The sequence below is a fragment of the Triticum aestivum genome, chromosome 5D (assembly GCF_018294505.1).
Source record: "Triticum aestivum cultivar Chinese Spring chromosome 5D, IWGSC CS RefSeq v2.1, whole genome shotgun sequence".
Taxonomy (NCBI): Eukaryota; Viridiplantae; Streptophyta; class Magnoliopsida; order Poales; family Poaceae; genus Triticum; species Triticum aestivum.
In genome coordinates this window covers 2,586,892-2,730,281 of record NC_057808.1, presented here as the reverse complement: position 1 = coordinate 2,730,281, position 143,390 = coordinate 2,586,892, and the positions used below count along the sequence as shown (strand labels likewise).

The 143,390-nt window shown below is 44.8% G+C and overlaps 7 protein-coding genes, 1 long non-coding RNA gene and 2 pseudogenes across 26 annotated transcripts; 5 read left to right on the top strand and 5 right to left on the bottom strand.

Annotated features, from left to right (window-relative positions):
• Nucleotides 1-29,340: 29,340 nt before the first annotated feature.
• On the bottom strand, nt 29,341-34,203 carry LOC123124045 (carotenoid 9,10(9',10')-cleavage dioxygenase-like). Of its 2 annotated transcripts, none has more exons than XM_044544751.1 (14): nt 33,732-34,203; nt 33,535-33,605; nt 33,385-33,399; nt 33,095-33,206; nt 32,171-32,270; nt 32,004-32,066; nt 31,748-31,858; nt 31,477-31,664; nt 31,110-31,248; nt 30,537-30,654; nt 30,343-30,459; nt 29,933-30,202; nt 29,706-29,817; nt 29,341-29,570 (listed from the first exon to the last, which is right to left on the bottom strand). In XM_044544751.1, the coding sequence occupies exons 1-14, from the start codon at nt 34,143-34,145 to the stop codon at nt 29,541-29,543; spliced, it is 1,860 nt and encodes a 619-aa protein (XP_044400686.1). In that variant the 5' UTR covers nt 34,146-34,203; the 3' UTR covers nt 29,341-29,540. The 2 variants fall into 2 exon arrangements, with proteins under 2 accessions (XP_044400686.1, XP_044400687.1); XM_044544752.1 differs by having other exon boundaries at nt 30,358-30,459; nt 33,732-34,199.
• A 2,840-nt stretch (nt 34,204-37,043) lies between these two features.
• LOC123119019 (carotenoid 9,10(9',10')-cleavage dioxygenase-like) lies at nt 37,044-41,194 on the bottom strand. The gene is made up of 14 exons (XM_044538656.1): nt 40,841-41,194; nt 40,614-40,684; nt 40,509-40,523; nt 40,212-40,323; nt 39,809-39,908; nt 39,642-39,704; nt 39,384-39,494; nt 39,117-39,301; nt 38,749-38,887; nt 38,181-38,298; nt 38,002-38,103; nt 37,575-37,844; nt 37,350-37,461; nt 37,044-37,227 (listed from the first exon to the last, which is right to left on the bottom strand). The coding sequence occupies exons 1-14, from the start codon at nt 41,102-41,104 to the stop codon at nt 37,198-37,200; spliced, it is 1,692 nt and encodes a 563-aa protein (XP_044394591.1). The 5' UTR covers nt 41,105-41,194; the 3' UTR covers nt 37,044-37,197.
• Nucleotides 41,195-46,646: 5,452 nt separating this feature from the next.
• Nucleotides 46,647-51,001, top strand: LOC123119018 (phosphatidylinositol 4-phosphate 5-kinase 2). Of its 2 annotated transcripts, none has more exons than XM_044538654.1 (8): nt 46,647-47,376; nt 47,502-47,669; nt 47,791-47,956; nt 48,062-48,172; nt 48,259-48,452; nt 48,542-48,675; nt 48,797-48,896; nt 50,287-51,001. In XM_044538654.1, the coding sequence occupies exons 1-8, from the start codon at nt 46,952-46,954 to the stop codon at nt 50,606-50,608; spliced, it is 1,620 nt and encodes a 539-aa protein (XP_044394589.1). In that variant the 5' UTR covers nt 46,647-46,951; the 3' UTR covers nt 50,609-51,001. The 2 variants fall into 2 exon arrangements, with proteins under 2 accessions (XP_044394589.1, XP_044394590.1); XM_044538655.1 differs by having other exon boundaries at nt 46,649-47,376; nt 50,296-51,001.
• A 1,399-nt stretch (nt 51,002-52,400) lies between these two features.
• On the top strand, nt 52,401-57,460 carry LOC123119017 (probable ethylene response sensor 1; annotated as a pseudogene). The gene is made up of 6 exons (XR_006458393.1): nt 52,401-52,568; nt 54,019-54,995; nt 55,663-56,031; nt 56,116-56,382; nt 56,475-56,602; nt 56,828-57,460. The product of XR_006458393.1 is annotated as a probable ethylene response sensor 1 (transcript).
• A 1,574-nt stretch (nt 57,461-59,034) lies between these two features.
• On the bottom strand, nt 59,035-65,204 carry LOC100037524 (sucrose-phosphatase 2). The gene is made up of 9 exons (XM_044538653.1): nt 64,924-65,204; nt 62,085-62,153; nt 61,686-61,985; nt 61,488-61,589; nt 61,154-61,348; nt 60,775-61,062; nt 60,413-60,599; nt 59,475-59,521; nt 59,035-59,384 (listed from the first exon to the last, which is right to left on the bottom strand). Exons 2-9 carry the CDS (start codon nt 62,142-62,144, stop codon nt 59,295-59,297), a joined length of 1,269 nt encoding a protein of 422 aa, XP_044394588.1. The 5' UTR covers nt 62,145-62,153; nt 64,924-65,204; the 3' UTR covers nt 59,035-59,294.
• A 35,402-nt stretch (nt 65,205-100,606) lies between these two features.
• Nucleotides 100,607-104,419, top strand: LOC123119016 (uncharacterized). 3 transcript variants are annotated; one of them, XR_006458391.1, is made up of 5 exons: nt 100,607-101,044; nt 101,136-101,259; nt 101,422-102,343; nt 103,335-103,513; nt 104,018-104,419. XR_006458391.1 is itself a non-coding variant. In XM_044538652.1 (5 exons), exons 1-4 carry the CDS (start codon nt 101,025-101,027, stop codon nt 103,402-103,404), a joined length of 411 nt encoding a protein of 136 aa, XP_044394587.1. In that variant the 5' UTR covers nt 100,608-101,024; the 3' UTR covers nt 103,405-103,513; nt 104,018-104,419. The 3 variants fall into 3 exon arrangements, 1 of the variants encoding a protein (XP_044394587.1); XR_006458392.1 differs by having other exon boundaries at nt 100,608-101,044; nt 101,422-101,618; nt 103,343-103,513; XM_044538652.1 differs by having other exon boundaries at nt 100,608-101,044; nt 101,422-101,618.
• Nucleotides 104,420-111,501: 7,082 nt separating this feature from the next.
• LOC123124043 (cation/H(+) antiporter 28) lies at nt 111,502-114,543 on the bottom strand. The gene is made up of 2 exons (XM_044544750.1): nt 114,098-114,543; nt 111,502-113,974 (listed from the first exon to the last, which is right to left on the bottom strand). Exons 1-2 carry the CDS (start codon nt 114,239-114,241, stop codon nt 111,662-111,664), a joined length of 2,457 nt encoding a protein of 818 aa, XP_044400685.1. The 5' UTR covers nt 114,242-114,543; the 3' UTR covers nt 111,502-111,661.
• A 1,185-nt stretch (nt 114,544-115,728) lies between these two features.
• Nucleotides 115,729-121,759, top strand: LOC123119014 (uncharacterized). 14 transcript variants are annotated; one of them, XR_006458389.1, is made up of 7 exons: nt 116,068-117,830; nt 118,001-118,100; nt 119,049-119,170; nt 119,998-120,086; nt 120,166-120,673; nt 121,061-121,114; nt 121,378-121,759. It is a non-coding gene; the product is annotated as an uncharacterized lncRNA (long non-coding RNA). The 14 variants fall into 14 exon arrangements; XR_006458385.1 differs by having other exon boundaries at nt 121,338-121,759; XR_006458382.1 differs by adding an exon at nt 115,729-115,810 and having other exon boundaries at nt 116,687-117,830; nt 120,166-121,759.
• A 15,393-nt stretch (nt 121,760-137,152) lies between these two features.
• LOC123124687 (exportin-2-like) lies at nt 137,153-140,165 on the bottom strand (annotated as a pseudogene).
• An 885-nt stretch (nt 140,166-141,050) lies between these two features.
• LOC123124042 (B3 domain-containing protein Os03g0212300-like) lies at nt 141,051-142,609 on the top strand. Its single transcript, XM_044544749.1, has 2 exons — nt 141,051-141,562; nt 141,660-142,609. Exons 1-2 carry the CDS (start codon nt 141,488-141,490, stop codon nt 142,422-142,424), a joined length of 840 nt encoding a protein of 279 aa, XP_044400684.1. The 5' UTR covers nt 141,051-141,487; the 3' UTR covers nt 142,425-142,609.
• The last annotated feature ends 781 nt before the right edge of the window (nt 142,610-143,390 follow it).

The window sequence follows — 143,390 nt, the reverse complement described above, 5'->3', positions numbered from 1 at the left end:
CTTCCGTGAGTAGAAGGAGGGAAGGAAGGAGGAGAGAGGGGGAAGGAAAAGGGGGGGCGCCGCCCCCTTCCTAGTCCAATTCGGACTAGAGGGGGAGGGGGTGCGCGGCCTGCCCTGGCCGCCCCTTCCTCTCTCCACCAAGGCCCATGAGGCCCATTACACTCCCCGGTGGGTTCCGGTAACCCCCCCCCCCCCCCCCGTACTCCGGTATTCATCCAAACTCTCTCGGAACCCTTCCGAAGTCCAAACATAGTCATCCAATATATCGATCTTTATGTCTCGACCATTTCTAGACTCCTCGTCATGTCCATGATCATATCCGGGACTTCGAACTACCTTCGGTACATCAAAACACATAAACTCATATTACCGATCGTCACCGAACGTTAAGCGTGCGGACCCTACAGGTTCGAGAACTATGTAGACATGATCGAGACACGTCTCCGGTCAATAACCAATAGCGGAAACTGGATGCTCATATTGGTTCCCACATATTCTACGAAGATCTTTATCGGTCAAACCGCATAACAATATACGTTGTTCCCTTTGTCATCGGTATGTTACTTGCCCGAGATTCGATCGTCGGTATCTCAATACCTAGTTCAATCTCGTTACCAGCAAGTCTCTTTACTCATTCCGTAATGCGTCATCCCGCTACTAACTCATTAGTCACAGTGCTTGCAAGGCTTATAGTGACGTGCATTACCGAGAGGGCCCAGAGATACCTCTCCGACAATCGGAGTGACAAATCCTAATCTCGATCTATGCCAACTCAACAAGTACCATCGGAGACACCTTTAGAGCACCTTTATAATCACCCAGTTACGTTGTGACATTTGGTAGCACACAAAGTGTTCCTCCGGTATTCGGGAGTTGCATAATCTCATAGTCATAGGAACATGTATAAGTCATGAAGAAAACAATAGCAATATACTAAACGATCAAGTGCTAAGCTAACGGAATGGGTCAAGTCAATCACATCATTCTCTAATGATGTGATCCCGTTAATCAAATGACAGCTCATGTCTATGGCTAGGAAACTTAACCATCTTTGATTCAACGAGCTAGTCAAGTAGAGGCACACTAGTGACACTCTGTTTGTCTATGTATTCACACATGTACTAAGTTTCCGGTTAATACAATTCTAGCATGAGTAATAAACATTTATCATGATATAAGGAAATATAAATAACAACTTTATTATTGCCTCTAGGGCATATTTCCTTCAGTCTCCCACTTGCACTAGAGTCAATAATCTAGATTACACAGTAATGATTCTAACACCCATGGAGTCTTGGTGCTGATCATGTTTTGCTCGTGAAAGAGGCTTAGTCAACAGGTCTACAACATTCAGATCCGTATGTATCTTGCAAATCTCTATGTCTCCCTCCTTGACTTGATTGCGGACAGAATTGAAGCGCCTCTTGATGTGCTTGGTTCTCTTGTGAAATCTGGATTCCTTTCCCAAGGCAATTGCACCAGTATTGTCAGAAAAGATTTTCATTGGACCCGATGCACTAGGTATGACACCTAGATCGGAGTTGAACTCCTTCATCCAGACTCCTTCATTTGTTGCTTCCGAAGCAGCTATGTACTCCGCTTCACACGTAGATCCCGCCACGACGCTTTGCTTAGAACTGCACCAACTGACAGCTCCACCGTTCAATATAAATACGTATCCGGTTTGTGACTTAAGAGTCATCCGGATCAGTGTCAAAGCTTGCATCAACGTAACCATTTAGGACGAGCTCTTTGTCACCTCCATAAACGAGAAACATATCCTTAGTCCTTTTTAGGTATTTCAGGATGTTCTTGACCGCTGTCTAGTGATCCACTCCTGGATTACTTTGGTACCTCCCTGTTAAACTTATGGCAAGGCACACATCAGGTCTGGTACACAGCATTGCATACATGATAGAGCCTATGGCTGAAGCATAGGGAACACCTTTCATTTTCTCTCTATCTTCTGAAGTGGTCGGGCATCGAGTCTGACTCAACTTCACACCTTGTAACACAGGCAAGAACCTTTTCTTTGCTTGATCCATTTTGAACTTCTTCAAAAATTTGTCAAGGTATGTGCTCTGTGAAAGTCCAATTAAGCGTCCTGATCTATCTCAATAGATCTTTATGCCCAATATGTAAGCATCTACACCGAGGTCTTTCATTGAAAAACTCTTATTCAAGTATCCTTTTATGCTATCCAAAAATTCTATATCATTTCCAATCAACAATATGTCATCCACATATAAGATTAGAAATGCTACAGAGCTCCCACTCACTTTATTGTAAATACAAGCTTCTCCAAAAGTCTGAATAAAACCGAATGCTTTGATCACACTATCAAAATGTTTATTCCAACTCCGAGATGCTTGCACCAGTCCATAAATGGATCGATGGAGCTTTCACACTTTGTTAGCACCCTTTGGATCAATAAAACCTTCAGGTTGCATCATATACAACTCTTCTTCCAGAAATCCATTCAGGAATGCAGTCTTTACATCCATTTGCCAAATTTCGTAATCATAAAATGCAGCAATTGCTAACATGATTCGGACGGACTTAAGCATCGCTACGGGTCAGAAGGTCTCATCATAGTCAACTCCTTGAACTTGTCGAAAACCTTTCGCAACAAGTCTAGCTTTGTAGACAGTTACATTACCGCCAGCGTCTGTCTTCTTCTTGAAGATCCATTTATTCTCGATGGCTTGCCGATCATCGGGCAAGTCAACAAAAGTCCACACTTTGTTCTCATACATGGATCCCATCTCAGATTTCATGGCCTCAAACCATTTCGCGGAATCTAGGCTCATCATCGCTTCCTCATAGTTCATAGGTTTGTCATGGTCAAGCAACATGACCTCCAGAACAGGATTACCGTACCACTCTGGTGCGGATCTTACTCTGGTTGATCTACGAGGTTCGGTAGTAACTTGATCTGAAGTTATATGATCATCATCATTAGCTTCCTCACTAATTGGTGTAGTAGTCACAGGAAGAGATTTCTGTGATGAACTACTTTCCAATAAGGGAGCAGGTATAGTTACCTCATCAAGTTCTAATTTCCTCCCACTCACTTCTTTCGAGAGAAACTCCTTCTCTAGAAAGGATCCATTCTTAGCAACGAATGTCTTGCCTTCGGGTCTGTGATAGAAGGTGTACCCAACAGTCTCCTTTGGGTATCCTATGAAGACACGTTTCTCCGATTTGGGTTCGAGCTTATCAGGTTGAAGCTTTTTCACATAAGCATCGCAGCCCCAAACTTTAAGAAACGACAACTTTGGTTTCTTGCCAAACCATAGTTCATAAGGCGTCGTCTCAACGGATTTAGATGGTGCCCTATTTAAAGTGAATGCAGTCGTCTCTAAAGCATAACCCCAAAACGATAGCGGTAAATCAATAAGAGACATCATAGATCGCACTATATCTAGTAAAGTACGATTACGACGTTCGGACACACCATTATGCTGTGGGGTTCCGGGTGGCGTGAGTTGGGAAACTATTCCGCATTGTTTCAAATGAAGACCAAACTCGTAACTCAAATATTCTCCTCCATGATCAGATCGTAGAAACTTTATTTTCTTGTTATGATGATTTTCCACTTCACTTTGAAATTCTTTGAACTTTTCAAATGTTTCAGACTTATGCTTCATCAAGTAGATATACCCTTATCTTCTCAAATCATCTGTGAAGGTGAGAAAATAACGATACCCGCTGCGAGCCTCAACATTCATTGGACCACATACATCAGTATGTATGATCTCCAACAAATTTGTTGCTCGCTCCATTGTTCCGGAGAACGGAGTTTTAGTCATCTTGCCCATGAGGCATGGTTCGCAAGTACCAAGTGATTCCAAAAGTCCATCAGAATGGAGTTTCTTCATGCGCTTTACACCAATATGACCTAAACGGCAGTGCCACAAATAAGTTGCACTATCATTATCAACTCTGCATCTTTTGGCTTCAATATTATGAATATGTGTATCACTACTATCGAGATTCATCAAAAACAGACCACTCTTCAAGGGTGCATGACCATAAAAGATATTACTCATATAAATAGAACAACCATTATTCTCATATTTAAATGAATAACCGTCTCGCATCAAACAAGATCCAGATGTAATGTTCATGCTCAACGCTGGCACCAAATAACAATTATTCAGGTCTAAAATTAATCCCGAAGGTAGATGTAGAGGTAGCGTGCCGACCACGATCACATCGACTTTGGAACCATTTCCCACGCGCATCATCACCTCGTCCTTAGCCAACATTTGCTTAATCCGTAGTCCCTATTTCGAGTTGCAAATATTAGCAAGAGAACCAGTATCAAATACCCAGATGCTACTGCGAGCATTAGGAAGGTACACATCAATAACATGTATATCACATATACCTTTGTTCACCTTGCCATCCTTCTTATCCGCCAAATACTTGGGGCAGTTCCGCTTCCAGTGACCAGTCCCTTTGTAGTAGAAGCACTCAGTCTCAGGCTTAGGTCCAGACTTGGGCTTCTTCACTTGAGCAGCAACTTGCTTGCCGTTCTTTTTGAAGTTCCCCTTCTTCCCTTTACCCTTTTTCTTGAAACTGGTGGTCTTGTTGACCATCAAGACTTGATGCTCCTTCTTGATTTCTACCTCCGCAGCCTTTAGCATTGCGAAGAGCTCGGGAATTGTCTTATCCATCCCTTGCATATTATAGTTCATCACGAAGCTCTTGTAGCTTGGTGGCAGTGATTGAAGAATTCTGTCAATGACACTATCATCAGGAAGATTAACTCCCAGTCGAATCAAGTGATTATTATACCCAGACATTTTGAGTATATGTTCACTGACAGAACTATTCTCCTCCATCTTGCAGCTGTAGAACTTATTGGAGACTTCATATCTCTCAATCCGGGCATTTGCTTGAAATATTAACTTCAACTCCTGGAACATCTCATATGCTCCATGACGTTCAAAACGTCGTTGAAGTCCCGGTTCTAAGCCATAAAGCATGGCACACTGAACTATCGAGTAGACATCAGCTTTGCTCTGCCAGACGTTCATAACATCTGGCGTTTCTCCTGCAGCGGGTTTGGCACCTAGCGGTGCTTCCAGGACGTAATTCTTCTGTGCAGCAATGAGGATAATCCTCAAGTTATGCACCCAGTCCGTGTAATTGCTACCATCATCTTTCAACTCAAGGAACGCATTAAAATTCAACGGAACAACAGCACGGGCCATCTATCTACAATAACATAGACATGCAAAATACTATCAGGTACTAAGTTCATGATAAATTAAAGTTCAATTAATCATATTACTAAAGAACTCCCACTTAGATAGACATCCCTCTAATCATCTAAGTGATCACGTGATCCATATCAACTAAACCATGTCCGATCATCACGTGAGATGGAGTAGTTTTCAATGGTGAACATCACTATGTTGATCATATCTACTATATGACTCACGCTCGACCTTTCGGTCTCAGTGTTCCGAGGCCATATCTACATATGCTAGGCTCGTCAAGTTTAACCCGAGTATTCTGCGTGTGCAAATCTGGCTTGCACCCGTTGTATGTGAACGTAGAGCTTATCACACCCGTCATCATGTGGTGTCTCGGCACGACGAACTTTCGCAACGGTGCATACTCAGGGAGAACACTTGTACCTTGAAATTTAGTGAGAGATCATCTTATAATGCTACCGTGGATCTAAGCAAAATAAGATGCATAAAAGATAAACATCACATGCAATCAATATAAGTGATATGATATGGCCATCATCATCTTGTGCCTTTGATCTCCATCTCCAAAGCACCGTCATGATCACCATCGTCACCGGCGCGACACCTTGATCTCCATCGTAGCATCGTTGTCGTCTCGCCAACTATTGCTTCTACGACTATCGCTACCGCTTAGTGATAAAGTAAAGCAATTACATGGAGATTGCATTTCATACAATAAAGCGACAACCATATGGCTCCTGCCAGTTGCCGATAACTTTGTTACAAAACATGATCATCTCATACAATAAAATTTAGCATCATGTCTTGACCATACAACATCACAGCATGCCCTGCAAAAACAAGTTAGACGTCCTCTACTTTGTTGTTGCAAGTTTTACGTGGCTGCTGCGGGCTGAGCACTACGCATCAAAACCACAACGATATTTTGTCAAGTATGTGCTGTTTTAACCTTCACAAGGACCGGGCGTAGCCACACTCGATTCAACTAAAGTTGGAGAAACTGACACCCGCCAGCCACCTGTGTGCGACGCACGTCGGTAGAAGCAGTCTCACGTAAGCGTACGTGTAATGTCGGTCCGGGCCGCTTCATCCAACAATACCGCCGAATCAAAGTATGACATGCTGATAAGCATTATGACTAGTATCGCCCACAACTCACTTGTGCTCTACTCGTGCATATAACATCTACGCATAAACCTGGCTCTGATACCACTATCGGGGAACGTACTAATTTCAAAAAAATTCCTACGCACACGCAATATCATGGTGATGCATAGCAACGAGAAGGGAGAGTGTCGTCCACGTACCCTCGTAGACCGTAAGCGGAAGCGTTATGACAACGCGGTTGATGTAGTCGTACGTCTTCACGATCGACCGATCCTAGTACCGAACGTACAGCACCTCCGCGATCTGCACACGTTCAGCTCGGTGACGTCCCACGAACTCACGATCCAGTAGAGCGTCGAGGGAGAGCTCCTTCAGCACGACGGCGTGATGACGGTGATGATGAAGCTACCGTCGCAGGGCTTCGCCTAAGCACCGCTACGATATGACCGAGGTGTGTGTCTATGGGGTGCCTCCCTCCCCCGTATATAAAGGAGTGGAGGAGGGGGAGGAGGCCGGCCTCCTAGGCGTGCCCCAAGGGGAGTCCTACTCCCACCGGGAGTAGGATTCCACCCCTTCCATGAGTAGGAGAAGGAGGGAAGGAAGGAGGAGAGTGGGGGAAGGAAAAGGGGGGCACCGTCCCCCCCCCTTCCTAGTCCAATTCGGACTAGAGAGGGAGGGGCGCGCGGCCTGCCCTGGCCGCCCCTTCCTCTCTCAACCAAGGCCCATGAGGCCCATTACACTCCCCGGGGGGTTCCGGTAACCCCCCCCCCCCCCCGGTACTCCGGTATTCGTACAAACTCTCTCGGAACCCTTCCGAAGTCCAAACATAGTCATCCAATATATCGATCTTTATGTCTCGACCATTTCGAGACTCCTCATCATGTCTGTGATCATATCCGGGACTCCGAACTACCTTCGGTACATCAAAACACATAAACTCATATTACTGATCGTCCAAACGTTAAGCGTGCGGACCCTACGGGTTCGAGAACAATGTAGACATGACCAAGACACGTCTTCTGTCAATAACAAATAGCGAAACCTGGATGCTCATATTGATTCCCACATATTCTACGAAGATCTTTATCGGTCAAACCGCATAACAATATACGTTGTTCCCTTTGCCATCGGTGTGTTACTTGCCCAAGATTTGATCATCGGTATCTCAATACCTAGTTCAATCTCGTTACCGGCATGTCTCTTTACTCGTACTAAATCATTAGTCACAATGCTTGCAAGGCTTATAGTGACGTGCATTACCGAGAGGGCCCAGAGATACCTCTCCGACAATCGGAGTGACAAATCCTAATCTCGATCTATGCCAACTCAACAAGTACCATCGGAGACACCTTTAGAGCACCTTTATAATCACCCCAGTTACGTTGTGACATTTGGTAGCACACAAAGTGTTCCTCTGGTATTCGGGAGTTGCATAATCTCATAGTCATAGGAACATGTATAAGTCATGAAGAAAGCAATAACAATATACTAAACGATCAAGTGCTAAGCTAATGGAATGGTCAAGTCAATCACATCATTCTCTAATGATGTGATCACGTTAATCAAATGACAACTCATGTCTATGGCTAGGAAACTTAACCATCTTTGATTCAACAAGCTAGTCAAGTAGAGGCACACTAGTGACACTCTGTTTGTCTATGTATTCACACATGTACTAAGTTTCCGGTTAATACAATTCTAGCATGAATAATAAACATTTATCGTGATATAAGGAAATATAAATAACAACTTTATTATTGCCTCTAGGGCATATTTCCTTCACTTCCTTCATCCATCGTAAGATAACCCAAACCTTGAAAACTTCAATCACACAAAACTCAACAAAACCTTCGTGAGATCCGTTAGTATAAGAAAGCAAACCACTACTATAAGTACTGTATCAAACCAATTCATATTTTGTTTTTGTATTATATCTACTGTATTCCAACTTTTCTATGGCAAAAACTCATCAAAGAAAACCATAGAGCCATTGAAATAAGCACACAACACAAAGAAAACAGAATCTGTTAAAACAGAACACTCTGTAGCAATCTGACTTTTCCGAATACTTCTGTAACTCGAAAAATTCTGAAACAAATAGTAAGACCAGTGTAATTTGTACATTAATCTTCTGCGAAAAGAATCAGGGCAAAACCTCTTTCTGATAAAAAATGAGAATTGTTTTCGTGAGCGCAAAGTTTCTGTCTTTTTCAGCAAGATCAAACAACTATCACCCAAGAAGATCCTATAGGTTCCACTTGGCACAAACACTAATTAAAACACAAAAAACACAATCATACCGGTAGCATAATTGTTTAAACACACAAAAACAGAAAGCAAAAGGCAAAAAATAAATTTTATTCATTGGGTTGCCTCCCAACAAGCGCTATAGTTTTACGCCCTTAGCTAGGCATAATGCAAGGATCTAAGTTTTGTCATCCTTGGTTCGAGATCCATAAGATTCCATCATGATTGATTCTTAAGGTGGGTTAATTCTTGTTCTAGGGAAGTGTTCCATACCCTTTCTGAAAGGAAATTGGAACTTGATATTGCCTTCTTTCATATCAATCACGGCACCGATAGTGCGTAAAAACGGTCTACCAAGAATAATTGGACAAGACGGATTGCAATCAATATCAAGAACAATAAAATCTACGGGTACATAATTCCTATTTGCAAGAATAAGAACATCACTAATTCTTCCCATGGGCTTTTGTCACGACCGGTTTTTCAATAAAATATTTATTGAGAGACCAATCCCTTTTACGGACCAGTAAAGAAGAATTCCTTCTCACTGGTAGAAAATATCTTGGTCACAGAAGAAAAATACCAGGAGTACTGAATATAATACAAGGTTGAGCGGAGACTGCTCAACAATTTATTACATGTATGCCGATCAAACATAACGGCGGATAGGGTGGCATAACTACTAACTCACGATAACAACGGTGGTGGAAATATCACCGCAATGTGGGTGATATGACTCCTGAAAAACTAACAACTCTTCGAGCATCGGAGTGAGGCTCAAGGAGACTTATTGCGGGTGGCGGAAGCATATATAATACAAGTGACCAATATCCAGGATCGCACGGGACTGACTGGGACTCCTCTAGGCGTCGGACTCACTATCAAACTCTTCATCGATGAGATCGCCTTCGTCAACATCTGGCCAAATCAACAAGCCAGGTGAGTACTATGAAAGTACTCGCAAGACAGTTCGGACATAAGATATAAAAAATGTAAGCATGGAGCATAAGAACAGGTTAACAAGTGCATTCAGACATCGAGTCAATAATGCATGGGAAATAAAAGAGAAGTCGGGCGGTAGTCCTCCCGAAATCCCAAAATAAATACTGGGTGCCAAACGAGGGTCTGAATGACTCCTCGAGAGGAAAATGCAAGAATAACAATGCCGCAGTCGGGCGTCAGGGCGACACCACATAAAGGGCTTATAATTGAAAATAAAAGATAGTACGTGCCACAGTCGGACGTCTGAGCGACATCGCAGAAAGGGCTTATATCAAAAGTAAATAACATAAGTGCCACAGTCGGACGTCTGAGCGACATCACATAAAGGGCTTATATCGAAAGTAAAAGACAAACATGCCACAGTCGGACGTCTGAGCGACATCGCAGAAAGGGCTTATATCAAAAGTAAATAACATAAGTGCCATAGTCGGACGTCTGAGCGACATCACATAAAGGGCTTATATTCATAACTTAGTAACTCATGAATTTTAAATCATGTCAAGAGAATAATCAGGCATGAGCTAAACAACAGGGTTAGTCCATCCACAGGAATAACGTTCAGCCAAGTTTACCACTCAAGTTTGGTTACCGGGGATAATACCACGAGGACTTGACATAGATATGGATACACTAATCACGATACCTGACCTTGGATACGATGACTCGGAAGGATTTGACTCTGCAGAGTTTGTACTTTAACCACAACCAACGGATTTCAGTAGTCACGGGGACTAGTTCCGTTTACGGTGTTTTGGAAGAAACACGTCTAACCAGTACACACCCATTCAACATTCCAAAGCCAGGAATCACCCTCGGCAACGTTCAAGAAAAACCTTGAGACAGGGAGGCTACAACCTCTCGTAGCATGGGATCAAATTTCTATACGCGCGCTCTAAGGGGTGCCTACCTCTCGGTCCCAACCGGAAACACCCATGCCCCCTGACCGGATGACTGGCTTTAATCCAGGGCCATGGAACCATCATCCCGGCCCCTCTGTTTGGTGTGTACACGGAAAGAGGTTACCAACTTACTAAACCGCATTCTGGCAGAAAACAAGTGGTAGCACGGAAGGGGGAAGAACGATAACGTGACTCCGTCCACGTTAACGTCGGAATTTATCGGATGACGTAAGGCTGGCATGCTACAACAATACCACCTTACTGCCCTTCATGTCACCACATGACTAGGCCATCTCTCATCAGAGATCACAGTAATTTTGGAACACACGGGTAGTTGCCTCACATGCAACGAGATACTCACCGATACTCATATGCCATGCACAACCTTTCACGCAAATATGCAAAACACCCATCATATCAAAGGTTCAAACATGCTTGCCTGGTTCAGAGAAGTCGGAGTCTAGCTCGGCGAAGTTCGCGGCTCCGTCACCTCTCCCGGAACCTACGGTATAGTGAAAAATGCATACTAACGTGAAAACCAACGCGTGCATAAAAGTTGTTCCAAAAAAATTTCAAATAAATCCCATAAAAAACTAGACAAAATTATAAGACTGTCAGAAAAAGAATCACTCAAAAATCACTTTTTATTAAAAAGTTATATGGGTTTCTGTCCAGGGACTCATCTATAATGAAACAGAAAAGTTCCAGGGGTTTAACTGGGAAAACAGAAAACGGTTCGAATAGAAACGCGCCAGCCCACAGAGAAAACGTACTCTGCCCGAAGGCGCCAACAGAAAACGCTTCGGCTGTGAAAGAAGAGAGGCTGACGTGGGGGGTCCACATGTCAGGTTTGAAAAACCTCGCCGGCGCCCGAAGGCTGCGGTGGTCGCCGGCGTCGAACCACGGCGTGTCAGGGAGATCGGAGTGTACCAAGAGTATCAGCGTGTCCTTCCGCGTCGGTGGGTGGTGGACTTGGGCGTCGGGGAGCACCACGTCGACGGCGACACTTTCTCCGGCGGACGGCGGCTCGGGTGATGGTGGGGAACTCCGGTGGTGTGCTGCAAACTTCGAATTGAAGCGCGGGTCAGAAGGAGGGATGCACTAGAGGGCTACTGGCAAGAGATGGGAGGCAGAGATGCACGCACGGGAGCGAATCGAGCTGGATCCCGTGGCGGGTCGCGGCGGCCGGAGTTGAGGAAGGAGACTTCCTCGGGGCTCTTCCAGTGGCTAGGCGGGGTCTTGGTGGAGTGCGGAGGTGGTGTGGGTACTAGCTGGAGCTCGGGGCCTCTATTTATAGGCGACTCGAGGGGGTGGCCGTGAACGGAGAATCTCCGGCGAGCAATTACGGCGATGCAGTGGATTGGCAGGGGGTTTAGGTGGCCAGGCAGCATCAGTGGGGGTTACTGGTCCCGTTCCACTGCTAAACTCGGTCGGGCATGGCGTAATGGCGCCGGTCTTCGTCGGGGTCGCCGTACTGGCACGGCGGCGGCAGAGAGCGCGCTCCGCGCCTAGCGGTTCACGACGAGGGTGGCAGCGCGCATGGGGGAGTGGAAGACCACGCGGCGGCCTCCGGTGGCTTGGGCAGCGCTGGCCAGCGCCGTCTACGCTGTGCTTCTTCCTGGCGGCCGCAAAGCCGCCGCTGGCGTCGGTCACGGGGCGGCGCACCTCCTGTTGCTCGTCGCCGACGCCCGCAAGCATCCAGGCGCTCGTGCGGTGCAGAGGACAAGGGGGAGGGGACAGGGAACACGGCGACGCCGGGCACTGGTGAGATCGGCAACGGACACTGAAGAAACGATAGTGGTTCAGACACTGTTAACTGAATTTGACTGAACATGATATTGACAGTGCTCTGAAGGTGTTCGATGAAATGATAAGGTGTGAAGAAAATTTTTCCTGGAGCTGGGACTTGGTGAGGTGACCTCTCAATGCACCCAGAGGCTGCCTGATTTTTCTCAGAATTTTTGGAGAAGGATTTGAATGAATTTTATCAAATTTGGCAAATCTGGTCCAAACTTGCAGCAAGTATAGTTTGAAAATTTTGAACTGGAGACCAGTGGATCTTCATGGATCTTGGTTGAGGGTTCAAAGGACTAGGAAGGGAAATTGGTTTGGGGGCAAAATCAAAGCAGAAGGAGTAGTTCCTTTGTAAACCTCCAAGGATCAAGATATAAGGCAGAAATTGTTTTTGATAAGAAATAAATGGGAAAATTTATATGGAGAGGTTCAACTTGCTGGATTTGAAGTAAATCATGATTCAAAGATGAGGAAAGGTTTATGGGAGTGGATTTGCACTAAGTTCATGGCAAGAGAGATTTGTTGAAAGTGGAAAAAGATCATTCCAAAAGCTATAGGGCTTTTCAAGGAATTGTCAAAAGACATTTTTCCAAGAGAGAAGTATTTTGGTTTGAGTCCAAATAAAAAGAAAGAATCTCCAAGACCAAAAATCAAGTCTTGGGTGAAACCAAATAAAACTCTTGCCATAAAAAAATATTTTGAAAGGGAGGGTTGTTTTGAAGAAAATTTTTAAATCACCTCCCTCAAGTCAAATAAAAGTTTTGAAAAGGCCAAATAAAATTTTGGGTGTCACAGCTTTTTAATAGTAGAATCCGCCAAGTGCAAATTCAAAGAGCATTCTTCAAGATTAGCAAGACCAAGCACATCACATAAAGATTTCGGAATTGTAGAAACACTAGCACCCAAGTCACACAAAGCAAAACACTCATAATTTTTAATCTTGACTTTGATAGTAGGTTCCCATTCATCATGCAATTTTTCTTCAAAAGCTTTCATCATGGCATGAACAATATGTTTAGTAAAAGCTTTATTTTGTTCATAGGCATGAGGTGAATTTATCATGGATTGCAACAAAGAAATACAATCAATCAAAGAGCAACTATCATAATTAAAGTCTTCGAAATCCAAAAAAGTGGGCACATCACTAGTTAAAGTCTTGACCTCTCCAAACCCACTTTCATCAATTTTCTCAACAAGATTTTCACCCTCCGAAATATTGGGACGCCTTCTACCCAAAGTTGAATCTTTTCCAGTCCCTTTTTCATCAATCTTAACTTTACTAAACAAGGAATCAACAGAAGAAACACCAATCATTTTAAGATCTTCATCACTTTTATCCTCTAATGAGATTGGTTTAGCGGCCATTTGATTTACTAAGGTAGCTTGTGCATTGGATATTTTTCCTAGCATACTTTCGGCAAAAGCATACTTAGATTGGAGGTTGCAAACTTCTCTACTAATATCATCAAGTTGTTTTGTAATAGCATCTTGCACAACGGGGTGCTCCTTAAGTTCTTCAGTAAAATATTTATTATGCTCAAATTGTGAGTCATATATTCCTTAGTACTCTTCTCAATTTAAAGCAAAATATTTGGGTAAGGAACATCATAATATTTACTTTGCGGCATCATAACTATGCAAACAAGAACACACACAAAAACAGATCCGGCAAGATAACGGCGAACGGAAAAGGAGAGGCGGATAAAACGGCAAATTTTTGTGAAGTGGGGGAGAGGAAAATGAGAGGAAAATGGCAAATAATGTAAATTGCGAGGAGATGATATTTGTGATTAGGAACCTGGTATATGTTGAAGATCCTCCCCGACAACGGCGCCTGAAATTCCTTTTGATTTCGCTTGAAGCTACGTCGGTATTTCCCCAAAGAGGAAGGGATGATGCAGCATAGCGGCGGTAGGTATTTCCCTCAGATATGAAACCAAGGTTATCGAACCAGCAGGAGAACCAAGCACCACAACGTAAACTGCCCCTGCACACAAATAACAACACCTCGCAACCCATTGTGCTAAAGGGGTTGTCAATCTCTTTCAGGTAACGGCGCCAGAAACGGCATGCGGATGAGAGAAAGTTGTAATAGATTTAATAAATAGATCGCAAATAAAATAAAGTGCAGCAAAGTATTTTTGTATTTTTGGTTTAATAGATCTGAAAATAAATGCAAGGAAAAATTAGATCGCAAAGGTAAATATGAGAAAGAAGACTCGGGGGGCCGTAGATTTCACTAGTGGCTTCTCTCGAGAAAAATAGCAAACGATGGGTAAACAAATTACTGTTGGGCAATTGATAGAACTTCAACTAATTATGACGATATCCAGGCAATGATCATTATATAGGCATCACGCCCAAGATTGGTAGACCGACTCCTGCCTGCATCTACTACTATTACTCCACACATCGACCGCTATCCAGCATGCATCTAGTGTATTAAGTTCATGGAGAAACGGAGTAATGCAATAAGAATGATGACATGATGTAGACAAGATCTATCTATGTAGAGATAGACCCCATCGTTTGATCCTTAGTAGCAACGATACATACGTGTCGGTTCCCTTTCTGTCACTGGGATCAAGCACCGTAAGATCGAACCCACTACAAAGCACATCTTCCCATTGCAAGATAAATAGATCAAGTTGGCCAAACAAAACCCAAATATCGGAGAAGAAAAACGAGGCTATAAGTAATCATGCATATAAGAGATCAAAGAAGCTCAAATAACTTTCATGGATATAAAAATATATAACTGATCATAAACTCGAAGTTCATCAGATCCCCACAAACACACCGCAAAAGAGTTACATCATATGGATCTCCAAGTGACTATTGTATTGAGAATTTAGCGAGAGAGAGAAAGCCATCTAGCTACTAACTACGGACCCGAAGGTCTACAAAGAACTACTCACGCATCTCGGAGAGGCACCAATGGAGGTGGTGAACCCCATCAGAGATGGTGTCTGGATTGGATATAGTGGTTCTGGACTCTACGGCAGCTGGATGAATATTTCGTCGAATCCCCTAGGGTTTCTGGAATATTGGGGTATTTACAGAGCAAAGAGGCGGTCCGGGGGCACCCGAGGTGGGCACAACCCACCCAGGGCGCGCCTGGGCCTCCTGGCGCGCCCTCGTGGGTTGTGCCTCCCTCGGGGAACCCCCAGGAGCAGCCAGGGCCCGTTGTGTTCCTTCTGGCCCATAAAAATTCTTTGTGAAGTTTCATTGCATTAGGACTCCATATGATATTGATTTCCTGTGATGTAAAAAACATGCAGAAAACAACAACTAACACTTGGCACTATGTCAATAGGTTAGTACCAAAAAATGATGTAAAATGATTATAAAACATCCAAGATTGATAATATAACAGCATGGAATAATAAAAAATTATAGATACGTTGGAGACGTATCAGCATCCCCAAGCTTAACTCCTACTCGTCCTCGAGTAGGTAAGTGATAAAAACAGAATTTTTGATGTAGAATGCTTCCTAACATGTCATATCATATTCTTTTATTTATAGCATGGACAATTGGACTTTTATGTGATTAAAAGCAATAGTCTAGTTTTGACATAATAATTTAGATACTCAAGCATATCAACAAGAAACCATGTCTTTCAAAATATCAATGCTAAAATAAGTTATCCCTAGCCCATCATGCTAAATCATTGATCCATTCATGAAACACACTCGAATATTAACTACACCCAATACTTAAGTACGATCATATTGCCTCCTAGTTGGTGCTTTTGTAAGAGAAGATGGAGACTCAAATTCAAAATAAAAATTGCATAGAGTAAAAGAAAGGCCCTTCGCAGAGGGAAGTAGGGATTTGTAGAGGCGCCAGAGCTCAAAGCGAAAAATTAGATATAAAAACATTTTGGGAGGTGCATCCATCCCACCAACAAAAATGACTTAGAGTTCCCAACACTTTCCATGCTAGATATGCCATAGGCGGTTCCGAAACAGAAAATAAAGTTTATTCCTTTTTCCACCATACTTTCACTCTCCATGGCTAGCCGTATCCATAGTTGCCCTCCATACCAACACTTTCCAAGGAATTTATTATTTGAAAACATAAAGTAAATTCATTTTTGCATTTCGGGACTGGGCATCTCTAAAACCTTTGCCTTACTCTCGTGCAATGACAAGTGAATAAACACTCATCATGAGAATAACACATCCAGCATGGAAAATATTAGCCACCCGTCACTGCTCCGCGAGCAAAACAAACACACAAAAGAGAAGTTTATTTTGAAAATTAGAGATGGCACATGCAAATTTGCTTAGAATGACAAAAGAATACCGCATATAGATAGATATAGTGGACTCATGTGGCAAAACTGGTTTAAAGGATTTTGCATGCACAAGTAGAGATCATACTTGGTGCAAAATGAAGGCTAGCAAAAGATTTAGAAGCGACCAACCAATAAACGAATAATCTCATAAGCAAGCATTAAGCATAATTAACACCGAATAATGCACCATAAGTAGGATATAATTTTATTGCATGACTATTGACTTTCGTACTTGCATAGGGAATCACAAACCTTAACACCAATATTCTTACTAAAGCATAATTACTCATCAACACAACTGAAATATCACATCATGATATCTCAAAACTATTACCAAGAATCAAGTTTATTTTGTCCAATGATCTTCATGAAATTTTTTCTTATATCCTTCTTGGATATCTATCACTTTGGAACTAATTTTCATGTGTTGCTTTTCATAATCTCAAACAAATATAAGTGAAGATCAAGAGCATAATTTTTCTTTCTCTCAAAATAATTTAAGTGAAGCAAGAGAGAATTTCTTGAAAATTTTACTCACTCTCAAATAAATCTAAGTGAAGCAAGAGAGCATTTCTTCAAAAATACTAAAGCACACCATGCTCAAAAAGATATAAGTGAAGCACTAGAGCAAGTCCATAGCTCATAAAAATTTAAGTGAAGCATAGAGAGCAATTCTAACAAGTCATGACATAATTTTGGCTCTCTCAAATAGGTGTGTCCAGCAAGGATTGATGACTTAAAACACAAAATAAAACAAGCAAAGACTCATATCATACAAGACGCTCCAAGCAAAACACATATCATGTGACGAATAAAAATATAGTTTCAAGTAAAATACCGATAGTCGTTGGAAGAAAGCGGGGATGCCACTCGGGGGCATCCCCAAGCTTAGTTGGTTGCTCATTTTTGGATAATAGCTTGGAATGTCGGGGCATCCCCAAGCTTAGGCTCTTCTATCCTCCTTCATCCATCGTAAGATAACCCAAACCTTGAAAACTTCAATCACACAAAACTCAACAAAACCTTCGTGAGGTCCGTTAGCATAAGAAAGCAAACCACTACTATAAGTACTGTATCAAACCAATTCATATTTTGTTTCTGTATTATATATACTGTATTCCAACTTTTATATGGCAAAAACTCATCAAAGAAAACCATAAAGCCATTGAAATAAGCACACAACACAAAGAAAACAGAATCTGTCAAAACAGAACAGTCAGTAGCAATCTGACTTTTACGAATACTTCTGTAACCCCAAAAATTCTGAAACAAATATTAAGACCAGGGTAATTTGTATATTAAAATTCTACAAAAAGAATCAGGGCAAAACCTCTTACTGATAAAAAATGAGAATTGTTTTCGTAAGCGCAAAGTTTCTGTCTTTTTCAGCAAGATCAAACAACTATCACCCAAGAAGATCCTATAGGTTCCACTTGGCACAAACACTAATTAAAACACAAAAAACACAATCATACCAGTAGCATAATTGTGTAAACACATAAAAACAGAAAGAAAAAGGCAAAAAATAAATTTTATTCATTGGGCTGCCTCCCAACAAGTGATATAGTTTTATGCCCTTAGCTAGGCATAATGCAAGGATCTAAGTTTTGTCATCCTTGGTTCGGGATCCATAAGATGCCCTCATGACTGATCCTTAAGGTGGCTTAATTATTTGTCTAGGGAAGTGTTCCATACCCTTTCTCAAAGGAAATTGGAACTTGATATTGCCTTCTTTCATATCAGTCACGGCACCGATAGTGCGTAAAAACGGTCTAACAAGAATAATTGGACAAGACGGATTGCAATCAATATCAAGAACAATAAAATCTATGGGTACATAATTCCTATTTGCAAGAATAAGAACATCATTAATTCTTCCCATAGGCTTTTTAATAGTAGAATCCGCCAAGTGCAAATTCAAAGAGCATTCTTCAAGATTAGTAAGACCAAGCACATCACATAAAGATTTCGGAATTGTAGAAACACTAGCACCCAAGTCACACAAAGCAAAACACTCATAATTTTTAATCTTGACTTTGATAGTAGGTTCCCATTCATCATGCAATTTTCTAGGAATTGAAACTTCTAATTACAATTTTTCTTCAAAAGCTTTCATCATGGCATGAACAATATGTTTAGTAAAAGCTTTATTTTGTTCATAGGCATGAGGTGAATTTATCATGGATTGCAACAAAGAAATACAATCAATCAAAGAGAAACTATCATAATTAAATTCTTTGAAATCCAAAAGAGTGGGCACATCACTAGTTAAAGTCTTGACCTCTCCAAACCCACTTTCATCAATTTTCTCAACAAGATTTTCACCCTCCAAAATATTGGGACGCCTTCTACCTAAAGTTGACTCTTTTCCAGTCCCTTTTTCATCAATCTTAACTTTACTAAACAAGGAATCAACAGAAGAAACACCAATCATTTTAAGATCTTCATCACTTTTATCCTCTAACAAGATTGGTTTAGCGGCCATTTGATTTACTAAGGTAGCTTGTGCATCGGATATTTTTCCTAGCAGACTTTCGGCAAAAGCTTACTTAGATTGGAGATTGCAAACTTATCTACTAAGATCATCAAGTTGTTTTGTAATAGCATCTAGCACAACGGAGTGCTCCTTAAGTTCTTCAGTAAAATATTTATTATGCTCAAATTGTGAGTCATATATTCCTTAGTACTCTTCTCAATTTCAAGCAAAATATTTGGGTAAGGAACATCATAATATTTTCTTTGTGGCATCATAAATATGCAAACAAGAACACACACAAAAACAGATCCGGCAAGAAAACGGCGACCGGAAAAGGAGAGGCGAATAAAACGGCAAATTTTTGTGAAGTGGGGGAGAGGAAAATGAGAGGCAAATGGCAAATAATGTAAATTGCGAGGAGATGATATTTGTGATTAGGAACCTGGTATATGTTGAAGATCCTCCCTGGCAACGGCGCTAGAAATTCCTTTTGATGTCGCTTGAAGCTACGTCGGTATTTCCCCAAAGAGGAAGGGATGATGCAGCACAGCGGCGGTAGGTATTTCCCTCAGATATGAAACCAAGGTTATCGAACCAGTAGGAGAACAAAGCAACACAACGTAAACAGCCCCTGCACACAAATAACAACACCTCGCAACCCGACGTGCTAAAGGGGTTGTCAATCCCTTTCGGGTAACGGCGGCAGAAACGGCATGCGGACGGGAGAAAGTTGTAATAGATTGAATAAATAGATCGCAAATAAAATAAAGTGCAGCAAAGTATTTTTTGTATTTTTGGTTTAATAGATCTGAAAATAAATGCAAGGAAAAAGTAGATCGCAAAGGCAAATATGAGAAAGAAGACCCGGGGGGCGTAGATTTCACTAGTGGCTTCTCTCGAGAAAAATAGCAAATGGTGGGTAAACAAATTACTGTTGGGCAATTGATAGAACTTCAAATAAGTATGACGATATCCAGGCAATGATCATTATATAGGCATCACGTCCAAGATTAGTGGACCGACTCCTGCCTGCATCTACTACTATTACTCCACACGCTATCCAGCATGCATCTAGTGTATTAAGTTCATGGAGAAACGGAGTAATGCAATAAGAATGATGACATGATGTAGACAAGATCTATCTATGTAGAGATAGACCCCATCATTTTATTCTTAGTAGCAACGATACGTACGTGTCGGTTCCCTTTCTGTCACTGGGATCAAGCACCATAAGATCGAACCCACTACAAAGCACCTCTTCCCATCGCAAGATAAATAGATCAAGTTGGCCAAAAAAACCCAAATATCGGAGAAGAAATACAAGGCTATAAGTAATCATCCATATAAGAGATCAAAGAAACTCAAATAACTTTCATGGATATAAAAAGATATAACTGATCATAAACTCAAAGTTCATCAGATCCCAACAAACACACCGCAAAAGTGTTACATCATATGGATCTCCAAGAGACCATTGTATTGAGAATTCAGCGAGAGAGAGAAAGCCATCTAGCTACTAACTACAGACCCGAAGGTCTACAAAGAAATACTCACGCATCATCGGAGAGGCACCAATGGAGGTGGTGAACCCCATCCGAGATGGTGTCTAGATTGGATCTGGTGGTTCTGGACTCTGCGGCGGCTGGATGAATATTTCGTCGACTCCCCTAGGGTTTCTGGAATATTGGGGTATTTATAGAGCAAAGACGCGGTCCAGGGGGCACCCTGGTGGGTTGTGCCTCCCCCGGGGCACCGCCTAGGCGCAGCCAGGGCCCGGTGTGTTCCTTCTGCCCATAAAAATTCTTCTTGAAGTTTCGTTGCATTTGGACTCCGTCTGATATTGATTTCCTGCGATGTAAAAAACATGCAGAAAACAGCAACTGGCACTTGACACTATGTCAATAGGTTAGTACCAAAAAATGATATAAAATGACTATAAAATGATTATAAAACATCCAATATTGCTAATATAATAGCATGGAACAATCAAAAATTATAGATACATTGGAGACGTATCAACCTATATACCTGAAGATGGGCACCGGAGGTGGGCCTGGGTGAGCACAACCCACCAGGGCGCGCCTGGGCTCCCTGGCACGCCTAGGTGGGTTGTGCCCACCTGGTGGGCCCCCTCTGGTAGTTATTTGCTCCAATAATTCTTAAATAATCCATAAAAATATCTGTGAAGTTTCAGCTTGTTTGGAGTTGTGCAGAATAGGTGGCCTGACGTAGCTTTTCCAGGTCCAGATTTCCAACTGCCGGAATTCTCCCTCTTGGTGGGTACCTTGCAAATTATGAGAGAAAAGGCATTAGAATTACTCCAAAAAGCATTATTATGGATAAAAACATCATAAATAATAGTAAGAAAACATGACGCAAAATGGACGTATCAACTCCCCCAAGCTTAGACCTCGGTTGTCCTCAAGCGAAAAACCAAAATCGAAAAAATGTCCACATGCTTTGAGAGAGAGGTGTCGATAAAAACAAAATACGGACATAGAAGCATCATGTTGATTATTATAACACCAAAAAAATTAAACATAGGACTCTTATCATAGAACTTTTATCATATACTTCTCATGAATAAGTAATAGTTCATCACACAATCGAAGTATAAAGCAAAAACTCTATTAGAAACCAACAAACTATGTTCTCAGTCGACTTTGCAACTACAATTCATCATCTTTTCAGGAAGGGTCACGTATCGGAGCCTTTAGGCAAGTCCACATACTCAACCATCATATAGTCTTCTATGATTGTTAACACTCACCTCGTACCCATGAGCAAAACGTTTCAACCAGACACATAGAAAGATAGGGGCTTATAGTTTCACCTCCCAACATATTCACCTCAAGGGTGATGTCAACAATAATAACTCATGCTATCCATATTCAACTGGACATATGTGCCTAGATCTTTCCTCACCACATGATGCTTGCCAAAGGAGAAAATAAAAAGGAATAGAAGGAAAACTTTGACTCTTTGCATAAAGGTAAATTCATAAAAGTAAAAGATAGGCCCTTCGTAGAGGGAAGAAGAGGTTGCCATGCGCTTATTTGTTTGTATGCTTAACCCCTTAGTGCAAAAGAACGTCACATTACATTGCCCCTTGTGATAGCGACCTTTATTATGCAGTCTGCCGCTTTTATTCTTCACCATCAAAAGTTCGTGCAATGCTCAATTTTCTCTTACACTAAATGAAATCACACATTTAGAAGAAATTTTTATTGCCTTTTTGCACCGATGACAACTTACTTGAGGGATCTTTCTCAATCCCTAGGTAGGTATGGTGGACACATGAAAAATAAGATTTGGGTTTAAGGGTTTTTGCATGCACAAGTAGTATCTCTACTTAGTGCGGAATTTTTGGCTAGCAAAGATAGGGGCAAGCACCACATGTTGAAGGATCTATGACAATATGACTTCTATGTGAATATAAACAAACATAAATCATTAAGTTGTCTTGCTTGTCCAACATCAACAATTTTGGCATATAATATTTTGATGAGGGCTCACAATCACAAAAGATTTCTAGGATAGTATATTTATATGTGGATCTTCTCTTCCCTTATTAATTCTTTCATGAGTTGCATCATTGACTAATGCTATGTTTGTCAATATCTAATAAAATTTCCTACTTCTACTTTTCCTTATGTGGTGCTATCACCTACCATAGGATTAGTATATGATCTTATTGATTTATTTCCTTTCTTTTATTTATTTCCTTTCTCCTTTTTCTTCTTTATTTGCAACATGAAAGTAAAGAAAGCAAAAACTCAAACTAAACTTTATGATATAACTTGCACACGATTACAAGGATAGATCACTAAGCAAACTATTAATGAACAAAGGATCGAACTAGCTTTTATTCATCTCATGCAAAAGATCGAACTAAAATAAGTAAAAGCAAAAAGATAGTGGGATGATACGATACCGGGGCACCTCCCCCAAGCTTGGCGGAAGCCAAGGGGAGTGCCCATACCTCATATTCAATTCTCCTTTGGTGGTGAAGAAGATGATGGCGGTGAAGTAGTATTCTCCAATATAACCATGAGTAGATCCTTCAAACCTTGAATCTCCCGAAGGGCTTGATGAATTAATTCACTGTTTTTCTTCACCTCAGCCATTATGTGTTTATTCTGAGGGCCCCATGGTTTGGTTCCTGCACTGTTTTCTCTTGGCTGAGATATGTCCCAGTTGGACGGTATGTGCCTACGAAGAGTGTTCTCGAATCCATAATTGTGAATCAAATTATGAAAATTGTTACGATGTAACCTTTGTAAGGGCCTCCTCGGTTGGAGCTCTTCTTGCACTTCCAGGATCGCTTGATTGTTCGATGATCCCATGGCTTGATGAGGATTAGGGTGAGTGAAGATGCCAGCTAGTGTACCCCTCTCGGAGGCCGGAGGGTGAATCCCAAAGGGACTTCCCTCTTCTTCCTCCATAGCAACCTCTTTGGCTTCATCCCTCCTTATATCTTCCTGAACCAACCTTATGTCTCCTTCTCCATTGTTGAAGGGTGAGGAAGACATGACATTGTTCTAGTTGAATCTGTCAGAAAACAGCAAGAAAAGAGAACAGAGGATTTATCCACGATACGGTGATCAACAGGTTCGGGAAGTATATATAGATTTTTTATCTTGAAGGACAAGCATACGGGAGAAAAACAGAGTACGGAAGGTGCCCCAGGTGGGCACAACCCACCTGGGCGCGCCAGGCAAGCCTGGCACACCCTGGTGTCTTGTGCCCACCAGGGGACGCTTCCTAGAAGCTTCTTTATTTCCAAAATTCTTAAATATTCCAAAACTGATAAAAAATATTTTTGCAGATTTTTTGGAGTCCGTTTACTTACCGTATCATGTACCTCCTTATTTTCACGATTCTGGAGTGTTCCGGAAGTCTTCCGGTGTCAAAGTTTGGATAATATTACTTTCAATGTTAATGGGCGTACCTGAGATATAATGTTTTGTTCGTTTCCCATTAACAACCTTCGGGTTAGTACCCTCGGGATTATTTATTTTGATGGCTCTAGACCGGTAAACCTCCTCGATGACATATGTGCCTTCCCATTTTGAGAGGAGTTTTCCTGCAAAGAATCTGAAACGAGAGTTGTACTAAAGAACATATTCTCCGACTTTAAACTCACGCTTTTGGATTCTTTTGTCATGCCATCTTTTAGCTTTCTCTTCGAATAATTTTGCATTTTCATAAGCTTGGGTTCTCCATTCATCTAGAGAGCTAATATCAAATAACCTCTTTTCACCAGCAAGTTTGAAATCATAGTTGAGTTCTTTAACTGCCCAAAATGCCTTATGTTCCAACTCAAGAGGCAAATGACAAGCTTTTCCATAAACCGTTTTATAAGGAGACATACCCATGGGATTTTTATATGTTGTTCTATAAGCCCAAAGTGCATCATCTAATTTCTTAGACCAATTCTTCCTGGACCTATTGACAGTCTTTTGCAAAATTAATTTTAGTTCTCTATTGCTAAGTTCAACTTGACCACTAGACTGAGGATGATAGGGTGATGCAATTCTATGCTTAACATCATATTTGACAAGCATCTTACGGAAAGTACCGTGAATAAAGTGTGAACCACCATCAGTCATTAAATATCTAGGTACTCCAAACCTTGGGAAAATAACTTCCTTAAGCGTTTTAATAGAGGTGTTGTGATCAGCACTACTAGTTGGAATAGCTTCTACCCATTTAGTAACATAATCAACATCAACCAAAATATGTGTATACCCATTAGAGGAAGGAAAAGGTCCCATGTAATCAAATCCCCAAACATCAAATGGTTCAACGGCAAGTGAATAATTCATAGGCATTTCTTGACGCTTACTGATATTACCTATTCTTTGACATTCATCACAAGATAAGACGAACTTACGGGCATCCTTGAAGAGAGTAGGCCAATAAAATCCAGACTGCAATACCTTATGAGCAGTTCTATCTCTAGCATGATGCCCTCCATAAGCTTCAGAGTGACATTTCCGTAGGATTTGTCCCTGTTCATGCTCAGGTACACAACATCTAATAATACCATCCACTCATTCTTTATAGAGATGTGGGTCATCCCAAAAGTAATGTCTTAAATCATAGAAGAATTTTCTGTTTTGTTGGTATGTAAAGCTAGGTGGTAAATATTTAGCAACAATGTAATTAGCATAATCAGCATACCAAGGATTACTATGAGAAACATTTATTGCAGCTAACTGCTCATCAGGAAAACTATCATCAATAGGTAGTGGGTCATCAAGCACATTTTCAAGACTAGCCAAATTATCATCTACTGGGTTCTTAGGTCCTTTTCTATCAATGATATGTAAATCAAATTCTTGTAACAAGAGAACCCATCGAATAAGTCTAGGTTTAGCATCTTTCTTTTCCATAAGATATTTAATAGTAGCATGGTTTGTGTGAACAGTTACCTTGGAATCAACAATATAAGATCTAAATTTATCACAAGCAAACACCACTGCTAAGAATTCTTTTTCAGTGGTAGCATAGTGTATTTGAGCACTGTCTAGAGTTTTACTAGCATAATGAATAACATTCAGTTTCTTATCAACTCTTTGTCCTAGAACAACACCAACAACATAATCACTAGCATCACACATAATTTCAAAAGGCAAGTTCCAATCAGGTGGTTGAACAATAGGTGCAGATATTAAGGCTTTCTTGAGTGTTTCAAAGGCTTCTAAACAATCATCATAAAAAACAAAGGGAATATCCTTTTGCGAGAGACTAGTGAGAGGCCTAGAAATTTTAGAGAAGTCTTTGATAAATATCCTATAGAAACCAGCATGACCTAGGAAACTACGATTACCTTTTATATCTTTAGGACATGGCATTTTCTCAATTGCATCAACCTTAGCTTGGTCCACTTCAATACCCCTTTCAGAAATTTTATGACCCAATACAATGCCTTCATTAACCATAAAGTGGCACTTCTCCCAATTCAAGACGAGCTTTGTTTGTTCACATCTCTACAAAATTTGATCAGGATTGCTTAAACAATCATCAAAAGTCTTCCCATAAACAGAAAAGTCATCCATCAAAACCTCAACAATCTTTTCACAAAAGTCAGAGAATATAGCAATCATACATCTTTGAAAGGTAGCAGGTGCATTACATAAACCAAAAGGCATACATCTATAAGCATAGGTTCCAAAAGGACAAGTAAAAGTGGTCTTTTCTTGATCAGGTTGAAAAACAAGTATTTGTGAGAAACCAGAATATCCATCAAGGAAGCAAAAGTGTGTGTGCTTAGATAATCTTTCAAGCAGTTGATCAATAAAAGGCAAAGGGTAATGATCTTTTCTAGTTTCTTTGTTTAATTTTCTAAAATCAATTACCATTCTATAGCCTGTAACAATTCTTTGTGGAATGAGTTCACTCTTATCATTAGGAACAACAGTTATACCTCCTTTCTTAGGGACACAATGAAAAGGACTTACCCATCTACTATCAGCTATATGATAGATGAGGGAGGTAATCGGCGTCTGATACCATGTGACTTGGATGAATGAATGGCAATGGCACCTTGGGTGCTGCCATGGTATTGCACTGTTTATATAGGTTACATGTATAGAGGGGTGTGAGAGAGCGAGCGACATGCATGGCGATCATGTGATCATGCATGACGTGCAAGGAGAGGGAGAGAGAGGGTAGGTTGAATTCTAACAATCTCTAATATCAAAGGAGGATCTGCCGTCGTCGTGCTGGTTTGACCTCCCGCTCCCACCATCCTAGCGATCCCTCTCCTCTCCTCTCGGCTATTGCAAACTGCCACCAATGCATGCACGATCCAGATCACCAGGTAAAGAACGGAAGAAATGCACGCCCAGTCAATGCACCTATCGTTCAACCTTCTCTTTCCCCGTAGGACTCTATCCCCGCGCATACTGATGAGAAAAACAACAGAAAACAACGCTAGTTATAAACCATGGGTTTTTAATAATTACATATCCCCCAAATTTAAATTATTTTCTTATTTTTTTTAATTGTCTACACAATGCTAAAATTTCACTAAAGGAACTAGTGTTGCACATACGAATTCATCTGATTGAACACGTTCATTTCAGTTTTAGTTCTTACTTACGCCGCAATGCCAGAAAACATCGGTGATGCGATAAAGAATTGCATTTACATGTTTATTATATTCATCCATTCCATGGCTAAGTTGAATTCGTGAAAATGATATAAACAAGTTATCATTAGAAGTTCAAGTAGAATGTTATATATGTCATAACATTGTGTAATATGAAGCAATTGGGGAGTTCAAATCATTTGATGGTTTTTTCCATCCTTTCCCATAGCATTGGAGTATGTCAAAACAAGATTTCTTTATAGGATAAAACTTGTAGATAAATTGACCATTCTTCACCATTTCCTATATACAAGAATGCAACATCAGAACAATAAACCAGATTATGAAGAGTACAATTAACCATTTATCAACTGCTAATGCAAACTGAGCCCATGCAACTGTGAAATAAATATGGACTACGGCATCCTTGAACATGATGAAAGGAAATGGTACAATAAAAATAATGTGCACCATTTATCATTGATGACATTGCTTTTATATTGGTAGTGTGCACAAAACATCGTGTACTTTTGCTCGAAAATGCATTGGCAAGTCCATAAATATGGAATAGTGTTTTGTGCTTGCAAATTCATGCATCATTACAGATTCCGGCATTGGTATTGGCACAGGGTCAAGCATGATTCCATCCTTGATGATGACCCGGTATGTACAATAAGGAGGTTCATACATGTACCCAAAGGTGAACATTTCACTTGAAAGAATAATAACTACATCATCTAATCCAGTTTTCCTAAATGGAGGTAATAAATAGTATGTTGTCATTGTATTATTGTACCTGTAAATTGATCAACCTTTGGATGGGCAGTGAATGGATGCTTAAACTGTTTGTCATAATCCAACAACCCAAGAGTTTGCAGGTCTCCATCTTCAAGGACCTTAACAACGTCTGAAAACAAAAACAAAACTCATGTTCAATAGTTCCATAGTTATTTAATTGTCTAACCAAGAGTATTGATTCTAGTTGTGAAACTGGCATTTCAAAAACATTTTTACAATGGAATTATATCTTTACTATAGTTTTTCTCCATGGTTTTACTAGATACATGTTCATTAATAGCTTCATCGCTACCTAGTCATAATATTGCAGATAATCATTTTTATTCCATTGCATATTGTCAAAATTGTTTGTGTCGCAGAAAGAGTACTCATGTTACAATCAAAATTATAAACACAATATATGCCCTCTTTAACATGAGATGACATATTGTTCATGCAAAGTATTTGGGATTATTATGCCCGCAACAATGCATGGGGAATGATCTGCTATAGAAAGAAGATGTGCCTAGACACTGATTGCCTACATGGTTTATTTCACAATGCCATGAGTTTGCCATGATGGTATATAAGTGCAATATTAGCTTCAAAAGAAGGGACTGAATCAACAAATTGCCACTAAAATAAAATGGTCATGAAAAATATGTAATTTCCGTTGGTTAGTGCGGTTCGAATGAAGCAGTGAGTTTTGGGGTTCGAATACCACTTCCCTCACCATTTTGTGAAGGTTAAAAAAAGAAGAAAAAGTAAATGGGTCGAGCCCATTATGGAAGGGGGTCTAACGTACGGCTTATACGTTGTGACAAGCGGCCTGTCATACATACGAAAGAGGCTATGATTTGCCAAATCTCCATATTGCTCTTTATACGTTTAGTGAGGGGGGTTGTATTGAAGTGGGGCTCAATTTTAATTCCAAAAAAGAAGTTTCACGGATGGCCTCTAGTTATAAGCCAACTAGCCTAATGCACAGTGTTGCCAAGATCTTTTGCAATACCCTTGCGAGCAGATTGGGACCGGAGCAATCTGAATGATTCCGCACAAGAAAACATCTAAATAAACCTTATACGCACGCAGCGTACTATGTAGTTAAAGAGTGTGTACATATATTACTCTCTACTAATGAAATCTCCATCCTTGGCTACTGGGTTCTTTTTTTCCAAATACGAAAGGAACCCCAAGACAAAGGGAGTCCCCATGTAGGGCCCATCTACAGTATGCAGTGTTGGGCAGAGCCATCTGGATGATCCATCTAGGTTTATCAGAATTTAATATCAAATTTACTAGCTCTTTTGTTGTGTCAGTTTATTCAATAATTATACAAAGATTTGACTAGTAATTATTCCTATACATATATGTATAGTAATGCTACTTTCGTTTGTTTATACAGCTTATTGAACATGCTACTTTCCTTTATACATTTTTAAACAAGGCAAAATACTTGCCATTCTCAATAGAAGATATTTGCCAATTTAACTGGCGAAAAAGTAACTGAAACCCTTCACAACCTGCCAGTATGGCACACAAAAGGATACTACATCATACACACCATTCCAAAAATATATATTCGTGTAATGCTTCCTTTTATCACTCTTCACCACTCTACTTGATGTCCTAATTGTTCCTGCCAAAAAAATACAGACATTATTTATTTATTTTATCAACAAAAAGGAGCTGCCAATTGCAAATACCTTATATCTCCTGATGCTGACATAATCATAAAATGAAATAAGGAAACATATTTCAAGATGTAAAGTACCTCGTTGACAAAGAAGGCGTGGAATCCGTAAGGTACCCGGCTTGGCAGCTCAACAACTGCCACTGGATCAGCAGACATCGTCTTGGCATCAATAACATTTACTTCAGATTTCCTACATCCATGGTACACACAAAAGAACAACAAAATTTATCACATTAACTTCAGATTTCCTACATCCATGTAGCAAAATCATCTCCCCTTAGTGATGTAGGAAATGAAATGAGTACCCTGTGTTTTCATCGTGAACAAAGAATATCAAGTACCCATCGTCTTCTTCACCGGAAACACCGGGCTCCTTGGGCACAAAGACTGCCTCTGAGCAAAACATACCGGGGCTCAGGTCATATATGCCTGTCACATTTCCCCCAACTTCAAGATGCTCCTTGCTTCTCTCTGGTTTGGCATGTAGATCAAATTTTATGATGCCGGTCATTTTTAAGATTCCAGTCACCTTGATTGTGCTCTCAAGTATCATGCAGTAGATGTACCGCTGCTTTCTACGTTCAACAAAGTAACGTATGAGAGCAAGTTTGGTAGTTCCCAGAAGGAATGTTACTTTGAAATTTAAGTTTTGTCACGTGTTAATAGTTTTTAAAGGTATATGCATCATTGAAGAAAACAAACTCTGAAGTGATACCTCCAGTATAAGTACCTGCCAGTATAACTCTCATTGATTCGAGGAAAGTCTATGGCAGAGACAGACAGTTGCTTTTGCGAAGCAGCACCTGTTTTCATGTTGAATCTCATCTCGTACCTGAAAGATATATAATTAGGGCAAGCATTCGCTTGCATGGGATTAAAATAAAAGGTTGATATTGTGAGTATACATACAACTCATTCCCGTGGTCCTCAAGCTTGTCGCTTTGGTTACCATTCACCTGGTCCAAATCTACGTTGTTGTGACGGCAGGTAATCAGAATAACTTCGCTGCCTTCTTCCCACGCATTAGCTGCAAGAAGAGATGCTTCTTGTGATCAGTACAATAAGATTAACATGGAATGGAAATTATTGATAATTAGTGCAATGCATCAACTGGAAATGTGTACTCTGGCAAAAAAGGAAGATGGTTTGGCTCTCTTATTCATATTGTCAAGTCATTGTTGTCAAGTGGATTTTTTAATAATTAGATATCCCCAAAATTATCGTATTTATATTTTTTCGGTTTTGCATGCACAGTGCCAAACATCACTCAAGGAACTGATGTTGCACTTAATTCATCCTCTTGAACATGTTCATTTCATATTTAGTTCTTACTTATGCTTAGATATCAAACAACATTGTTGGGACAATAAAGCAATTGCATTTACATTTTTATATTCATCCTTTGCCTAGCTATGTTGAATGAAAAATGATATAGAAAGATTGCATATTCGGAGTTCAAGAAAAATGTTGGAGATAAAATACCATTGTGGAATATGAAGCAATTGGGGAGTTCAAACCATTTGATGTTTTTCTCGTCCTTCTCATAGCGTTGTAGTATACCAAAACGAGCTTTCTTTGCAGGATCAAACTTGTAGATAAATTCATCATTCTTCACCATTTCCTTTATACAAGAACGCAACAGGGTAAAATAAGACCAGAATATGAAGAGGAGTATTAACCATTTATCTTTTTTTTTCTTGCAAACATATGTTAATCCCATGCAAACATGAAGAAAGTATTGGCTATGGCATCCTTCAACATGATGAAAAGAAATGGTACAGGGCAAAAATATATGGAAGATATTTCTTCTTGATGTTATTTACCATTATATACATATATCATCATGTACCTTTGGTCGAAAAAGCATTGGCAAGTCCATAAATATGGAATAGTTTGCTGTAATGGCAAAGTCATGCATCATCATTACAGATTCCGGTATTGTTATTGGCACTGGATCAAGCATAATTCCATCCTTGGTGATGACTCGATATGTACAATAAGGAGGTTCATGCGAGTATCCAAAGGTGAACATTTCATCTGAAAGAAGGATAAAAACTACGTCATTTAACCCAATTTTCCTATATGGAAGTAAGGAATAATATGTTTTCACTGTAATGTACCTGTAAATGGATCAACCTTTGGATGAGCGGTGAAAGGATGTTTCAACCTTTGGTCATACTCCAACAACCCTAGAGTTTGCAGGTCTCCATCTTCAAGGATCCTAACAACATCTGAAAACAAAAATAGAAATTCATGCTCCACATTTGCTATATGTGCTCTTTATCATGCCGAGCGTATGGGATTATTATGCCCACAGCAACTTGCGGGACGTGATCTAGTATAGAAAGAAATTGTGCTAACATAATGATAACTTACATGGTTTATCTGATTCTGAGAGGGCCATGAGTTTGCCATGATGATATATAAACGCAGTATTCGCTGGAAAAGAAGGGAGTGTATCGACAAATTGCCATTAAAATAAAATTACCATGAAAAGTATGTAGATATACATCATGCAGTGACTACTTAAAGTAAAGAAGTACCTGGTCCAGTTCCATAAGTAGCATCCAAGACTTGAAGTTTCTTCCTAAGTTCTTGCGTTAAGACCATAAACAATCCAAAAAGGCCCTTTAGATCTCCAACCTATGAATATTGAGGGAAAAACTCACACATGCGCACAACTGACTGCCATTACTAAATCCAACTCGGGTGGGGAGAGTCACGGTGTTAGACTAATACTTCACCAAGCAAAAATGGTGGATTAAGTTACAATTATGTATGGTATATATTATAATCTATATCTATATCTATACCGACCTACTAATAAAGCAAGGTGCGTTTCTCCGATTTTTTTTCATTCATTCATCCTTTTTTTTATTTTTTAAGATTTTGTACTATCCGAGGGTTTTTTTTAGAGAGATTTTTACTATCCGAGGTGGTACTAATTTTTGGGCAAAAATACTTGCTGGTCTAGGCGAATTATTGGCCCACATATTCTGGCCCATGTAAGATTTCTAGCGGCCCTGCAGTAGGAGGCGAAAGAAAAAAAATTGTTCCATCGGCCCGGCTCGTCATGTGTGTACAAGCAACGTCTGATTCGCATATTAAATTAGTCCCACCTCGCCATTTTACACCTCACGTAACTCACGGGCATATGTGCTAGTCTTACTTAAGAGAGTACAAAAAGAGTTGCAAGCATGAATAAGAAAACCAGAGCATGGTTGGAGATGGCGACAATCAAGTGTTACATAATACTCCCTCCGTTCCTAAATGTAAGTCTTTGTAGAGATTTCACTACGAACCACATACGGATGTATATAGATGCATTTTAAGTTTAGATTCATCCATTTTGCTCCGTATGTAGTCCATCTAGTGGAATCTCTACAAAGACTTATATTTAGGAACGGATGGAGTAATTGAGTAACTATTAAGAAGATTCGGGTTTTCAGTCCAACAAATAAGCTTACCTTCATAAACTTTGCTCCACCAAAATACTCTTCTTGCTTGAAGCGAGAAGTCGTCACGTATCTTGATACATATGTAGCTTTCCCATCTTTAATGTGCAATGCATGGATCATTCTACAAGAAACAACGTGGAAGTCCATGTAACTAGGAAGCAAAAAGTTTGAAACAAAGACCAAATAAAGCTTTGTTTTATCAAAAGGTCGCGAGCAGTGGAACTGTATTGTAAACAGGAAAAACTGAATGTGCACGCAACCAATTCGGCACTCCACACAGAAGAGACTGTATCACCTACCCATCCCCATCAAACCTGTAGGGAAGAAAAAATACACAGAACAACAAATGAATTACTAGAAATGTGATCCTCAACTGTTGGAAGCAAACAACGGAATAATGTCTGTCTTTTAAGACGAATGTGAAATTGTCAAGACGTAAGAGTCAATACCAATGGTACCCTGCAACCGGGGCAAACTTTGGATTAGCCCCGACCCTAAGAAACTCTCCATTCAAGCACTCCTGCAGACAAAATAAAAAAAAGGAACATCATTAGGGAAAGAAATTAAGGATAATCTAGTGAGCTGCATGCATGGTTTCCATGAGAGAAGAAAATATTTTTGAAAGAATGAAGAGAGGGACGCTGACCGGGAGGTGTCCGCGGACGGGGAGGCCGGCTGTGGGAGGGGTCTCGTGCAGCACCGGGGCGAAGTTGCCAGAGAGCCAGGGGTTCGGCTCGGCCTTCTTGTCGTGGCCGAGGCGGACCACGAGCCGCTCGAGCATGTCCAGCGCCCAGGACGCCACCCCCTTGCGCGGCCTCGGCGCCGGCACCACCACGGCCGCCAACCCCTTCTTTTGCTGGGTATCTTCTCCCTTGGTGGCTGGTGGCGCTGAGATTTCCGGCTGGGTGGGCTTGTATTGGAGGCGGCGTTGGCTCGGACTTGGGAGCTTGGAAGAGGGAGGGACGGCACGGCAGCAATGGCGACAGCTACAGCCGACCGGCCGGCTTCCATTAGCCAAGCCAGCGGTGGCACGGTTGCCCGGCCGCGCCGTGGAACCCATCACAGGATCGCCTCACCTCTCTCTCTCTCTCTCTCTCTCTCTCTCTCTGGATTCCATCGCCCAAATCTCATGTCCTCCTTGTATACTCCATCGCACGGACTGATTCCACTTTGTTTCTCTACGAAATCCATTTTCTTGCGTCTCTCTCTGTAAACTGTGCATGTTTGAATGAACCGTTGGCGCCGCCGCCCACTGTACATTGACGCTGATATAGATCAAGATCAGCTCTTCATAGTCATTATCACGCATGTGCCATGAATTCCAAACTCTTACACAACCATACAGTGCCATGAACACACTGCCGAGGGAGTTCCTATCAGGCCTGTAATGATTTTTAAGCACAGAGCGCTGCTACCTGGCCCGGCGCAATAACACTACCTAGCCACCTGGTTACTGTAGTACCCGGTTTTTTTTAATTGTTTTTACTCATTTTTTATAAAGCATTTTTTGAAAATGCGGACAAAGAATTATATTTCTGAACTTTTAAACAAAACACGAGCATTTTTGGAAACTGCATATATACAAGTTTTGAAATTTCTGAACATTTTTTGAACAACGTGGACATTTTAAATAGTGAACATTTTTTGAAAAGACAAACATTTTTTGAGAACTCTGAGCAAAAAGTAGAAAACCCAAAAAAATGATAAAATTAAAAAATGGCGAGGAACTTTCTAGAAGGTTCCCAAAACCATCGAAAACCCATACTAGAGCCTTCCTAGTGTTAAATGGGCCGGCCCAGTTTGGTCTGCTCGTTCACACCCTGTGCGAATAGGCGACTACTTGACACTATATACATCAAATAGGAATTGCCCACCACCGAGACGATGGTGAAGACTTGAATCCTCTCAAGGATTTCCTCTACGAGCTGACGACTGCCCATGTTCCTCTGCTCCAACCACAAGTGCCACCTACCGCTCCTGACCTAACGAGGTCGTTACGAGGGACGAAGGCCACGACGGACGGCCCTGCCAGATTCAGCGGCCGTCTTGCGCCCAAACCAGCGGGCAACAACCTCCTCTCCATGGACAAAGCGTGCTTGGTCGTGCTGCGGAATCAGTGGTTCTGCTCTGGGAACGGCCGGCCCACTCCAGATGAGATCAAGAGGTATAAGGATTTGTAGAAATCTGAGCTACATGACAATGTTATCGTGGCGGTCACATTGCTCGTGGCCTCGATGACGGTCACCGTTTCATCTCTCTATGGCATCAACGGCTATATCCAACCACAACCCCCTGATTTTAAAGAAGATACAATTGCACGTGTTCAAGGGGTTCAGGTTCGAGGCATATTGGCTTAAGATGGAGGGGATTCAGAATGTGATTGAGACGGCCTGGACGAAGCATGTTCTCTAATGACGCGATTAGAACCTTACGCATCAAGGTCTCCAGAATGGCCACGACACTCAAGAAAAGGGATAAGCATATCCAAGCTAAGCAAAATCTGGCTTTCAACATTCGCAATGAGGTGATGTTTAATCTGAAACTCGTGATGGAGGAGAGAACCCTCTTAGAAAATGAGTTTAAACTTAGATAGTTCTCAAGCCTAGACTCTGGGGTATCACTGTTGTTGAACGAATAAGATGGCGACAGAGATCGAGGATGATTTGGATATGTGAGGGGGATGCCAACACTAAGTTATTCCATCTCCGAGTTAATGGTCGCGGAAGAAAGAACCACATCCCAATCTTGAAAGGTCAATTGGGAGAGGTCCTATAGAACATAGTGAAAAGGAGCAAATATTGCTATCACTTCACCTCTTTGATTGGAAAGAAGAATCCAGATAACCTGAGACTGGAATGGAATTCCATGCATCTGCTACATGCCAACCTCCATCACCTTGAAGCTAACATTACTAGAGATGAGTTAAATGTTGTTGTCTTGGACTTGCATGAGGAGAAGGCACTGTAGAAGGGTAGAGAGGGATTTGGTGAAATTGTTGTTGTATTGCTTGAGTCTCGTAGGCATGATCAACTTGAAGTACAAGACAAGATAAAATATATCTTATGCTATCCTATCTTTCCTAACTAATCATGATACTCAACAGGAGCAAGGTCCAGACGGTTGTATTAGTGCATTCTTCAAGTGTCTCTGCCATATAACTGAAGATGATCCTTTTTAGGAGACTATGCAAACGTCAGACTTGAGGGGCAATCAATGGAAGCTCCTAAATGGGGCAAATATAATTTAATTCCAAAAAACAATGTTGCATGGACCGCCTCTGGTTATAGGCCAATTAGCCTAATGCATAGTATTGTCAAGATCTTTTGCAATATCCTTGCCAGCAGATTGGGACCGAAGCGATCTGAATGATTCCCCACAAGAAAACATCTAAATAAACTTGATACTCATGCAGCGTACTGTGCAGTTAAAGAGTAGGTATATATAATAATGTCTACTAATGAAATCCCCGACCTTGGCTACTGGGTTCTCTTTTTCCAAATCAGAAAGGGGCCCTTTAGGAGACGTTTCCGTCGACGACGAGGCGCCTACGATGACTTTGTAAATCTCAAGATGACATGCCGGCTCAGTCTTTCAAAGGTGCTCATAGGGGTAGGGTGTGCGTGTGTGCGTTCATAGGGGTGAGTGTATACGCGTATGTATGAGCGTTTGCGTCTGTACTGTGTTAAAAAAAGACAAAGAGAGTCCCCATGCAGGACCAATCTATCGTACGGAGTGTTGGGTCGAGCCATCTGGATGATCCTTCCAGGTTTATCAGAATTTTGCATCAAATTTACTATCTCGTTCGTTGTGTCAATTGATTCAATCACCGTACAAATACTACACTAATTACTCCTATATGTTAATGTATATTTATGCTACTTTCCTTTATTTCTACGACATGTAGAACATGCTACTTTCCTTTATATATTTTTAAAAAAGGCAAAATACTTGCCATTTTCACCAAATAAGAAGTAGATATTTGCCCAGTTAATTGGCAAAACACTAAGTGAAACCCTTCACAGCCTGTTGATCTGGCACACAAAAAGATACATACATCGGGCACACCATTACAACAAAAAAAACTTCATCTAATGCTTCTTTTTTATCACTCTTCACCGCTCTACTTGATGTCCTAGTTGTTCCTGTCAAAATAACACAAACATTGGTTTCTTTTTTCATCAACATGAAGTAGCTACCAATATATCTCGTGGTGATTACATATCATAAAATAAAATAAGCAAACACATTTCAAGACGAAAAGTACCTCATTGACAAAGAAGGCATGGAATCCATAAGGAACCCGGCTCGGCAGCTCAACAACCGCCACTGGATCAGCAGACATCGTCTTGGCATCAATCACATTTATTTCGGATTTCCTGCATCCACGGTACACGCAAAGAAAACAAAATTAATCACATTAACTTCATATTTCCTGCATCCATGTAGCAGGACCATCTTGCCTTAGTGGTGTAGGAAATGAAAGGAGTACCCTGTGTTTTCATCGTGCACAAAGAATATCAAGTACCCATCATCTTCTTCCCCTAAAACACCAGGCTCCTTGGGCACAAAGACCGCCTCAGAACAAAACCTACCAGGCCCCAGGTCATATATGCCCCTCACATTCCCTCCAACTTCAAGCTGCTCCTTGTCGCTCTCTGGCTCCGCGTGTAGGTCAAATTTTATGATGCCAGTCATTTTTAAGATGCCAGTCACCTTCACTGTGCTCTCAAGTATCGTGCAGTAGACGTACCGCTGCTTTCTGCATTCAACAAAATAACATATGAGAGGAAGTTTGATAGTTCCGAGAAGGAATCTTACTTTGAAATGAAAGTTTTATCATGTGTTAATAGTGATTTTTATGGTATATGCATCATAGAACAAAACAAACTTTGAAGTGATACATCCAGTATAAGTACCTGCCAGTATAACTCTCATTGATTCGAGGAAAGTCTATGGCAGATACTGATAGTTGTTTCTGTGAAGCAGCACCTGTTTTCATGTTGAATCGCATCTCGTACCTGAAAGATATAACATTAGGGCAAGCAGTGGGTTGCATGGAATTAAAATAAAAGGTCCATATTCTGGGTATACATACAACTCATTCCCGGGATCCTCAAGCTTGTCACTTTGGTGACCATTCACTTGGTCCAAATCTAGGTTGTTGAGACGACATGTAATCAGAATAACTTCGTCACCCTCTTCCCAGGCGTTCGCTGCAAGAAGAGATATGCTTCTTGTGATTAGTTCAATAATATTAGCATGCAATGAATAATACAAATAATTAGTGCAATGCATCGATTGATACATGCTCTAGCAAAGAAGCAAGATGGATTTGACTCTCTTATTCATATTTTCATCTGATTGTTTTTGGGTATATTTTTAATAATTAGATCTCACCAAAAATTAAATTATTTATTTTTTGGTTTTTGCATGCACAATGCTAATAGAATCACTCAAGGAACTAACATTGAACTTAATTCATCCTCTTGAACATGTTTATTTCATTTTTAGTTCTTATGCTATGGTGCTAGACAACATTGTTGGGACAATAAAGAATTGCATTTATATTTTATATTCATCATTTCCCTGGCTATGTTGAATTATGACATGATATAGAAAGATTGCACATTCGGAGTCCAAGAAAAATGTTGGAGATGGCATACCATTGTGGAATATGAAGCAATTGGGGAGTTCAAACCATCTGATGGTTTTTTCGTCCTTTTCATAGCGTTGGAGTATACCAAACCGAGCGTTCTTTGTAGGATCAAACTTGTAGATAAATTCACCATTCTTCGCCATTTCCTTTATACAAGAACATATCAGGTTCCAATAAGACCAAATTATGAAGAGGAGTATTAACCATTCAACAATTGTTGATGCAAACATATATGTTGATCCTATGCAACCGTGAAACAAATGTTGACTATGGCATCCTTCAACATGATGAAAATAAATGGTATAGGGGAAACATCCTACAGAAAGCACTTATTATTAATGTCATTTACCATTGTATACATAAATCATCATGTACCTTTGGTCGAAAAAACATTGGCAAGTCCATAAATATTGAATAGTTCTCTGTAATGGCAAAGTCATGCATCATTACAGATTCCGGTATTGTTATTGGCACAGGGTCAAGCATAATTCCACCCTTAGTGATGACCCGATATGTACAATATGGAGGTTCATGCGAGTAACCAAAGGTGAACATTTCATCTGAAAGAAAGGTAAAACTACATGATTTAACCGAATTTTGATGAATGTAAGTAAGAAATAGTATGTTTTCAGTCTAATGTACCTGTAAATGGATCAACCTTTGGATGAGCGGTGAAAGGATGCTTCAACCTTTTGTCATAATCCAACAACCCAAGAGTTTGCAAGTCTCCATCTTCAAGGATCTTAACAACATCTGAAAAGAAAAATAGAAACTCATGCTCCACATTTGCCATGTGCTCTTTATCATGCAGACTATATGGTATTATTTTGCCCACATCAATGTGTGGGCCATGATCTAGCTAGTATATAAACAAATTGTGCTAACAGGCTGATAACTTACAAGGTTTATCTGATTCTGATAGGGCCATGAGTTTGCCATGATGATATATAAGCGCAGTATTAGCTGGAAAAGAATGGAGGAAATCAACAAATTACCACTAAAATAAAATATCCATGAAACATATGTAGATATACATCATTCAATGACTACTTAAGGTAAAGAAGTACCTGTTCCAAATCCGTAAGTAACATCTAAGACTTTAAGTTTCTTCCTGAGTTCTTGCGTTAGAACCATAAACAATCCAAAAACACCCTTTAGATCTCCAATCTGTAAAGATTGAGGGAAAAACTCACGCGTGCACACAACCGATTTCTTACATAGCCATCACTAAATCCACAAGATATGGGAGAGATAGGGTTTTAGTGGTGGATTAAGTCATACACATGTACAACATGTATTAGATTCTTACTTCGGAGTGTAAGAAAGTTGCAAGCATGAATAAGAAAATCGGAGCATTTCCCGTGGAAAAAGGGAGCATAGTTGGAGATGGTGACAATCAAGTGTTACATAATAGTTGATTAACAGCTAAGAAGATTCAGGTTCTTTAGTCAGACATGCATGTAAGCTTACCTTGGTAAACTTTGCTCCACCAAAATACTCTTCCTGCTCGAGGCGAGAAGTCTTCACGTATCTTGATACATATGTAGCTTTTCCATCTTTAATACGCATTGCATGGATCATTCTGTAGGAAACAATGTGCAAGTTGATGCAACCACGAAACCAAAGTTTGAATCATAGATTAAGGCTTGACTTATTAGGAAATCGTGAGCTGTAGAACTGTATTGAGAACAGGAGAAAATGAACGTGCACGCAACCGGTGCAACTAGATATACAATATTCGAAACGGAAAGGGATTGTGTCACATACCCATCCCCATCAAACCTGCAAAAGAAACACACAAACACCAAAATTAGAAATGTGGCCCTCAATTGTTGCAAGGAAAATTGTCAACAAGCAAGAGTTAATTAGTACCAATGATACCCTGCAACAGGGGCAAACTTGGGGTTAGGCCCCACCCTGACAAATTCTCCATTCAAGCACTTCTGCAGATAACAAAAAGAAAGAATTAACTTCTTTTTTACCCCATAAAAAGGAAGGGCTGCATGGCTCCAAGAAAATGCTGGAGAAAATGGTAATTTGCTCTAGAAAACAAATCATGTGAAAGGGTGAAGAGAGGGAGGGAGGAGAGGGATGCTGACCGGGAGGTGTCCCCGGACGGATAGGCCGGCGGCGGGCGGGGTCTCGTCGGGCACGGGGGCGAAGTTGCCGGAGAGCCATGGGAGCGGCTCGGCCTTCTCGTCGTCGTGGCGGAGGCGGACGGCGAGCCGCTCGAGCAGGTCGACCGCCCAGGACGCCACCCCCTTGCGCGGCCGCGGCGCAGGCACCACCACCATCGCCGCTCCCTTCCTCTGGGCATCTTCTCCCATGGTGGCCGCCGCCGCTACTACTTGTGCTTCTCCCATGGTGGCTGGTGGCGCTGGAGATTACTGGCTGGGGTGGGCTTGTATAGGAGACCGGAGATGGTCGGGAGATGGGAGAGTAGAAAGAGCAAGGGAGGGACGGCACGGCAATGGCGACAGGACAGCGACAACCGACGGGCCTCCATATGTCATGTCAGCGGTGGCGCGGATGGCCGGCCACGCCGAGGAGAGGATCACATCAAAGCGGCCTCCGCCTCTCTCCTCCGTGGATTCCATCGCCCAGATCGCTTGTCTTTCTCGTCTCTCTGGATGGTTGGATTACTGACTCGCTCCACATTTTTCCACGAAATCCACCTGGCTGATCATATCCTCTCTGTAAACTGTGTTTGATGAACGAGTGCATGATTGCCGCCGTCCCCCCGTTCAAATTCTTTTACTAAAAATAGTCGTGATGGATTTAACAATCCCAGAAATTGGGAGCTGCATACTATATTGATGCTGGCACAGCAGCGGCAGCTTGTCAAGGTACTCGTAAATTGTTCATAGAGTTCATCGATCAGCTGTTGATGTCCTGACTCTTGGTGGTCATTGTCACGCCGACCGTACTGGCAGGAGGAGGCGCCATTTTTGCTAGGGTTTGAGGCGATGACCTGGATCCTATGGACTACATGTAACAGGATGTAACGAGATGGTTATCGAACGCTCTTTCTCGGCATGCTTCTGACACTGTCTTTAAATTTTAGGAGGTTGCGACCATTTTTTGAGTTGAAAAAATAGTTTTGAAACTAGTGATAATTTCGAATTTGTGAACAATTTATAAAATTCAGAATATTTTTAAAAATTCATAATTTGTTTTTGAAACACGGGACCAATTTTTAGATTTGTGAATATTTTTTAAAATGTCGATTGTTTTCTAAAATCAGGAACATTTTTAAATTTATGAACACTTTTTAAATATAATTCATTTTCAAATTAGTGAACTCTTGTTGGAATCTTAATATTTTTATAGAAGCAAACACACAAAAAGCAAAACGAAAAAAAAAAACAGGGGCACCCCTGCCCGTACTTGGGCCGGCCAAAAGCACATGTGGGAAGGGGGTGGGAGGCTGCGCGTTTGGGTGTCTCGCATCGGGCGCTGCTATGTCTCGCATTCAGCACCTCGACTATTTCTCGCATTAAGCGAGCCCGTAGGAAACTCAGATCGACCTCCAGTCTCCTGGGAGAGATCTGCCTGCGCTAACCACTCCGTCCATGACTTGCACGTGCTGAGTTGTGGGCGTGATATGTACTTGACGCAAACGACGCCGGTTTTTCCATGGTTTTCAAGTTTATTTTTCTGTATTTTCTTTCTTTCCTTAGACAGGGTTTTCATCTCTTTTTTCTTTGTTTTCTGCTTGATTTTCTATTTTTCTGCATTTTTTGTTTGATTTTCATTTGTTTCTTCATTTTATTTTTTCTTTTTTTTATTTTCTTTATTTTTCGGTTTTCATTTTTTGGTGTTTCTTTGTTTCTTTTTGTTTTTCATTCTACATTCTTATATACATGATCGATATTTTTTCAAATGCTCTTTCAACATTTTTCCAAATACTTGTTCAACATTTTTTAAATAGGATCAACATTTTCTCAAATACTTGTTCAACATTTTTAAATACTTATTTTACATTTTTTAGATATTTGATCGATATTTTTGTAATAAATGATCAACATTTTTTCAAACACTTGTTCAACATTTTTTAAATACTTATTTTAGATTTTTTACATTCTTGTTCATCATTTTTATATACATTAAAACATTTTTCATATACTTGTTCAATATTTTTCAAATACTTGTTCAACATTTTTAAAATATTTGTTTTTTGATGAGTTTTCTTGGAATATTTGAAAGTATAAAAAAAAGTACAAAAATAAAAGATAAAAGAACATAAGAAAACATGAAAAAGAGGCTGTGGCCTCCCGCGCTCATGGGCCAGTCCAGCTCGCTCGCCCCTTCAGACTCGGTAAAGCGTGCGAGGATATGGGCCAGCCCAGTTCGCGGTATGTATACTGCCTCGTTTTTTTCTTTCCTTTTCATGTTTTTTTTTTCGTTTTTGGTTCCATTTTTTAGTTTTGTTTACACTTTTAAATGTTTTAAACATATATTATTCAAAAACTTACTTCAAATAACATTTCAAAAATGTTAATCATGCTTTGATAAATGTTGAATGTGTATAAAAATATATTGACCATGTACTAAAAAAATGATGAAATTCTTGATCCCGTATATAAAAATATTTATCAAGCATTAAAAAATGTTGAAAAGGTATTTTAAAAATGTTGAATGAGTATTTAAAAAATGTTGACCAAGTATTTGAAATCTGTTGAACAAGTGTTTGAAAACAAACGTTTAATAAAGTATTAAAAATATTGAACAAGTATTTGAAAAATGTTGAACCAGCGTTCGGACAATGTTGAACGTGTATATAAAAAATGTTGATTACTTATTTAAAAAATGATGAATGTTAATCAAGAATTTAAAACCGTTCTTATTGCAAATCACAATAATGAATGTTATTTATAATGGTTTTATGCATAATAATGCTTTATGGAGTAATTTTAATGTCTTTTCTCTCATAATACACAAGATTTACACAAAGAGAGAGAATGCCGGCATCTGGAATTCTGGACTTGAAAAAGCTACGTCAGAGTTACCTATTCTGTACAACTCCAAATGAGCTGAAAATTTACGGAGAATTATTTTGGAATATATAAAAAGTACTGGAGCAAATAACTACCAGAGGGGGGCCACCTGGTGAGCACAAGACCCCAGGGCGCGCCCTGGTGGGTTGTGCTCAGCCCAGCCCACCTTCGATGCCCATATTCTGGTATATAGGTCACTTTGACCTAGAAAAAATAAGGAGAGGACTTTCGGGACGGAGCGCCGCCGTCTCGAGGTGGAACTTGGGCATGAGCACTTTTGCCCTCCGGCGGAGTGGTTCTAATGGGGGAACTTCCCTCCCGGAGGGGGAAATCGAAGCTATCGTCATTGCCAACAACCCTCTCATCTTTAAGAGGCCAATCTCCCGACCACAACCCGGGAAAACGCGGGTTTCGCCCCCGCGGCTGCGGTGCCCTGCATATAAGCGGAAGCGGTTGGTGGGAGGACATTTCGTCCCGCGCTTTTCCCACCAACCACCTCTCCTCTCCCCCCTCGCGCCGCCGCCGGCCGCCGCCCAAGATTCCGGCGAACGCAGCCGGCAGGAGCACGCCGGAAGGCCGCCATGCGCACGAGGCCTCCCCTCCCTCCCCCACCCTCCCCCCCTGCGTCAGCGGGCCGCCGGATTTGCGGATCTGCGGCACTTCATCCCGGGCCGCCGGATTTGGCTTTTCCCGGCCGCCGGTTGCGGCCTCAAGCGATGGAGTGGTCGGGGAGCCTCTCCCGCAGCCCAGGCAAGGGCGCATCACCGCATGCAGGTACGGGTTCGTCCGCCCGCCACCGCCAAAGGTTTGCGGGCATGGACTCATACGGGCGTCCACCGGGCTCGGCACTCGCGTGGCGTCTTTGTGGCTTGCCGATGCCGCTCATAGAGTGCGACGACTGCACGCGGAAAGTGCCGCGGCTCACTTCGAGCACGCCGAAGCACCCCGGATGGGTGTTCTTCAAATGCGAAAACGACGGGGTACGTGCACTTGCGGTAGCTCGTTTCATAGTTCATTCTTTAGTTCAACTGTGGTAGCTCACTTCGAGCTTGCTTATTCTTTTCTGTAGGACGATGGATGCTCATTTTGGTTTTGGGAAGGCCAATACATTGATTTGTTGATAGAAAGAAACTTAATAAATGTTAGTGCACTCCTTAGTACAATCGAAGGCAATGATGCGGCTGCATGTGCAACTAGAGGGGAAGCAACATCTACTTCTTCCGAATCAAAAATGAAGAAAGAAGAATGCAAAATCAAGAATCCACAGATCAACAACGAATGCATGGAGAAAATATTAGTCCAACTAGTGGGAGCAGTTATGGAAGTTGGAAATCTTCTAAAATGCATACTTGTAGTTCTTGTTTTCTTTGGTCTTGCTATTCTAGCAAAGATTTGGTGATATCTTTTGTATCCAATGTTGTTAAATAAGAAAAGCAATGCAATATGCAAGATCAAATTAAGTTGCAAATTTAAGTTTTGCGGGCCGGGAGGAGCTGCGCCAGATCAGACGCCGCAACCCCAACCCGTAAAAAAGCATATTCCGGGAATATCCTTTTTTACGGGTCCATTATGCGGGGTCTGCATACGCGGCCATCCGCGCCGGCCCGCAAAGGCGTTTTTCGGCGCACTGCAAAAACGTTTTGCGGGTCGGAAGGATGCAGGGTCTGCTAGAGTTGCTCTTACCAGCATGGTAACTTTCGTGCTTCAATTTAGTTTTGATGGAAAATTACCATGTGCCACTGGCGTGACTGAAATTTGCCATTCTTGCGTGACTGAAATCTGCCATCCTTTACATGGTTGAACTGACATAAAAAAACGTCAGAGCCGGAGTGTCACGCACCTGACATGTGGCACTTATCGTCTCGGAAAAATAATTACCAGTGGGTGCTCGATGAATGAATGGGATTAGTGAAAACTATCGTGCATGGTCATCATCAACTTCGTACAACACAATGAGTACATGCATAGGCACTAACTAATCAGTAGCAATCACCAAAGCCTAACTGACATGCACACCCTACCCCTACGAGCACCTCCGAGGTATTGAGCCTACACAACATCTTGAGATCGATGGAGTCGCCACGGATGCCTTCGTAGTTGACCTGAACGTCACCTCCCATTGAGCGCGAACGTCACCTGAACGTCACCTCCCATTGACCTAGACGTTTTCGTAGTCGCGAGAACGTCTCCTCCCACTACACGCATATCGCTGGAAAGTCTGGCATAAATCCAGTAGAATGCAACCATTTGTGCCAAATTTAGGACTTGAACCCTGGCGGGTTGGTTCCATGAAACCTAACAATGTGAGCTACGCCGACTTTGCTATTTTATTGTTAAATTGTTGTGTGTTATTTGTATAACTGCATGATGCATGCGCATGTATTTGCATAATGCGGTTAGAGTGTAATCCATGATGCCCTCCGATTCGAAGAATGAACAATCTCCTATATTTACTAGGAGTGTGTACTTGTCCTGTTTTGTTTCTTGCTGGTATCGGCCAGTCATCCAACAAGAAAGAATTACTACTAAACATGGCAACTTTCGTGCTTTTATTTTATTTTTGACAACCGCGTGTTACTGGAATTTGTCGTCCTTGCGTGCTTGGAATTGCCTTCAAAAAACGTTAGAGCTAGAGTGTCAGGCATGGGACATGTGACACTTGTCATTTGGGAAAGAGAATTACTAGTGGGTACTCGACCAATGAATGGGATTAGTGAAAAGGTCATCATCAAATACGTAGAATACTAGGACTACGCGTATAGGTAGTAACTAATCAGTACGTACGTAGTAATCAGCAACGACGGATCCTACCCTAGTTATTATCTTGAATGAATCTCAATCAAATAAAATGATGATGATGATTCCAATCCAATCCCCTTCTTAATCTCGTCCATGGTCATCGTCCACACCAAAGCCTGACTGACTGCAATCTCTCCTCCTTTTCTCTTCTTTTTTACTACGTACCTCGCTGACAGACTTCTCTCCGCCGTCCTCCCTCCTCGATCTCCTCCCTGCCCTGCCCTGTTGCTTTGCTTTTGCCTCTTGCCTTTGGCTTTTGGCTTTCTTTGCTAATGCCAATGGCGATGTTAATGGCCGCCACCCACCTCGTGACCACACCACATGACCTTAACCCCTCCCTCGCTCCTCTCTAAACCCACTCCTTCTACTTCTTCCTTCTCATCTCTGGCTAATTAACTGATTCATGCCGGAGCGATGAGGCGGGTGGCGCCGGCGACCGTCGCTTCTGCCCACGGAGGTGTCCACCAAGGCCACGACGGAGATGCCCACGCCTCGCCCACCGCGCCGCACGGCTGCGCCTGCCCCTGCCGCCGCGGCAACGGCAACGGCAACGGCAAGGCGGGCGCGTCCACCGCCGTCGGCGCCAATGCCGGGGGCAACGCCAGCCGCTCGCCGGAGGCCAAAGCCCCCGCCTTGCCGCGGATCTGCATCTCGGACTCCGCCCCTGGCGGCTGCGACGTCACCAAAGAGGCCTCCGTCTCCGTGGCGTGGCCGGACGAGGCCGCCACCCCGCGCACCAATCTGGAGCCGCCGCCGCAACGGTGGAGGCGGCCCGGGAAGACCATCTCCAAGGGCCACCGGAACTACCACCTCATGCTCAACCTGCAGCTGGGCATCAGGCATGTCCATACTTTCTTTCCTTCCTTTTGTCAGCCCCTGATTCTCCATTGCAGACCTCATAAGATATACTGCCACAGTTTTGGTGGCAATGGATAGTGAATTCGATGGTTATTCTTCTCTGCAGGCACGCGGTGGGGAAGTCGGCGGCGAAGCCGATGCGGGAGCTCAGCCGGGCGGACTTCGATCCCCGGGAGAAGTTCTGGACGCGGTTCCCGCCGGCGGGCTCCAAGACCACGCCGCCGCATTCCTCCTCCGAGTTCCGGTGGAAGGACTACTGCCCCATGGTCTTCAGGTAGGTAGCTGCCTGTCCAATGCCAACTACAGTAATATTCAGTTCAGTCACTTGTTACTTCAACCTGCTCTGTAATAACTGACTCTGTTTTCTTTTTATCTTGGTTTGCTTCACATCACAGGCACATGAGGAAGCTGTTCGCCGTCGACCCCGCGGACTACATGCTTGCCATCTGCGGGGACGACGCCCTGCGGGAGCTGTCGTCGCCGGGGAAGAGCGGGAGCTTCTTCTACCTCACGCAGGACGAGCGCTTCATGATCAAGACCGTCAAGAAATCTGAAGTCAAGGTACCACCAACATTCATGCTTGTTAGTTTTATTTATCATTTGTGTGCACTATTTATCAATTTCGGCCGAGGATTCATCTTCTGTGGTGTTCTGCATCTTGTGTAGTTGTTGATTCGGATGTTGCCGAGCTACCACAAACATGTTAAACGGTACAAGAACTCCTTGATCACAAGGTTCTACGGCGTTCACTCTGTGAAGCCATATGGTGGGCAGAAGGTGTGCAATCCTGCTTCCCACAAGCCAACAACAAACTGCCTTGGCTCCTTCCTAGTGCTGTTGACCGATTCTTGGTTCTTTCGCAGGTGCGGTTCATCGTCATGGGCAACCTGTTTTGCTCAGAGCACCGGATCCATCGCCGTTACGATCTGAAAGGCTCCTCCTATGGCCGGAAATCCGACAGGTTTGAAGAAGAGACCGGCGATGCAACCACGCTCAAGGACCTGGACCTCAACTTTGCGTTCCGGATGCAGCGCCCTCTGTATAAAGAGCTTCATGAGTACGCTTTCTGCCCTCCCCGGTGATGCTAGCGCGACTACATTGTCTTCCAGCAACATCGAGTCTGACACGATGTCATTGTTTCTCTAGGCAACTTAGGCGAGATTGCGCGTTCTTGGAATCGGAGGGCATCATGGATTACAGTCTATTGGTTGGAGTTCACTTTTGCGATGATATTGTCCCTGCATCAAAGATGGCATTATCTACTTTTACTACTTCTCCTGGTAAGCAAGTTGGGTGTTACTTGAAGGAAGGACGTGCTTTTGCTAAATGCTAAATAAGTACAGAATTTTGGCAACATTATGGTTTTTTCCGCTAACGTGAGCAATCATGCATATTACCCAGAAGAGCTTTCGGCCAACATGCTGTCGGCATGCCAAAGCAGCGTCAGCATGCCTGAGCCATGCCTCTCAGCTAAAGATTTGGACAAGATGGCCGATCACCGGTACGTCATAATAGTGCTTGCACACATATGCATCTCTGTAGCTTCTTGACCCTTGCAGAATTAAATGAAATCTAGTCATAAATAGTACTGATAAACTGATAATCAAATAGAGACTGATTAAACCGTGGAGCCTCTTTTGTCTATGTTAAGATATCTGTAAACATCATGTATCAGTGGCATGAAAATGAAATTTGATGTCACCCCTTTAAATGTTTGCTCAACGGCATGATGCATTTTTTCTGTACTTTCTGTGTGTGCAAGATCAAATATATGTTGCTTGCAATATGAGCCCGCTCTTGTTAAGCATAAAGAGTGAAGAAAATATTTTCCTGACATCTTGGCTTAGCTACTTTTATTGTTTTCCCTGTCAGAAAAAAGGCACCGAACGTGTCGCTACTCTATTGAATGAGCAACCACTTCCACACTACTACATACTAGTAAAATACTTGGATCTCTGTAGCTTCTTGACACTTGCAGAATTAAATCTAGTCATAGATAGTACTGATAATTGATATAATCAAATAAAGACCGATTAAACTGCAGAACCTGTTTTTGTCAACTGCAAGATACCTGTAAACATCATATGTCAGTGACACGAAAATGAAATCTGAACTACATGATACATTTTTTTTCCGGATTTGATTGTGTGTGCAAGATCAAATCTGTTTGTTTGCAATATGAGCCCGCTCTTGTTAAGCATAAAGAGTGAAGAAAATCTTTTTCTGGCATCTTGGCCTAGCTACTTTGAATGTTTCCCTGTCAGAAAAAAGGCAGCGAACGTGTCGCCATCTCAGGACTCTGATGAGCAACCACTTCCATGCTACTACTAGTAAAATATGAGTACTTCTTTGTAGTAATCACTCACTTTGCGACATGTTTAGTAATAATACTTTGGATCCCAGAGCTTCAGTTGTTTGCCCCTCCCACTATGAGAGCTTCAGTTACTAAATTTGTCGCCTTCTGCAAATACATATATTAGTTTTAAATTGAACACATGCCTTGTTTTATTGACAAGTGCTACACTTAGTTCTTGCCTCCCTAAGATGTTACACCTGGGGTCGCATTGTCCGTCTCTTTTTTTTTATAAAACATGAGCTGTCACCATTACATAGTGCAAACTTGATTGCTGCCGTCCCTGGTTTTTCACATAGTGCATGTTCTGGCATCATTTGGATTGCTTGCCCCCCACCTGTAATACCGAGATACCAGCACCCCTTAATTATTCTATCGTGTTCATCGTTTTGCTCTTATATGTGACTAATACCAACTGGACACTTGGCAACTCCAACCCCAAGCTCATTTTTAACTGTTCTTGTATAATAACTAGTAATACCAATTGGACAGTCGGCAACTCCAACTTCAGGTTCATTTTTAATCGGTCTTCTCTTAGAAACTTCAGGAAACCCTTGGCCAGACTGGGCGCACACCTGCCAGCTCGAGCGGAGCGCACATCCATGAGCAACATCGACCCGTTCCTCTCTGGCGGCGGGGGATTCTCGTCGGGTCGGAGCAAGAGCGGGGGGGAAGCCTACGACGTCATCCTCTACTTTGGGATAATCGACATCCTCCGGGACTACGACATCAGCAAGAGGCTGGAGCACGCGTACAAGTCGCTGCAGACGGACCCCAGCTCGATCTCCGCGGTCGACCCGAGGCTCTACTCGCAGAGGTTCCGGGATTTCATGGGCACGATATTCATCAAGGAGTGCTAGTGTACCACACAAGTTTTGATGTACTACATACACATTCAGTGGCGTTACCACAGTAAAGAAGATAAAGATTGTGAGTAGAGGGAGATGGTGGCTGATTTTTTGAGGCACAGCCATGGCTCATGGGGAAGGAAGAGGTGTGGTGTGTGTCTGTAAATGGTTTGTGTGATCTGATTAGTGAGGGGCAGATCAGATCCCTGCTTTTGTTAGTTAGTGCTTGTTTAGTATCCTGGGCTGCTTTGCCCTATGTATGTATATGTGTGTTGGATTGGTTGGAGTGAAAGGGAGACATGGTTGTGTTTTTTATGTTTGATGCGAAAGAGAAGATGAATCTGGTGTAAGCCATGGATGATGATATGATATGATAGTAGGGAAGAAAGATCTTGAGCAGATACACTCTGATGCATGGCACTGTCTCCCAGTTAAATCTAGCAGCATCTGGTTGTTGAGCCCTCTCTCTGTGGAGGCCATATTATTTTGTAATATTTAATTGTTGCTAATATTGGGTTGGTTCCCCCATAGAGGAGGAGGTTTGGGTAGGGCACTGGTGCTATACAAAGGTATGCATGAGTAGGAGGATATGCTGGTGATGTGGATTAGTAAGTAGATCAGATCTTGCTTGTGATTAGCAGCCATAGTTTAGTAGTACTAGTGGTTAGGCTGGTGTGGTGGGATAGGAGTAGCCATGTTGAATTGTTGGGCATTGGTCAGCGTGCCAGCCAGTGCAAGGAAGGAGCAGAGGGAGCTTGGTCAAAGTCCACTGGCAGGACCGAGGCACTTGCACTATTTTTAAGCCTCAGGTTGCCTTTTATATAGGAGGTGTTAAGAATATATTGTGAAGACCTTTTTTTTTTTAGTTTTCTCCAAAAAAAATTGATTTTTCTTTGCACAACTACATAGTAGTAATATATGATAAGTACTCTCTCATTTTCCTTTTACTCCGCATATGAGGTTTGTCCGAAGTGAAACTTCATAAAAAATTTGACACTAAAGTTGTACGATATGAAAATTAATTTCAGGATATTGATATCATACTATCAGTATTGATTTTTTTTCCTATAATAAAGTTGCTCTAACTTTACTAAGTTTGACTTTGGATATATCTTATATGCAAAGTAAATAAAAAAGGAAGGAGTATGTGTGCATGTCGCTCCAGCGGCCGGTGGCGGCGAGGGGAATCCCGGTGCCTTCGCTGCGGATAGTAGTTTAGGTTAGGGTTTTTTTTTTGTCCTTGCAGGTGTGGCGCTCGGACGGATGGCGGCTCCTTCTTCGAGTTTGTCTTTCGGACTCCGATCCTTATCGAGTTTGTCCATATGGACATAGTCGGTGGAGCTTCGGCGCAGATTTCCACCGTCTTCTTGGGGCTATGAGGTTAGGGTTTCTCGATATGTGGAGTGATCTGATGTCGGGTGCTTCAGATCTATGTAAGGGTTCTAGGGCGATGGTCCTTAGGAGCACTGCACAAAGACTTCCCGGTTCTCATCGACAGGGTCAAGCCGACTCTTGTAAGGAAGCGGCGACAGCGGCGAAGTCATCACAGACAATTTGTAGTTGACAGACACGTCATACCGCTTATATAAGGAATAACGCCGGGATGAAGGGAGTATTTATTTATTTTATTAGATTTGTTAAGATACGAATGTGGTCTGACATTAAATACATCAGTATCATCTAAGAAGTAATTCAGGAGGAAGGGAGTATTATATAATAAGGTGAAGAAAGTACTGATCAGCTCCAACTTGTCGGCAACGCAACACATATCGCCACCGAGTGTCGTCAGTGAGTGAATGAGTGTGCAGCTGAGCTGGGTTGGTTCGTCCCCCCTGGCCTCCTCCTTTCCTTTTCTTTCCTTTCCCCCTTCTCCGTCCGTCCGTCCGGCTCCGGCTCCGGCTCCGGCTCCTTTCCCCACGCCACCGCCACCGCCGCGCCGGCGCTCCCCCACAAGCAAGCAGAGCGAGAGCAGGTATCTTCTTCTTCTTCTTGCGCGGTCTCCGCCGGTTCTGCAGTACGGTATCCCCTTCTCCCCGCCGCCTGCATCGGCCATGGCAGTCAGGGATCTCCTTCTCCTAGCCCTTTGTTTACCTAGATCTGCAGCCGCGCCCGGTTTCTCCTGAGATCCCCCTGCCCTGCTAAGCTAAGCTCACCTCGGCTCAGCTCTCAGTCCCCATACCTGGTTTTGGGAAGGCGGGGATTAGCATAGCACGCTAGGCTAGGCTACTCCGTCTGAAAAATTGAAATGCCACAGTTCGTTTGGGAGTACAGTAGCTATTTTGGCCGCTTCTTCATCCCACCCACCAGTTTTTGCTACTTGGACAATTAGATTTCTGCACCTCTGCGCTCGGCGTGTATCGGTTCAGACACCCATCGCATTTGCCATGGGTGCACCGAAATTTCCCCTTCTTCATTTGTTCATGTGCACTCACTCACTGACGACACATAGCCACTTAGATTTTTTAATACAGTATATTTTTTTACAACTCTGCGCCGCGCCGAATGTGTATCAAATCAGACACCTGTTGCACACCATGGATCTTCTGTTTGCAATGCTTAGATGATCCCACCAATTCATCTGTTTAATTAGGTATCTACACTTGCTTCACCCAAGCATACCATCACATACAATGGGTGCGCCCAAATTTATCTTCCCCTGTTGTTTTTTCTCTGCTAGTTCAGTGGTTCTGCATTTTCTTACAATATCCCCTGCTCCCTGCAACCTGCATCGGCCATGGTTTACCTAGGTCTGGCAGCTACGGATCTCTCCCTTCCTTTCCCTGTGGTTTACCTAGGTCTGGAAACCAGCCAGCAGCCGCGCTTTCGCCTAAGATTCGCCTGCTCCGCTAAGCTTGCTCGCCATACTCGCGTGGAAATTGAAATGCCACAATTAGTTTAAGAACAGCTACTTGGACTAGCTTCATCCCACCAATTTTTATATCTACGCTTGCTTCACCCTAGACTACATAGATAAGTGGATTTCTACAGCTCCGTGCTCGATGCCTATCAATTCAGATAACCATCACATTTGTTATGGATGTACCGAAATTTATCTTCTTTACAGTTGTTGCTTTCATCACTTTAATAAATCTAACTTGCTTCATGACACAGTTAGTTTGAGAACAGCTATTTAGGCTGCTTCGCCCGACCAATTTGTTCATCTATCTACACCCTAGCATGCCTGGCTACTTAGATAATTAGATTTCTACATCTCTGCGCTCAATGTGTAAAAATACAGATACCTATCACATACTACTATGGATGACACGTGCCCAAATTTATCTTCTTTATTTTTTGTTTTCTTCAGTTTATTGAAATGAATCTAACTTGCTTCATCACATACTATGGATGTACCCAACTTTATGTTATTTATTTGTTGGTCTCACAGTTCATCAAGTTGTTCCTCTGATTTGTCTTTGCAGGGAACAAATGCCGGCCAGGACGACGACAACGACTCTCTAGCTAGATATCAAGCCTCCAGATTAACTACTAAAATGGAGGGCTGTGACTGCATCGAGCCGTTCTGGCCAACCGACGAGCTCCTCATCAAGTACCAGTATATCTCGGACTTCTTCATAGCCCTCGCTTACTTCTCCATTCCGCTCGAGCTCATCTACTTCGTCAAGAAGTCATCATTCTTCCCCTACCGATGGGTCCTCATCCAGTTCGGCGCCTTCATCGTCCTCTGCGGGGCCACCCACCTCATAAACCTATGGACCTTCACCATGCACACCAAGACCGTCGCCATCGTCATGACCGTGGCCAAGGTCTCCACGGCCGTCGTGTCCTGCGCGACCGCCCTCATGCTCGTTCATATCATACCCGACCTTCTCAGCGTCAAGACAAGGGAGCTGTTTCTCAAGAAGAAGGCCGACGAGCTTGACAGGGAAATGGGACTGATACGCACGCAGGAGGAGACGGGGAGGCATGTCAGGATGCTCACCCATGAGATCAGGAGCACGCTTGACAGGCACACCATCCTAAAGACTACTCTGGTTGAGCTAGGGAGGACGTTGGGTCTGGAGGAATGTGCCTTGTGGATGCCATCACGGAGCGGTTCGAGCCTTCAGCTAACTCATACTCTGCGCCACCCGATCCCGGGTGGCTCGTCTGTGCAGATCAATCTTCCTGTTGTCAACCAAGTCTTCAGTAGCAACCGTGCGATCATCGTGCCGCATACGTCTCCGTTGGCAAGGATCCGCCCTGTTCAAGGCCGGTATGTCCCACCGGAGGTGGCTGCTGTGAGAGTCCCCCTGCTGCACCTTTCAAACTTCCAGATAAATGACTGGCCCGAGCTTTCGGCGAAAAGCTACGCGATTATGGTTTTGATGCTCCGTCTGATAGCGCGAGGAAAGGGCTTGCTCATGACTGGGAGCTCATCGAGGTTGTCGCCGATCAGGTTGGCTACTACACTTTCCTGATGCTATATTGTTCATTTCTTTCTGTTTTTATTATTGATGTGTAGCTAATATATTGTTCTGATGGACATAAATTAACATTCCCTGTAGTTTTTTATTTCCCTGTTTTGGAATTAAATAGTCATTGAAAAAACTATTGTGTATGCAGAAATTTCTCATGTGCTGCACTTCCATTCTATTTGTGGTTTAATTTTTAATAGCTTGTGCACCAAAAACTAGTTACCTGATACATATCATGGTGAATACGCATTCTACTTGCCTCTAATGAGGTCCTGTATGGCACTATTTTCCTGATGTCAGCTAATATATTTTGTATAAGCACTAATACAACCTTTCTGGTAGTTTTTCTTTTCTTTCCTTCATTTTTAATTTCAGTGAATATGCCCTTTAAAGCGGAGTTGTACAAGAGTGATCCTCTGAATAACTGTTACCTGCAGTTGGCCTTTAAATGAAGCTGGGCGTTAAGCCTTTTATCTAGGAAAGAATTACAGTCCTTGGAAAACTATTCTGTATGCAGAAAATTTTGTGCTGCATCATGTTGTTTGTACTTCAGTTTTTACTTAGATTGTGCACACAGAAATACAGATATGCATGGTGAACCAGCTTTCTACACTGCTCTAATGAGATCATATATGGTACTCTCTGCAGGTAGCTGTTGCCCTCTCTCATGCTGCTATTCTTGAAGAATCCATGCGAGCACGTGATCTACTGATGGATCAAAATGTGGCCCTAGATTTAGCTCGGCGAGAGGCTGAAATGGCAATACGTGCTCGCAATGACTTCCTAGCTGTGATGAATCATGAAATGCGAACCCCGATGAACGCGATAATAGCCCTCTCCTCCTTGCTACTAGAAACTGAACTTACCCCTGAGCAGCGCCTAATGGTGGAAACAGTGTTAAAAAGCAGCAACCTTTTGGCAACGCTCATCAACGATGTCTTGGATCTTTCAAAACTTGAGGATGGGAGTTTCGAACTAGATATAAGCGCATTCAATCTTCATGCTGTTTTCAAAGAGGTTTGTACAAAAATATTGCCTTCCCAACCACCTAATACCGGTGGTGATGCATATTACTCTAACCTGAGTTATTTGGCATTGCAGGTGATGAGTTTCGTCAAGCCGATTGCAGCCATAAAAAAACTCTCTGTGTCGGTTATGTTATCCCCTGACCTGCCCCTATCTGCCATCGGTGATGAGAAGCGACTCATGCAAACTATTCTTAATGTCTGTGGCAATGCTGTTAAGTTTACCAAGGAGGGCCACATATCGCTCGTAGCGTCGGTTGTGAAGTCTGACGCTCTAAGAGAGTTCAGAAGCACCGATTTCCATCCGGTTGCGACTGATGGCCATTTCTATGTAAAAGTTCAGGTAAAGATTGCACCGCAGAAACTCCATGCTCTAATCAATGTATTAAGTGAGAATGGCACATGTGAGGATCACATGAAACTCTGTGGTTTCAGGTTAAAGATACAGGGTGCGGCATCAGCTCCCAGGACCTATCCCATGTGTTCACAAAGTTTGCTCACACACAGAGCGGCGGGAACCAGGGGTACAACGGCAGCGGCCTCGGGCTCGCCATTTGCAAGAGGTATTCTACCAATGTTCTAACAGATTCACCGGGTGAACGGCTGATGGGTCGATCGATGACATTATTATTTTTTGAATAAAAGGGGTTTCCCCCACCTCATTTTTATAAAACGAGGCCGCAAAAAGGCCAGCATAACTGTTCACAGCGCTCGAGCTCGAGCTTGAGTAGCTGAGCCAGAAAATCCAAATCAATGACATAGTGACTTAGAAACACTTGAATATGCAGGTTTGTGAGCCTGATGGGTGGGCACATATGGCTGGAGAGCGACGGGGCGGGAAAGGGCTGCACAGCGACGTTCGTGGTGAAGCTGGGGGCCTGCGACGCGTACCAGCAGCCGGTGGTCCCTCTGGTGTGGCCGAGCCACGCCGGCTCCGACCCGTCTGGCGCGGCGGCGGCAGCTCGCTGGGAAGAGAGAGGGCTGTCTAACCTGAAACCTAGGTACCAGAGGAGTATATGACATGATAACCGAAACCGATGGTTCGTCGTCTAATTTTGTGGGTCGGGGGAGGTAGGAGATGGAATGGAAGATGCCGGGGGTATGTTTGTTCTGTACACATGATGTAAAGAAGACGGTGATTGGCGCGTCCTGTAATCTGATGGATGTTGCTGTGCGGTTAATAGTGCATGGCAGCAGTAGGGTACGGTTGTTGCACCTGACTGATGATTCTGCTGCAGTGCTGTGCTGTGCTGGCCCAATGTTGCAAAGAGTTGGAAGCACATTGCAGCATGCAGCAATGCACCAACAACCAGTGTAGTAGATTCTGCAGTAACCAGATGGAAAAGAGCTGTGGACGAAATTTGTGATGAAGTGTACCAAGTCACTGAAGACCTGAGTAAAATGCATGTATGATCCCTAAACTTGGCGGCGATGTCTATAACAGTCCTCAAACTTAGAAACTGCTTCAATACAGTGCTGAAACTTGTGAATATTGCTTCAATACGGTCCTTGCCTCAATACAATACGGTCCTTGAACTTGGCGAATTGGTCCTGTGATACGTCTCACATACGTTTGTGCAGGAGGGATCTTTTTTGCAGAAAACCCCTTCAGATTTTATTTAATTACATAGAAAAGCCCCCAAAATCATAAATGTGGGTCCCACACAAGCTATCCAGGCCATGTCTGCTTAATTGACATTTACGAGCAAGAACCTTATACACGGCGCCCCTGCGTACTTTTTCAGAAAAAAAAAAGATTTTTTAAATACATGGTGCCCCTATAGACCCACACAAGTTTCTTTTTTTTCAAGTTCAGGTTTATTTTCCTTTCTGATATTATTTTTTGGCATTTTGACAAAGAATGCAAGAAAAATAAATAAAGTTGCCATAAAACTTGAAGAAAGTGTTAGTGCATTTGAAAACATGGTCAGCATATTTTCTAAAATGATTCACGTGTATTAAAAAATCATAAACATATTTTGTAACATGTTCGTCATGCACTCAAAAAATTGGCAACATGTATTAAAAAAATGTTCAGCATGTATTAATAAAATGATTGTGTAAGATTATTCTTACATTTCTACAAGAAAAATTAACATGTTTTAATACATTTCTAGAATTTATTGTTATTACACAATAATTTTAGTTACACCTTGAACAGTTTTGAAAATACAGCGTTGTCAATTTTATTAATAATTTTGTGTTCTAAGAATACAATGAAGATACAGTACATAATAATTGTGTGTGCTTGTGGTCGTGAATGAAGATACATAAATTTACACAATAAATTTTAATACACGTTGAACTGTTTAAGTCCACATAAAATTGTTGTTATATTTCTACAAGCACGTTTAACATGTTTAAATACATTTATAGAATTTATTATTGGTACACAATAATTTTGAATACACCTTGAAAAGTTTAAAAATGCAATGCTGTCAATTAATAATTGTGTATTTTAAGAATACAAGTAAGACACACACTAATTGTGCGTTCTTGTGGTCCCTAATGAAGATACATAAATGTACGCAATAATGTCTATGAAAAACATGCTTACAGCTTGTTAATACACGTGAAACATTTTCCAAAAATATGCTAACCATTTTTTTCAAATGCACAAACACTTTCTTCAAGTTTTATGGCAACTTTAATTATTTTCCTACATTTTTTTGAAAATGAGAAAAAATAGCATAAAAAGAAAAATAAATATGACCTGGAAAAAAGAAGAAACATGTGCGTGCCTATAGGAGCAGCATGTGTAGAACTAACGATAAAAATCGCTTGAAAGGGTACATAGGAACCCCATGTATACATCAGAGGACCGGTTCACCAAGTTCAAGGATCGTATTAAGGCAAGTTCCAGGATTGTATTGAAACAGTTTCTAAGTTTGAGGACCTTTATGGACATCGACCAGGCCCTCTTGTACCCTCCATCGGGAATTACTTGTCGCAGAAATGGATAAAAATGAATGCATCTGGGAGAACAAACACTGAATAAAACAAGTAGCACATCGAACTACTAGTATATACTGGACTGGGACTGGTGTTATTTACTTTAGTTTAGCCTCTCATGACAGTAACGACGAGATACAAGCATTAGGCAAAGGCATCAAGAGACGTCATCCAGTCCAGTATGTGTGTCTGGGAGCACTTATTAACAACATTATGAACAAGTGAAAGAAATTCCCATGCTTTCGGTACACGATTTCTTATTTGATCCTCAAGAGGAAAATGCGCCGGCGGTAGCTATCCAGTCTAGAGTTTGCATGACTGCTCGACCCCGGGATATTCTTTACGCCATGTCTTGTGGATGTGTGTTACCACAAAACCCCCAGGGGTTTCAGGCTGAGTGACATCACGAAAACAACCCATGTTAAAATTTCCAAAATACGAGTGGGTCAGGTCAGGTTTTGGCTCAACACAAGCGATATATACCTTTACATTCAGCGCAAGAGTTGTAAAACAGCACGCCCACGCAGCACCTGAAAACAGCATAGCAGCGCGTTAAACATTCAGCTGAGGATGATTTGCTAAAATAAGATTTATTATGAAGATAACGGGAGCGTGCTTATATAATAATAATTGACGGGACGGAAAAACTTTGAAATCCACGTCACACTGTCCCACAGGTTATGTGTTATGCCCTCCATTATAGGTAGAATCAGAGAATCATGTCCATCAGATAGAATCAACCGGCAAAGTCCCCATATCTCTTTGTTAGGAAGGGAACATGTCAAATCAGGTAGCCAGATCATTTTAACTAGCTTGAAGCACAATTTCCATTAATCATAGACCAAGATTGATTTTCAACATCCCCAACCGACTCAGGATATAACTACTGAGTGCTCAACAATAAATGCCTCGACCCACGGGTTGTCCTTTTGCAATGGACTTTGAATATATGAGCATTATCATCAAGTAGTCATTGATGTTTACAGAATATGCAGTAAAGGGGTTCGTGTTTCAATCAACTTCTACTATCTAGATTACTTCATACTATAACCAGTAAGTCCATAATATCTGGTCAGAATAGAGTTATACAACAGTCCAGACTGTAAACTTAGCATTGCACTTTCTGTAACTGAATGATGCGGTCATTATTTCGCAACAGGAAAAAAAAAGGATATGTGCGCAAAGTAATATAAAAACCTATTACCATAGTCCTAAAATTATTACTTGGCATCCATGTCGAGTAAAGGTAAACCATAAATGACACTATCTATAAATAAAACAAGAATTCTGATTGAGCACATAAAAACTGGGTAAAAAGATATTGCAATCTGAACAAAATGTATTAAATAGCAATTTTTGTTGAAGTTTGAGTTGTTCAACACAGTAACTGTATAATACTCTGCAGAATCATAAGAACTCACCTTCTGCCTCCCACAAGTCGAATCTCACAAGCCAACTGTCAGAAGCAGTCTGCAAGATAACTAGTCTGTCCACCCATGACCGGTACTTTTTCCCTTGTTTGTCACCATAACATGAAGCGAGCTCATCAATGGCCGAATGGATCGAAAGTTCGACCCCAGACGGATGAATAATAACTCCATTTGCATCCTAGCACCCACAATAAATAAATAAATAATATGAAAGCTTAAGGAAATATTAACGAAAATATGGCATTTTCTCAGAATTAGAAAGCTTGAGAAACTGAAATGGGAGAGGGGGAAATTTACACAAAAGCTAACCAAACTGTTTAAGTGTATATGGAAATGGAAAACCATATACATACTGTGATGTTTTTGAAGTACTGTATAACTGAATCAGCCTTTGGAACATCAGCTCTACGCCACTTTTCGTACAGAACATAGAACTTCACAATGGCCGCTGTAGGCTTGAAAGGGTCCTCCTTGATGTAAGGAAACTCAACGTCTCTTGGAGAAACATTAGGTCCTAGCTTGAAGTGCCCAATAGCTTGAATAATACCAGCAGCACACCTCTCAGTTGCATGAATTATCTTAGGATTATCCTTCGCATTTTCTGCATGCCACTGGAGTAGTTCCTCTTGGGCATTGCTAACCTAACATTTTAGAACATAGAGTTGCAGTAAACTCACATTCATTCACGCCTGAACTTTTATAGACACATCATGCAAGTTATTGTACACTGACCATGACACCATGTACACCAGGGATACTGAATAATTCTGCATCATTACCAGAGTCACCACAAGCAAGAGTATTGTTGGGTGTTTTTCCGCATGAACCTAACTTCTTGAGCAAATATGCAAGTGCTTGACCCTTTCCAGCCCCTTGAGCTAATATGTCAAGATCCTGGCCACCACTGTAGATTATTTTCGCATCTACCTGTTTACAGTAAATATAGTAGTTAACCACACAAATTCCAAAAGAACATGTTTCTTAAAGAATATATTACGAAAAACTAACACCTAACAACATCAGTAAACATGCTGCCTCTCAAAAAAAAGTAAACATGCTGCCTCACCCCACGTTTCTCAAACTTCTCCGAGAGAGACTTGATCACTCCCTGAGCGTTCTTCTTGTCAACCAAAAAGCTGACCTTATGTGGACGCTGTTCTGACTCTACCTGCATTCATGCAAGTGAATGACAATAGTGTTATTTGTATAGAAATCAAAATGATTATTAATTAGGGGAAGTAGCTGTTTAGCAATCGAAACATGCCTGAAGCTTCAGCTCAGAAAACTTAGCTGTCTCCTCAAGAACAATATTCCTGTCCCACTTATTGTTCAGATATTCCTCCCAGCCATGATCAGGGACCATGGCTTCACCATAAGTTATCTCAGAGCCCACAGACAAAATAGTGATGTCTGGAGTTAGCATAGGCTTCTCTTTCCTCAATTCCTTATACAGAGTAGGTGATCTTCCTGTTGAAAAGACAAGAAGAGAATCCTGACAGTAAACAGACTCCCAAAGGGCCCCAAACCTAAGCAAAGACAAGTTCTCTTCGTCATGATGATCAACCTGAAAGTTTGAAACCCAAGAAACTTAAAATTAGTTGGTCATACAAAAAAGTTATAATTATCTCTGGACAAAATCCAAGCTGCAAGTTTAGACAAACACCATTGTGTGATCGAGATCTGAAACAATCATAAGACGTGCAGAGCCCTTGAGCTTATCCATTTTAGCAACCTGCAAAGATGGTTGTCCCTCTGTGAGAAATTAAGATTCGAAGGGAAGATCTTGGGTGCATAAAACCTCAAGAAAAGTTCTATTCGTGCCATTGACATCATTAACTATGAACCCAGACTTTCACAGGTAGTCAAAGGAGCAAGTAAAAGAGTAGTTATTATATACTCATCCTAATGTTTCCACTGCTGGTTTGCTGCATGCTATGAACTGTCTCGAGATTCCAGAAAATAAACTATCACACCCAACTCAGATCATGGACGCACTCAATGTGAAATAGAAACACATTGTCCAGTTTTAATAGAACATTTACTATGAAAATCTCATACAATCAGTGCTAACATAGAAGTGTGATTCAATTGTGTTTTGATACTGCTAGGCTGCTACGGGCCAGGTAATTAGCATCACTGGCTCTAGAATCTGGACGAAACACACCCTACCAGAATTTTAACGATCCAAGCAGGTTAGGGTTCGTCATCAGCGATGGAAAGCAAACCAAGCCCGGATCGATCCCCACTCCACACCGGTGTAGGCAAACGGCGGAGGAGGACGGCAGTTATGGGAGGATCCCCTTCGAGGTTGTGTGCGAGATCCGGAGGCACGTTTGGCGTAGATTGTGTTCGATCAACGATGCCGTTGCCAGGGGAAGAGGAAGGGGAGTGGAGCGTGGGAGGAGAGACAGGTGGCAAGCGGTTGTTTCGGGAGAGATGGACGAGCGCCTTTCTTCCTCCCGAATTTCGTTGGTGGTGAGGCCCCCAAGCCTTGGCTGCAAGCCTGCAACCGTTCCCTTGTATTGACACATCGAGGGCTACCACAAGATACCATATCTCAGCATCTCCGGCCCATCCAATGGCATATCCATCTGTTTTTTGAAATGATTATTAATGGTTAAAAACATGTTTTTTACTCCTTTGAAAAAAAAAGAACGGCGTTTTGACTAAAGACAACTTAGCAAAGAAATGATGGAAATAAAGTATTGCGAGTTTTGTGGCAGTAATGAGAACCTTAATAGGGGGTGGTGGCCCTAACGGCGCCCCCCAAACCAAATCAATTAAAAAAATAGAACACATATTATAGCAAAATATTTACAATTTTGTTCATATTTTACAAATATTTTGAATGAAATTCAAACCAGGAGGCCCTAAACCCTAACCTACACCTCAGCGAGCTTGTCCCGGTCGACGCTAGAGGCGCTGCAGTTGCCGTCGACGACAACTACGGCGATGGGGACGACGACGACAGCAGCGCCTCCAGCGTCGACTGGGACAAGTTCGCCGAGGAGGACCAGGATGGAGGAGGAGGCTGCATGAGAGGTGGAGGTGCCGTCCCGATGTGCACGAAAAGTGGATGCGCCATCCCGAGGCGCACGGGAGGTGGAGGCGCCACCGGACGAGGAGGTGGCCATATGCGTCGTCACCATTTAGCCGGGTGTATCCCGTTTGATCTCGAGGACCGAGTCCGCTAGGGCCGCCAGCAAGGGGAGTCGTCCCGCAGCTGCGATGACACCATAGCCTTGCTGCCGGGCCTCCTATGACACCGTTTCCAGGCGGCGTTGGACGAGGTTGAGGCAGCCGTGCGGTGGGGATCGCCGCTCCTCCTTCACCGGGTAGCAGGCACTGGCTCGCTGCACCGGTGGTAGCAGTCCGAGTGGGGCCACGCTGCAGAGGCAGCATGGCGGTGGGCGGCTTCAATTGCGCTGGCCACAGTGTGGCCAGTCACCTCCTACCAGTGGTGTCACCCGGCGGAGTTGTGGCGCGACATGAATGGGCCGTCGGCACCCGCTCGCGTGCGAACTGTGGTGGTTGTCGTTCTCGGGGAGGCGCCACTCCTCCCGCGTCATCCAGCTCCGGCGGCAGATCTGCTCCGCCATTTCGAGAAGCGGCGGCACGGGGAGGCGAGCGGTGGACACGCACTACCCCTTGGGGAGGCGGTAGTCGGGTAGGGCGAGGAGCCCATAGCGGTGCAGCCCGCACGCGTCGTCGTTGTTGATGGTGCGCCCGCCGCGGTACGCCAAGCCAGAAGCCTCGTAGTTGTGCGCGACGAGGAGAGCGAGGGCGAGTGGTGCGGGGTGGGTTTGCACGGCGAGGAGAGGGGCGCCTGCCTTTTATCAGGGTAGATGGGGGGTGCGCTAGCGTTCATGCGACACGTTGGGAAGCCGCATCGCCGGCGCGTGGACTGGCGCTGGCCCGGACACTTGGGGGGTGCCTTTTTTCAGTCCAGACCCCCATTAGGCCATTGGGGGTTCAATTGGGGGGTGCAGGTGAAGATGCTCTAATCATCCTTTTTTTTTCCTTTTATTACTCATGCTGTTGAACTCCGCCTATGTTGTCTCAACATAGCCGGTCCCAAGCCCGGGTAAAGGAGGAGGGTTGTGATAGGCTTGGCGAGCCAATGTAAAACTCAGCCACTCTTATGGAGATGAAACCCAATAGATTTTGTTGTTGTTGTTGTTGCTGTTGACCATGTAGTACAATGCACGCATTCTATCAAATCAAAATGAAAATAGAGCACCAACAAACATATTGCTAACCACCATATACCATATACATATTGGGCAAGAACAGACAGCAACAAAATCAAACAGATCGCAACAGAACCATATAAGTATATATCAAGTAATGAAAGACGGGCCTGTTTATTTCGAATCACCCCCTCTCAAGATCGGGATCCTCTCAAATCTCAATCTGCTGCCGGCCAAGATCGGGTCGAGATTCGCAGTACGCGAGGGAGGAGTTGAGGCGGGCGGAGCGGAGGGGAGGGGGCGGATTCATACCTTGACGGAGCCCGATGGCCTGCGGCCGCACGGTCGATCTGCCGCTGGTAGCCGCCGGCGCGCCGCGCAAACCGCCGGTGTCCACCACTGCTGCTTGGTGAGAGCGCCGACCCGCCGCCACAGAAAGAAAGGAGGAAAGAGAGGAGGAGGGATGGGGTTCGTGCGGTTGGCGGTGAAATAGGGGAGGTGGTGGGGGTGAGAGCCAGGCCGTGAGGAGAGGTGAACCGCTGCCCACTTCCGGATCGGAAAACGCTCTCCATCACCCAACCGATCGCTCGCTCGTCTCTCCGTTCTGTCCACCGCCCCAACCGCGCGTCCTTCGGTGGGTGTTTTTTTTTTTTAAACATATACCTCATATATACGCACATACACTCACACCTATAAACCACACACGCACATTCTACCACTATGAGCATCTTTGAGAGACTGAGCCGGCATATTATCTTGACATTTACGAAGTCACCGTAGCTGGGCACCTTGTCGTCAACGGAAACATCTCCTCCCACTGAAAGCGCATCGCCGGAAATCCTAAAATAAATTCAGGAATAATGCGAGCACCAGAATTTAAATTCTGGTGAGATGAGGATACCACTATCCCTCTAACCATCCAACAAAGGTTGGTTTGCTCCTTCGGTGGGTGTTGTTTCACGTAGCGGACCCTACACCTCTTTTTTTTTCTCCAAATAACAAGTATCACACGTGTTTGAACAAAGCAGGCAATCTGCGCCGCCGATCGGGGAAACCCTAGTGGATAACCCGGTGGAGGAGGAGGAGGAAGCGGGCAGGGAGGATGAGGGAGAAGGTAGATGGGATCACCTTGGTCCAGATCCCGATCTTGAGGACGTGTTTGAGGGATGAATTTGCACGGGGAGGAAGAAGAAGATCTAGACTTGTCAGGAGAAGTGGAGGATTTGATCAAGGAAGTGAGATGGCTGGCCTGTTTAGGGTTCATACCATGCGCCCGTTTAGTCACGCTGCGCTGCTGAATTCAATGAGGAACGCGTGGTCTTGTGCTCAAGGAGTCACCTTCAACATCAAAGGGCCAAACTTTTCCCTGGCTCAATGCCATTGTTTGGGTGATTGGAAGCGTGTGATGGATGGAGGACCATGACAGTTTTGCCGTGACCCGGTTGTGCTAGTTGAGTATGATGGATTTACCAATGTTGTTGATTATGCTTTGAACATGTATCCATTATGGGCTAGAGTCAAAGGCTTGCCAGATGGTCTTACAAGGAAGAAAGAACTTACTGAAAAGCTAGCAAAGAAGGTGGGTGAGCCACCGTTTACAGTGATGGTCAATGAGGGGAAGATAAATCCCTCAAATTATCTGAGGGTGAGGGTGTATGTTAATGTGAATAATCCCTTGGTTCATTTTGTACGCATCACTCTAAAGGAGATGAAGAAGTACCCAGTTAGCTACGAGAAACTTCCGGATTTTTGCTTCTATTGTGGTTGTATGGGTCACGTAGTGGAGGAGTGTGGGGATGGCATTCACAGCCCGGAGTCCTATGAATGGGGAGAATGGCTTCACTGGAGTAATGAATCTGTTGGGAGTGGTGCTAGAGGACGTAGGGGAGGAGGCTGGACATTCTCAGCGGGTAGAGGAAGGGCTGCTGGGGGTGTGGGTAGTGATGGAAAGAGGGGAGACAGAGGAGGTATAGGTGAGATGGGCGGAAGTACAAGTGAAGTAGGAGGAGGTCGTGGGAGGGGGGACGGGCTGTCTGAAGGGGTGTATCCAACACAGTATACAGACACGGGGGGAGAAGGTAGGAACTTTCGGAAGAGGCTAATCAGTCCAGACGGCTCAGTTAATGTCAGAGGACAAACTTTCCCGCACCTGAAGGGCAAAGTCTCAAACTCAGTGCTAACGTTAGAAAATGGGGGCGCGGCGTCAGGTAGTGAACCGGCCGTACCATCTTCCTCTACCCCGGGGAAGGACCCGATTGTGAAGAGAAGAAAGCAAGGGGAAGAAAGGGATGCACATGACATGGAGATGACACTTGAGGCGGCCTCCGAGAGGGAGGAACGCCAGTCCCAATGAATCTCATAAGTTGGAACTGCCGGGGAGGGGGGAATACCCGGACAGTTTGTGAAATCGCGACGATTTCCCAGTCGCATTCCCCCACTTTTGTGTTTCTTAGTGAGACTAGACAGAAAGCTGAGAAGATGAGGAGAATTCGAAGTAGACTTGGGTTGAAGGGTTTTGAGGGAGTGGACAGCAATGGTCTCAGTGGAGGGCTAGCGCTGTATTGGCATGGGGCATGTGTCGTGGAAATCTTGGACAAGAATGATCGGTACATTGACGCTCTGGTTCGTTTAAATACAGATGCAGAACAGTGAAGGCTAACGTGTGTATATGGAGAACCTCGGGTTGAACACAGACATGCAATGTGGACAAAGTTAAAAAAACCTTAAAAGTGTCTGCGATAACCCATGGTTGGTTGTAGGGGATTTCAACGAGGCCGTATGGAGTTTTGAACATTTGTCAGCTACACCAAGACCGGAGCCTCAAATGATTGCTTTCAGAGACACTTTGGAAATTTGTGGATTGGTAGACTTGGGGTTCTCAGGGATCCCATTTACCTAGGATAATAAACGTAGCGGCAGTAACAACGTCCAGGTCCGGTTGGCACAGGGCAACAGCCACTAATACATGGCGGAATATGTTTCCGTTTTCTTTTGTGACTCATGTGGTGACCCCTTGTTCGGACCACATAGCTTTGGTAGTAAAGGGGGAGCCGGAAGTTGGGGTGACGAGGCCAAAAACCAGGAGGTATGAAGTTTTCTGGGAGCGAGACACTGCGCTTCCGGCTGTAATCAAAGAAGCTTGTGAGTCGGTGGGATACGAAGTATAACGGACAACATGAATGAACTCATTTACCAGGAAGAAATGCTTTGGTTACAAAGGTCCCGCATCTCATGGCTCAAGGAAGGGGATCGTAATACAAAATTCTTCCAAAGTAAAGCGGTTTGGAGGGCAAGGAAGAATAAAATCTGCAGTCTCACGGATAACATTGGTAATGTCCATACGGACTTTAATGAGATGGCAAACCTAGATAATGATTATTTCACCGCCATTTTCACGTCAGAACAAAGCTTAGATGCTGCGGGTGTGCTGGATTTGATTGAAGCAAAGGTCACAGCAGAGGACAATGAGAGATTATGTGCACCTTTTACAGAGAAGGAAATTGCAGATGCATTATTTCAGATTGGGCCGCTAAAGGCCCCGGGCCCGGACGGATTTCCAGCGCGGTTCTATCAGCGTAATTGGAGTACTCTAAAGGAGAGTGTGGTTGCGGCAGTGAAGGATTTCTTCAGTATTGGAATATTCCCGGAAGGGGTAAACTCCACTTCTATTGTTCTTATTCCAAAAATCCCTAACCCAACTTGCCTTAATCACTATAGGCCTATCAGTCTCTGTAATGTTATTTACAAGGTCATTTCTAAATGTCTTGTTAATCGGTTGAGACTGTTACTGGATGATATCATCTCACTAGAACAATGTGCATTTATACCAGGCAGATTGATAACAGATAATGCCCTTGTTGCTTTTGAGTGCATCCATCATATAAAACAGGAGAGGATCCGACCAAGAGTTTTTGTGCTTATAAACTTGATCTATCCAAAGCGTATGATCGTGTGGACTAGTCGTTCTTGAAGCAGGTGATGCAAAAGCTGGGTTTTGCTCATAGATGGGTGGACTCGATAATGTCGTGTGTCACATCTGTGAGGTACTCTGTCAGGTTAAATGGGACCCTCTTGGATTCATTTGCACCGTCGTGTGGTCTTCGGCAAGGCGACCCTCTATCTGAAGGAAATATGCCCTAGAGGCAATAATAAAGTTATTATTTATTTCCTTATATCATGATAAATGTTTATTATTCATGCTAGAATTGTATTAACCGGAAACATAATACTTGTGTGAATACATAGACAAACAGAGTGTCACTAGTATGCCTCCACTTGACTAGCTCGTTGATCAAAGATGGTTATGTTTCCTAGCCATTGACATGAGTTGTTATTTGATTAACGGGATCACATCATTAGGAGAATGATGTGATTGACTTGACCCATTCCGTTAGCTTAGCACTCGATCGTTTAGTATGTTGCTATTGCTTTCTTCATGACTTATACATGTTCCTATGACTATGAGATTATGCAACTCCCGTTTACCGGAGGAACACTTTGTGTGCTACCAAACGTCACAACGTAACTGGGTGATTATAAAGGTGCTCTACAGGTGTCTCCGAAGGTACTTGTTGGGTTGGCGTATTTCGAGATTAGGATTTGTCACTCCGATTGTCGGAGAGGTATCTCCGGGCCCACTCGGTAATGCACATCACTTAAGCCTTGCAAGCATTGCAACTAATGAGTTAGTTGCGGGATGATGTATTACGGAACGAGTAAAGAGACTTGCCGGTAACGAGATTGAACTAGGTGTTGAGATACTGACGATCGAATCTCGGGCAAGTAACATACCGATGACAAAGGGAACAACGTATGTTGTTATGCGGTCTGACCGATAAAGATCTTCGTAGAATATGTGGGAGCCAATATGAGCATCCAGGTTCCGCTATTGGTTATTGACCGGAGACGTGTCTCGGTCATGTCTGCATAGTTTTCGAACCCGTAGGGTCCGCACGCTTAAAGTTTCGATGACGGTTATATTATGAGTTTATGAGTTTTGATGTACCGAAGGTTGTTCGGAGTCCCGGATATGATCACGGACATGACGAGGAGTCTTGAAATGGTCGAGACATGAAGATTGATATATTGGAAGCCTATATTTGGATATCGGAAGTGTTCCGGGTGAAATCGGGATTTTACCGGAGTACCGAGGGGTTACCGGAACCCCCCGGGGGCTTAATGGGCCATAGTGGGCCTTAGTGGAGAAGAGGAGAGGCGGCTAGGGCAGGGCCGCGCGCCCCTCCCCCTCTAGTCCGAATAGGATAAGGAGAGGGGGCGGCGCCCCCCCTTTCCTTCCTCACTCCCTCCTCTTTCCCCCTTCTCCTAATCCAACAAGGAAGGGAGGGAGTCCTACTCCCGGTGGGAGTAGGACTCCTCCTGGCGCGCCTCCTCCTGGCCGGCCGCACCTCCCCCCTTGCTCCTTTATATACGGGGGCGGGGGCACCCCAAAGACACAACAATTGATTTGATCTTTTAGCCGTGTGCGGTGCCCCCCTCCACCATAGTCCACCTCGATAATACAGTAGCGGTGCTTAGGCGAAGCCCTGCGTCGGTAGAACATCATCATCGTCACCACGCCGTCGTGCTGACGAAACTCTCCCTCAACACTCGGTTGGATCGGAGTTCGAGGGACGTCATCGGGGAAGTCTGTTGGGAATCGTAGCATAATTTTAAAATTTTCCTACGCTCACCAAGATGCATCTATGGAGTCTACTAGCAACGAGGGGAAGGGAGTGCATCTACATACCGTTGTAGATCGCGAGCGGAAGCGTTCCAATGAACGTGGATGACAGAGTCGTACTCGCCGTGATCCAAATCACCGATGACCGAGTGCCGAACGTACGGCACCTCCGCGTTCAACACACGTACGGTGCAGCGACGTCTCCTCCTTTCTTGATCCAGCAAGGGGGAAGGAGAGGTTGATGGAGATCCAACAGCACGACGGCGTGGTGGTGGATGTAGCGGCTCTTCGGCAGGGCTTCGCCGAGCTTCTGCGCGAGAGAGAGAGGTGTTGTAGGGGAGGAGGGAGGCGCCAAAGGCTGTAGGTTTGCTGCCCTCCCTCCCCCCCACTATTTATAGGACCCCTTGGGAGGGGGGAGCCGGCCAAAACCCATCTAGGGTTGGGGGGGGCGGCGGCCAAGGGGGGGAAGGGGTTGCCTTGCCCCCCAAGGCAAGGGGGAACTCCCCCCCCCTAGGGTTCCCAACCCTAGGCGCATGGGGGGGAGGCCCAAGGAGGCGCCCCAGCCCACTAGGGGCTGGTTCCCTTCCACTTTCAGCCCACGGGGCCCTCCGGGACAGGTGGCCCCACCCGGTGGACCCCCGGGACCCTTCCGGTGGTCCCGGTACAATACCGATAAACCCCGAAACTTTCCCGGTGGCCAAAACTGGACTTCCTATATATAATTCTTCACCTCCGGACCATTCCGGAACCTCTCGTGACGTCCGGGATCTCATCCGGGACTCCGAACAACTTTCGGGTTTCCGCATACATATATCTCTACAACCCTAGCGTCACCGGACCTTAAGTGTGTAGACCCTACGGGTTCGGGAGACATGCAGACATGATCGAGACGCCTCTCCGGTCAATAACCAACAGCGGGATCTGGATACCCATGTTGGCTCCCACATGTTCCACGATGATATCATCGGGTGAACCACGGTGTCGAGGATTCAATCAATCCGTATGCAATTCCCTTTGTCAATCGGTATGTTACTTGCCCGAGATTCGATCGTCGGTATCCCAATACCTAGTTCAATCTCGTTACCGGCAAGTCTCTTTACTCGTACCGCAATGCATGATCCCGTGACTAACGCCTTAGTCACATTGAGCTCATTATGATGATGCATTACCGAGTGGGCCCAGAGATACCTCTCCGTTTACACGGAGTGACAAATCCCAGTCTCGATCCGTGCCAACCCAACAGACACTTTCGGAGATACCCGTAATGCACCTTTATAGTCACCCAGTTACGTTGTGACGTTTGGCACACCCAAAGCACTCCTACGGTATCCGGGAGTTGCACGATCTCATGGTCTAAGGAAAAGATACTTGACATTGGAAAAGCTCTAGCAAACGAAACTACACGATCTTTTATGCTATGCTTAAGTTGGGTCTTGTCCATCACATCATTCTCCTAATGATGTGATCCCGTTATCAATGACATCCTATGTCCATAGTCAGGAAACCATGACTATCTGTTGATCAACGAGCTAGTCAACTAGAGGCTTACTAGGGACAGGTTGTGGTCTATGTATTCACACATGTATTACGATTTCCGGACAATACAATTATAGCATGAATAATAGACTATTATCATGAACACAGAAATATAATAATAACCATTTATTATTGCCTCTAGGGCATATTTCCAACAGTCTCCCACTTGCACTAGAGTCAATAATCTAGTTACATTGTGATGAATCGAACACCCATTGCGTCCTGGTGTTGATCATGTTTTGCCCTAGGGAGAGGTTTAGTCAACGGATCTGCTACATTCAGGTCCGTGTGTACTTTACAAATATCTATGTCTCCATTTTGAACACTTTCACGAATGGAGTTGAAGCGACGCTTGATATGCCTGGTCTTCCTGTGAAACCTGGGCTCCTTCGCAAGGGCAATAGCTCCAGTGTTGTCACAGAAGAGAGTCATTGGGCCCGACGCATTGGGAATCACCCCTAGGTCGGTAATGAACTCCTTCATCCAGACTGCTTCCTGTGCTGCCTCCGAGGCTGCCATGTATTCCGCTTCACATGTAGATCCCGCCACGACGCTTTGCTTGCAACTGCACCAGCTTACTGCTCCTCTATTCAAAATATACACGTATCCGGTCTGTGACTTCGAGTCATCCGGATCTGTGTCGAAGCTAGCGTCGACGTAACCCTTTACGACGAGCTCTTCGTCACCTCCATAAACGAGAAACATATCCTTAGTCCTCTTCAGGTACTTCAGGATATTCTTGACCGCTGTCCAGTGTTCCTTGCCGGGATTACTTTGGTACCTTCCTACCAAACTTACGGCAAGGTTTACATCAGGTCTGGTACACAGCATGGCATACATAATAGACCCTATGGCCGAGGCATAGGGGATGACACTCATCTCTTCTATATCTTCTGCCGTGGTCGGGCATTGAGCCGTGCTCAATTGCACACCTTGCAATACAGGCAAGAACCCCTTCTTGGACTGATCCATACTGAACTTCTTCAATATCTTGTCAAGGTATGTACTCTGTGAAAGACCAATGAGGCGTCTTGATCTATCTCTATAGATCTTGATGCCTAATATGTAAGCAGCTTCTCCAAGGTCCTTCATTGAAAAACACTTATTCAAATAGGCCTTTATACTTTCCAAGAATTCTATATCATTTCCCATCAATAATATGTCATCCACATATAATATGAGAAATGCTACAGAGCTCCCACTCACTTTCTTGTAAACACAGGCTTCTCCATAAGTCTGTGTAAACCCAAACGCTTTGATCATCTCATCAAAGCGAATGTTCCAACTCCGAGATGCTTGCACCAGCCCATAGATTGAGCGCTGGAGCTTGCATACTTTGTTAGCATTCTTAGGATCGACAAAACCTTCCGGCTGCATCATATACAACTCTTCCTTAAGGAAGCCGTTAAGGAATGCCGTTTTGACGTCCATCTGCCATATCTCATAATCATAGTATGCGGCAATTGCTAACATGATTCGGACGGACTTCAGCTTCGCTACGGGTGAGAAAGTCTCATCGTAGTCAACCCCTTGAACTTGTCGATAACCCTTAGCGACAAGTCGAGCTTTGTAGATGGTCACATTACCATCTGCGTCCGTCTTCTTCTTAAAGATCCATTTGTTTTCTATGGCTCGCCGCTCATCGGGCAAGTCAGTCAAAGTCCATACTTTGTTTTCATACATGGATTCTATCTCGGATTTCATGGCTTCTAGCCATTTGTCGGAATCCGGGCCCGCCATCGCTTCTTCATAGTTCGAAGGTTCACCGTTGTCTAACAACATGATTTCCAGGACAGGGTTGCCGTACCACTCTGGTGCGGAACGTGTCCTTGTGGACCTACGAAGTTCAGTAACTTGATCTGAAGCTTCATGATCATCATCATTAACTTCCTCCCCAGTCGGTGTAGGCACCACAGGAACATTTTCCCGCGCTGCGCTACTTTCTGGTTCGGAAGGGGTGACTATCACCTCATCAAGTTCCACTTTCCTCCCACTCAATTCTTTCGAGAGAAACTCCTTCTCTAGAAAGGACCCGTTCTTGGCAACGAAGATCTTGCCTTCGGATCTGAGGTAGAAGGTATACCCAATAGTTTCCTTAGGGTATCCTATGAAGACGCATTTTTCCGATTTGGGTTCGAGCTTTTCAGGTTGAAGTTTCTTGACATAAGCATCGCATCCCCAAACTTTTAGAAACGACAGCTTAGGTTTCTTCCCAAACCATAATTCATACGGTGTCGTCTCAACGGATTTAGACGGTGCCCTATTTAAAGTGAATGCGGCAGTCTCTAAAGCATAACCCCAAAATGAGAGCGGTAAGTCGGTAAGAGACATCATAGATCGCACCATATCCAATAGAGTGCGATTACGACGTTCGGACACACCATTTCTCTGAGGTGTTCCAGGCGGCGTGAGTTGTGAAACTATTCCACATTTCCTTAAGTGTGTACCAAATTCGTGACTTAAATATTCTCCACCACGATCTGATCGTAAGAATTTTATTTTCCTGTCACGTTGATTCTCGACTTCACTCTGAAATTCCTTGAACTTTTCAAAGGTTTCAGACTTGTGTTTCATTAGGTAGACATACCCATATCTACTTAAATCATCAGTGAGAGTGAGAACATAACGATATCCTCCGCGAGCCTCAACACTCATTGGACCGCACACATCGGTATGTATGATTTCCAATAAGTTGGTTGCTCGCTCCATTGTTCCGGAGAACGGAGTCTTGGTCATCTTACCCATGAGGCATGGTTCGCACGTGTCAAATGATTCGTAATCAAGAGACTCCAAAAGTCCATCTGCATGGAGCTTCTTCATGCGCTTGACACCAATGTGACCAAGGCGGCAGTGCCACAAGTATGTGGGACTATCGTTATCAACTTTACATCTTTTGGTATTCACACTATGAACATGTGTAGCATCACGTTCGAGATTCATCAAGAATAAACCATTGACCAGCGGGGCATGACCATAAAACATATCTCTCAAATAAATAGAACAACCATTATTCTCAGATTTAAATGAGTAGCCATCTCGAATTAAACGAGATCCAGATACAATGTTCATGCTCAAAGCTGGCACTAAATAACAATTATTGAGGTTTATAACTAATCCTGTGGGTAGATGCAGAGGTAGCGTGCCGACGGCGATCACATCGACCTTGGAACCATTCCCGACGCGCATCGTCACCTCGTCTTTTGCCAGTCTCCGTTTATTCCGTAGTTCCTGATTTGAGTTACAAATATGAGCAACCGCACCGGTATCAAATACCCAGGAGCTACTACGAGTACTGGTAAGGTACACATCAATTACTTGTATATCACATATACCTTGGGTGTTGCCGGCCTTCTTCTTGTCCGCTAAATATTTGGGGCAGTTCCGCTTCCAGTGACCACTTCCCTTGCAATAAAAGCACTCAGTCTCGGGCTTGGGTCCATTCTTTGACTTCTTCCCGGTAACTGGCTTACCGGGCGCGGCAACTCCCTTGCCGTCCTTCTTGAAGTTCTTCTTACCCTTGCCCTTCTTGAACTTAGTGGTTTTATTCACCATCAACACTTGATGTTCTTTTCTGATCTCTACCTCAGCTGATTTCAGCATTGAATACACCTCGGGAATGGTCTTTTCCATCCCCTGCATATTGTAGTTCATCACAAAGCTCTTGTAGCTTGGTGGAAGCGACTGGAGGATTCTGTCAATGACCGCGTCATCCGGGAGATTAACTCCCAGCTGAGACAAGCGGTTGTGCAACCCAGACATTCTGAGTATGTGCTCACTAACAGAACTGTTCTCCTCCATTTTACAGCTGAAGAACTTGTCGGAGACATCATATCTCTCGACCCGGGCATGAGCTTGAAAAACCAGTTTCAGCTCCTCGAACATCTCATATGCTCCATGTTTCTCAAAACGCTTTTGGAGACCCGGTTCTAAGCTGTAAAGCATGCCGCACTGAACGAGGGAGTAATCATCAGCACGCTGCTGCCAAGCGTTCATAACGTCTTGGTTCTCAGGGATTGGTGCTTCACCTAGCGGTGCTTCTAAGACATAATCTTTCTTGGCTGCTATGAGGATGATCCTCAGGTTCCGGACCCAGTCCGTATAGTTGCTGCCATCATCTTTCAGCTTGGTTTTCTCTAGGAACGCGTTGAAATTGAGGACAACGTGGGCCATTTGATCTACAATACATAGTGTAAAGATTTAGACTAAGTTCATGATAATTAAGTTCATATAATCAAATTATTTAATGAACTCCCACTCAGATAGACATCCCTCTAGTCATCTAAGTGAAACACGATCCGAACTCAACTAGGCCGTGTCCGATCATCACGTGAGACGGACTAGTCAAGATCGGTGAACATCTCCATGTTGATCGTATCTTCTATACGACTCATGCTCGACCTTTCGGTCCTCCGTGTTCCGAGGCCATGTCTGTACATGCTAGGCTCGTCAAGTCAACCTAAGTGTATTGCGTGTGTTCCGAGGCCATGTCTGTACATGCTAGGCTCGTCAACACCCGTTGTATTCGAACGTAAGAATCTATCACACCCGATCATCACGTGGTGCTTCGAAACGACGAACCTTCGCAACGGTGCACAGTTAGGGTGAACACTTTCTTGAAATTATTATAAGGGATCATCCTATTTGCTACCGTCGTTCTAAGCAAATAAGATGCAAAAACATGATAAACATCACATGCAATCAAATAGTGACATGATATGGCCAATATCATCATGCTCCTTTGATCTCCATCTTCGGGGCACCATGATCATCTTCGTCACCGGCATGACACCATGATCTCCATCATCATGATCTCCATCATTGTGTCTTCATGAAGTTGTCACGCCAACGATTACTTCTACTTCTATGGCTAACCGTTTAGCAACAAAGTAAAGTAAATTACATGGCGTTATTCAATGACACGCAGGTCATGCAAAATAATAAAGACAACTCCTATGGCTCCTGCCGGTTGTCATACTCATCGACATGCAAGTCGTGATTCCTATTACAAGAATATGATCAATCTCATACATCACATATATCATTCATCACATCTTCTGGCCATATCATATCACATATATCACTTGCTGCAAAAACAAGTTAGACGTCCTCTAATTGTTGTTGCAAGTTTTTACGTGGTTTGTAGGTTTCTAGCAAGAACGTTTTCTTTCCTACGTATGACCACAACGCGATTTGCCAATTTCTATTTACCCTTCATAAGGACCCTTTTCATCGAATCCGTTCCGACTAAAGTAGGAGAGACAGACACCCGCTAGCCACCTTATGCAACTAGTGCATGTCAGTCGGTGGAACATGTCTCACGTAAGCGTACGTGTAAGGTCGGTCCGGGCCGCTTCATCCTACAATGCCGCCGAAACAAGAAACGACTAGTAGCGGCAAGAAGAATTGGCAACATCAACGCCCACAACTTCTTTGTGTTCTACTCGTGCATAGTAACTACGCATAGGCCTGGCTCATGATGCCACTGTTGGGAATCGTAGCATAATTTTAAAATTTTCCTACGCTCACCAAGATGCATCTATGGAGTCTACTAGCAACGAGGGGAAGGGAGTGCATCTACATACCGTTGTAGATCGCGAGCGGAAGCGTTCCAATGAACGTGGATGACGGAGTCGTACTCGCCGTGATCCAAATCACCGATGACCGAGTGCCGAACGTACGGCACCTCCGCGTTCAACACACGTACGGTGCAGCGACGTCTCCTCCTTTCTTGATCCAGCAAGGGGGAAGGAGAGGTTGATGGAGATCCAACAGCACGACGGCGTGGTGGTGGATGTAGCGGCTCTTCGGCAGGGCTTCGCCGAGGTTCTGCGCGAGAGAGAGAGGTGTTGTAGGGGAGGAGGGAGGCGCCAAAGGCTGTAGGTTTGCTGCCCTCCCTCCCCCCCACTATTTATAGGACCCCTTGGGAGGGGGGAGCCGGCCAAAACCCATCTAGGGTTGGGGGGGGGCGGCGGCCAAGGGGGGGAAGGGGTTGCCTTGCCCCCCAAGGCAAGGGGGAACTCCCCCCCTAGGGTTCCCAACCCTAGGCGCATGGGGGGGAGGCCCAAGGAGGCGCCCCAGCCCACTAGGGGCTGGTTCCCTTCCACTTTCAGCCCACGGGGCCCTCCGGGACAGGTGGCCCCACCCGGTGGACCCCGGGGACCCTTCCGGTGGTCCCGGTACACTACCGATAAACCCCGAAACTTTCCCGGTGGCCAAAACTGGACTTCCTATATATAATTCTTCACCTCCGGACCATTCCGGAACCTCTCGTGACGTCCGGGATCTCATCCGGGACTCCGAACAACTTTCGGGTTTCCGCATACATATATCTCTACAACCCTAGCGTCACCGGACCTTAAGTGTGTAGACCCTACGGGTTCGGGAGACATGCAGACATGATCGAGACGCCTCTCCGGTCAATAACCAACAGCGGGATCTGGATACCCATGTTGGCTCCCACATGTTCCACGATGATATCATCGGGTGAACCACGGTGTCGAGGATTCAATCAATCCGTATGCAATTCCCTTTGTCAATCGGTATGTTACTTGCCCGAGATTCGATCGTCGGTATCCCAATACCTAGTTCAATCTCGTTACCGGCAAGTCTCTTTACTCGTACCGCAATGCATGATCCCGTGACTAACGCCTTAGTCACATTGAGCTCATTATGATGATGCATTACCGAGTGGGCCCAGAGATACCTCTCCGTTTACACGGAGTGACAAATCCCAGTCTCGATCCGTGCCAACCCAACAGACACTTTCGGAGATACCCGTAATGCACCTTTATAGTCACCCAGTTACGTTGTGACGTTTGGCACACCCAAAGCACTCCTACGGTATCCGGGAGTTGCACGATCTCATGGTCTAAGGAAAAGATACTTGACATTGGAAAAGCTCTAGCAAACGAAACTACACGATCTTTTATGCTATGCTTAAGTTGGGTCTTGTCCATCACATCATTCTCCTAATGATGTGATCCCGTTATCAATGACATCCTATGTCCATAGTCAGGAAACCATGACTATCTGTTGATCAACGAGCTAGTCAACTAGAGGCTTACTAGGGACAGGTTGTGGTCTATGTATTCACACATGTATTACGATTTCCGGACAATACAATTATAGCATAAATAATAGACTATTATCATGAACACAGAAATATAATAATAACCATTTATTATTGCCTCTAGGGCATATTTCCAACAAAGTCATCGTCGGCTTGACGGCCGTACGGGCGGTCATGGTAAAACTGCCCAGCCGGAGGGTTTGGCCTGAAGCCAGGGCTCCTCCGGAGGTGATACCGTCCTTGATAACAAGGCGAGCCATCAATCCTGTCTTCGACGTCACAGCGGAACTCTCAATGAAAGCACCAATGTCGGTGTCAAAACCGGCGGATCTCGGGTAGGGGGCCCCGAACTGTGAGTCTAAGGTCGATGGTAACAGGAGACATGGGACACGATGTTTACCCAGGTTCGGGCCCTCTCTATGGAGGTAATACCCTACTTCCTGCTTGATTGATCCTGATGAATATGAGTATTACAAGAGTTGATCTACCACGAGATCGTAATGGCTAAAACCCTAGAAGTCTAGCCTGTATGATTACGATTGGCCCTATGGACTAAACCCTCCGGTTTATATAGACACCGGAGGGGACTAGGGTTGTATAAAGTCGGTTACAGAGAAAGGAATCTTCGTATCCAGACGCCAAGCTTGCCTTCCACGCCAAGGAGAGTCCCATCCGGACACAGATGAGAGTCTTCGGTCTTGTATCTTCACAGCCCATCAGTCCGGCCATGTCAAACAGGCCGGACGTCCGAGGACCCCTTAATCCAGGACTCCCTCAGCTGTGAAGCTGGTTCAGTCACAGGATCTGGATAGATCGATTTACTATGCTATCGTGAAAGAAATTAGGCACTTGATGAGCCTCCGTAGAACTTGTATTACTCTTATAAATCGCACTCAAAATAAGGTTAGCAATAGTTTGGCTAGGTTTGCTAGGGTAGAAGGTAGAACTCTGACCTGGATTGGATCAGGGCCTTCAGACTCCCTAGACTTGGCTGTTGCTGATTGTAACTTCCTATCGTGAGTAATGCAAGTTTATACCCGCAAAAAAAGACACAAAGCAATTTGATCCTAACATTTTTTACAAAAAGCAAAACAAAATTACAATCAAGAATCGGCTAAAATGGCAACACGAATCGGTCACTAGAAAAAAGAAGATAGAATGGCAACGCTATAGCATGCTGCCAGCCACCCCGATTGAATATGGGCTGAACGACGGGGCCTCCATCAATTGAGTATATTAGGGCATGGCCAACGCTACATGCTGGACGGCTGCCCCAGCTGCCACATCGGCGCAGTCAGTCCAGCTCACGTAAAAGGTGTTGCTTGCAGGGGCGGACGGGCTCTTGCAGAGGAGCCGGGTTCCTCACGACAAAAGTGGTGGCTGGGCCAAGTTCTGCTCTCAATGACAGTGTGCTTTTTCTTTTGCTGGGAGAGATCAATGGAAGAAAAAGGAAAGAACCGGTGATGACAGACTAGAAAAGGGACCGCTGCCACCATTGAGGGATTGTTGGTTCGGACAGCAGCTTCAAATAAAAAAACTGTGTGAAATGCATGGGGCAGCACCATGATGATGCCACCATTGTACATGCCCTAAGAGTCGTTGGTCGGGCGGTAGGAGAAAGGACCACATGATAATCCAGTACGTTGCATGGTGAACAACCTGTAAAAAAGTGAGCACCTCAACTTTATTAAACACCATATCATTTCAGCGATTCCATATAGTCCAAATAAACGCGCACACACCAATGCGAACATGTGCTCTAGTTTTCTTGTCTACCTCCGAAAGTCATGTTCTAAACATATAAGCAATACTGGTAGGAGGTGAAATATTAAAAGTAAAATACATAAGGCACCAAATGTTACGAACAAGAGAACACGAGATAAACAGATGTTCTAAAGTTTCATCAGACTTACAAAAGGCACATCTTATACAGCCGTTCCAGTGTCTCTTGGCTAGATTATCTTTTGTGAGGATAACTTTCTGATTGACAAACCACATGAAAATTTTAATCTTTAACGGAACTTTTAGTTTTCACAAATACTTGAGTAGCAAAGGTAATCTAGTTTATTGGCTCCATCTGGAGCATTTTCAATTAAGTCTATGTATGTTGATTATATGAATGAGCATTAGTTTATTGGTGGAGAATTAGTTAAAACGTTTGCCACTAAGACATGCTTATTACACACAATGCTAAAAAGATAGGGGAATTGAACCGACAACGGCCTATCCCCAAGCCAAATGTCCTCCCAAATGCGGGTACACGTACACGTCCGTGGAGACGGATGTCCGACGTCGTCGCCGCAAAGATGCAAAGCCGCTCCGCGTGGCGCTAGAGGAGTCGGAGCGGTTGGCAAGGCAGCGGGCGACAACGGCGGAGAGAGCTGCACGGCTCCGGGAGGTGCAGTTTCACGAAGCCCGTCGCATGGCGGGCATCATCACCTTGTCCTCATCCTCCTCCGCTTCAAACAACGACGCGTTCGGAGCAGCAGACGCCTACGTCGAGTCCAGCCGTCGAGACCCTAAGGGGAAGTGTTGGGCATGGAGGAAGTGGTGAAATCCCCACCCCTGCCGTTTTTAGTTGATTTGTAGTACTGTTAAGCGATGAACTCGGCCCACATCTTTTGTATCGGACTATGTTTTATGCTGGATTGCTATGTTTTATGCCGGATTGCTATGTTCTATTCTCAAGTACGTAGGAACATCGTTTGCATGGTTTTGTATGGATCTGGGGTACACCATATGAGGGATGCAGCTGTGGAACATAAGAGATGTGGTGCGCCCGGTCACCTTCAGCAGACGCGGTCGGACGCGTCCGCGGGCGTATAGGGGGTCAAATTAGGTGACCGCGGCTGTAGATGCTCTAACTAAGCTGATTTTCCATGGTATTTTGGCATGCACGTCAACTTAACACCAAAGATAGAGTTAATTTGGATATGGGGAGAAAGCCCTCTGGACGAAAACAATTGAGACACAAGCAATAATATTGACACGACCAAAGGTTGAATACTACACAGAAGAATTAGGTTCCATGCCGTCGTTGCGGCACCGGGCGATCATCGGCAGCACATTACGTCTATGTGATCAGCAGCATGTGGTGTCAAGGCTATTCGGCGGTGGCGGTGCTGAGCACCCTTGCAATGGACCGGGAACGAAGCCGGTGTATCTTGGGGGAGGGCTTGATGAACCGGATCCGGCTTGCCTACTCTCTCTCCATGTTCCCATCCGTGCTTCCACTTCATCCTACGACTGTCTTTTTTCCTTTTTCCTTCTAATCTAATCATCTCCCCCCTGATTTAAGGGGGTGGGGCCGGACCTTATTTTGTTCCAATTAAATCAAGCCACGTACGCGGGAGCACGGATGGGCACACGCCGGAGGAGCAGGCAAGTCTTGTCCTGATGAACCGGGGCGGCGCGCATCGAGTTGGGAGGCTTTAAGTGCAGCTGATCGGATGCAAAACCAACCAAATAGCATGTGCACATATTCAAGGGGCACATTTCTCCTTTTGGGTGTCTAAAAAGGAAAAAAGAAAAGAGGAAATGGAAATAAAAATAAAAGAGATAAAATGGTATGGTAATCAATAAGCAACGATGCGGGTGGCAATTTTGCGATGACAATGCATCCTGGTAGTGGCAATTTTGCGAAGCTAGATGTTGAGAATGACAAATATATCCGAATTTCTCTTGTTAATACGTGCTTACTTATGGAATTTGAAATGATGGTTTTCCATATAGAAAAGTATACCTTTCGTCCTTTAACTCTCGCAAAGTTTAGATTTGGTCCCTCAACTTCAAAACCAGATGAGTTGCATCCTTAACTCTTGAAACCAGACACCAAAAGCAGTTTTGGTGCTAACCCGACGTGGTTTTGACTGGTCAGCAGCGCCCTCCCTCTCTCTCATCATATCTGTCGTCAACATTTCATCGAGCAGTTGGCGTGCGCCTGCGCTGCCACCGGCACCGGAGACAACGCCGAGGCGTACCTGCTGGTGCTGGGCAGCAGCGCAGAGCGCCTCGAGCCACTGGCAGGAGTGAATCTCCTTGGCAGCAGCACGAGGTACCTCTGGAGGCATGAACACCTCCATTCTAGCCGGCGGCAGCAACATGCCCATCTCCATGCTGCATGCCTGCCCTCGCCACCTTCACTTCCTAGTTGGCGTGACTCACTGGGGCGAGCGGGTCACCGACTCACCGTGGTGCCAGGGTCCTCCGGTTGACTGGGGTATGTCCCCTCCCCTCTGGTGCCGAGTGCCGACGCCGCTGGTCCTACATCACGTACACCAGTGGCCACGTCGACTGTTCTGGCTAGCTTGGCTAGCTGAGCGCACCATGCACGCGCCACTCTGGCCAGGCCGCGGGAACGGACCTTGACGAGGCGCCATGGAGCTTGCGCGCCACTTCCTTCACCATGACGACCATGGACAACACGTTTTTATGGGCATGCATCAACTCGTGACATGCGTACTGTTCTCACCAGAACGGATCGAAACGATAGAGAGGCCCTGTACGTGCATGCATGTCTAGGCGGTGAAGCGATCAGCTAGACGGCGAGCAATCGTCCAGAGCAACGTGCGATCGGGCCTGGCCGGTGAGCAACATCACACGTCGCCGGTCGATGACCGTGCCGCGCTCGCTCACGCCATGCCACCGTCCATCACACGCGCGCTTTTGTAGCCGCCGCGCCCCGCCACGGTCTATCCGCACGCAACCACCATACATGGTCCTGCTGACCACTGCGCCGTTGGCTGCTCCCCTGAACGCGCGCCGTCTCGCCCTCCGTGCATGCAGTGCCACCGCGCTGCCGCGGAGGTGCTGCGGCTGGGCTCCGACGGCAGGGCTGCAAGCGCAGCCGACGAGGTGCTGCCATGGTGAAAGTGCTCAAGAAAAGGCCTACAAAGAGATGGGATGACAAGGACAAAGGAGATGCCATCTGGGCAATGATCGGTCAAACCCATGCTGACTCAGCATGGATACTGCTTCTTTCAAATTAAGGGACGAAACTTGCCCGGTTTCAAGAGTTAAAGATGCAACTTATCCGGTTTTGAAGTTAAAATATTACTCTACCAAAAGTTGAGGGACGTAAAATATATACTTTTTCTCTTTTCCATATTACGGTACTTCCAAAGTTATTTTCTTAATGATAGTACGGAGATTCTTTTGGTTGCATATTTGCATCAATGTCAGATTTCCCACATCTACTTCAGTCACGGTTATAGTTGAAAAGGTCCCAGTATTGCATATTTGCATTCACCCTTCTCTGGTCGATATATTCTCGTCTCCTACATATAGTCAGTTCTAAAAATCAAGCATCAACTCTTTGTCTAACGACCCGAGTTGTGCATGTGGTTGTGCAACCTAACGACCCGAGTTCAATTCCTAGAATTGACAGGTGATGCACATGTGTTTTTCCCCGTTTATTGAGGATCAAGTTTGATGTGTGGTGGAACCTCTCATCAAGAAATATCTTAATACTCATTTAAAAAAATTATAAGGACCATGTTTATCTTCGTACTTATACCAAAATGGTTGTATGCATCCCTGGTTGGTGCAGAGGCCGGGAAGTGAAAATCTCTCCCATTTTAAGGCCACAGTCCAATACACATCCAGGCATATACCCACCAAAGAGGCGTCCCCTCGCGTCGCTCCCCCGCGAGCGACCGAGGGGGCAACCCTAGCCGCCGGGCAAATCCCGGTAGGAGCTGGCGGGGGCGGGGCCCCATCTTTTCCTCGCGCGAGGGCTCGGCGTGGGCGGGCGTCCTCGGACGGCGGCGTCGCGTTCATCCGGGGCGCGGCGGCGCGCGGGCAGGTCCTGCGGCGGTGCTGCGGCGCCTCGTCCGGCGCGTGGAGGGCCGGACACGACGGGGGCTGCGGGATCACCCGGAGGTGACAGGGGCGCAGCGGCGCGCAGGCAGGTCCTGCGGCGGTGCTGCGGTGCCTCGTCCGGCGCGTGGAGGGCCGAACACGACGGAGGCTGCGGGATCACCCGGAGGCGACAGGGGCGACTCCGGTGTTGGATCCGCGAGCAGCAGGTAGGGCGGCGTCCCTTGCCCGTGCGGCGGCGGCCAGATCCATGGCCGGCATGGTGCTCTTCCCCTCGGTGGAGTCTATGCCTGGAGACGGGTGGACGAAAGCCGCGGATCTGGCGTCCCGTCCAGATCCGCCCCGGTGTGGCAACCGTGGCGCGTAGAGGACCGGTGAGGGACAGCTGGAGGCTCCCTGTCGGCGTGCCGACGGCGGCTTTGGTCTTCACAGCGAAGCTCCGTTCGGTTTTAGTCAGCTCCGAGATTGGGGGGCCGTGATTTCCGATGAAAATCGTGCCAACTGCGGTCAGGGCGGACGATGGCGGCGTCTATGACGTCGTTCCCTTCTTGAGGCATCGTTGTTGTAGGTCATGGCGCCCCACTCGTGATGCTCCGGGGGAAACACTAGAACTGGGTCTACCGGATCGGCGATGATGACACCTTCAATGCCGTTGTCCCTCCTGGGGGCGTCGTTTTGGAGCATGTGCTGGCTGGAGGGGACAAGAGGAGGGGCGGTTGTCGGTTCAATATCCGGCATATCTCGTAGTAGGGGTCCTAGGCTAGGCGTCTTGGAGCGATGGTAACATGGACACGTGATTTTACCCAGGTTCGGGCCCTCTCGATGGAGGTAAAACCCTACATCCTGCTTTTGATTATATTGATATGGGTGTAGTACAGGGTACATGTGTCTACCACGAGATTGATCTAATGAATATTAGATTATCTATTGACTAGCCTGGCCTCGGTTTATATATGCACCGTAGGCTAGGGTTTAGAGGAGTCCTTGTCTTGGGCGCCAAGTCTTGTGGAATCCTCCTTGTATGCGGCATGGGCTGTCCGAACTGGCCCATGAGTAAACGGCCATGGGGGTCCTCGGCCCAATCCAACTGACCGGGAGACGACGTGGTGAGTACCCCCTAGTCCCGAACTTTAAACGCGTCTTAACCGACCGTCGGCTTCTCCCTCTTCGGTCAAGGGCCAAAAAGTGTTATGTACTCCACCTGTCGAGAATATCGACGGTGTTTCCGATAACCAGGCAATCAGGTCATAAGGCTGTAACAGACAAAGCATTCTCAGGGAACTTATGCTATATTACTGACGAAGTGTAAGAAGCATCTTCGAAGAAAATAGTACCCCCACCGATACCTTTCTTCGGTTGCTCATTGTTACTATGAGACTTGTGCAATAGATTTTTTGTACTCATGAGTTCCGTTGTGTGCCGACCATGATTGAAAACAATAAGAGCGCTAGCTTTCGGCTTCACCCAGTCTGAGGTCCGAGCTCGGATGACCCGATCGTGACAATCGCAGAGGTGCTCCCTTTACTCCCTAGCCGAACAATCGGGAACGTAGGGGTAAACACAGGAGCAAGGCAACCCAGCTTGCGGAACACTTAAGTCAACATGGTGCATATTGTGGCGTAATACATGAACAAGGAACAAAACTATACAAGTATAATCATATGCAAGAGGAAATGCTTCATAAAGGAAGCCCCCAAGTAATCGGGGTATTTGAATTTGTGTGTCACAAACAAAGTTTTGACAAGGAAGTTTTTCACAAACAACTATTTGCCAAAAAAGTATAATGCTTGGTCGAACCGAACAAAATTTAAAATTGAAAATTCTGAGCATAAACGCGACTTAGCTGGTTAATGTGCTCGGTGTCGATGCACGGTCCGAGCATACGGTGGGACAAGGTCCCAGCCCCCAAGCCGGTCTCGAGGTGGTGGAGCGAAGAGCTCGGCACTCCGAAGTGGCGACATAGCACGGCCAATGCAGGACTGTAGTGTGACGCCGAAGTCCCCGGCGTGGGTTAATGAAGTGATGACGGGGCCTCGGTCCAGCCGAGGTGGCGTGGTACGTCGGTACACAAAGGTGACAGCGCTGCCCGATCCGGATCCTTTATCTGTGCACAGAAAATAGTGCAAGCCGGAGATAATAGGAATAATAATAAATTAAAAAAATATTGCATAATTAATAATTTATGCAAAGTGAGTAATAAAAGACATATGGCCTGTGTGCCGAACACTCAATGAGGTAGAGCTCTCGCAACGATGCCGAAGTCCCCGAGGCAACCGAACACATCGGTATGGCAACACGACCAACAAGGTGATCACGCGAGCCGATTTACGCCGATTGGGACGACGGCGTCGGCTTGCCGAAGAGACCACGTGACGTAGTCAAAGTCCATTACCTGCACATGTAAAATAATGCAGGCGAACAACAATAATATAAATATATAAAAATCCTCGCATAATTAATTTACGCAAGATAATTCATTTAAAGATATGCGGCCTGGCGCCGAAGTCAATGTCGATGCAAGACGTTAGCGTGATGCAGTAAAGGCGTGGCAAAGCCTGACTTCACAGGTCGGTCCATGTTCCAGATGTGGCGTTCGCCGGACTATGTACGGAAACTGACCGAACCACCATGTGACCGTCGTTAATGCGGCCACCATTTGATAGACCTGTGTACAGATGATAGAACAAACCAGAGTAATAATTCCTTGGAAAAAATAAACCCAAACAAGCAAAAATTACTAGGATAAATAACACCTGGTTTATTTGTTGTAGCAATTTGAAGAAAGGTGACTCCCAAAATTCAGACTCGATCCGCACACCCATTGCCTGATGGGCGATAAAGCGACGGCATGGAGATGCTGGCAAAGGTTGGCTTGCCGAGACAAAGCCCTCGGTTCAGCTAACGTGACGAAGCTGGTCGGCTAGTGACGCCGAAGTCACCGGAGTATGTTGATGAAGAAATAGCCAAGTCTCCGGTCCAGCCGAGGTGACGGAGTAGGTCGGTGAGGAGACGTTGCAGCTGCCATGTCAGCCGAGGTGTTAAAGCAGTTCAGCCTGATGGACATCGGCTTGAAGAAGCAACAGTGCAGCCATGCTGACGCAGGTCGTGACTTGTGATGCGGTCAATGCCGGCTTGATGAAGTGGCCATGCGGCGATGCCGGTGTGCCCACTCCGTGTAATCCGTGGGGCAACGATGTTGGTGATGATTTATCCTTCGCGATGCCGAACTCTTGTTCGGCTTGCCGAGATGATGATCCGAAGAAGTTGAGCTCGGCTCAACAAAGCGGCGACGTGTCTAGCGCAGGTCGGCAGCCGTGGAGCAATATTGCCGGACTGGTTTGACATCAGCGTGATGGTGAAGATTACCTCGGAGGAGGCTTAAATTTTTATGGGTACGTGTTTAAAAACAACGCACAATACCCTAGAAAAAAATTCCTTCAAAAGGGTTGTCCAATATTCCGTTCATGAAGAAACATGAACTCGGGCCGGATTCGTTTTCGCACAGAAAACAAATATGAAAATTGGTCCACTCATCGGAAGGTTCCCGGAGTTTAAACCATCGGATCGAGCTGAAATTTGAAGGGGTGGTAGATATGGGAATTCCGCAGCAGATGAACGGTTGGATCTTCGAAAGGACCTCCGAGCTGGGCTCTGGAGACCACGCCCTAAACTCGTCCAGATTCCCGTCCAGATTTGATAGGGCTCCGGTATATCGTAGATTGCCAAAGATTCCTCCATCGGAACTCGAGAAATTTGGCATGGTTATTGTACACTTAATTCCGCACAATTCCACCGAAGGAATCATCAAAGCGATGCTCGAGGAGGTGGTGGCAGCGGATACAAGTTCGCTGTTCAGAAAAAACAGCATGGTCGCCCGAGGGCAATGTTGACGTTGAGCCCCCGAGCTCCATGGATGATTCTTCCATGATCACGATAGAGATCGGAGTTGATGTTGATGAAGGCCCTCATCCGAACATGATGATTGGAGGTAGGGCACAGTCCTTGGTTAAGCCAAGGTGACCAGTCGAGCCGGTGACAAAAGATGCCGATATCGACCATAAAGCTCAGCTCCGATGCGTAGATCGCGCCGGAGACGATCCGAATTCCCATCGCCCCGTGGCGACCGCCAGCAGGCTCTCAATGAAAGCACCAATGTCAGTTCAATATCCGGCGTATCTCGTAGTAGGGGTCCTAGGCTAGGCGTCTTGGAGCGATGGTAACATGGACACGGGATTTTACCCAGGTTCGGGCCCTCTCGATGGAGGTAAAACCCTACATCTTGCTTTTGATTATATTGATATGGGTGTAGTACAGGGTACATGTGTCTACCACGAGATTGATCTAATGAATAGTAGATTGTCTATTGACTAGCCTAGCCTCGGTTTATATATGCACTGTAGGCCTAGGGTTTAGAGGAGTCCTTGTCTTGGACGCCAAGTCTTGTGGAATCCTCCTTGTATGCGGCATGGGCTGTCCGAACTGGCCCATGAGTAAACTGTTGGAAATATGCTCTAGAGGCAATAATAAAATGGTTATTATTGTATTTCCTTGTTCATGATAATTGTCTATTGTTCTTGCTATAATTGTATTAACTGGAAACCGTAATACATGTGTGAATACATAGACCACAACATGTCCCTAGTAAGCCTCTAGTTGACTAGCTCGTTGATCAATAGATGGTTATGGTTTCTTGACCATGGACATTGGATGTCATTGATAACGGGATCACATCATTAGGAGAATGATGTGATGGACAAGACCCAATCCTAAGCATAGCACAAGATCGTGTAGTTCGTTTGCTAGAGCTTTTCTAATGTCAAGTATCGTTTCCTTAGACCATGAGATTGTGCAACTCCCGGATACCGTAGGAATGCTTTGGGTGTACCAAATGTCACAAGGTAACTGGGTGGCTATAAAGGTGCACTACAGGTATCTCCGAAAGTGTCTGTTGGGTTAGCACGAATCGTGACTGGGATTTGTCACTCCGTATGACGGAGAGGTATCTCTGGGCCCACTCGGTAATGCATCATCATAATGAGCTCAATGTGACTAAGGAGTTAGCCACGGGATCATGCGTTACAGAACAAGTAAAGAGACTTGCCGGTAACGAGATTGAACGAGGTATTGGGATACCGACGATCGAATCTCGGGCAGGTAACATACCGGTGAACAAAGGGAATTGTATACGGGATTGATTGAATCCTCGACATCATGGTTCATCCGATGAGATCATCGTGGAACATGTGGGAGCCAACATGGGTATCCAGATCCCGCTGTTGGTTATTGGCCGGAGAACGCCTCGGTCATGTCTACATGGTTCCGGAACCCGTAGGGTCTACACACTTAAGGTTCGGTGACGCTAGAGTTGTTATGGGAAATAGTATGTGGTTACCAATGTTGTTTGGAGTCCCGGATGAGATCCCGGACGTCACGAGGAGTTTCGGAATGGTCCGGAGACGAAGATTTATATATGGGAAGTCCTTATTCGGTCGCTGGAAGTGTTCGGGGGTCTATCGGTATTGTACCGGGACCACCGAAAGGGTTCCGGGGGTCCACCGGGAGGGTCCACCTGCCCCAGAGGGCCCTATGGGCTGAATATAGAGGGGAACCAGCCCCTAGGTGGGCTGGGTGCCAAACCCCCCTAGGGCCCATGCGCCTAGGGTTTGGGGGAAACCCTAAAGGGGGCGCCCCCCTTGGCTTGGGGGGCAAGCCTCCCCCCTTGGCCGCCGCCCCCCCTCTAGATCCATCTGGAGGGGGCCGGCCCCCTATCCCTTGCCCCTATAAATAGACGGGGTGGGAGGGCAGCCGGACGACATCCAAGGCGCAGCCCTCCCCTCCCCAACACCTCCTCCTCCTCCCGCGAAGCTTGGCGAAGCTCTGCCGGAGATCCACGAGCTCCATTGCCACCACGCCGTCGTGCTGCTGGAGTTCTCCCTCAACTTCTCCTCTCCCCTTGCTGGATCAAGAAGGAGGAGACGTCCCCGAGCTGTACGTGTGTTGAACGCGGAGGCGCCGTCCGTTCGGCGCTAGATCGGATCTTCCGCGATTTGAATCGCCGCGGGTATGACTCCATCAACCGCGTTCTTGTAACGCTTCCGCTTAGCGATCTTCAAGGGTATGAAGATGCACTCCCTCTCTCTCGTTGCTAGCATCTCCTAGATTGATCTTGGTGACACGTAGAATTTTTTGAATTATTGCTACGTTCCCCAACAGTGGCATCATGAGCTAGGTCTATGCGTAGATTCTATGCACGAGTAGAACACAAAGTAGTTGTGGGCGATGATTTGTTCAATTTGCTTACCGTTACTAGTCTTATCTTGATTCGGCGGCATTGTGGGATGAAGCGGCCCAGACCGACCTTACACGTACTCTTACGTGAGACAGGTTCCACCGACTGACATGCACTTGATGCATAAAGTGGCTAGCGGGTGTCTGTCTCTCCCACTTTAGTCGGATAGGATTCGATGAAGAGGGTCCTTATGAAGGGTAAATAGCAATTGGCATATCACCGTTGTGGCTTTTGCGTAGGTAAGAAACGTTCTTGCTAGAAACCCATAGCAGCCACGTAAAACATGCAACAACAATTAGAGGACGTCTAACTTGTTTTTGCAGGGTATGCTATGTGATGTGATATGGCCAAAAGGATGTGATGAATTATATATATGTGATGTATGAGACTGATCATGTTCTTGTAATAGGAATCATGACTTGCATGTCGATGAGTATGACAACCGGCAGGAGCCATAGGAGTTGTCTTAATTTATTGTATGACCTGCGTGTCAATGAAAAACGCCATGTAATTACTTTACTTTATTGCTAACCGTTAGCCATAGTAGTAGAAGTAATAGTTGGCGAGACAACTTCATGAAGACACGATGATGGAGATCATGGTGTCATGCCGGTGACGAAGGTGATCATGCCGTGCCTCGAAGATGGAGATCAAAAGGCGCAAGATGATATTTGCCATATCATGTCACTTTATGATCTGCATGTGATGTTTGTCATGTTTACATCTTATTTGCTTAGAACGACGGTAGCATAAATAAGATGATCCCTCACTAAAATTTCAAGAGATGTGTTCCCCCTAACTGTGCACCGTTGCGAAGGTTCGTTGTTTCGAAGCACCACGTGATGATCAGGTGTGATAGATTCTAACGTTCGAATACAACGGGTGTAAGCCAGATTTACACATGCGAAACACTTAGGTTTACTTGACGAGCCTAGCATGTACAGACATGGCCTCGGAACACAAGAGACCGAAAGGTCGAACATGAGTCGTATAGTAGATACGATCAACATGGAGATGTTCACCGATGATGACTTGTCCGTCTCACGTGATGATCGGACACGGCCTAGTTGACTCGGATCATGTATCACTTAGATGACTAGAGGGATGTCTATCTGAGTGGGAGTTCATTAAATAATTTGATTAGATGAACTTAATTATCATGAACATAGTCAAAAGGTCTTTGCAAATTATGTCGTAGCTTACGCTTTAGTTCTACTAAGATATGTTCCTAGAGAAAATTTAGTTGAAAGTTGATAGTAGCAATTATGCGGACTGGGTCCGTAAACTGAGGATTGTCCTCATTGCTGCACAGAAGGCTTATGTCCTTAATGCACCGCTCGGTGTGCTGAACCTCGAGCGTCGTTTGTGGATGTTGCGAACATCTGACATACACGTTTTGATGACTACGTGATAGTTCAGTGCGTAATGTTGAACGGTTTAGAATTGAGGCACCGAAGACATTTTGAAACGTCGCGGAACATATGAGATGTTCCAAGAGCTGAAATTGGGATTTTAGGCTCGTGCCCACGTCAAGAGGTATGAGACCTCTGACAAGTTTCTTAAGCCTGCAAACTAAGGGAGAAAAGCTCAACCGTTGAGCATGTGCTCAGATTGTCTGAGTACTAAAATCGCTTGAATCGAGTGGGAGTTAATCTTCCAGATGAGATAGTGATGGTTCTCCAAAGTCATTGCCACCAAGCTACTAGAGCTTCGTGATGAACTATAACATATCAGGGATAGATATGATGATCCTTGAGCTATTCGCGATGTTTGACACCACGAAAGTAGAAATCAAGTAGGAGCATTAATTGTTGATGGTTAGTAAAACCACTAGTTTCAAGAAGGGCAAGGGAAAGAAGGGATACTTCATGAAACAACAAATCAGTTGCTGCTCTAGTGAAGAAACCCAAGGTAGAACCCAAACCCGAGACTAAGTGCTTCTGTAATGAGGGGAACGGTCACTGAAGCAGAACTACCCTATATACTTGGTAGATGAGAAGGGTGGTAAGGTCGACAGAAGTATATTAGATATACATTATATTATTGTGTACTTTACTAGTACTCCTAGTAGCACCAGGGTATTAGATACCGGTTCGGTTGCTAAGTGTTAGTAACTCGAAATAAAAGTTGCGGAATAAACGGAGACTAGCTAAAAGTGAGATGACGATATGTGTTGGAAGTGTTTCCAAGGTTGATGTGATCAAGCATCGCATGCTCCCTCTACCATCGAGATTGGTGTTAAACCTAAATAATTGTTATTTGGTGTTTACGTTGAGCATAGACATGATTGGATTATGATGTTCATTTAAGAAGAATAATGGTTACTCTTTTTATTTGAATAATACCTTCAATGGTCTTGCACCTAAAATAAATGGTTTATTGAATCTCGATCGTAGTGATACACATGTTCATGCCAAAAGATATAAGATAGTAATGATAGTACCACATACTTGTGGCACTGCTATTTGAGTCATATTGGGATAAAACGCATGAAGAAGCTCCATGTTGATGGATCTTTGGAATCACTCGTTTTTGAAAAGATTGAGACATGCGAACCATGTCTATTGGTATATATGCATGAAGAAACTCCATACAGATGGATCATTTGGACTCACTTGATTTTGAATCACTTGAGACATGCAAATCATACCACATGGGCAAGATGACTGAAAGGCCTCGTTTTCAGTGAGATGGAACAAGAGAGCAACTTGTTGGAAGTAATACATTTGATGTGTGCAGTCCAATGAGTGCTGAGGCACGCAGTGAATATCATTATGCTCTTACTTCACAGATGATTTGAGTAGATGCTAAGTATGTTTACTTGATGAAACACAAGTCTAAATTATTGAAAGGTTCAAGTAATTTCAGAGTGAAGTTGAAGATCGTCGTGATAAGAGGATAAAATGTCTATGATATGACCATAGAGATGAATATCTGAGTTACAAGTTTGGCACACAATTAAGACATTGTGGAAATTGTTTCACAACTAATACCGCCGTAAACTGAGGATTGTCCTCATTGCTGCACAGAAGGCTTATGTCCTTAATGCACCGCTCGGTGTGCTGAACCTCGAGCGTCGTTTGTGGATGTTGCAAACATCTGACATACACGTTTTGATGACTACGTGATAGTTCAATGCGTAATGTTAAACGGTTTAGAATTGAGGCACCGAAGACATTTTGAAACGTCGCGGAACATATGAGATGTTCCAAGAGCTGAAATTGGGATTTTAGGCTCGTGCCCATGTCAAGAGGTGTGAGACCTCCGACAAGTTTCTTAAGCCTGCAAACTAAGGGAGAAAAGCTCAATCGTTGAGCATGTGCTCGGATTGTCTGAGTACTACAATCGCTTGAATTGAGTGGGAGTTGTCTTCCAGATGAGATAGTGATGGTTCTCCAAAGTCACTGCCACCAAGCTACTAGAGCTTCGTGATGAACTATAACATATCAGGGATAGATATGATGATCCTTGAGCTATTCGCGATGTTTGACACCGCAAAAGTAGAAATCAAGTAGGAGCATCAATTGTTGATGGTTAGTAAAACCACTAGTTTCAAGAAGGGCAAGGGCAAGAAGGGATACTTCATGAAACGGCAAATCAGTTGCTGCTCTAGTGAAGAAACCCAAGGTAGAACCCAAACCCGAGATTAAGTGCTTCTGTAATGAGGGGAACGGTCACTGAAGCAGAACTACCCTAGATACTTGGTAGATGAGAAGGCTGGTAAGGTCGACAGAAGTATATTAGATATACATTATATTATTGTGTACTTTACTAGTACTCCTAGTAGCACCAGGGTATTAGATACCGGTTCGGTTGCTAAGTGTTGGTAACTCGAAATAAAAGGCTACGGAATAAACGGAGACTAACTAAAGGTGAGATGACGATATGTGTCGGAAGTGTTTCCAAGGTTGATGTGATCAAGCATCGCATGCTCCCTCTACCATCGAGATTGGTGTTAAACCTAAATAATTGTTATTTGGTGTTTGCATTGAGCATAGACATGATTGGATTATGTTTATCGCAATATGGTTATTCATTTAAGGAGAATAATGGTTATTCTGTTTATTTGAATAATACCTTCAATGGTCTTGCACCTAAAATGAATGGTTTATTGAATCTCGATCGTAGTGATACACATGTTCATGCCAAAAGATATAAGATAGTAATGATAGTACAACATACTTGTGGCATTGCCATTTGAGTCATATTGGTATAAAACGCATGAAGAAGCTCCATGTTGATGGATCTTTGGACTCACTCGTTTTTGAAAAGATTGAGACATGCAAACCATGTCTATTGGTATGTATACATGAAGAAACTCCATACAGATGCATCGTTTGGACTCACTTGATTTTGAATCACTTGAGACATGCAAATCATACCACATGGGCAAGATGACTGAAAGGCCTCTTTTTCAGTGAGATGGAACAAGAGAGCAACTTGTTGGAAGTAATACATTTTGATGTGTGCAATCCAATGAGTGCTGAGGCACGCAGTGAATATCGTTATGCTCTTACTTCATAGATGATTTGAGTAGATTCTAAGTATATTTACTTGATGAAACACAAGTCTGAAATATTGAAAGGTTCAAGTAATTTCAGAGTGAAGTTGAAGATCATCGTGACAAGAGGATAAAATGTCTATGATATGATCATAGAGATACATATCTGAGTTACGAGTTTGGTACACAATTAAGACATTGTGGAAATTGTTTCACAACTAATATCGCCTGGAACACCATAGTGTGATGGTGTGTCCGAACATCATAACTGCACCCTATTGGATATAGTGCATACCATGATGTCTCTTATCGAATTACCACTATCGTTTATGGGTTAGGCATTAGAGACAACCGCATTCACTTTAAATAGGGCACCACGCAATTCCGTTGAGACGACACCGTATGAACTATGGTTTAGAGAAACCTAAGCTGTCGTTTCTTAAGAGTTTGGGGCTGCGATGCTTATGTGAAAAAGTTTTAGGTTAATAAGCTCGAACCCAAAGCGGATAAATGCATCTTCATAGGACACCCAAAAATAGTTGGGTATACCTCCTATTTCAGATCTGGAAGCAAAAGTGATTGTTTCTAGAAACGGGTCCTTTCTCGAGGAAAAGTTTGTCCCGAAAGAATTGAGTGGTAGGATGGTGGATACTTGATGAGGTTATTGAACCGTCACTTCAACTAGTGTGTAGCAGGGCACAGGAAGTTGTTCCTGTGGCACCTACACCAATTGAAGTGGAAGCTTATGATAGTGATCATGAAACTTCGGATCAAGTCACTACCAAACCTCGTAGGTCAACAAGGATGCGTACTACTTCAGAGTGGTACGTAATCCTGTCTTGGAAGTCATGTTGCTAGGCAACAATGAACCTACGAGCTATGGAGAAGCGATGGTGGGCCCAGATTCCGACGAATGGCTCGAGGCCATAAAATCCGAGAGAGGATCCATGTATAAAAACAAAGTATAGACTTTGGAAGAACTACTTGATGGTCGTAAGGCTGTTGGGTGCAGATGGATTTTAAAAGGAAGACGAACAATGATGGTAAGTGTCACCATTAAGAAAGCTCGACTTGTCGTTAAGATGTTTTCCGACAAGTTCAAGGAGTTGACTACGATGAGATTTTCTCACTCGTAGCGATGCTAAGAGTCTGTTGGAATTATATTAGCATTTACTGCATTTATTTATGAAATCTTGCAGATAGGATGTCAAAAACCATTGTTTCCTCGACGATTTTCTTGAGGAAAGGTTGTATGTGATACAACCAGAAGGTTTTGTCAATCCTGAAATATGCTAACAAGTATGCAAAGCTCCAGCAATCCTTCTAAGGACTGGAGTAAGCATCTCGGAGTTGGAATGTACGCTTTGATGAGATGATCAAAGATTTTGGGTTTTTACAAAGTTTATGAGAAACTTGTATTTCCAAAGAAGTGAGTGGGAGCACTATAGAATTTTTGATGAGTATATGTTGTTAACATATTATTGATCAGAAATGATGTAGAATTTCTGGAAAGCATACAGGGTTATTTGAAAAGTGTTTTTCAATGGAAAACCTGGATTAAGCTACTTGAACATTGAGCATCAAGATCTATAAGGATAGATAAAAAACGCTTAATAGTACTTTCAAATGAATACATACCGTGACAGGATTTTGAAGGAGTTCAAAATAGATCAACAAAGAAGGAGTTCTTGGTTGTGTTACAAGGTGTGAGTATTGAGTAAGACTCAAGACCTGACCACGGCAGAAGAGAGAGAAAGGACGAAGGTCGTCCCCTATGCTTTAGACGTAGGCTCTACAGTATGCTATGTTGTGTACCGCACCTGAAGTGTGCCTTGCCATGAGTTAGTCAAGGGGTACAAGAGTGATCCAGGAATGGATCACATGACATCGGTCGAACTTATCCTTAGTATCTAGTGGACTAAGGAATTATCTCGATTATGGAGGTGGAAAAAGAGTTCGTCGTAAAGGGTTACGTCGATGCAAACTTTGACACTAATCCAGATGACTCTGAGTAGTAAACCGGATTCTTATAGTAGAGCAGTTATTTTGAATAGCTCCAAGTAGCGCGTGGTAGCTGCATCTACAAGATGACATAGAGATTTGTAAAGCACACACGGATCTGGAAGGTTCAGACCCGTTGACTAAAAACCTCTCTCACAAGCGAGGTATGAACAAACCCCATGGGTGTTGGATTCATTACAATCACATAGTGATGTGAACTAGATTATTGACTCTAGTGCAAGTGGGAGACTGTTGGAAATATGCCCTAGAGGCAATAATAAAATGGTTATTATTGTATTTCCTTGTTCATGATAATTGTCTATTGTTCATGCTATAATTGTATTAACTGGAAACCGTAATACATGTGTGAATACATAGACCACAACATGTCCCTAGTAAGCCTCTAGTTGACTAGCTCGTTGTTCAATAGATGGTTATGGTTTCCTGACCATGGACATTGGATGTCATTGATAACGGGATCACATCATTAGGAGAATGATGTGATGGACAAGACCCAATCCTAAGCATAGCACAAGATCGTGTAGTTCGTTTGTAGAGCTTTTCTAATGTCAAGTATCGTTTCCTTAGACCATGAGATTGTGCAACTCCCGGATACCGTAGGAATGCTTTGGGTGTACCAAACGTCACAAGGTAACTGGGTGGCTATAAAGGTGCACTACAGGTATCTCCGAAAGTGTCTGTTGGGTTGGCACGAATCGAGACTGGGATTTGTCACTCCGATGACGGAGAGGTATCTCTGGGCCCACTCGGTAATGCATCATCATAATGAGATCAATGTGACTAAGGATTTGGCCACGGGATCATGCGTTACGGAACGAGTAAAGAGACTTGCCGGTAACGAGATTGAACGAGGTATTGGGATACCAACGATCGAATCTCGGGCAGGTAACATACCGGTGAACAAAGGGAATTGTATACGGGATTGATTGAATCCCCGACATCGTGGTTCATCCGATGAGATCATCGTGGAACATGTGGGAGCCAACATGGGTATCCAGATCCCGCTGTTGGTTATTGGCCGGAGAACGTCTCGGTCATGTCTACATGGTTCCCGAACCCATAGGGTCTACACACTTCAGGTTCGGTGACGCTAGAGTTGTTATGGGAAATAGTATGTGGTTACCGAATGTTGTTCGGAGTCCCGGATGAGATCCGTGACGTCACGAGGAGTTCCGGAATGGTCCGGAGACGAAGATTTATATATGGGAAGTCCTTATTCGGTCGCCGGAAGTATTCGGGGGTCTATCGGTATTGTACCGGGACCACCGAAAGGGTTCCGGGGGTCCACCGGGAGGGTCCACCTGCCCCGGAGGGCCCTATGGGCTGAATATAGAGGGGAACCAGCCCCTAGGTGGGCTGGGCGCCAAACCCCCCTAGGGCCCATGCGCCTAGGGTTTGGGGGAAACCCTAAAGGCCCCCCCCCTTGGCTTGGGGGGCAAGCCTCCCCCTTGGCCGCCGCCCCCCTCTAGATCCATCTGGAGGGGGCCGGCCCCCCTCTCCCTTGCCCCTATAAATAGAGGGGGGTGGGAGGGCAGCCGGACGACATCCAAGGCGCAACCCTCCCCCTCCCCAACACCTCCTCCTCCTCCCGCGAAGCTTGGCGAAGCTCTGCCGGAGAACCACGAGCTCCATTGCCACCACGCCGTCGTGCTGCTGGAGTTCTCCCTCAACTTCTCCTCTCCCCTTACTGGATCAAGAAGGAGGAGACGTCCCCGGGCTGTACGTGTGTTGAACGCGGAGGCGCCGTCCGTTCGGTGCTAGATCGGATCTTCCGCAATTTAAATCTCCGCGAGTACGACTCCATCAACCGCGTTCTTGTAACGCTTCCGCTTAGCGATCTTCAAGGGTATGAAGATGCACTCCCTCTCTCTCGTTGCTAGCATCTCCTAGATTGATCTTGGTGACACGTAGAATTTTTTTGAATTATTGCTACGTTCCCCAACATAAACGGCCATGGGGGTCCTCGGCCCAATCCAACTGATCGGGAGACGACATGGTGAGTACCCCCTAGTCCAGGACACCGTCAACGGTGTTACATCTACCGCAAGGCCGACGGCGGATCCCGACGGCATGGCGCCGTGGAGGTTCGGCGATGGGCGCGTCTGGAGATAGACTGGCACAGGAGGAGGAAACTGTCTGGCGTCATGGTGGCATTGATGGCAGAGAGGCCTGGCAAGTCGGTGCATCAGTTCTGCTCTGAGGATTGACCGAGGGAAGATGGAGGTGATGGCCCTTGCAGCGTGCGGTGCTCACTGGGAGCGTGTCAGACCGGGGTGGGACCCAATCCAGGTAGTGGCTTGGATGGGACACCCGGCTTTAGATGTTAGGCTTTGGTGCGATGTCTGTTTGGTATTAGGCCCAGACATTCGGCACACCTTCATCAAGGGGATAGGAGTAGCTACAGCGTTGCTAAGATGATGGCTTCAGACTTATTGATGTATCACCTTGTATGGTCTTTGTGAATAATTAATAATATGGCTGCATGCATCGTTCAGATGCAGAGGCCGAGGGTCCATCCTCCTTTTCTAAAAAAAAACTCTTTGTCATGTAAGTATAATGTAATTACACGAAGAAGCTTTTGGCCGCCGCCACTTTGGTTCCTGTTTTCGGACGAGACTTGCGTACTCCTCGCGCATGCGCCCATCCGTACTCCCGTATACGTGGCTTGATTTGATTGGAACAAAATAAGGCCCGGCCCCACCCCCTTAAAATCAGGGGAAGAGATGATTAGATTAGAACAAAAAAAGAAAAAAAAGACAGCCGTAGGATGAAGTGAAAGCACGGATAGGAGCATGGGGAGGTAGCATGCAAGCCGGATCCCCTGTTTTCACCAGAAGGATCTATCGTTTGGATCTATTGTTTGGCTCGATTGAGATGGACAAAGAGAATGGGTTTTTTCTTTGCAAATGTGAAGTGGGGTTGTCGTCTATGCGTCGGATGCAGATCAGACGGTCGAAAATGGTGAAGGGTCAAAAATGATTATAAGATTTTCCGGCCGCGCCAAAGTCGGCGAAAAGCAATGCGGGGTTCGAAACTTAGTACAAAGTTGAGTCATCTATTTTGAAACGGAGGGAGTAAAATCGAAAATGAAAAAATGTGGAGACGCGGCCACTCCTCTCCCCCGATGCGCCGCCGCCCCCCGTCCCCCCTGCTCCGCCTCCGCTCCCAGCCTCTCCCCCTCGGCGTTCGCGCCTCCGGATCGAAGCCCACGACGGCGGCGTTCCCAGATCGGCAAAGCGCCACCCCATCGGATCGTCGTCACTGCTGACGGCCGCCTCCTCGTCAAGGAAGCGCGGCTTCCAGCCGGCGGCGACCAAGGCAAGGGAGGCCCGCGAAGAAGTTGCTCCTGCTCCCGCGGCCGACGGCGGCCGTGACGAAGCTGCTCCTGCTCCAGAGGGGCGCCTCTGCCCCCGCGTGTTCCACCGGGAGAGGAGGAGAGGATCCTCCGCGTGATCTTCTTCTTCTCGGCCGACGATGCATCCTCCTCCTCCGCCGCGTCATGGGCGCTCACCACGGAAGGTACAGCGCGCGCTCCGCCTCTCCCTCTGCCGAATCCATCTCCACAGCTGATGATGTTTGCCCCTTGCTGCCCAATCTCGGGCGACCGCAGGGGAGGTGCCGCTGGAGCTCAATCTGGCATTCAACGCCGCGGACGGCCGGCCACATCCCCTCCCCTGTGGGTTTCGCCTGGGCGGGCGTCTCCTACTCTTCCCGGACCTCACGGTCCAGGCCATGTACGTCCTGTCCTCCCCCTCCCCCTCCCCCTTCTCCATTCTAGAACCCACTGTTCTTTCTCGACTGGATTATTGGGAGGCTGATGCCTGGCCTCTCGACTGAATTCCTTGCTCCACCCATAATTTTCAGTGACTAATCTCTCTCTCCTTGTTTGTGTGCAGCACAAGTCTGCCCTACATGATGCCTGGCAGGCTAACCTAGCAGGATGCATGTGCAACAGACTGAAACAAGCAGCCTACACTGTCCTCAAATCCCCTGTTTCTTCTTTCACAGCTCTGCTCTCCAACAGCTTGCACGGCTCCATCACCGCCGAGATCATCAACTGCAACAAGCCGACAGCAATTTATGCGTGCCACCAGTATGCCATCTACTTCTTTTTATGCTACTTCATTGGGCTTGTTTTGTTTGCTTGGTTGTAGGTTGATGAATAAGGCTGCTGAAAAATAAAATTCGGGTGTTTTGGTTGTGCATCTGTTCAGTTATCTGAGCCAACTCTACCTGCTGAGATTATTATTGGTGTGGGCAACCACCAGTACGTGTATGAGCAGCTTAAGGTTATCTTATGCATGATTGTGTGCTGTCCATCATGATGGCTGGACTCGTTCATGAATGTCCATCTTTTCCACCGCAGGGGAGATGCACATTTTGAAACCATGACTCCCCTTTTTCTCTTCTTGTGTACCACTCGGTGAAGTGGCCTGCACTCCTGTTCCTAAGAGTTGTTGAAATTTTGTATTTGGTTGCCATGCAAACCGAACTGGCCCGTACTCCTGTTCACCGGTCTTTTGTTTAGCATGGATTGTATGCCCTGTTTCCAGTACTTATGGTAGTTCTAGGGCATTGTTTGATACTTGCTAGCATGATTGACTTTTCCGTTGAGTAGCTAACCACTACCTGGTTGTTTGAACCAATGGTTGGTTAGATCCTGTAGGCTGAGTCTATGGTCTGTTTAGGTTGCTATTGTGGTCTGGTTGTTCTCTAATAAGAACATATATTTTTCTTGCTTGTGCATTCAACTGAAGCTATTGCTTATGTGTGTACTGTTTCTCTGCCTCGGCCTCCCGTGGATGAGCTGATGATGAGGTACGCCCTCCTCTCCTTCCTTCCCCTTCCTGTCGCCCAAACAGTGACTAGTGTGTATGCTGCATTTTTATTACGCCTACTCAGAGAAATCACAAGTTGAGGATTGCTAGGTAGTTAGTTGCATGGTGAAATTGACTTGGCTTAGAATCTGGTGGTAGCTTGTCATAGATGATATAGTTCCCTCAATGAAGAACTCTTATGGCATTTTTAGATGAATGAATCAGATTGCAAATTTGTTTGATTTTTTTCTTTCTATTTTTTTTTTCAAAAAAGGAGGTTAAACCCCCAGCCTTTGCATCAATATGACGCACACGGCTATTTTTATTAATTATTCAGCAGAGTACTGCAAATTTGTTTGATACTCACACCTGATTGTTGATTCGTTCACTATATATATGTTGGTGTCGAACATCCTGATCCTTGTTTGGTGAAACAGCAGTTGTTTTATTTTGGTTTGAGTTCCTATATTGGTGCAGAGATATGATTGAAAATAAATGTGCTTAGAGCATCTCCAACGGCCGCACAAAAATTCCGCGCCCAATAAACGTTATAGCGCGCCACTGTAGGACTTTTAATGCGTCGGGACCAACTTTGCTTTAGCAGGCGCCCAAAAACGCGCGCCCAAAAAGCAGACGGTGCAAATTGTGAAGCGCGCGCAATCCGGCGCCCCAAATATGCTGCGCGCGATAGCGTTTTTCAGCGCGCGCCCAAAAACTTTTAGCGCTACAGCTTCTGCTGGAGCTGTCCGGCGCCCAAAAAAACAAACTTTTAGTGCGCGGAGCTCTTTTTGGGCGCCTGTTGGAGATGCTCTTATGTACCGGACTGCCAGTTCACATTTCAACATGGCTGGTTTGTTGTATCTTAGGTTGCCGATAGATTCCTGGATGGCCAGATTTGATAGCTAGCTTGATTGTTTCTCACGTTTTATCAGGGGATGTCCTTTGCCCAATTCCATGGCTGATTGTGTGTTATTTCGTGTGGACGGGTACAGAATTGCAGGCACGGAGGGGTTGTACACGGAGCTGCAGGGGAAGATGATGGGCAATAAGGCCACAGAGTAAGCGCTCATCTTTGTCGAGGAGTGCGGACTCACCAGCCTTCTCACGCCGGATCAGTTCCTCAACGAGCGGGAGAGTATGCTCCAGGGGATCTCTTCCTCCTGCGCGCCTGGTGAGAACGCTTTGTCTGTAACTCCCCTTCTAATGATACTCTTGTGGTTTGTATTTGTAAGTGATGGTGTCAAGCTTCAGTTGTCAGTTGTGTGGGGCAGCTAAATTGTGAGTTTAACATGGCTGTATAATTGTAGGATCATTACGTCTTTGATAGTTCATTCACTGTGACTGCTTCAGTCGCTTTCATGACTTGCTGCAATCTTCCTTGCTTATTTCTTAAATTTCTCCACTCAATTATAATGCTAATTTCCATAATGGAGCCTTTAATCATACTTATAATCTTCAGCTTTCAGCATTATATCTTTGAAGCACTGCTGTTTCCTTTACCTCCCGCCTTGATTTGTTTGACCTTCTGCATTGAGCTCCTGATGCAATTATGATTTGGGCTGCTGTGTGTCGTGAAGATAGTAATACGATCGATGATTTACAAGTAATTTATTTATTGCACTCCACTTGTTTTACATATGATTTTTGATGCGTTAAAACTGTTGTTGTGGTTCAGATGCTTGGCAAGATTGATGTTGTTGGTGGCACAAGTGGCAAGGCGCTGAAGAGAGAAGGAAGTGCATGCTGAAGGACGTGCTTTGTGTTGCGAAGTGCTAATTGATGGATGGATATGGCTGGTGATAGATATGTGTTGTGTACTTAGTAGATAAAACGGCTTGGTTTTATTTGTCATGAACCTCAAGTGTTGGAAATCGATGTAGATGCATTTCCCAGCTCTTGTTTATGTTGGGCTGGGCAATGAGATGAGCAAGGGCGATACTAGAAACATGCATGCCACCGTAAATTTCTGCATTTCTTAAGTGAAGTGGAGGAATTTAAGAAATATGATTCATGGAATGACCATGCATCACTCTGTGAAATGAAATGAAATGAAACGAAATGCAAGTTGTTGAGTCAAGCAGGAGTGAAGAAATGAGCCTTATTTTCAAGCGGAGCTGAATAACATATATTGTGGATCATGAATTGCTAAGAGACAAATAAGCATATCTCTAGCTTCATTCACGCCAAGCCAAAGAGATAGCAACATATAGCAGCCAATGATCTCAATGCAAGCTAGCACAGTGGGCATATACACTGGGACTGGAACTGGCACAAGACGAGCAAATTAACTGATGTTATCAAGACTAGAAATGTCATCCAGTCAATAATGTCATCAAGAGTAGAAATATCTCAAAGATCCCGCCCATAAGCATAATACATGCAACTGAATACATCATCTAGCTCATAACATACTTGTGAGGTCCACCACAAAACATAAATCATCGATTTGTGAAGTAAAAGCATGCATTCTCTGGCGCAACTTTCAGAATAAGAGGCGGCACTCATGCGGCGGCGGCGGAGGGGATGACGACGGGGGCGGCTGAGGAGGCAGGAGCAGCAGGCCTCCCCCTGTTCCTGTTCTGGAGGTAGAGGACTGCCCTCAGTGTGAGCTGCAGCAGGTTGGTCACTATCCCTGTAATGTTGGGTGCCTGCATGCGATAGGCACAGCAAAGAGATGATGATATATCTTCAGTAAGCCTACCAGCTACTGTAGGTAGGACAAGTAGAGGGCAATGGTGTGTGTGTTGTCTTTACCAGGACGTAGTCGTTCCGTCATATATCTTCAGCCTGCCCCCAGCGCCGGAGACGCTGCCGGCGCACCGACGGCGGAGCCCAGCCGGCACGGCTTCTGGGCATGGAAGGAGAGGTTCGTCATCACCTACAACCCTCCCGACTTCGGAGACGACGAGGTCGCGGCCGTGGACGCCGACGAGTGCAGCAGGTGCGGCTTTCTCTGTGTGGGGTCTCTGGCCGGGTTCCTCGTCTTTCTCGGCTCCCTGCTTCTCCTGCTCTTCTTCCATCAGCCGTCCCAATCCGCCATTGGATCGGTGGTCTACGTGGCCACGCGCGTCCTCGCCATGGCGGGCATGCTTGTCGGGTTTTGCTCGGCCGGCCTCTTTCTTGACCTTTGCGACAGGATGGATAAGGGTGATAAACATGCAGAGGTGATTATAGACAGGATGATGTAGAATTTTTTTTGAACAGGTTGATGTACTCCTCCCTAGTAAAATACCACTTCATATTCCAGACGTACCCGATTGCTGTGAGGGACAGAGAGGCAGCATCAGATGATCTTGTTAATGTGTAAATTCAATCAAATTGTATCATGTACTCATCCATATATGTGTTTCTGAATTACATAGTTTTGCTAAACAGATTACAGATGTATACATCAACTGATAAACATACTTGAGATCCACCATAGAGATAAATCATCGATTTGGTAGTCTAAATCAACGAGCAGATGCTTCTCGCTCAAGGGAAAGATTAGGAGACGTGCAGTTTTGCAGAGGACAGACACAGAAGCGGCACTCATGCGGCGGCGGCGATGACGACGGGGGCGACGGAGGCAGGAACAGCAGGCCTTCCCCTATTCCTGTTCTGGAGGTAGAGGACAGCCCTCAATGTGAGCTTCAGCACGGTTGTCATGATCCCTGTAATGTTGGGTGCCTGCATGCGATAGGCACAACAAAGAGACGATCCCCACGATACGTTCCAGGTAAGTGGTAATGGCGTGCTCTCGCGACTGCGAGCCCCGCCAGCGCCGCCCGCCCCAGCCCATACTGGCGGCCGCCGCTCCGGCTCCGTCGGCCACCCAAGCTCTGCGCTTCCCCGCCACCCCTGCCGCTGCCCTGCAGTGGGGCTTCCCTGCTGCTGCCACCGTCGTTGCTCCGTCCCCAGATCTAGATCGGGAGCTGCAGACCCCACCCCCTCCGCCGCCGGGGCGGCCGGTCAGGCCTGCTGACGACGTGGATTTCGTCCCCGAGACGCCGCCCGAGCTCCTGCGCGCCGCGGCTTCCGCTTCTGGCGGCGCGGTCCCATTCAATGCGGGCGATGGCGTGCCGTGCGGGGGCGGCATTAACTCTGGCCTGCCCGCGGGCGGGTGGTTGGCCTGCTTCAAGAGGGTGGAGGGCGAGGCGCATTCAACGCGCGCGCCTGCTCCGCAGTCCGACGAGGGGCTCGAGGGAGGATGGGTCACCGTCGGGTCAAATCGGCCGCGCCGAGCTCGCCAACCATGGTGTTACCGCCCTCGCCCTGCTCCAAGCGTGGCGAACTCGAGGGCGCTGCTCTCGCTTCCAGAATCGCTGTTGTGAGCCCGCAGGTGGCCCTGCTCTGTTCTCCGGCACGCATGGCCACTCCATCCCCAGCTGGCTCGCGTCCTCCTGGGTTCGAAGCTTCGCCAACACCGCCCCTTCTATCCAGCACGACGCCCAGGCGTACGCCCCCCCTGATGCCCGGGGCTGCTATGGTGGAGAGCTCAATTCCAACGGGATTGGAGGCTCTGTTTCAGCCAAGGCAGCAGCCTCTGCTTCCCTCGCCGGCTTCCTCCCCAGTCAAGGCCCCAACGCGCAGGCGCAAGACCCTGGCTGGCATGCACATCACCACCAATGGTGGGTTCTCGCTGAGGCGCAACAGTGCGCGGATCATGGCTCGCGGCGCTGGCTTTGCCACTGCCATGGCCAAGGAAGCGCAGGGGCTGCTCTGCCGCTCGATTGGCATTGTACAAGACGGGGAAGATATCACAGACAAGACGCTGAAGGCATTCGAAGACCAGTTCAAGGAGCAACTCCCAGAGGCGGTCATGGCAGCCTTGCGAGGCTTGTTCAAAGTTGATGATGTTGTTGCTGGAGAGGTGGAGGAGGCCCTAATCAACCACGGGGGTGAGGCTGCGATTGACCATGAGGCCACGGCAACGGCGCCGTCTGCCTAGGTCTCTGTTGTCTGCCATTGGGTTCCATAGTTCCTTATGATAGAACAATATTATGTGGTTCAGTCTACGTACTGTAAGGGGTTGTTCATGGATGCATGCTTGGATGCCATGACAGTGAGGTGGGTCGAGTGTAGAGACCACCTGATGCTATTTTGGTGTTTGTCTATGCTTCCTGTGTGGAATGCGTGGCAGAGAAGCCCAAATTGTCTTGTGGGCGATGCTTTTAGCCGGGCTGTGGCTGTGTTAGGGTCTGTGCTAGTTTCCATATGTTAGGAGAAAACATCAACTTTCTTTGCTGGAATGTAAGGGGCCTAAACTGTGTCAATCGGCGTTCCACCGTTTATGAAACCATTGCAGCAACAACCTGTCATGTTGCCTGCCTACAGGAGACCAAACTTGATCATATGGACCAATTCATTGCCTCTTACCTGGGTGGTAATAGGCTGCGCAGCTTTGCTCATCGGCCAGCTACTGGCACTAGGGGTGGCATACTGATGTTATGGGACGACAATGCTGTCCAGATTTCCGACGTGGTCAGCACCGTCTACTGTCTCTCGGCCATGGTTCTCATACGTGCAACTGGGAATATGTTCAAGATCACTACGGTGTATGGCCCAACTGAACCTTCTTGCAAAGACGCATTCTTTGCGGAACTGCTCGCCCAAAAGCCAGCGCCCGGGACCAAATGGCTCGCGTTGGGCGATTTCAATCAAATCTATCGCGCTAGGGACAAAAATAAGAGGAATATCAATCGCTCACGCATCAACCGTTTTCGCAACGCCCTTCATGCTTGTGAGCTCAACGAAATACATCTTCAGAACCGCAAGTTCACTTGGAGCAATGAAAGAGATAACCCGACTCTGTGCAAGTTAGATGCATTTTTTTTGCAACGTTGACTGGGACACTTCCTTCAGCACTCACGTGTTGCATGCCCTCTCCTCGTCGCTGTCCGATCACTGTCCCCTTCTTCTTGCGGATGATAGTGGGCCCCGTAGGCCTCGAACCTTCAAATTTGAGAATTTTTGGACGTCCATGCCGGGATTTAATGAGGTGGTGCTTAACGCTTGGAATGAAGATTGCCATCATTTAGAGCCTTATCAGAGGCTTTTTCACAAGCTCAAGAAGACAGGGCTAAGACTCACCGAATGGAGTAGGAAATTATTCTCCAAGTCTAAAGTGCACCTCCATGCCGCTCTGCTCGTGATCCTTCGGCTGGACACCGCTCAAGAGGGGCGTGCGCTCTCCATCCCTGAGCAAGATCTGCGGGCCAAGCTCAAACGGAGGGTCGTGAGCTTGGCGGTATTAGAGAGAGCAAGAAAGAAGCAATGTGCGAGAATTTCCAATCTGAGAGAGGGTGACGCAAACACCAAATTCTTCCACCGGAGGGTAAACGCGAGGCGTAGGAAGAATCACATTCACAGGATACAACACAACAATGGTTGGGTTACGGACCATCAACAAAAAGAGAACTTGATCTATGAGCACTTTTCCAATGTTCTGGGAAAAGGGACTAGAAGGTCCATGGACTTCAATTGGGGAGAAGCACCTTCACTGGCATCTTCTTGTTGGCCCATCATCAAAGTGGACTTGATGAATGTCATCCACTGTTTCAACACCCTCCACACGACCAACCTCAAGTGGCTTAACTCGGCGAACGTGGTGCTTCTCCCCAAGAAGGAGGGAGCAGAAGGGATCTCTGACTATAGACCTATAAGCCTCATCCACGCCGTTCCTAAGATCATAGCTAAGGTGCTTGCCAACCGCCTTGCCCCTCACATGCACTCGCTCATCTCCAATGCGCAAAGTGCTTTCATCAAAAGGAGAAGTATTCACGACAACTTCATGTATGTGAGGGGTCTTGCTCGCATGCTGCACAAAAGTAAAACGCCTTCACTCCTCTTCAAGCTCGACATCCGGAAGGCATTTGACTCGGTCCGATGGGAGTACATCATTGACCTTCTGTAGAGAAGAGGGTTCCCACCCAAGTTTCGCAACTGGATCACCGCCCTGCTCCATACGTCCTCATCAAGGACATTGCTCAACGGAGTGGCCGGTCCTCCGGTCTTGCATGCATGTGGCCTTCGACAGGGGGACCCTATCTCACCGTTGCTATTCGTCATCGCGATTGACCCGCTGCAGAAAATCCTCAACCTTGCAACCACCCATGGTCTCTTCCATAAGATTCGAGGACGGAGGGAAATATTCCGCACTTCCCTCTACGCCGATGATGCGGCGGTTTTCATGGCCCCTATCAAGGAAGATATTGAGAACCTCTCAAAGGTGCTCACCTGCTTTGGCAACGTGTCGGGCCTATGCACCAACTTTCAGAAGAGCTCGGTTGTCCCAATTCGTTGTGAGGCTATTGATCTAGATGCGATTCTTGCTAGCCTGCCGACCACCAAGGTTGCCTTCCCCATCAAATACTCGGGTCTACCACTCTCGGTTTGGCAGCTTCGAAAAGGGGATTTCCAGTTCCTTGAAGATAAGGCGGCGGCACGGCTTGTGCCGTGGGATGGGCAAAACATCACGACCATGGGGCGATGTGCTCTTGTCAAGTCAGTCCTCACTTCGCAGCTGATCTACCACATCATCTCCCTCAACCCTCCTGCCAGCACACTTCATAACTATAACAAGATCCAGAGGGCTTTCCTTTGGGCGGGCACGGACAAGGCCACCGGGGCCAAGTGTAAAGTGAGTTGGCGCAACGTTTGCCGCGCAACCGACCTTGGGGGTCTTGGTGTCATCGACCTCACCAAGTTTGCGCGGGCGCTAAGACTTAGATGGCTATGGTTCGAATGGAAGGATCCATCTAAGATGTGGGTTGGCCTTGACAACCCTTGCGACAAGATGGACCGAGCTCTCTTCTACGCATCTTCGCACATCATCATTGGCAATGGGGCCCGTGCACCTTTCTGGGATTCACCTTGGATCAATGGGGTGGCGCCCTTGGACTTGGCACCACTCATTTTTGATATCTCCTCGAGAAAAAAGTGGAAGGTGCGTGAGGCCATGCATGGCGATGCTTGGCTTGAAAAAATTAGGCTGCCCATGGACTGGAGAATGGAGCACATTACACAAATTGTGACTCTCTGGGCTCGCTCTCGGTCTATTCACCTTCTGGACGGAATCGAAGATGACATCATATGGAAGCATACGACAAGCGGTCACTACTCCGCGACCTCGGCATATAAGGCTCAATTCCTTGGCGCCACGCGATCACCCATGGGCCAGACGATCTGGAAGGTCTGGGCGCCCTCAAAAGTCAAATTTTTTGCATGGCTTGCAACTCAAAACCGACTTTGGACGGCGGATAGGCTCCAGAAGCGAGCTTGGCCAAATTGCGGTTTATGTCCTCTTTGCAAGCAGACTAATGAAACGGTGGATCATCTCTTCTTCAAGTGTCGTTTCACTAGGAGGCTTTGGGGCATGATCAAGGATTGGCTTGGGCTAGACGGCATGGACACTTATCGCTGGAATGACGAGCGCTCCATCAAGAATTGGTGGATCAACATGTCCGAGAAGAACGTGGCAAATCGGAAGGCAATGGCAACCCTCACCATGTTGTCTTGTTGGAATATTTGGTGCGAGCGAAATGCTAGGGTGTTCCAACAAAAATCGACGCTGCCATCCATCATTTTTGGTAACATCAAGAATGAGGCTAGGCTTTGGATCGCCGCCGGCGCGAAGCACTTGGGAAACATCATGCCGCGAGAGTAGAATCTATGTATCTTATCTTGCTTTTCTGTTGTAAAAGCAACTCTAAACTTCTTCTTAATTAATGGATGAGGCAAATCTTTTGCCTCCGTTTCGAAAAAAAAACAAAGAGACGATCTTCAGCAAGCCTACCAGCTACTGTAGCTAGGAGAAGTAGAGAAGGGATGCAATTGTGTGTTGTCTTACCAGGACGTAGTCGTTGCGTGGTGTGGAGATGAATCCGTACCCTGTCCATATCCCGGCGCTTGTCAGGTTCCCAGCTAACTGCGCCAGGTGCTGTAGCTTGACGAACCTTCGAAACTTAAGACTAGCGCGAGAAGTCACTCTTGACATAGCAACATATAACTGACCGTGCGAGAAGACAGGTTCTGGCAAATAAATGCAAACCTTTGATAGCGCCTGACCCTGGCTCTCATTAATAGTCATGACGTAACATAATTAACCAACAGGAGATTGACGATGACTTTGGTCCCTCAAAAGAGATAGTAGGCTTCGGACATAATTAACAAGGGAAAAAAAAATTATTTTGGTCGTTTTGAAGAATAAAAGGCTATCCACAGTAAAACGTACACTTACTATACAACAGTATGTCCAGATCAACTGCTTCATAAAATTTTTGTTACATACTAAATGGCTACGGAGGAATAACGAATTGAAACAAGGGAATGGCTTGCATTACAAGGGCATGAACTCCTCATCGATCACCTTGTAGTGCTTCTTGGCGTCGTACTGCTGCACGATGAGCACGGAGGCGGTGGTGGAGAAGTCCGACGAGGCTAGGATGTCGCCGACGGGCCCGAGCTCCAGGCACTCTGCCCACTCCTCCAACCCCTCGGTGAGCACCGAGTTGCGGTCCCTTCCCTTCCCCACCACGAAAAGCCGGTAGTCCCCCTGCATCCCCCGCAGCACCGCCACCAGCTCCGCCCCGTCCGCCACGTGCTTCTCCAGGTAGCCGACGGACTTGTTGCCGGCGACGTGCTTCCGGTAGAACTCGGCGAAGAACTTGTCGTCCGCCTGCGCCTGCAGCTCCTCCTGCCCCGTCGTAGTCCCCGCTAGAGGCATGTGCCGCTTGCTCTTGGACTCGAAGAGGCTCGTCCGCGCCTTGGCCCGCGCCTGCGCCGTCGCGTTCTGCACCACCCGTAGCGCCGTCAGCCGCACCGAGGCCTGCTGCTTGCACATGAAGGACGCCAGCGTCAGCGCCTCCCGGTCGTCCGCGCCGCCGATGAAGAGCACCGCCACGGAAGCCTGCGCCGTGCTATCTGGACGCTGCTGCTTGCCGAGGCCGCGGTCCACGATGATCCCCACCGAGCATGGCGCTAGCTGTAGCACCTTCTGGTTCACCAGCCGGAACCCGAAGTGGCCGCCGTCCATGGTGCCGTCCAGGCACTGTGCCTTGTGGAACGGCACCAGGATGAGCGCTGCCATGGCGTCCTCGGCGCAGATGCACAGGTCACTGTGCATGTCCGGGAACGACGACAGCGCCAGCAGCCGGCGCACCTTCACCTTGCCGCCCTCGCCGCCGCACTCCGCCTGGTACGCGTCTAGCGCCTCGCCGATCAGCTTCCGCATCTCCGACACCTCCTCGTCCACCACTGTCACGCCGTCCAACCCACCGCTTTTCACGATCGAAGACGCCGTCTGGTCCGTCAGCTGCACCATGTCCACGGCGTAGCACGCGATCTCGCCGTTGCCGGCGCCCCACCGGAGCGACTCCATGAGGAAGGCGAGGGCGGGCACTTCCTGCGGGCCGCGGAGGCCGGCGACGAGGCGCAGCTCGGTGGACGGGTCGTGGTGCTGGAGGCCCATGAGGCGCCACTGCACGCTCCGGCGCGCCCAGGACGCGATCCCGATCCCCACCATGGGCGTGACGGCGACGTTGAGCGCCACCACGAAGATGATGGCCATGAAGGACTTGTCGGTGATGATGCCGGCCTCGAAGGCGGCGAGCGCGCAGTAGATGTGGAAGTAGCCCTTGACGTTGAGCAGCATGCCGAGCGCGAGCGCCTCGAGCCAGCCGAGGCCCCGGAGCAGGCCGACGCCGGTGCAGCCGACGAGCTTGCCCAGCGTGCCCATGGAGGTGGCCAAGAAGACCTTCCACCAGGGGAAGGGCAGCTGCATGACGTAGGCGCGGAGGCCCTCGTCGGGCTTGAGGCCCGCGACCTCGATGTCGTCGGTGGTCTGCCGGAGCGAGAGGCAGACGTGGGCGACGTAGAGCGGCAGCACGAAGGAGGAGAGCACGAAGTTGATCTTGCTGACGAGCAGCCGCGACACCCGGCCGTCGCTGGGGAAGGCGAGGCCGACGAGGAAGGCGGCCATGTTGATGTCGAGGCGGAGCACGGAGATGAACCAGCAGAGCGTGGCGGCCACGAGCGCGACGAGGGAAAGGTCGAAGCCGCGCATGCGCCGGCCCTCGGGGTTGCGGCCGTCCACCCACTCGGCCATGGCCCGGGACATGAAGGCGGACATGACGACGACCGCCAGGACGGACGCCGTGAGCGCGGGCTGCGCGAAGGGCGCGGCGTCGGCGTCGGCGTCGCTGTCGCGCCAGACCATGGTGCCGAGCGCGATGAGCAGGGTGGTGAGCATGTCGGAGGTGATGCCGGCGCCGACGGCGAGGCGGCCGACGTTGGTCTTGGCGATCTTGAGGTCGGTGGCGAGGCGGGTGAGGACGGGGGAGGCGGTGTTGGCGAGCGCGGCGGCGAGGCCGAGGAAGGCGCGGAGGGAGCGCTCGTGGACGATGCCCGTGTGGGTACGAGCGGTGGAGGTGATGGCGCCGTGGCAGAGCGTGACGAGGACGCAGGTGGAGGCGATGCCGGCGTAGGCGACGACGGCGTCGGCGGCGGGGCTGTCGAGGAGCGAGAAGGGGTCCATCTCGACGCCGAGCGCGAAGAGGTAGGGCGCGAAGATGAAGCCGCCGATCTTGCCGAACACCAGGCTGATGGCGTTGGTGATGGAGAGGACGCGGAACTGCGCGAGGATGATGCCCAGCTGCCATATATCGATCGCCATTGACGACAGGGAAGGAACGTCAATGGCGATCGCCAACAGAGAGAGACAGAGAGAGAAATTAAGAAACGGAATTAATTAATGGCGATCGTGGAGGAGGCGTACGAGGAGGTCGGAGAAGACGCGGGGCTGGTAGGCGTTGCGGAGGAGGGCGTACAAGATCTTGCTGGTGACGAGGATGACGCCGAACTCGAACAGCACCGTGTTGTAGTTGGCCGACAGCACGCTGCTCGTCATCGAGCAATCCATGGCGCGCGGCCTCCCGCTGCTCTTCTTGAATCCAATCCAATCCAATCCAATCCAGGATCGATCCTCTTCTTCCAACGATTCCTCTTGGATTACACCCACACCCACACGGCGCGCTGCGTGCCAGCTAACAAAACCACTTTATTTTATTTTGGATTCCATCGACGAAGAACAGCAGGAAGAAGATTAATTGACTCTGGTTTGATTGATTTGACCATGAACAGGGGAACATGGGAGATTGCAGTGCTCGCGTGTGTGGAAGAGAGCATTTTGCGGGGGGAATTATTGCATGCGAACTGCTTTCTCTTCCCTTTTCTGAAACTCTCGAGCTGCTAGATATCATGCTGCATTCAGGTCAGATAAATATAGCACCCTGATTTTTTGCCACGACATCCTCTAACTTAGGGAAAATGTTATTCTGCAGTGGGTGCTTAGAGATGTTTAGAGAGAAACGAGAGAGACGATGGAATGAACAGTTTTCTCATTGATTGAAGATTAGGGGTATATATACCCAGTACAAAGGCGGTTTACAAAAAGAGGCAGTTGTCAAAGAGACAACCTACATAGCAGGGATTAACATATTAATTAACTTAATTAATTCATAACACTCCCCTAATCAATGCTTGTCCTTGTGAGTATGCAATGCTTGTCCTTGTCATTGGTTGGTCGATGGACTGGATATGTAGTCTAATTCGCAATCCCCTTTGTGACATATTCAGTTTGTGACATTTTATAATTGATCAATCTGTAATCCCTAATTCTTTTTAATTAAAAATTCAGGAGGCGAAGCTCTCTTTTATGATTTTGTGATGTTCTTGTTGATTGTGCCTTCAGTATGTCTCCCTAAACTCTAGCTCGATCGTGAGAGAGAGAGAGAATTCAGAGAGGAAGAACACGCAGAGACACTGAAGTTTTTTTGTGCTGCGCTCTACATCTGCAGCTTTTCTGTTTTACCCTTTTTATTCATCAAGAGTACACGATCGTGCCTGAGCAACGTGCTCCACTACTGACCACGTCCATCCCCATGATCCGAGCTTCGTGCTGGGCCTACTACGACTAAGCCAAGGCGCACAAAACGCAACCAATTCAGAGAAGGGCGAGGGAGACAGGGTTTAAGCCAACACAGTATCCTCGGTGGCTTCAGCAAGTAGTAATGCAATAGGCTAATGTTTGATTAGTGAAATTTGTGCAGCAAATAGTAGTGCAGCAGGCCACGGTGTGTGATATTTGTAGTGCAATGGATGCTGAAATCTGTGTGCTATTTGTATGTGCAATGTGCAGGCTGTGTGCAACTTCATGTGCAATTTCAGAATAGAATACTACTGTATCTAGCTCTGAATTACAAGAGATTGTCAACACTTATATATTCAATGTACAAGTTCTGAATTAGAGTTGATTATGACCACTTTTTGTAAACATCCTTATATGTTTGTATTGTGTCCAAGAAGTTGTCATCTTTCCGAAGACAAAGTACGGGTTGAGTAAGCTGTTTGGTGTTGGAATCGGCGAGGTTGGTCATGTTGGTGGTATTCTCTTATGTGCACGCCTCTGAACACCCATCAAGGGGGAATGGTATGTTTCGATAATCCAATGATCAATTTCTGGTGGTACGTCATATTTTTCGTGGTAATGATGGTGTGTTTCCTTTTAGTTTTTGTCATGGTACTACCTTGTTCCTAACTTTGAAAAAAGAACCGATCAAGAGCATTAGTGAAACAACCTCTATCCAAAGAGAAAGGGTTAATCATGGATCTTCATAACTGATGCAAAGAATCTTCTAACTGTTTAGTAGCTCTGAGAGACAATTAACCCATTTGAGGTTGGGATATGCAATTTATGCCCTATATAGTAAGCTAGAGGGCTCTTTCTGATTCTTTGTGTGTGTATAGATACGCAGGTTCTTAGCAATGAGCCGTTCTGGTTAATTCTTATGCATGTGGTTGCTATGCCTCTCTTAGTATTTCTGTGATTTTTCATGCATTTAGTTCTGCTTCCTATCCAAACATGGTGTTCAGTTCACTATCTTTTGTTGTGCACAATGCTTGGATATGCCCTACGGAGAATTCTCAAAATTCTTATTCTTTGAATTGTTTAGCTTAGGAGCATTTGTTGTACGTAAGCACATACAGAAATAAGATTTTATCTACTTCTAAGGATATGGTGGTAGAAACAACAAGGAGCATGACCAGGATAGGAGAGTACAGAGGGCTCTGCCAGTGCACTACATCACAGATGTCATCTGTAGGAATGATGGCATCGACTGTCATTTGCACGTTTACAGATTCACAATGGAGGTGAGATTGGTATATGCTTCGTCAGCACAAGTCCTATGTAACGAAGTTGGATAATATACGATTCCTTACGAAAGACTAATTTCGAGAATGCATCTTTTGTGAGATTAATAGCTAGCTTGATTTGGATGCTGTTGGAATTGTTTTATTCTTTTAGGTGTCATGATCTCTAGCGGTAGCTAGCCTGGTTTGGAGGTGTTGATCCTTCACATCACATTCGGAACCGTTCGCTCTTTGGTTACGATTTGGCTGCCATACAGCGGAATCTGGCTGAAAAAGGGAAACCAAACAGGGCCAAAAATTCTTCGCATTATTCAGGTATGCAGGAGAATAATGGAGTTGTTCGATCTGGAGTTTATTCCAAGGTGCAAAATTTACCAAAATGAACTATAATGCTAATGATTTTGTTCCATTTAATTTCTTGGGAGTTGTCGCACATTAAATTCTTGCCGCAATCCCTCTATAAATTTTTAGGCGTTCTGAATTTTGATGTAGCCATTCGTCTCATAGCTGCAATCGGAAGGCCAAATTCAAAGTTCGGTCTTTTTCTGGAAACTAAAACAGTGGCATATAGTATTTTCTTCCACTCTATTATATCCTCTTGTTTTCTAGAGAACTGATCATACCTATCTTGCTGGATTTGTTTATGATCTGTGTTTTACTCTGGGTGTCTCTTGACAAAAATGGATATGAATGAGAGGCGCTCCAAGGAGCAAGAGAAATCATGTGTAAATACAAGTGCACTTTGATTTTTTATGCCATTTATATAACTAAAATATTAATGATGGTTGTACATAGAGTTTTAGACCTGTGGCTCTTTTGTTTACATTTAATCATGTGTAAAACTTGGGAACATGTATGGATGGACAATACTATGTGGATTTGATCATTTTATTGACTAATTATACATCGTATGAACTTATAGAGTTTAGAGTTGTTTATCCTGTTCTAATGCTGGAGTTAAAAGTTTCATGTAGCTAATGCCATCATCTTTATAATAGAGCGGCAACATACTCCGTAAGTTTTCACCCTACTCTAGGAAGCCATTTCATCAGTTTTTGGCTTCTGACACACTCGGAGCAACAAATTTTGTGCTGCTAATTGTTCTGTCCTCTCCGTTCTCTCTCTTTGCACTTACTTGTGATTTTTGCTTATGTCCGCGTACAGATTTCATCCAGGAAATTTAGTCCTAGGGACTTTGATATACAATGATACACCAAAGCAAGCAAAGAAGCCAAAAGAAGTTAAATGTTTTTACCTGCTGCTGGCATCCGATGAGCAGTTGCAGGTGTCAACCATAGGTAATTCTTGTAAGATACTTTCACATTTCTCTAATTTACTTAAGTAAATCTTCATCAGTTTGGCTTTAGGCGAAAATGCCTGCTTGAGAATTTAGGGAAAATTACATATTACCTTTAGAGCTTTCAGTTCATGAAGTAATTGACCTCGTTTTTGCTTGTTTATTCTGTAGTATTGTTATATGAAGTGAGAGTTGCATGTGCTTATCTGAAGCTTATACTAATAATGTGCCTCCCTAATTGTGGCTGATCTGGAGCTCATACCCATGTTGGGTGAGTATCTCCCTCTCTGTTTGTTGGGCTGTCGGCAGCTCCTTTTTGCTGCGTCTCTGTATAATATAACCACTATCCCTAAAATAAGTAAACTATAACCACACTCTTTGATCATATTATTTAGAAGAAAAAAGATTAGAGCTGCATTTATTCATATTAATGTAGACTGGGCCTGATCCAAGAAATAGAAGACTTGTACATTGATTGCATCCACCGATAAAATCCCAAATGTGTGTGGGCAAGACTATCTTCGTCTTTTCATAATATAAAAAATAGTAGGTAAGCAATCTGTTGCTGGTTCAGAATTTGATAAGGTTGAAAACTTTGTATGAAAATCTTTGTAATTCTTTTGAGTTGTGGAAGAGACAACTGGGATGACTTCGATAATATTCACTGGATGGTGGAGAACGAAAAATAAATAAGGTGGGGCGGCTCTAAAGCATAAAAAAATTCCAATGGAAAACCAATAGTTCATGCACACTAAAATGCACACAAATACTTTTTAAAATCATGCTATTGTCTGGTCATTTTCTCAAAATGACACTAAATTTTTAATAATAATTACTTCTCTCCTTTGTCTTCGTCTGAACAGTAATACTTATTCACAGATTTTGCTAGCTTGCTTCAAAAATTATTAATCCTGTTATGGTGTGGTTGCCTATTACTCAAGATGATTTCACATTAGCTTCAGAGGACATGTATGTTGCGTATCCTTTGCCTACTGAGCACACACAGAAATTTTTCTATCGATATCGTTAACTGAAACATATTCCATTTTTTATCAATCGGTGGATTTGACTAATATAGATATATTATAAGAGATATTATTCACGTACCATTTTCTTATTTCGAGTAAGCTTGAAACTGATGGTCTCAGTTGGTTTGTGTATTGACTTTCTTTAGAGCCTGAATCTACAGAAACTAAGTAGAGGGCCGCCTTTTGTGCAGGAATTTGCAGCAGGTCTGATCCCTTGCGCGTGCTCCTCCGCTTGCCCTCTCGACCCTCCCCTTGCTCATCGCCGTCCATTTTATTCAGAGTGTAGATGGCGGGCAAAACACCTAAGCTCCAGGTGAGCTCCTACTCCATCCTGTAGGTGTCGTAATTTGTATGATGTTTCGTTATTAAGTTTTGCAATCTAATGCCTTGCTCTACTGTTTTTATTTTTAATCTCAACATTTCGAATTTTATCGGTCAGAGGTTACTTGAATGATTCATGGTAATTGGAATGTGGGGGGTCTCAAAGAATTTTTATAAATAAAAATCCAAATATCAACGTTTTCTAATCTCGCTCGATGGTTGAGGTCTTATATAGAACATCATCGGTATAATGATGTTGAAAGCAACCTGCCAACATCATTTTCTCCGGAACATTGAGAACCGATAGGATTCTATGTGTATTTACACTGACATTCTCTCTCCTTCGACTAACTGAACATTGAATTAATGTCGTACATGCATCCTACTTCATATGAGCAGCGCTCATGTTTCGAAAAAATAAATAGTGTGAGTTTACTATTAAAGTGGATGTCTTGTTTCTCCAGGAATGAGCTTAAAAAACACATGAGCTACTGTGACTAGGTGGCCACTTGATTAGGTGTGTTTTATGTTCTGTAACATGTTAGCCGTAGGCAGTATTTTTGGACTGAGACTTGCTCCTGTTGTTTGTTTCAGATATTCAGTCTAAGATCTAAATTTCACCAATATGTCTTTTGTTTACATTTCCTGATGTGTTTTAGATGAACAGAATCACTTGTGTTTATATGGATAGTAGCTACTTTTACTTCAGCACATAAAGAACGAAATCTGTATGAGTATTTTTTAAAGCATTTCTACATAAGCAAAACATATCAAGGGCGGTATGCTGGAATAAAATCATATATACAAATTTGTTTCTAGAGCAAGGATGAAAAGCACTCCATACACACTCACAAGGATGATGATCCATCTGTTTCTAGGATGGTGGGACTTGAGGTCAAACTGCACAGGTTTACATTCAACTTCGCTTGTTGATATTTCTGACATATACTTGATGGAATATACATAAATATGTGTTCTTTCTTATAGGTATGCACCAGATTCAAGGATCAGCTACTTGATGAAATATACAGGAGACTCTCCTACTCAACATTACCTTAAAAAAGAATCAAGGATCAGTTCAATGGGAATTGGAATGATGAAAACACTTGTTTGAGCACATCTGATCCTCATAATAGCATATTTTTAATAAATCACTGTAGTCAAATCACTTTTTTTTATAATTTCTATAGTAAAATCACTTACTATTGTGTATAAGTGCCATTAAGGATAATCCTAGATCTGCGGGATAGTTTGGAAGTTATACCCAAGGCATTATAATTGCTCTATATTATTATTAATTTCGTATATCATCACCTTAGACTACTCGAACTGTCGGCCATGCTTTGTGATTAAACAATTCTTGACTGATTAAATCCATTTCAAGTGTAATGCAAGTGTTGAATTGTGATCCATGAACAGCAAGCCCATTTGGGGAATGTATTTGAACAATGACCCAAGCAGTCGCACAAGTGGATCTGCACATATTATTATCAAGGTATCGTCTCATCTTTCAATTTTCTTTGCCACTCTAAAATAATCGGTTTTCTCTTTCATGTGAGCATTTTGATTTTTTTTCTAGAAGCTTGACAAGAAAACTGAAAACAAATAATTAGAGAAGATTAACCGGGCGGGAGGAGAGGGAAGAAGGGATAAAGAGAAAAGAAATACATAGTAAAGTTATATTGATTAAAGAGTTCTAGCAATGCATCTGCTTCTAACTATATATAAAGATCTTGCATGTGATTAACCGGGCGGGAGGAGATGGAAGAAGGGCTTGGCCACTTGGATCGTGAGATGACTATTCGGTTGACCATTTGTGCTATCTATTCAATGTCATGCATCATAGAAACAAAGATTAGTTTTGTTGTTGTGGATTTTGCAGGAAAACAGAGTAGGTCATGGTGGATGAAGAGAACATTAACCGACAGACTTTTCGGTAAAAAAATTGGCTGCCTTGATTAGTTTATTTCTTATCAATTAAATTTGTATGTGAAGTACAAAAAGTTGATAATTGGGACAGAATTATGACTTTTACTATGTACCATTTTCATATATTCCTCAACAACACGTCTAGATTCATGTAGATAATAATTTGAACACGTCTAGCAATTTACATGTCTTCTGGGCAAGCTAAGCTATTTTCTTGATGATCCAAGCAGGTTGCTGATCAAATATAAAATATGTAATTTTCTGGTTCAGTAATAAACGGGCAATTCAACTTATGGCTGGGGCAGCCTGATTTCCTCCTACACACGCCCGCTAGCAGCAGCAGTTACGACCAGGCGGTTGCGGAAGGTGATAGGTGTGGTGGTCGGCGGTGCCTGGGCTATTGATGTTCGATTTGAGAGGAAGAAGAGAGATTGGCTGCTGATTTTGGGAGGAAGAAGAGAGATTGAGCGTGCTGTTGCTGCCGTGTGTGGTCTTGGGAGAGGAATAAAAGAGAGTAGTAGAGAGCTTTAGAGAGATAGCAAAGGATTGAGAGGCTACTCCTATTTGTATTGCTGTCGATGCTTGCACAATGCCACTGCTTATTATACTGTGTTATTCATCTTTGAAAAAAACAATCATTTTCTCCCTTCAATAGTTTAGTCATGACTTAGGTTTACTTACTAGCCTCTCTTCATAATTATTTTTGGATTAAATTTAGCTTTTTAAAAAGTTGCAAAGAATAGGACTATTTCATGCATCCCGGCAGATATGGTTGCTATCCACCTGGAAAGGAATAAGATAGCATCCATGTTGTCGTCCCTTGTTGTTAGTTTGCATTCCTATTTACTTTGTGTGCCATTCCTTAATGCATGAATCAGTTGCAGTGTGGATGGGATTGACTTGTTATTTTGTTCAGTTTGTAAAAGGGTTGCTCTGTGCAAATTCTTAACACAGTCATCATAATTGCATTTATAGCAACTACCTATTATTGAAATGATAGATGGCTCCAAGATTATGGTTGTACTATGCTAAATTGCTAATTGCTATTACTAGGAATAAATACTCATGTATCTCTAAAAAGACTACTAATGTACTCCCTCCGTAAACAAAATGAAATTTATTTATGAACCGATTGTAATATTACCTCGGGTGAAGAATAACTTATACTCCACCTTGGGTGATGAATAGTATTACCATGTATATATAGTGTGTGTTGTGTGTTGTGTGTGTGTGCTTCAGACATGTCGTTTAATTATCTATTTGGTTTATTCACTAATATCTGATTGAATCAGGCATGTGCGCGCGAGGAGGGAAGATGAGAGAACCATTGACATTTTTCATGCCCTGGACGAACATTTTTATGCATAGCTTTCTTTTCCATGAGAACACATGAGTGTGGAGCTGTCGTTGTAGAGCCTGGGATGAAGGGTGGGTCCATTATAGAACCAGGAGGTACTAGCACTAAGATGGGAAGGTGGTTGCCACCCTTATCCCTTGCTGCTGGCCGGCCACGGCGATGTTGATCACCGGCTCACTTAACATACAAGTTGATGGATTTTGTGATAAGAGTGAGCGGGACGGAGGTTGGGTTTGGTATGTTTACTTACAAATTTGCATTCTTGGCTTTGGGGGCGCCACAGGCGGCGCAATACCTCCTCCCTCTTGATGGCAGTGGTGAAAACACACCGACACGGGGGAGGGGATCATGGCGGAGAGCGGGGCGGGCATTACAGGGGACTCCTCCTTAACGGTCTATGAGGAAGTATGGTGTGAAGGAGAGAGGGTGTCATGGTGAAAGTGAGGCGGACGTCACCCACTACGGCGGGAAACAGAACGGAAAGGGGAGGGTCCGACGAGAAAAGGAGAGGGTGTGTCGTGGTGGTGGGGTTTTGCGTTGGTGTCACATGTTGGAGATAACATCACCAATAGTCTGGATAGCAACATTTCTTTCTTACGTATGGGCCGGATTTGGGGCACCCGGACTATCAAGACGGTTATAGTAGCCCATTTGATGTCCGAACACATTCGGACGTACGAGGAAAAAAATAAGCTTTGACGTTGAATACTTTAATTGTTTCTCTGATTCATTCATATGCATTGTTGTCCGTAGCAGCCCGTAGCAACGCATGGGCATTCTACTATTGTTTTTGCATGATGGGTATGAGTTGAGAAAACAGTTTTTATTATACTTGCTCAAGCATCGTGCGAATGAAGAAAAAAAACTTTCTTGATATTGTGCGAGAATTTCTTAAGCGCATCAAGTAGATTTGAATAATTTGTAATATATTTTTAGTTGGATCATCGATTTATGTGTATACATCGTCAATTTGCCTTTTTGTTATCAGTTTACATTACAAGTGAAGTAGACTTCAATTATTATGCAATTGTGTCCATGCTATATTGTTTCTTCCTCTGATATTTTACATGGATTATTTTATATACCTTCAGCAATATATTTTAGAAGCCCGTGGCAACGCACGGGCATACTACTAGTCTTGATAAATAATACTCCTTGTATGTCTTTGCCTTTGAGAATGTTCATCATCTTCATCTTGACAAATCCATGTATAATCTTTAAAGTCTCCTCCAAAAACCCTGTGGAAATAAATATGCGGAGAATAGTATAGATATGTTGCTAAAACTCCTTTAAACCCAGTGGGAAAAATAATAAGGAGAAAACTGATGCAACATATAATGATTATTGTCTCTTGATAACTCATATGAGGAAAACCTTTGAAGAAGGAGAAAACTCATTGGTGAGTTTAGAGAACAATAAATATGCTTTGTATACTTTCCTTTAAAAACCCGATGGAAAAAAAACTTGAAAGTATAGCATATAACCTTAAAAAGATATTGCCTCATTAAAAACCGTTATGAGAAACTTTGAGAGAAAACTCATAAAGGAAAAGAGTGTGATCTGATATGTCATTGAAAACTCCTTTAAAACCCAACGGGGAAAATATAAGGAGAAAATGATGTGACATATGTAAACACTTGTATCAATAGTGTCTCGTTAAAAACCTTTTATGAAAAACCATGAGGGAAAACTCATGAAGGAAAATAGAGTACAATATATGCAATCTGATGATTGTTAACAGGTTATAGTTTGGGAGATTACTCCCCCTGAACTTTGCAAATCTCGAGGATGTCTCATACCAATTTCATTGACATGATCATGCCATTGTGAATAATCTGTTAGATTTTCACAGTATTTTCTTTGCAAATTGTTTCCTCACTTTTCTATAATTCATGAGGATAAGTGATCTTCGAGCAATGTGCTTTATGATATTGCTCTTCATATAATCTGTAGGTATTGAGTAACACAAGTGGTAGCATCTTGATAAAATCAAGTTATGTGATTGTTATGAATCCCAACCACATGATTTTGAGTGTGGTTAATCATTCTACCGAGACATGCATATTATGCGATTCTTTTAGATAAAGCAATTATGTCAGAATGCTAAGTGGAAATAGTCATTAAAGTCTATTTGGATGACTTTCGTGAGAAGACTATTATAGTGAATTCAGTCATTGATATGGCATTATTAGGATCAAATAAAGAGCCAATATCATTACATCATATCATGGTCATATCTTGATTTTCCTGATGGAAATGCCCAAGATGTATTGTGAGCATGAGATATAAGTTCTTATTTCTTATATCGACCATATACCTTTTGTTGGGGGTTGCACTCTGGACAAAGATAGCAAATATAGTGTCAGGCCTGACGTAGTCTGCAATTATATGAGTGTGTTGGTGTTAGTGAGATGTAGAACTTTAGGTTCTGATATCACTACATTATCAGCCATAGGTATGAATGGATTTGTACCCTATCAAGGGTAGTATGACCATATTGCATGTCTTTTATTGGTATGATATATCCACATTGAACTTCTCGTATATGTATTGGATATATGTAGACTAATATGTATTCTTGAGAGAATGCTCAAGTTGTAAACGTAAGTTAAATTTGGTTGAATCCAAATTTTCCGTCTTGAGATGATTTTGTGTATGTTTAGGTCTTGTATAGACATTGATGATGAGGTCATCAATATACACTGAGGTGATGAAAGGAAATCAAATTTGAGATTCATTTATTAAACATGTAACTAATCATCATTATCAAGTAATCCTTTTGAAGAAAGAACTCATTTAGTCCGTAGTACCATATGCTTTCGGACTATTTCAAGTCATAGAGTGACTTATGAAGTTTTACACAAAACTTGTTGTGATTTGCTATTGGATTCGGAAGTATAAGCCCTTCAGGGACTTCAATAGAGATTTCCGAAATGAGTGACTCATATGAGTATGTAGCCACTTCATCCATCAACTGCATGGATAATTTTATTATTTTTATTGCCAATGATATTTAATATCGAAACATAATTCCACTCATACCAAGAGGTTATGTTACATCGTAATCGATGTCGGGTCTCTCCGTGAACCCTTTTCGCTACAAGCCTCGCTTTCTCACCACCTCATTGACTTTGTCTATGAATGAGAAGTTTTTAGTATTCCATATGGAAGATACTTAGAGGAGTAGGTATCATTGTGGTAAATACCACTCGTTTGTAGAGCAAGTGCTATTCTTCATTACTTCCTTCCTTTTATGTGAACCAATACGAGTGCAAGAGGCACTCTACCATGGATTTTGGTTCAGGGCCCAAAAGGTTTTAGCAATTTGAGAAGAAATATATGTCGACAAATGTAGTCGTTAGTTTATATGATTCTGATGTAATCATTGAAGTTTGTGGATAAAATATTTATTCCTTTTTAACTCCTTGTGATTTCCTACAACAAATGGAGTTAAGGTGTTTCGATGTCCTGGCACCAAAACATTTGTGCACATTAATGCCTGGCTTTGGATGATGAACATCCAGTGAGGTGTCTTTCAACTTGATGTTGAATTACATTTACTGGTTGAGGATTTGATTTCCTCTATTTCCGCGGAAGTATATGAGAATTTATATCTCGTGTTGTCAGATTTTCTCCCCCTCTTGCTCTCATTTGGGGAGAAGAGTGGTTTATCAGGTGCCTCCACTCTTTCTAACACTTTACTGCATAAATATAGGATTTAGTGACACCTTATCATCAGTAAATGTATGTGGCAAATTTGCAATGTGTTGCAAATATGTGATCTCTAAACTTCTAGTTCAGATTCTTTGAGTACGTGGATATAAGGACTGAATGACAATAACATTTCTAATTTATTTCTCGGCATTATTTGTGGTACTTATCTCCCCGTAATGCCAGAAAAAGTCCTTATTGCTGATGCAATCAGCATACGGGCTATGAATAATTTTGATTGACGGATAAATTGTTATTCCTCACATAGATCCCTAATTTTCTGTGAGGGCCCATAGATGTACGCTGGAGTGGTGATATCGGTATGTAACCGAATTATCGCAGATGGGAAATACTTTGTTGATTTCCACGTAGTTACTACAAGGGGAAAGTAGTATAATATGCAGTTGGTATGATTTAGATCATACTTACGGTGTGTAAGGCCGTATGTGTCTAGCAAGAGGCTAGTAAATTACAATTCTTTAAGGTTGGTCATGTAATTAATTTCACTTTCTTGATAAGATATTTAACTAAACCAATATGGGTATGTACATAAGGTACTATTGCTCGTGAAATGAGTTCAACAACATTGTCCATTCGAACGGGTCTATCCTGTGTTTAGGATGATTTGCTCTCACTTTGATAAGTTGAGCGATTAATTTAGTAAGATCATTCATGGTTGTGTGTGACAAGAGACACACTTGAAATCATTTTATAAATGTTTATATGAGTACCATGAAGTATCTAAATAATCCCACATAATGATTAAGTAATCCACATATATCTTCTGAATGAGCTCAAGGAAGAATGAGTGGCTCATTTTAAATCATAAGGTGAGAGTACCTTAAAACTGATTTCCCATATGGCACATGCGGTGCACATAAAAACTGATGATTTGGGAAAATTTGTAACTTGATACGTTGTGACCAACAGAATTGTCAATAATTTTCTAATCATCCCCAAACCAGGATGGTTAAGGCTATCAAGCCTAATATTTAATTCATTAATACTTAGAAAATCATTGTGTACGCAACAATATTGAGTATGAATTGAAACATACATTTAAATTTATCGAATATTATATCCAAGGGATATGATATTGGACATTTTACTACATGTAGTAGTACAAGTATAGGCTAATAATATGTTGGGATAATTAGGAGATTGCCTGAGGTCTCCAATATTCTTGAGTGCAAATGAGTTCATCCTCCATTTTCTGCACTAGATTTTGGTCCTCCTTCTGATGAAGATTCTGAGAACAATCCTTTACCAGAATTTGGTTGTTATTTGCAAATTTTCAAATTTATCCCATTGAACTTATTGGCCTTTTAATAAATTTGTGGTGTGGTTCGACCATATGTTTGAGGGATTGGTAATCATAGGTACAATATTTATATAACCACACATTTGACAAACTTGAGGGTTATCTTTTGATCATTTGAAAACGACCGATTCCTATTAAGAGATAATTCTGCCTTTGGTTGTCTATTAGCCTACACTTTACTTCGAATCCCTCATGGTTCTATTTTGTGACCCCTAACTTGCATAGTATTCTCGGTACTAGCAAGAATTTTAAATTATATGGTATAGCACCCGTTGGGTGAATCTGATGATTTTAAGAAATTCCATGTTTCTTGATCATAAAAATAGTAGTGCCATCTTGAGAGGAGGTAAAGTGTATAAGGAATTTTCAACCGGACCTGCATATGGAAATACTTGATCACGGGATCTCAACTTGAAAGTGATTAAGTGACATAATTGTGAGCTACGGTAGACGGTCTTGAAAAACGAATGGGTGCTCATTCGCGATATGCTCATGGCAACATGTATCTCTTAAGGGAAATATTCAAAGTAAATAAATATTCATCCATTTATGTACTTAGTTTAAGAACTAAGTGAAGTTGGTAACATATAAAATGCATGTGAACACACTTAGCTATTAAGAGAATAGCCATGACACATTTTCCGAAGGTGGAGTTATAGTGCCACAATGGCATAGATGGGTACAATGATTGATGTCATAAATCATCTTAAAATAAACACTCGCACCTAATCATGAATTTAGTGCATTTGAAAATGTAAGCAATGAAAGTGATTTGTTTGAGAACAATCATGGCCAAGGTGATCCTTGGTGAACCTGGGTGTAGACCTTCAATACAACGCATGTGATGAAATCGTTGCTAATGTTTTGGACTTCGTTCTTGAGGAAGTGTGTGACTTTAGAGTCACTGCCAAAACGTATAGAATTTGCATGTTTGACATTGTTTAGTCACTATGAAAGTATAACCACAATGTGATGTGGACATTGCAATAGTGTTTGAGACACTTGCTATAAATTATGGGGTATCCTTCTTGATGGATGGAGGACATTATAATTAGAAATAGTGACAGGCTCTCCTGTCATGTATTTTACCAACGTAATAGAAGGTAATAACCGGTATATGCAAATATTTGCATAGTTTTCCACCACATATTCAAGAAAAAGTGAGGCTTGAATAGTTTATGTTAGCACAAAATACCAGTTCGGCATATAACAAGCGTGCAAGAACAGTATTTACTATGAGAGTAAAATATATTAGTGAATAACAACAATAAATGCTTCGGAGGAGCAAGTTTTAATTTGGTTGATGCCTTATAGCCATATGTGTAGACCTCAATTTATTTAGGATAACACTTTGTAGATAATCACCGGATGCGGTGTAGATCTCGCAGCAATAAATAGTATAACTAGCATTCACCTCTTGTACGAGAGCAGCTAGCAAGTTCAAATAGTCCAATTTAATTGTTGACCAACTGAATTTTCACCTTGGTACAACACCAGCAGCAGCTGCAAAAGTTCCAGTTAGTCCCAAAGACCATATTGTACAATCTGAATCCTTTTAATCTAACAATTCACTAAAAGAAAAAAAAATCTAAACATATGACATACAAGTGTCCAAATAACATCAATGATGCAAGCACAGAACAGAGGTAGTTACAGCAGCAATTCCATCTCAAAAGGCAGCTAACAAACTAACAAGATCATGTAGCCGATGCCTATGTTAGCCAATTCAGAGTAACACTTGTTAATCCATCAGGCATAAGTCACTACTGTCAATGAAATAGCATGATCTAAGTAATTGTTTTTCTGACATCAATAAAGCGCGGATAAATCGTCAGCCAACGTCCATTTTCAGTGCTAGGCTAACTGACTGCGGTTGGGAGTTGGAACATCAAGGTTTGAAGTTCTGGAGAGAGCAGATCAATATAGGCTAGAAAATCCCTAAAAAAATAAGAGATTAGAAACAAACAGAGTGGACACGTTCTTCAGTAATCTGCACTCAAAGCGCAACTAGAAAAAAAAGTGGCACATTCATCGTTTGTAGTATCTGATTAGGAAACAAACACGAGTTTTGAAGCAGTCAAACCATTGCCTAGCAGACTGCAGTTGTGAACTGGAACAACAAGCTTAAAATGTGGAGAAAAAAGATCAACGGAAATTATACACAAACCATATCATTGGCATCTACACTCGACATTTTCCTCGAAAAATCATATGAATCATTTCTCCAATTGTTCAGAAAATCAATACAACCGAAATCTAAAGTCGACTGCACTTTCGAGGAGACAGTACCCAATTAACACCAATGGTGTTCTAAAATAACAGATTTAGTTACATAGCTACAGCTATAATTCAGTTACGTCAAAGTTGAAGTTCTAGAAAGAGCAGAGCAATAGAGATGTTTCTAAAAAATCTATAATCTAGTCAGAAGTACCCAAATAACATCCGTGGAATACTCAGACGGTAACACGTTTAGTTACAATACTACTCCAGTAGTAATCTACACACAAAAAGCAACTATGGAACAAAACAACACAGCCAGGGTAGTCAGGTTAGCTTCAAAAATGTTACGGCACTTATTCTGGCAGTCACAGGAGCTGACGGAGTAGTCCAAACAACTATAGCACTTATGTTGGTAGTCCCTTCACGGGCTATTGGAATTGGTCTGAACATTGAGGGTAGTCCAAACAACTGAACATAGCCCAGGTGGTACTGTACAGCTCTGAAATCCATCCCCTTCGTCATCTACCAAATCCCCCTACATCCCACGGCCATGTCTCCAGGTGCCCACAAATAAGCTGACTAGATGAGAGGAGAAGGGAAGGAGGGAGGTTTACCTCGGTGGTCAGTCTTGCCGTCCTGCACGGCGAGGGAGAAGATGGGCGGCCGGAGGAGCAGTGGACGCTAGCAGACGACTTCCCTTTCCGTCCGCCTTCAAGCCTAACGAGAGGAGATCGGATGATTGATTTGTGTCGTAGTCGGAGGGAGAGACCTAGATCGATCCAGATATGAAGGGCAATATCAATCTGGATCGAGAATAGAAGAGGAAGATTTGTTACTTCGCGCGATTTGGTTTGTCTAGGACAGTTATATCAATCTGTACCGTCGTGTCCTTTTTTCGCTGAATTAATTTCTATTTTTAAATATGTATATTTGTAGTTTAATAACACGTATAGGAGTAATTTGCAACAATAAATGGCAACATATAAGATCCGTTGCACTCAATAGGGTCTCAAGAGGTGCAAGTCTACAACGCATATGCTGCATCGTTTATATCTGTATCTATCGTGATTTTTGCACCATATAGTTAAAACGTTGTAGAACATGTGTTGCTTTATAAGGGGCATTCTTGTAGTGACATAGTTTGATTTTTGTCAGTAGATGTTCATATCTCTAATTACCTTATGTTATGCTATATTTAATAAAATCACTTTAAAGGTGATCATCTATCAAAGTGACATGATGTAGACCTTGCAGTAATAGTGGATAGTCTGTAAAATTAATTTACAGATGATATCTTGAGGTAGTCACATATAATTTACAGACGACATGTTCTCACTTCTGGAAATATTATTGTGCTAACGTTCGCTGGAACACATGACAAGAAAATGTTTTTTTATGACAATTTATGTTTTTACAGGGATGACACATTCCTTCTGGAAGCACGACAAATACTGGTGAAAAAAATGAACTGGTCAGAATTGCTATGCTTGCCAACTAACTTGTCATCCTCGACCAACATAAATTGCCATGCAAAAGGTTCTCAATTGCCCTGCTTCTCAGCTGACGTTCGCTGGTTAAGCCGGTCCTTATAGTCATAGTACACGTCACCGAGCCAAGCCATCATAGAGGCTCAATTTGAGGCCGAAACTTAATTAGTTGAGGCTCACCGGGCAGCCCCGTGCCTAGTAGTATTAAAACCACACTTTATGTACTCGGTTTTAGTTCTATTAAGTTTAAAACCTTTCGACTCCAAGGTTTATCTGTATAGCTCTAGCATTCTATTAACTCCCATCGACTATCATCGACTAGCACCATGTCATACGCAAAGAACATGTACCGTAGGATATCTCCTTATATATCCGTTGTGACCTTATGAAGCAAAAAAGATAAGGGCTCAAAGTCGATCCTTGGTGTAGTCCTATCTTAATAGGAAAGTCACTAGTGTCGCAATCACTTGTTTGAACACTTGTCACAATGTTATGCTGCTAGATATCATGCTGCATTCAGGTCAGATAAATATAGCACCCTGATTTTTTGCCATGGTGGCGGCCACGACATCCTCTAACTTAGAGAAATGTTATTCTGCCGTGGCTGCTCAGAGATTTTCTTCTATAAAAATACGCCACCAAGGCCTAGTCTTGCTTGGTCTTTTTTTTGTCACTATGGCGGCCACGACATCTTCTCACTTAGGGAAACGTTATTGTGCTCACATTCGCTGGAAACTCGTGACAAAAAGAAAACATTTTTTTATGACAATTTATGTTATTATGTGGATGAATAATTCCTTTCGGAAGCACAACAAATACTGGCAAAAAAATGAACAGATTAGAATTGCTATGCTTGCCAACTAACTTGTCATCCTCGACCAACATAAATTAGCATGCAAAAGATTCTCAATTGCCCTGCTTCTCAGCTGACGTCCGCGGGTTAAGCCGGTCCAAGCCACCATAGAAGCTCAATTTGAGGCTGAAACTTAATTAGTTGAGTTCCACGTTGAAGTAAATTATCACTATCATGTTTATTCAAACGTCTTTTACCAATTTTGATGTTTTTTTTTCCGAAAAGGGGTATCCCCGGCCTCTGCATCCGAACGATGCATACGGCCATATTATTAATAAGCATAAGGTTCAACAAAAGTCTTCATGTCTCAAGAAAGAAAAGAGGCTCACACAGAGCCCAAGCAGAATAACAGGATAGCCACAACCGGCAGGCAAAAAGATAAGATAGGAAACTAAACATCTATCCTATTGTTCCCTCAAAAAACATCTATCCTATTACATGACCGCCATCCAAACCGGTTGAAGATATCCCGTGCTACCGTCTCCCATCGGATAGATCCAGTATCCGTGCACCAATTTTGATGTTTATCTAACTAATTAGTTTGTCACTAGTTTCATGGCTATTTTCTTATGACAAGATTGAAAATAAGCACAATGTAGCAAAATTTAGCAACTGCAAAGGAGCACGCACTAGCGGTTTTCGACCAAACTCATTGTTAGAATGAAATAAATTTACCAGCATAGTCTACTCACTGGAATGTGTTGCGTTTTATAGTGTGTTTTCAAACTTTTTACGTAACTTTGAACTCTTTGACCAAATTTGGCTAAAACCTTAATAACTATATTTTTTCTCCTAAACTACTTATAATCTCACCATTTCTTCCCTTTTTCCTTAGTAAATCATGTTTGATTTTCTATGATCATTTCAAAAATTGATAATGGAAACCTTTATTAATATTGTTGAACATTTGACTGAATTTTTAAAATTTGGTAGAAACTTTAATAAGTGTTTTTGTCATAAGCTGCTTATCAAAATAGTCTCACTTTTTTAGTTTACTCAAGGAACAATGTTTGACTCGCAATAACTATTTTAAAAATTGAGAAACTTATTTTTATAAAAATGTTGTAATTTTGACTAGAAGGTTGGAAATTTGGGGGAAATCCTTAATCATTCTTCATATGGCAACACAATGGATTTTAATAATCTAGCTTAGGCATTCATTGTTTCTATTTATTTAGTGTATTTTACTAATTTTAACCAACTTGTCTCTATTTTTGTGGCCATTTTCCCGTAGAAGATCATAAAATAGGAACATGGTTGATCTAAAGTTTACTTCGGGAAGGATCGTGCAGCTTAAGAATGTGCACCATGTCCCCATCATCAAGAAGAACCTCGTTAGTGGCTCCCTTCTTTGTAGAGAAGGGTTTAAGTTAGTCATCGAGCAACCCCGCGCTATTGCTAAACTACTATCTGTAGCGCTCTTTCATGCCCCGCGCTACAACTAAATAGCAGTAGTGCTTCTCCCTTCCCCAGCGCTACTACTAAGATTCTCTCTATAAGGTTTCTCCTAGTAGTGTCCAGCCCATGTCTCTCCACGCGGCCGCGCCTATATATGTGAGGCGTCTACCAACCCTAGCTGCCGCAACAAATCGGAACTGGCTCCACGCGCACCTGTCCCACTGTCGTTCCTTTTGCTGCTGCCGTCGATGATCCCACCCCATTCACCATGTACACGGTTGACGGGAGCGTAGGCCTCGGAAACCTCGCCTCTCTGGATCCTGTACGTGAGAGGGACGATTAGGTTTTTAGGGAGCATCTCCTACGCCACTGCTCGTTGTTGTTCGTCCACGTCCGCGTCATCACCATGTCCACTGCCAATGAAGTCGACCTTGCCGCCATTGAGAAGCTTGAAGCCAAGAAGAAGGCCACCGGGGACACTGTTGCCGCCGCCGCGGCCTCTGCCTGGCCGATCGGAGGGTATAACTCGCTTATCCCGCTCCTGTTTATTATTGCCTTAGCCATACTAGTCATTTTTGCGTCGATGTTTCTACTATCTATCTAGTACGCGATAATATGATCAAGTATCAGTATGTGCTTAGTGTTGTTTACATCATGCTCATGATTTATTTTTTGATTAATTTAATTGAAAATTTTGCCTATTTACCCAGCACTCGACAGCCGCCACCAGTGACCTGTGGTGCTTCTCCTCGTTGCACGGCAACTGTGGATGCAACGGGGTGGATGCGGTGGTTGCCCAGCAGAGTCGCACGGTTGCCGCATGACCTACCGCTCTCCATTGTCGCCGCCCGGCTGCGGAGCTCCTTGTAGCGCGGTTGCTGCCGATGCAGATGTGTGTGTGTGTGTGTGGGGGGGGGGGGGGGGGGGGGGGGGGGAGGGATCCGCCGCCGGATGTGCGAGTGAGCGAGAGCGATGGTAAACTTAGTGAGTAGAGGGGAGAGGCAGTGGGTGGATAAGGTACTTTTTCCGAACGAAAGAAAATGATGACACGACTGGTTTCACGGGTGTTAAGATTCATGTTTTGATCCAATATACTCCCTCCGTTCCTAAATATAAGTCTTTCTAGAGATTCCAACAAGTGACTACATACGGAGCAAAACGAGTGAATCTACCCTCTAAAATATGCCTACATACATCCGTATGTTGTAGTCCATTTGAGATGTCTAAAAAGACTTACATTTAGGAACGGAGGGAGTAGTTAGGAACGTTCGACCCAAATCCTAAAAAACTGACGTCAGCTTCTTATCATTTCCGTAAATCTAACAGACAGGCGGGAGAGGGCTGGTGCCATAAAACCATCAACTTGGGCCGTTGGATCTTAATCCGTTGGTCCGAAATGAAGTAGTAGAAGACTTCTTCTGAAAAAAAAGTCAACCGTACCGTGGACTGTTTTTGTAACGGAGGCGAAGACGAGCCCGAGCCCGAGCCGTGGACTGTGTTATGGCAGGAATCAAGAGAATAATAAAGAAATGTGCATACATTGTCCATCTTTTTTTCACAATTTTTTTGAAAATGTGCATACACCAAGATGATCCAGAACGCAGATATATGTGCGCATGGGTAATCCTGACTTTCCAACTTTTTACATTTACAAGCTGCAACATCCAGTCTTGCTCCTGTAAACAGACAAGTCACGTGATATATAAGGTCCACAGACTTAGCATCCATGCCTTGTGCATCCAACTTTTTTGCATCCAACTCCTCACTGTCCTTACTTTCCAAGTCATTGGATCCTTAGCATCTAGGTTTTTTGCATGCAAGTCCACACCATCCTTGCCTTCCAAGTCATTGGGATCCTCAGCATCCAAGTTTTTTGCATGCAAGTCCTCAGCATCCTTACTTTCCAAGTCTGTAGGAACCTTAGCATCCGAGTCCTTACCATCCTTACCTTGCAATTCTCTAGCATCCCTGCCATATGGGACTTTGCCAAAACTCCAAACACGACCAAACCATCACACACTACCCGATCTGCGACCTGCCAATTTGTTCCTTCGACAATCTGACACTTTACCCGTGGAAACATCACAGTTGTATAAATATAAGAGGTACAAATCTCCAAAGGATGTGCATTCAGCTTAGTGAAGGGTATCGTATGTGTCGCTACTGCGTCTAATGCTGCTTCATTCTTACGCATTATGGATACACAGTGCTCAACATGCTGCAACAAATCAACAAGTTGCATCTTCTTGTTCAGGTGCACATGAAGCCTTAAGTTGAGAGACTCACTCCTCTGATTACTCATCATGCCTAGGAAATATCTACCCTTTGTGTACGCAGCCTCCCATTTGTGTCGCAGCTCGTACATCCTGTTAATCCATGACGACCTCTTCCCCGTTTGTTTTATTTTGAACCGAACCTTATAAGCCTCCCATCTTTTCTCAAACTCATCAACATCCCAACGGTGGTAAATGAATTCCCTAAATTCCTCAAGCTTTTTCTTGCGGATGTGCATCACCATAGTCTCCTCGATATGCCACGTGCACAAACGATGATCTGTTCCGGTCCAGACAGTAGCTATTGCTTTAGCCATTTAACCGTCCCCATCGGTGATTGCTGAAATGGGTGGCTTCTGGGACATTGCCTCCAAAAATACATGAAGAAGCCACTGGTATGATGCAACCGTCTCGTCTGACACTAGACCGACCCCAAACAAAACTGTGCTGCGGTGATGGTTCAGACCAACAAATGGAACAAACAGAAGCCTGTACTTGTTAGACTGATATGTACTGTCGAACACCACGACACCACCAAAGGCAACATAGTCAATCCGGGATTGTGAATCAGCCCAGAATATGTTCCTCAAATGGCCTTCGCTGTCTTTTGTGTATTTGAAAAAGAATTCTGGGTCTGCTTTTTTCTGTGCAATCATATAGGTGAGGAAATATCTAGCGTCACTGCCTTCTATCTTACGCTTCTTCTGGATTGAAACATGGTTGTATAGGTCTCGATCTATAAATCCAAGCTTGTCGGGACCTCCGGCATTCTTCTCCATTGCATTCATAATCTAATGTGTTCGAAGTCCACCGATAGCATACTCGATGACATCGGCCTTTTGTGCGTCAGTCATTCTATGATGAGCCGATAAGTAGGGAGTCAGGTCAGCAGGGAAAAACAGATGGTTATGCTTGTCCACAAAATTCTTGACGAACGAGAGGCCACTGATATCTTGTAGCTCAACCTGAAAAAGAATGGGACACCCACACCGAAAAAGACCCCTTCGTGTTCTTTTTCTCTCAGCTCTGTTAAAGTGCTTAAGGGCCCGCCATCCTTGTTTGCAGCACTTGTATGTCCTTTTGTATGCATTTTATTTCGGACCCGGACCCTTGTACTTCAGATCATCCTTTCTAACACCAAACCCTTTTTTTCTCGCATAGCCTACGTAGAACATGTAGGCTTCTTCCTCAGTCCTAAAAGTCTTCTTCACAATCTCTAAGTATTCCATACACTCATTCAGGTCTGAACTAGCCATGTCTTTATTATCAATTCCTTTACCTTGCATGTGTACATCATTCATGTCTATGCCATCCTTGTCTGCATCCTCGTTATCCTTATCATCTATGCACATACCATCCATTCCTTTGGGGTCCATGGCTACGAAATCATTGTCCTTATCATCCATGCCTTTGCCTTTGTTGCCTCTATATATGACCCATGTCCTTGCCATCCTTGCCTGTATCACCCAAGTTTTCGCCATCGTTGCCTTTATCATCCATGTCGTTATGCTGCCAACGAAAACAGATAGTTACGTAATAATTATGCACTACTTTGCTTAAATAATTGATTTAGTTTTTCATATCGGATTCATGTACCTAGCTCAGTCCTTCAAAAGTTGCAAGTAAATATGCCCTGACTAAATCCAGAAATATTTAATTGATTGTACAAATGAATTCTATTTTTAAGGCGCATAGTTAACATGTAACCGAAGCTAAACTACGGCCTAGGATGAAAGCCAAGCCATTACAACCGCATTTTAGTCTAATACACCGACCCATCAATAACAAAAACAAAAGCACATATGCATCTTCAGTCTAATGACTAAACCTGCAACAAGAACCAATATTTTTGTACCGAAACAAAAGCACAGATTCCATAAAAACATGATAAATTGAATATTTCAACCATCGCAGAGAAGAACCATAGAACAAAACATACTCCCACTGTAAATAAATATAAAAACATTTTAGATCACTACTTTAGTGATCTAAACAGTTTTATATTTTTTTAGAGGGAGTACATATATGCCACGGGATTCGTGGATTAACCTAAAATGTGCAGCCTAAATGATATACAACTACCCTGAACCTCAAGTTGAACTTATAAGCCTCTACGTTTGTGACACCTATGAGCTTCGCATCATCCTGAAGCATTAGATAATGTTTAGAAGGCATGATCAGCCAGATTTACATGGAAGCTAAAAGTTGATGGCTCTAGAGAGCCACAATCTTGGAACACACAATAGAACAAAGTTAGAAACTAATTCAACAAGTGTAAAAGAAGAATTGGCTGATTGTCACTTGAAAATTACCAGTTCTAAAGGTCGAGGCGGGCGCATGGAAACATACCAGCGACAACAACTCTGCCCTGATACATAAGAAATCACCGCTATCAGTCAGATTTACCTGTTGACAGAAGCAATGAAAAAATAGGACATGTAACCAATAAGAAGGTTCCATTATAACGCCATGGCCGCCCTGCCTCCTCTCTTGTCTTGGGTGAACGCCATGGCCGCCCTGCCTCCTCTCTTGTCTTGGGTGAACGCCATGGCCGATCTGGGACCTGGCCGCTCCATCTCCCTCCCTCTCTCTTCTCTTCTCTTCGCTCCTCTGATGAGGGGAAGGGAAGGGGAGGGGGAGAGAGCGGAGGCCATCGCCGGCGGCGAGGTGTGAGGAGGGAGGAGGCAGATCGACGGGCGGGGGCGTTGGGTGGCGGTGCGATTGTGGGGATGGGAATCGGGAGCTGTGATCCATTCCTTTCCTTTGCTTTGGCCTTTGGGTGGGGTTCGTTGACCCACCCTTTTTTATTTTCCTGCTCTCTCATTGGTGCCTTGACCGTTGCCACGGATCGCTCCCATTGCAAGTCGATCTCGGTCCTCCGTTTAGAATCCTGCCTTGCTTTGGTTGGCGGCAAAGTTTTGTTTTGTTTTGTTTTGTTGCTCTTTCGTTTCATTGGTTTGTCACCGTTGCCACGGACCTTATGGCGGTCACGGCGAGCTGATCACGGGACGGTCTGGGTGACACTGCTGCCAGGAGGAGCCCCCACACAGCCTCGGCAAACTCCTCGAGATACGGCATCAACTCTTCCTCGTACTTCTCGATGTAGAGCTGCAGGTTATTGCAGACGGCGGCACGGAGCGCGTCCGGGGCACCGTCTGCCTCGACGGACTGCGGGTAGGAGGTCGTGAGGAACGAGTAGAAGACCTCGCAGCACAGACGAAGGCACTCGAAGACTTGGGCCGCAGAAGACCGAGGTTGAAGGAGGCTGTGAGAGGTGGAGAGGAAGACCTCGAGGAGCGGCGCGGCGAAAACTTGGAGGCTCGATGCGGAGGGGGTCGGTGTCCAAGTCGGTGCGGAAGCGGGAGAAGAGGGGGAGCGCGGCGGCGAGGAGGGCGTTGGCGGCCGGGACGTCCCCCGCCGAGAGGGCGGCGCCGAGCGAGGAGACGATGGAGGGGAGCAGCGAGTCCCATCTGGCAGGGAAGTCGGAGGCGGCGGCGATGACGAGCCTCAGAGAGCTGCGCCCGGACGAGGGGTGGGGCGGCGAGCATGAGCCGGAGGATGTGCGCCTTGATGACGTCGCGGTCGTTGGGCAGCAGGGGGTGGTCGGTGTCGTCGGGCCAGCATGCGCGGAGGAGGTTCTTGAAGTGGACGGAGGCGGCGAGGCGGGCCTGGTGGTCGTGGTGCGGGGATGAGGCGAGGGCGAGGAGTGCCAGCGCGAGGCCCGGGGACGACGCGGCCGCGGCCGAGAGGCTCTGCTCGGCGGCGCCGCGGGCGGCCGCGTCCGGGGACAGCGTCTGCGCGAACCACCCCACCAGGGCGTCCAGCGTCTCCGGCTGCACCTCCATTGCCGGCCGCCGCGGCTTGCTAGGGTTTTGGGAGATCGGGGGGACGAAGGGGTTTTACAATTCAATTAACCATCATTTTTGCAACTGTAAACCAACTTTACGTCATTTATTTGATTATTCTACTTTCAGGAGATGCTGTAGAAAAATCAACTTAAGACCACATGCTTGGAAAAAAACTGGCGTGTCAGAAAAATCAACTAGCTCCAGGAGTAACAATGGCATGCTGATAGCTCCAGGAGTATTTTTTTTTAGAAAAGGAGGATGACCCCCGGCCTCTGCATCTGGTAGATGCATGCGGCCATTTTATTGATTATTCTCGAGGACCTTACAAAGTAGAACAACAATATGCCTGAAACCATCATCTTGGCAATCTGCCGCTACTCCTATCCATATGATGAAGGGGTGCAAGCTGGGCCATATACCCAGACCTCTCACCTAAGCCTAACATCTACAGCCGGAGGCCCGGACCGAGCCATCTGCTAGGTCCGGGGCACAAACCGGTCTGACGCACTCACATGTCTTGTCGCCGCCATCTTCCACTGGTCCATCTTCAAAGCAGATTGAGGTGTCAACCTTGGCAGGTCCTCCGCCATCGACGCCAAACGACGACCTCCACCTACGCGAGCCTTGGCAGGTCCTCCGGCATCGACACCAAACGTCGACCTCCACGAACACGAGTCCATCTCCAAGCAACAGACGTAGATCCATGCTAGGATAGGACCGCACCACCGCCGTCGCCCACCACCCGCAAGCGCCACCCAACCCCCAAGGTTCCCAAAGCGGCGCCTTCAAGAAGGGAACGGCGCCATGAGGTCACCGGTGCCGCCCTGAGGTCTTCCCCGTCGTCGCCCCGACTCGCACGCTGTCGCTGCGTCGCCCCTTCGGGCCGTAGTGTCGTGGCACCCGGTCCACTTCGTCATCCACCCGCATCGACTTCTTTGTGGTATGCGCCGTGCCGTCTTTCTAGGCACGACAACGCCACCGTCCGCACCGATCTTCGTCACACTGTCGGGTTCTTTCTCGCCTACTGCAAGCACCGTCCCCGCGCTCCTAACCTAGACGCCGCCGCCGCTCTTCTTCCCGGTCCACGACGACTACCTCGACTTAGGCGACCCCGACTCAACATCGACCACGGCTACACCATCATACGCTCTCGGCTACCTCGACATCGGCAGAAAGGGCTACCGCCTTGCTTGAGCAACCTCGTTTGTTTCCTCTCCAACCACAACTTTCGCGATGCATCGACCGTTACGACTGTGGGGGATGTCCGTCGGCTTACCTTCGGATTCTTCTCCAGTCTCATCGCCTGTGTCGCTACCATTGTGACTGTGGGGGACGTTGAGTATTATGGTTATTAGGAAAGATAGGATAGCGTAGGATCTTACCCTGCCTTGTCTTGTACTCCAAGTTGGTCATTGTACTCCTATATATATACCAACGAGGCTCAAGCAACACATCAAACAATTCCACCAATTCTCTCTCTATCCCTTCTAACACTAAACGCGCCGGTTGGCCCGATGAAGCATGGGCTCCAACAGGAGGTCGAAGCGCTGGTTAGAGGCATCGCCGCCAGCATCCTCGTGGGAGGCAGAGCGCACACTAGAGAAGGAGATGGCGGTGTTGGAGAAGTGCAGCTCTACCACCCATCCTCTCCCGAGATCGCATGGAAGCGTCTGCGGACCCCCCACGGTCGATGCAGCCGCCGTGTCGTGCTTCTCGCGGCACTCGATGCCGCCGCCATTGTGGCCTGCTCCTCATGTTATGGCAGGAACGAAGAGAATAAAGAAAGAAAGAAATTAACCTCTATATAAGGCGGCGTCCGATATACTATAATCACGCACCAGGACTACGGAAGGGCAGCGACATAAACGGGGGATACTCTAACCGCCGGTGGATCTGTACGTTGCGGGCGGCCATGGTGGAGGGCGGCGCCGTACGCCGGCAAAAGTTCTTCAAAATCCTCCTGCCGGGCTCCTTCGAGTCCAGCCTGGTAAGCGCCCTCGCCCTCGCAATTGGCTAATCAATCCATAATCTGCTGCGCTATACCTGACCTGACGATTTGTCTCCGTACGTTGGCTGCAATGCAGTCCCTGCCGCCCAAATTCGCGGCGCGCCTCGACCGCCCGCCGGTGCTCGCCGTCGCCACGCTGCGCGACCCCGCTGGACGGTCGTGGCACGTGGGCCTCGTCCGGCACGGCGCCGCGGGCCTGCGCTTCGACGGGAAGGGGTGGCGCAGCTTCGTCGCCGGCTGCGGCCTCTCCGCCGGCCAGCTCCTCGTCTTCGACCACCTCGACGACCTCGACTTCGCCGTCGAGCCCTTCGACACGTCCGGCTGCAGCACCTCCTTCTTCGACGGCCAGCGTGGCGGCCCAATGATGAACTTCGACGACGACGCCGACGTGGAGTCCGGCAGCGACGACAACCACCATGACGGGGGGTCCCCCTCCCGGTCGCCACTGCCGGCGGCCGGCACAAAGAGGAAGAAGCTCTCGCCGGCCACCGCCTCGCCCGCCGGCTCCTGCGGACCGTCGTCGTCGGACGACGGGACGCTCCGGCTGGGCATCGAGCAGCCGTTCCATCTGCAGTACATGGAGCTGACCAAGGCCTTCTGTGCCCGCGTGGGATGGGCCGAGTCGTGCACCGCTGAGCTAACCGTGGCCGGCCGCGGCGACCGGCGATGGGAGGTGTCCGTCAGGGTCGGCAGCAAGGGCGGCATGATCATGGCCGGGTGGGAGGGCTTCGCCTGGGACAACGGCCTCAGGATCTCCGACGTCTGCCTCTTCAGGCCGGCAGCTGACACCGGCGATCAGGTGGTGCAAGTCCAAGTGCTCAGGGAATCGTCGTCGCCGTGAGCAATCAATCGCCGGCGAGCTTTATTAATTCGTGATAGAAAAAGATGCAACGTGTTGGGTTTATGGAATTGGATTTTGGATCAACTCTTCTGATTTCACTCACCCTTATGGATCCACCAGGAACTGATATTGAATATTTCACTATCAATCCGGGTAAGGATACCAGCATTGGGTTCGATGTGTGCGTCGGCTACCGTTGTATGTTGTTGTTCGGTTGTTGCGTTATATAGTATAATAAAGTTTGTACTATACTAGCACAAATGCCCGCGCGTTGCAACGGAATAAAAACAATGATTTTTTTCAATCAAGGTTGGCCGGTTCGAGGAACTATGTCGTGGAAGAATGGTCGCTATGGATAAAAAAGGATGGATGGATCATTTGAGGATCGTGGCATGAGCTTGAGACGGGAGTATGATTCTGAGTAAATTAATTTGACTGAACAACATTAATTTTGGATTATTTGTTCTAATGGACAAGAGGTGGCAAATTCATTTCTGAAGAGAAAATGCATTGGTTAAGTTCGTTGGTTGATTCCCCACCCCCCCAGCACCCAAGGACTTCGATCTAAAGCTATGAACACCACCGGCTTCCTAATCGAGCAAGGATGACATGAAGACACCATCCTTGCCATTGCCATTGACAACTCAAACAAGGGCTTGCTGCTTGCTGTTGCTAGTGCTCCAAATCTTCTACCAGAAGCTTCCATGCCCACTGCCTTCGATGCTCACACAGCCACAAGCTTTCCATTCCGTCGCTAGGGCTACTTTGTTATAGGCAAACTGTTAGACATTTACTTCTTTAACTACATCATTTAAGTAAAAGAAGCACAATCCACAGTACCATATTATCTAGAAAAACAAATTATACATAATAGCTCATTTTTACTATGCAATAACACAATATCCAAAAAATAAATATAGCTGCTTCTTTTATATATACCACACAAAAAAGAGATATGTGAAAATT

Coding starts and splice junctions, on each gene's coding strand:
- LOC123124042 (XM_044544749.1), top strand. CDS start 141,488: ATGGTGGAGGGCGGCGCCGTACGCCGGCAAAAGTTCTTCAAAATCCTC. Junction 141,563..141,659: donor GCTCCTTCGAGTCCAGCCTG/GTAAGCGCCCTC, acceptor GCTGCAATGCAG/TCCCTGCCGCCCAAATTCGC.
- LOC100037524 (XM_044538653.1), bottom strand. CDS start 62,144: ATGGATAAGCTCAAGGGCTCTGCACGTCTTATGATTGTTTCAGATCTC. Junction 61,590..61,685: donor TTTCTGAGCTGAAGCTTCAG/GCATGTTTCGAT, acceptor GCATGAATGCAG/GTAGAGTCAGAACAGCGTCC. Junction 59,522..60,412: donor CGACTTGTGGGAGGCAGAAG/GTGAGTTCTTAT, acceptor TGCTGTTTTCAG/GTGCTGCGTGGGCGTGCTGT.
- LOC123124043 (XM_044544750.1), bottom strand. CDS start 114,241: ATGGATTGCTCGATGACGAGCAGCGTGCTGTCGGCCAACTACAACACG. Junction 113,975..114,097: donor GCGTCTTCTCCGACCTCCTC/GTACGCCTCCTC, acceptor GATATATGGCAG/CTGGGCATCATCCTCGCGCA.
- LOC123124045 (XM_044544751.1), bottom strand. CDS start 34,145: ATGGGTTCCACGGCGCGGCCGGGCAACCGTGCCACCGCTGGCTTGGCT. Junction 32,067..32,170: donor TACTTATGGAACTGGACCAG/GTACTTCTTTAC, acceptor CTTCTTTTCCAG/CGAATACTGCGTTTATATAT. Junction 30,460..30,536: donor GAGGACCACGGGAATGAGTT/GTATGTATACTC, acceptor TATATCTTTCAG/GTACGAGATGAGATTCAACA.
- LOC123119016 (XM_044538652.1), top strand. CDS start 101,025: ATGGGCGCTCACCACGGAAG. Junction 101,045..101,135: donor ATGGGCGCTCACCACGGAAG/GTACAGCGCGCG, acceptor GGGCGACCGCAG/GGGAGGTGCCGCTGGAGCTC. Junction 101,260..101,421: donor GACCTCACGGTCCAGGCCAT/GTACGTCCTGTC, acceptor GTTTGTGTGCAG/CACAAGTCTGCCCTACATGA.
- LOC123119018 (XM_044538654.1), top strand. CDS start 46,952: ATGAGGCGGGTGGCGCCGGCGACCGTCGCTTCTGCCCACGGAGGTGTC. Junction 47,670..47,790: donor TACTGCCCCATGGTCTTCAG/GTAGGTAGCTGC, acceptor TTCACATCACAG/GCACATGAGGAAGCTGTTCG. Junction 48,897..50,286: donor GACAAGATGGCCGATCACCG/GTACGTCATAAT, acceptor GTCTTCTCTTAG/AAACTTCAGGAAACCCTTGG.
- LOC123119019 (XM_044538656.1), bottom strand. CDS start 41,104: ATGGGAGAAGCACAAGTAGTAGCGGCGGCGGCCACCATGGGAGAAGAT. Junction 37,462..37,574: donor GTGCACGATGAAAACACAGG/GTACTCCTTTCA, acceptor CCGTGGATGCAG/GAAATCCGAAATAAATGTGA. Junction 37,228..37,349: donor ATGCCTTCTTTGTCAATGAG/GTACTTTTCGTC, acceptor TTATTTTGACAG/GAACAACTAGGACATCAAGT.